The 144179-nt window shown below is 41.2% G+C and overlaps 1 protein-coding gene across 3 annotated transcripts; it reads right to left on the bottom strand.

Annotated features, from left to right (window-relative positions):
* Nucleotides 1-26594: 26594 nt before the first annotated feature.
* On the bottom strand, nt 26595-84269 carry LOC114815057 (galectin-7-like). 3 transcript variants are annotated; one of them, XR_005659976.1, is made up of 5 exons: nt 84076-84269; nt 35151-35218; nt 28650-28689; nt 27523-27727; nt 26595-26837 (listed from the first exon to the last, which is right to left on the bottom strand). XR_005659976.1 is itself a non-coding variant. In XM_039911950.1 (3 exons), the coding sequence occupies exons 1-3, from the start codon at nt 28258-28260 to the stop codon at nt 26727-26729; spliced, it is 360 nt and encodes a 119-aa protein (XP_039767884.1). In that variant the 5' UTR covers nt 28261-28290; the 3' UTR covers nt 26595-26726. The 3 variants fall into 3 exon arrangements, 1 of the variants encoding a protein (XP_039767884.1); XR_005659977.1 differs by lacking the exon at nt 35151-35218; XM_039911950.1 differs by lacking the exons at nt 28650-28689; nt 35151-35218; nt 84076-84269 and adding an exon at nt 28217-28290.
* Between the last annotated feature and the right edge of the window lie 59910 nt (nt 84270-144179).

Below are 144179 nucleotides of genomic sequence, written 5' to 3'. Positions count from 1 at the left end.
TTCACAAATGAATGTAGTGTGAATTATTCAATTTCTATATTGATAGAAAAAATACTTTCTTAATGAATACCGGGCTATTCTTAGATAAAAGCACTACTTTCTTTAATGCTATTGCATTAAAGTACAGAAGAAGCATCTTGAACATGGTTTGATGAGTGGCTTTTTCTGTTAGATGTGCACCAAATGTCCTAACTTGTAGGTTCAAGTAACAGTTGAAGCTTGAGTCTAGAGTTAATTCATTGTGAATTTTAATCTTAGATCTGCTGCCCACAGACAAGACAAGGGCCATATGTTGATCTAGTGGAAAGAGTCTGGTTGTAGAAATCCAGACTCCTGGGTTGCAGTGGGCCTGCTGGGTTTATTCAATTGGGGATGGAGGTTTCTGACTGAAGCTTCCTACTGTGTTCTATGAGGTGGGTCGGCCCAGCAGGTATATATGAAAATTGAAGCACAGTAGAAAAATAACTAGTGTAGGTGGCATAGGCCACAATAGCTACCAAGGCAGCGACTTCCCCAATTACAGCATTATAAACAGCAACATCCCTAGGCTGAAGCCACTTCAGTCAATCAAACAGTTGATTAATGGTATTTATTAACTGCATACTGTATGCAGAGCACCATACTAAGCACTAGGGAGAGAACAATACAACAGAGTTGGTAGACATATTCTCTGCCTAAAGTGACCTTACAGTCTAGGACACTAAGCTATAGATTGGTCTGCAAATCTTCTTGCAAAACACTTTCATGTGGACTTCATTAGGTGCTGAACCTCTGCCCACCCAATAATAGTAATGATGATGATAATTGTGGTATCTGTTGAGTGCTTGCAATGTGCACTGACGTAGATAAAGGATAATCAAGTAAGACACCATCCCTGATCCACGTAGAGCTTACATTCTAAGGAGGAAGGTGAACAGACATATAATTCCCATTATACAGATGAGGAAATTGAGATACAGAGAATTTAAATGACATGCCCAAAGGTCACACCATAAGCAAGAAGAGGAGCCTGGATTAGAATCCATATCTCCTGACTTCGAGTTTTGTGCTCTACCCTCATCCTCCCCTGACATTTCTTAAGAGGATATCTCCCATCTCCTTTGGAAATTTACCCATTCTATCTGACCCACAGACCTCGCCCTTTTTCACCTTATTATTATTATTTCACCCTTGCCTCATCTATTCTATTCTTCCCAAATTGACCACTACCTTCAACTGCTCAATGTCCAATGGATGTTTGTCTCTTTCAAACATGCCCACACATCTCCTATCCTTTTAAAAAAAAAATCTTGACCCATTGTGCCCTTCAATTATTGTCTATCTCTCTCATGCAATTTTTTTCCAAACTTCTCAGGTGAGTGTTTTCATACCCCCCAACCTCCACTTCCTATCCTCCCATTCTAGACCCTAAATCCCTTCAATCTAGCTTCTGCCCTCTTCATTCCACTGAAACTGCTCTCCTTTCCAAGATCATCAATGACATCTTTCATGTCAAATCCAACGCTCTACTTCATCCTCCTCTGACATTTCAGTTGTCTCTGACCTTGTGGATCACACCCTTTCCCTGGAAACACTATCAAACCTTGTTATACTGTTCTCTATCTTCATAGCTCTCTGACTCCACCTTCTAAATCTCTTTCAACAGTTTCTTCTCTGCCTTACAGTCCCAAATTGTGGAAGTTCGCCAAGGCTCAGTTCTGGGTCCTCTTCTATTCTCTCCCTACACCCACTCTCTTTGGAAGCTCAATTGCTCCCACAGATTCAACTACTATCTTGAAGAAGAAGACTACCATACATAACTCTCCAGCCATGATCTCCCCCTTTCTTTTCTGTCTCACAGTTTCTCTTGCTTTGGAGAATCCCTACTTGGATGTACCACTGAAATTTCAAACTTCACATGACCAAGACAGACCTACTCATCTCCCCACCAAAACTATCTGCCCCAACAACTTTTCCCATTATTATTGAAAATGCCACCACCATCCTTGTCTCATAGGCTCACAACCTTGGCTTTATCTTCGACTCATCTTTTTCATTCCACCCACATATTCAATCTGTAAACAGATTTACCTCCACATCTCTAGAATTCAATGCTTCCTCTACACTCAAACTGCTGCCACACTAATCCAAGCACTTATCCTACCCTACCTCAACTACTACAATAGCCTCCTCAATGACCTTCTTGCCTCCAACCTCTTCCCTTTCCAATCTATGCTTCACTCTGCAAAAATTGTTCTGTGAATGTCTCCCCACTCCTCAAGAACTTGCAGTGATTACCCATCCACCTCTGCAATAAACAGAAACTCTTTACCATTGGCTTTAAAATACTCAATCTGCTTGTCACCTCCTACCTCACCGCACTCATTTCCTACTACAGCCCAACTCGCACATTCTGCTCCTCTGGTGCCATGTTACTCACTGTACCCCTATCTCATCTATCTTGTCATTCACCTCTTTCCCACATCTTCTCCCTAGCCTAGAAGTCTCTTCCCCTCCATATACACCAGACCATCACTCTATCCACCTTCAAAGCAACACTAAGGTCACACCTCTTCTCGGTGTCACCCTTGACTCGTCCCTCTCGTTCACCCCACACATCCTATCCGTTACCAAGACCTGCCGGTTTCACCTCTACAATATCGCCAAGATCCGCCCTTTCCTCTCCACCCAAACGGCTACCTTACTATTACGGGCTCTCGTTATATCCTGGCTAGACTACTGTGTCAGCCTTCTCTCTGACCTCCCTTCCTCCTCTCTCGCCCCGCTCCGGTCTATTCTTCACTCCGCTGCCCGGCTCATCTTCCTGCAGAAACGATCTGGGCATGTCACTCCCCTTCTTAAATAACTCCAGTGGTTGCCTATCGACCTCCGCTCCAAACAAAAACTCCTCACTCTGGGCTTCAAGGCTCTCCATCACCTTGCCCCTTCCTACCTCTCCTCCCTTCTCTCTTTCTACCGCCCACCCCGCACGCTCCGCTCCTCTGCCGCCCACCTCCTCACCGTCCCTCGGTCTCGCCTATCCCGCCGTCGACCCCTGGGTCACGTCCTCCCGCGGTCCTGGAATGCCCTCCCTCCTCACCTCCGCCAAACTGATTCTCTTTCCCTCTTCAAAACCCTATTTAAAAATCACCTCCTCCAAGAGGCCTTCCCAGACTGAGCTCCTCGTCCCCCTCTACTCCCTCTGCCATCCCCCCTTTACCTCTCCGCAGCTAAAGCCTCATTTTCCCCTTTTCCCTCTGCTCCTCCACCTCTCCCTTCCCACCCCCACAGCACTGTACTCATCCGCTCAACTGTATATATTTTCATTACCCTATTTATTTTGTTAATGAATTGTACATCGCCTTGATTCTATTTATTTATTATTCTAAATTTATATATATTTATAAATTATTATAAATTTATTTATGATTCTATTTATTTATTCTTGATGCCATTGTTTTTACGAGATGTTCTTCCCCTTGACGCTGTTTAGTGCCATTGTTCTTGTCTGTCCGTCTCCCCCGATTAGACTGTAAGCCCGTCAAACGGCAGGGACTGTCTCTATCTGTTGCCGACTTGTTCATCCCAAGCGCTTAGTACAGTGCTCTGCACATAGTAAGCGCTCAATAAATACTATTGAATGAATGAATGAATGAACCTCTTCCAAGAAGCCTTCCCTAATTAAGCATTATTTACCCCTGCTCACTCTCCCTGCTTCTGCTTCACCTGTGCACTTCAATCTGTAAATCTAGACACTTGGAATTTGCTCTATCTACCCCCAACCTTACAGCCCTTAAGTACATATCTTTAAATTAATTATAAATTACTCATTTATTCATATTAATGTCTGTCTTCCCCTCCAAGCTGTGAGCTCATTGTGGGCAGGTAACAAGTCTACTAATTCTGTTGTACTCTCCCAAGTTCTTGGTGCAGTTCTTTGCAAGTAGTAAGAGCTCAATAAATGCAGGTGATTATTAAGAAACATGTCCACCAAGTGTATTATCTCTTAAAGGCTTAGATCAGTGCTCTGCACTTAGTAAGCACTCAATAAATACTTATGATTCATTGATTATCCAGTAGGCTACACTGCTCCTCCCCTCATGCACTCAAAGATCCAACAGAAAAAAGACTGACAGGAATGAGAGTGGGTGAATGGCACAGCACAAGCCAATAGCACTATAATCAATTGCTTCTTTCAGGTACACATTCCTGAAGTCTCAGACTTTAGGCTTGTCCACTGTTTCTGACGGGAAACAACACACTGAAGGAGAAGGTAATAGTCAACTTCAACAAATCCTCATTGTTCCAAACTTTAAAAAGGTTAAACTTTAAATATGAACCTATTACCAAGCTAATTTGCTAACTGACACTACCCTTCTAACAGTCATGGCATTTTCTGAGTTGTGATGACTGACATCAATTCAATAATAATAATAATAATTATGGTATTTATTAAGGGCTTATTATGTGCCAGGCACTGTACGAAGTGCTGGGGTGGATACAAGTAAATGAGGTTGGACAGACTGTCTCACATGGGGCTCACAGTCTCAATCCCCATTTTACAGATGAGGTAACTGAGGCACAGAGAAGTTAAGTGACTTGCCCACCGTCACACAGCAGACAAGTGGTGGATCTGGGATTAGAACCCATGACCACTGATTCCCAGGACCCTGCTCCATCCACTATGCCAGGCTATTTCCAACTGGATAATACAAACTTTAAAGCAGTCATTCAACATCTACTTGGAGCAGAGCACAGTACTAAGCACTTGGAAGAGTTCAGTAGATTCACTCTATCAGTATTATTAATTGTGCATCCACTATGTGAAGAGAAGGAGTTTGGCATAGTGGAGAGAGCTTGGGCCTGGAAGTCAGAAGCTCATGGGTTCTAATCTCAGCTCCACCACTTGTCTGCTTTCTGACCTTGGACAAATCACTTCACTTCTCTGTACCTCAGTTATTTCATCTGTAAAATGGAGGTTGAGTCTGGGAGTCTCAGGTGAGACAGAAGCTGTGTCCAATTTGATTTGCTTGCATAATAATAATACTAATGGTGGTATTTGTTAAGTGCTTACTATGTGCCAAGCACTCTAAGGGCTGGGGTGGATACAAGAAAATTGGGTTGGACACAGTCGCTGTCCTGCTTGGGCTCATAGTCTTAATCCCCATTTTGCCGATGAGGTAACTGAGGCACAGAGAACTGAAATGACTATCCCAAGGCCACACAGCAGACAACTTGTGGAGTTGGAATTAGAATTCATGACCTTCTGACTCCCAAGCCCAAGCTCTACCCACTACACCATGCTGCTTCTTGTATTCACCCCAGTCCTTAGTATAGTTCCTGGAACAAAGTAAGTGCTTAACAAATACCACAATTATTACTATTATTGTTATTATTGTTGTACTAAGGATCTGGAAGTGTATGATAAAATTGTGATATAAGAATATTGTCCTAATAAGATTGTGGTCTAGTGGAAAAGACACAGGCCTGGTGTCAGGACATTTGGGTTTTAGTCCTGGTTCTATGGCTTGCAGGTTGTGTGGCTCTTGGTAGGTCATTAAACTTCTCTGTATCTCAGAGAAAACATATATATTAGTAGCTGTTGTTGTTGTGGGGGAGATGTGGGGAGAGAACCCATGAGTCAAAAGGACCATGAGTGTTTTAGATAACCGTTTTGAAAGGTTTCAGGTCACCAACGTACCCTCACCTAGAAAAATATCACTCCTGGAAACACACTTTATCTTTTTGAGGTCCTTATATACATTAAGTCTATTATGTGTAGCATCAAATAAGAATTATTCTAAACAGTGTGTTGACTAAATTATTATTTCCTGGCTTAGAGTGAAAGATTTGAAAAAGGTCATTAAGGCGTAGTAGTCCTTTAATTCCGTAGTTCCTACAAAATGATAATACCAGTAGGTAGTTAACATTGGATGATATGGGTATGGATTCCCCATATAATATACTGCACATTTTTCAAGTTAAGAAAAAATGTCTCTGGCCAAATATGCACTTTGATTGGTGACAAACCACCTAAAATGGAAAATAGAAGGAAGGAGGAGGGCCACAAGCCTTTGGTTGTGCACAAATTAGCCTAGAAAGTTGGATGGAGGGCTGTTTCTCTCCAACCTCACTAAAAATAAATAATGCTTGCTCTCTTCAAATTCACTGAGTAATGGCCATTCTCCAACTATGTATGTGTGAACAGCAAGGAAAATACTGCTCCAGGAAAGCTTCTCCTACAGTAACTTAAGGAGACTACTTCAGTAAATAACCACATGGAAAGTCCCTAAGCAAAGGACTAATAGGCTACTATTACGTGTGTATATATATATGTTCTACTCCTTCTCAGGAGGCATAAAGCTGGGGTCAGTCTTGCTAGTGAGTGGGTCCATTGGTTGGATCACCCAACAGTGAGAGATGAGGCTCTGATGAGAATGAAATATGTTCCCTTTGATCGTGGTGGGAAGAAGGGAGGGCAGAAAGGAGGGAACCATCCCATTTATCATGTATTTAAGATGAAGACATTAATCACAATAGCACCAGGCTTCATTGAGTGAAAGCTATGGACCAGGAAACATACGGAAACAGTTTCAGGTAAGTACATTTTTCTTGCAATTCTCCACATTCAAAATCCAAACATTGTCCTATCCAGTGCACCTCGTATATTTCTAACCCAACATCTCCATTTGTGTTTCCCAGCACTGCAGTTAAAATGAAATATTACCTCACACTGAGTGATGTTTAAGGGACTCTTTGTGAAATATTCAGGCAGCTGTGGGCTTTCTAGAATAGTGATCAAAAAATTGGTCCTGGGGGAATAAATTCAACCCAAAAATAAAACCTCTAAATCCAGATATTTCATGACCTACTGCTACCCTGAACACTTAATGTCATGATGTGAACCCACAACGATTCAGGGTTATGCAATCAAAGTTTGGTTCCATTTTGTACATGATTTAGCATTATGTTTTATATGCAATGTTCAAAACTAAAATAGGATTTCACAAGCAGAGAATCCTTTAAATTTCCATAAAATAACTTCCAACAACTCTCAAAATGAACATCAAGATTAAAAAGCACCATATCCACAAACAATTTCAAAATATGTGATAAACTTTCATCAATATAATCAATCATGGCAGGATAGCATTTTAACTATGTTTATGTATCTTTTGTAGTACATTACACACAATATTTTGGCTTATTCCTGTCTCTTAAATCAAAGTGTATTTTAATCCATGAACATAATCTGTAATAAAAGGATATAAATACCCTGCAAAGGATTTGTTAATTTATCAGTTTCTAACGGAAGAGGAGCTAGAAGTAAAATGTTATTTGACTTTCCTCACGTGCTCCTTTCTAGTAAGTGCCACAATAGTCATCTGGCTGATTTCAGGGACACTCTAGCCAACTGCTGAACATGGTAAATTGCATAGCTCTCTAGTCCAGGAGTTGTCTTCCCCAACGCAATTTTCATGATGTGATTTTCTAGTCCCTCTGGTAGCGATTCAGTTCAACATTCACACCAGTAGTATCACTGGACAACATCAAGTGAGGTTGCTAGATACACAATCAGGAAAGTACATTAGGAGACAATAATCTTTGCATGTGTGCATGTGTATTGTGTGCCTGTCCTTTTTTACTGAATGCACATGGATGCCTTCTGCTTCAAACATGCTTTCTTCTGTCATCTGCTCCCTGTTGACAGGACTGATATTTTATGTCATGTCTTGTAAGAGCTGTATACTCAGCTATCTCTTCTCTTTCTCACCTTTCCCCGGATTCGATTCCTGCTACCCTCAGCAGAAGTGAAGGGAAAGTGAGGAAGAAGGAATAGCTACTAGCTGCTGACCCTAGAGCCCTGCTAAGGACAACCTACACTCCAGGACCTTCTCCTCTGCCACTCTGCCTGCTTTCACTCCAAAATAGTCCTTTTGGAGCTCAGTTTACCCCACAGCTGCCTGAACTCGAACTTCCACTTCCTGTTTCTGGGTCAACAGAGAATAGCTGGTAGCTATTCTGCTCCATTCAAACTGTTGTGAGGGAATGATGCCTAGTATATCATTCCCCACTTCAAGTGAACCCAGAGAACTGTGCTTTTTGTTTTTGTGGGGTTTTTTCTGGGGGAGGGAGGAGCGACAGTGGAGTAGTCTGCCCTCCCTCTAGCTCCCTGGACAATCAGAATTAGTAGTTAGGGTGTTTATTAATGGCTGTGGTATTTGTTGAGCACTTACTGTGTCAAGCACAGTAGGAAGAGCCGGGGTAGATACAAGATAATCAGGTTCTGCATGGAGATCACAGTTTGAATGGGAGAGAGAATGGAAATTGAATCCCCATTTTGCAAATGAAGGAACTGAAGCACAGAGAAGTTAAATGTCTTATCCAAGTTCATATAGCACATAAGGGGCGGAGCCATGATTAGAGCCCAAGGTCTCTGATTGCTAGGTATGTGGTCTTTCTACTAGGTTATGCTTTTTCTCCACACTGTCCCCTGGGTATTATGCACTCACTGAACTAAGCACAGACCTGAGACCCAGCATATGCTCTGAGCCCCTGTCCTGAGGACAAATGATCAGTCAATCGTATTTATATAGCTTTTACTGTGTGCAGAGCACTATACTAAGCACTTGGGAGAGTACAGTATAAGAGCAGACAGACATATTTCCTACCTTCAACACGTTTAAGCCCAGAAATGATACTTACCAGAAGCCTGGAGCTGGTTGGTTTCCATGCCTGATGAAACTAAGGTCATTGCGATATAATTCATTTTTGCTTCAAAAATGCCTATGTCACAACTTGATTTTTTTAGGGTCTGACTTTTTAGCATGTGTGTGTGTGTATGAAAGAGAGAGAGAATCATACATGCACACATATCATCTTTTCTACATTTCAACAGTCAAGAGAGCTCTGGGAGATAGAGGTTTTAAGAAAGTCTTAACTTTCCTATTTTGTGTGCAGTGACCCTCTTCATCACAGAACAGGAAAAAGAATGACCACCCTTCCCAAATGAGTGTTTTTCTTCTTCCCTGAACAAGTCACCCAGGTATAAAGCTAAAATCATTTCTAACAGAGACCCATGTGTCTTGAATTTTTAAACAATACACAGATTTGCATGCACGTGTACACACACCCATACACACACACACACACACATACACACTCTTTCTCTCTCTCCTACTTCTCCCCCACCCCCAGGCCAATTTTCCTGGTCTCATCCAGCATAGCAAGGATGCTTGGAGCCAAACACGGCAGCTGGTTAATCCAAGTTTCAAATGAAACTCATTGCAAACATTTGCAGCCGTAAACTCGTCAGGTTTGATCAATGATGGTCTTTTCCTGCATAATTTTAAGCATTCTGGACAAGTGCTGGGAATACTTCAGGCTTGGGGTATGGTTTCACTTAGGAATTTGGAAGGAGTGGGGTGGCTGGAGAGGCAACTCAGGCATGATTGAAGATTTCCATGGAGAAAACAGCAAAAGGTGTAGTGTAGAGTAAAACAAAGAGAGATTTACAGCATGTGCTTTGTGTCTAAGTGGTTGTTACTGTGAATGGCAGAAAGAACATACCATTTTTGTTATATAATTCCCAACAAGCATATCAACCACACCCCTAGACGTCTCAGTGTTTTTATTTCTGACAAATTCATACTTCCTTTCTCAGATTTAACCTACTTGACTTGGTAATGCCTGGGAGATCATATAGTGCTGATCTTCAAGAGGGTTTTTTAAGAGGTTTTTTTAGAGTCCTTATTGCACAGTAGCTACCATGTCCCTACTTTCTGAATCACAGACTAGATGGTTTTACTGAAAAAATTACTATACTGAGTAACCAAACCTAAACCACACATGTAAATCACTCACCCAAATAGAAATATCAACTTCATGGCCTTACTAACAACATTAGTACAGGTACCCATATGTCTGTCAGGAGTCAGTTGCAGTACTCTCTTTTTGGGGTGGGAGGGGAGTTTTTTAAACATTTCCCCCTCCACCTCCCGCATACACACATTCCTCCTGTCAGCACATTGGTTGCACCCTACCCTTGTCCTTTGGGGCATAGTGGCACGAGCTAAAGCAGAAGAAGGAAGGTTAGGGCAAGTGTGGAAAGGGGAGAGAAAACTGGAAAATATGGGGGTGCCGTAGGCTTTATAGGATGGACATAATTTACCTCGAAAAGCTTGGCATCAGCAGTAGTGTCTTCTGTTCCAATCACCTGATTAAAGCAACTGTCCCCTACCCATGTCTTAACATTATTAGCTTTCTATAGAGTCAGGCACGTATATTGGGCTAGGATAAAGTGCAATTATGCAAATGTCTAACCAAGTGAAAGCGCCTACTTCAAGATGTAGACTATTTTAGAAGGGATTCTGTGAAACAAAGGCATTGAGGAAGCCCTAAAGCTTCAAAAGCTAGCCCTCCCTCAGATCATTAAAAGGCATAGGAACTGGTCCTCGGTGATTATCATATCAAGTAGAGATTTGGAGTACTTTCCTCTTTCCACAAATATGTCTTCAGGGAAGAAAATCAGATCAGTAAACATGAGGGGTTCTACTGACATCAATAACTTAACCAAAATAAACTTGAGTTTGGTTTATCTTTGGGTCTCTACTTGTATCTATTTATTTGAAGACAAAATATAGATACTGTGCTTATCTTTCAAAAATGGTTCTAAATTTGCATGAAAATTTAGCTTACCCCTTTTCCCGAATTAATTTGTTGATGGTCCCAAAGAGTGCATTTTACAAGCAGAATAGAGTCCCAAAATATTGATACTGCATTTTTGTTTTTCTGAGACAGGATGGAGGGACACTGTCCCATGCTTAAAATGTCATCTGAACAGATACGTGTTGGACACATGGATAAAAGTATTTTTTTTTTTGGTTGTAAATCGATCACCAAATGTTTATTGAACAAAGTGTACTGAACCTTGTGTGGATTTGTAATTCAAATAGAAGACACGGTGTGTGCCATCAAGGAACTCATGAAATGAGGGAGACAGACAAAGTGTAGAAAGATATATATATATATATATACACACACACACGTACATATATATACATATGAGAGAGAGAGAAAATATTGTGTGGTTAAAATGTTATAATGGCTATGATTTGGTAGAAATGTAGGGAAATAACATTCCAGAGAATGGCAAGGGCACATCTGGAGTAAGGATTCATTTCAGTGTCAGATGTATTTGCATGAACAGTCGTAGGATAACCATGAAGAGATTTAACTGTACTCTCCCAAATGCTAAGTAGAATGCTCTGCACACAGTAAGCACTCATTATGTGCCAAGCATTGTATTAGATGCTGAGGTAGATAAAACATATGCTGATTTCACCCAGCCTCTGTGGCATGTGAGGCTAACAGTTTAAAGGAGAGAGCCCCCATTTCACAGATGAGTTCATTCAATAGTATTTATTCATTCAATAGTATTTATTGAGCGCTTACTATGTGCAGAGCACTGTACTAAGCGCTTGGGATGAACAAGTCGGCAACAGATAGAGACAGTCCCTGCCGTTTGACGGGCTTACAGTCTAATCGGGGGAGACGGACAGACAAGAACAATGGCACTAAACAGCGTCAAGGGGAAGAACATCTCATAAAAACAATGGCAACTAAATAGAATCAAGGCGATGTACAATTCATTAACAAAATAAATAGGGTAACAAAAATATATACAGTTGAGCGGACGGGTACAGTGCTGTGGGGATGGGAAGGGAGAGGTGGAGGAGCAGAGGGAAAAGGGGAAAATGAGGCTTTAGCTGCGGAGAGGTAAAGGGGGGATGGCAGAGGGAGTAGAGGGGGAAGAGGAGCTCAGTCTGGGAACGCCTCTTGGAGGAGGTGATTTTTAAGTAAGGTTTTGAAGAGGGAAAGAGAATCAGTTTGGCGGAGGTGAGGAGGGAGGGCGTTCCAGGACCGCGGGAGGACGTGACCCAGGGGTCGACGGCGGGATAGGCGAGACCGAGGGACGGCGAGGAGGTGGGCGGCAGAGGAGCGGAGCGTGCGGGGTGGGCGGTAGAAAGAGAGAAGGGAGGAGAGGTAGGAAGGGGCAAGGTGATGGAGAGCCTTGAAGCCTAGAGTGAGGAGTTTTTGTTTGGAGCGGAGGTCGATAGGCAACCACTGGAGTTGTTTAAGAAGGGGAGTGACATGCCCAGATCGTTTCTGCAGGAAGATGAGCCGGGCAGCGGAGTGAAGAATAGACCGGAGCGGGGCGAGAGAGGAGGAAGGTAGGTCAACGAGAAGGCTGACACAGTAGTCTAGCCGGGATATAACGGGAGCCCGTAATAGTAAGGTAGCCGTTTGGGTGGAGAGGAAAGGGCGGATCTTGGCGATATTGTAGAGGTGAAACCGGCAGGTCTTGGTAACGGATAGGATGTGTGGGGTGAACGAGAGGGACGAGTCAAGGATGACACCGAGATTGCGGGCCTGCGGGACGGGAAGGATGGTCGTGCCATCCACGGTGATAGAGAAGTCTGGGAGCGGACCGGGTTTGGGAGGGAAGATGAGGAGCTCAGTCTTGCTCATGTTGAGTTTTAGGTGGCGGGCCGACAACCAGGTGGAGACGTCCTGGAGGCAGGAGGAGATGCGAGCCTGAAGGGAGGGGGAGAGGACAGGGGCGGAGATGTAGATCTGCGTGTCATCTGCGTAGAGATGGTAGTCAAAGCCGTGAGAGCGGATGAGTTCACCGAGGGAGTGAGTGTAAATGGAGAACAGAAGAGGGCCAAGAACTGACCCTTGAGGAACTCCAACAGTTAAAGGATGGGAGGGGGAGGACAAAGAGATTAACTGAATTGTCCATGCAGGCAAGTAGTGGACCTGGGAATAGAATCCAGGTCTCCTGACTACCAGATCTATATTATTTCCAGTAGGGCACACTCCTTACTGTGTCTAATCACCAAATGAGTTCATTGTGTTGTTAAAGTGCTAGTGTTGCCCTTTCTGGAAGAGAGTTATGTAACAAATGAGGGCCCATTATCATTTCACTGCTAAGGGATTTACAGGTTGGCTGTGCATTATAAGGCCTTTGTGGTAGAAACCACAGCATTATTTCTGTTAGAAAATCTCACTTTCCTTTTTTTCAGAACAAACATATGCAAAAGGTCAGAGACCATTTCAGCAGTATCACACCAGCAAAATATGATAGAAGATTTTTTTTTCAGGTCATGTGTAAGGCTTTCTTCTTAGTAAAAGAGCACCACATGCTCAGGACAATTAACTCAATCCATGGCCTGAATCTCTTGTCTGAGATCTCATCCTTGACTGATCACTTAACATACCTTGTTTCAGAAGGTATGTTCAGGTCTCACTGGAATGTTTAATCTATACAATATGAAATTTCAAGTGGGATACACTCACTTTACTTTTGAAGATAGCTTAATATCTTCTACCTCAAAATATCAAGGCCAGGGAGGATCCAATGGACTTTATCTTTTTAGGGTGTGTGTTGAAGTAGAGAAGCAGTCTGGCCTACTAGATAGAGCTCAGCTCTGGGAATCAGAAGAACCTTGGTTCCAATCTCATCTCTGCCATTTGTCTGCTGTGTGACTTTGGGCAAGTCTTTTAACTTCTCTATGCCTTAATTACCTAATCTGTAAAATGGAGACTGACTGTGAGCCCCATGTGGCACATAGACTGGGTCCAACCTAATGAGCTTGTATCTACCCCAGCACTTAGGACAGTGTCTGTCACAGAGTAAGCACTTAATAAGTATCATTAAAAACAAAACCAAAAAAAAGAAATAAGTGTGTCGTTTGCTTGCTCAAATAGGAATTGTTCTGGGGGTGAGGAATACTAGTCATTAGATCCTTTGGTCATAGAATCACATGGTCAAAGAGTCACTTTGGTAAAAGAGTCACTTCAGTCAAAGAGACACAAACACAGTTGGTATTGGACTGGTAGTGTAATAATAATGGTGGTATTTGTTAAGTGTTTACTATGTGCAAAGCACTGTTCTAAGCGCTGGGGGAGATACAAGGTAATCAGGTTGTCCCATGTGGGGCTCACAGTCTTAATCTCCATTTTACAGATGAGGGAACTGAGGCCCAGAGAAGTTAAGTTGCCTACCCAAAGTCACACAACTGACAAGTGGGGGAGCCAGGATTAGAACCCATGACCTCTGACTCCCAAGCCCGGGCTCTTTCCACTGAGCGACTCTGCTTCTACAAGTGTCAAAGTGTCGAAAGAAGACTTTGGCTGATGTTCAGAACACAGTACATTTGGGACTGTAATATTAAGTATTACAAGTATGTCTTGTAATTATTTTGGTTTTCATTTGTGGACACATTGACAACAAAAAAGCAACACCATTAGGTCGGACTGAACCAGTGTTTGCATTTTTGCTATTCTAACTCTCTTTCTGCCCTGTGTCAGTTCTGCTCAGATGGGTCTGGTGATATAGCACTTCTTGACTAATGGAGAGCCAAGAAATTTGGCCACAGCAATCAAAGTGGCAGTGCCTATGGCTTTCTCTAGTTCCCACTGTTCAGGGAGATGAGGTGTGTGTTATTTTTCCCTCAGGTACTACCATCCCGAAGGTCTTGATAGCCATGTTTTACCACTTTGACAGCTCCCTCCTCATCCTATTCAAACCTTCTCTTCTCCTCTTTAATCAATGCAGTGATGATCTCTAGAACTTATCTAATACCTAATTCCACTTGGCAGTCAGTAGAACACAACCTGAATGTCCTACTCTCAACCTGTTCAGAACTTGTTTAAAATTACCTCCTTGGGGTCTTTGAATAACAATAGACTAGGGTGGTCTGGTTATTGCAAAGAACAAGTAACAAAATAGACAAAATGGCCTTTCTAAAGAGTTTCTTGGGTCATGGAAAAAAATGTATCCAAATAGGAGATTGGATTTGCCCTATGCTACATAATTGCATCTCAACATATATTTTCAGAGAGATTTTCTCAGGGCATAAATTGCTTTCCAGGAGTAAGCACTTTGGGAGCTGTATGAACTATTTCTCAGCATTAGTACAACACACTTCAGTAGTAATTTAATAAATGGATCCTAATGGAGAAAGTCTCAGCTATTTTTGCTACTGTTGACCTCTTCCATTTCTTAGGAATGCTCTCCGGCCTTTATTTCCATGACAGGATAATGCTACTGCATCGGGTCCTGCATCTCAGACTGGAACTTCTCATTGTGCTTTTTAATATCTTCTTCATCCTTAACTTAACTACTAGTGTCCCAGAAGACTTTGTTTTGAGTGCTCTTTTCCTCTCACTCTACCTTCATGCTTTTCTCCTTTCAAGTCAACCTACTCACTGTGCCTTGTTCTCATCACTTTCATGGTCAACTTCTAGCTCATGCCCTGCCTTCTACCTGGGACTCTGCCCCCCCCTCACAACAAGCAAACTACTATTCTCCCTATCTTCAAAGCCCTCCTAAAATTATATCTCCTCCAAGAGGACTTTACTTGTATTTTTCCAATCACTACTGCCACTTGGGCATTTGAGAAGCAGCATTACCTAGTGGAAAAAGTACAGGCTTGGGAGCCGGAGGATCTTGGTCATTCATTCATTCATTCATATTTATTAAGCGCTTACTGTGTGCAAAGCACTGTACTAAGATCTTGGGAAAGTACAATACAACAATAAAGACTGACAATCCCTGTCCACACAAGCTCACATTATCCTAATCGCAGCTCTACCACTTAGTTTTTGATTGATCTTGCAAGTCACTTAACTTCTCTTTGCCCCAGTTACCTCATCAGCAAAATGGGGATTCAATATCTGTTCTCCCTCTCCAGCTCTTCCAGGGTCAGGATCCATATCTAATTCTAATCCATATCTAAAAGCCTGTGTACTTTTTCCCCTCATTTAGAGGGTTACTAGACTGTGAGACTCTTGTGGGATCCGATTATCTTGTGTCCAACCTAGTACTTAGTACAGTGCTTGGCACATATTGTTTGGCACATAGTAAGTGCTTAACAAATACCACAATTATTTAAGTGGTATTAAGTCACCTACAAACACACAGGTACTCACCCCAAATTTTTATTTCCATTAGGTGATGTTGCCTATATAGTAAAATTGAGCAATTCCAGAACAGTAGCAAAAGATATGACTAGATAGCAATGTAGTAAGTCTTAAACCAGAATCAAAGGGGAGCAGACAATTACATATTTAACTTCCTGTCACCCGTGTCTATAATCAAAAGGACAATAAAAGACAACAAGACAGAAAGAAGAAAAAAAAGGTTAACCAGTTGGTCTGTGCCTTTGATTTAAATTTAATTTACACATATCATGGGATATATTTCTCTTGCCTACATTTAACCTAGAACTTGACCTAGATCTTTTGAAAACCATTCATTAGGGGAGATCCAAGCAACCATCTGGATGTGCAATGCCTGGTTTTGAGACTGCATTCCCAGGTTTTCCTCAAATAACCTCTAGACAGACTGGAGAAGGGATTTAGGTTGCTAAAATGATGCCTGGACTATACCATCTTTTTCCTTCCTTCTTTCTGTGAATTATATTTTCTCACTTGTTTGGCAGCTCAAAATTTGGGAACAAAGCCAACCACTCATCTGTCCAGGGGTGGGGGCCACTGGCACACAGACCTGCTAATTAGTACCAGTCAGCTGTAACAACCGTGGTATTTGGTTAAGTTCTTACTATGTGCCAAGTACTATGCTAAGTGCTGAGGTAAATACAAGACAATTAGAACAGAAACAATGCCGTTACATATTAGTCTCACAGTCTGAGGGGAACAGTTAAACCCTATTTTACATGTGAGGAATCTGAGGCACAGAGATATTTAGTGACATGTCCAAGACTATACAAGCAGGCAAGTAGCAATATAGTTTAGAACACAGGTCCTGTGACACCCAGGATACTGTTTTTTCCACTGCCATTCTGCCTGATGCTCAGTGTGGCTCAAATGGTCTTAGCAAGTCTCCCCTCACCCTCCCCCTACCATCCCCACCATTTCCTCCTCCTTTTGCTTTCCACAATTTTCAGATATTTTCTCTCAGGTGGGGAAATTTATTTTAGAGCTACTAGAAAAAAAAAATAATCCTCATCATAGAGGAGATAGAATATGCTAGGATATTACGAAAGAAAGAGAAAGAATGATCAGTATACACTGTTCACTTTTCAAGTGTTAAATACTCATAGCTTCTTACTGAAATTATTTATCTCTATGTGAACTATTGCTATATGCCATAAGGTAATGGTTTTATATTTGTAGCACAACAAATATCATTTACAAGTGTGAATTATCAAACATATTGTATGCTATGATAAAATTGATTTATTCCCCCACAAATTATCTAGAGCATAAGACCAGTATTGTGATACCAAAATGTCAGTTTCTTTAACAACCTAAAAAGTAACTTTTCAGCTCATGAAACCTAGGCTTACTAGAAACTACTTCTCTTGGGTCCTCATAAGTACATGATCAGTTTCAATGGAAATTACTTTAGAGAATGTATTATGCAAATAAAAACTTACTTAGCACCTAAACTGTCTGTAGGTGAGCAGGAAGATGTTAAGATCAGAAACCAAGGTCAGCCAGCACAATAAAGTAAAATGCAACTACTTTTGCTAGGCAAATGCAAATGAGAGAGATGATATGTTCATTCTTGCTGTACTAAATTCTCCTGGGATTTTGTTAGCTGGGTGTTAAATCCAGTAAAATTAGAACAATCTTCTGCTTCTCTGTTGAAATATTTATGGGCAGTTTAGCTAGCCAACTAAAGTTTAGTTCATTCATAAATGACGCCTGCAGTGATGCTCACAGCCACCATATACAAGCTCAGTTTAAAAGTTTAATGTTGACTAAGCATGATCATAGAAAAATGGTCTCAAATGGGGGAAAAAAAAGAAATACTGGGCAAGTTTAGTGTATATCAGGTGAGGGTATAAAAAAGAGAGAGGGAGAATATGAGGGTGAGAGGCAGAGTGGCAGAGGCAGAGGGAAAGAGGGAAAAAGAGCTCATGCAAGAAGGCTGCATCTTCAAGTTGACTGAAGCAAGCTGGCCTAGCGGAAAGAGCATTAGCCTGGGAGTCAGAGGACCTGAGTTCTAATTCTGGGTCTGCCAGTTGCCTCTTGTGTGACCTTGGGCAAGGAACTTAAATTCTCTGTGCCTCAGTTTCCTCAACTGTAAAATGGTAATTCAAAACCTGTTCTCCCCTCTACTTAAAATGTGAGCCCCATGTGGGACAAGGATTTTGTCCAACCTGATTAACTTGCACCTACCCCAGCATTTAGAACAGTGCTTGACACATACTAACTAGTTAACAAACACCAGAATTAACTTAATTTAACAATACTTCTGGTAGGAAGCCTCAGAAAATATTTAACACATTTTTCATTTTGATATATGCTCCCGAGTATAACAGTAACCTATTATTGAATACTCACTGTTTTCCTCACAACAGTCACTTAACTTTTCTGTGCCTCAGTGACCTCATCTATAAAATGGGGATTAAGACTGTGAGCCCCACATGGGACAACCTGATTCCCCTGTGTCTACCCTAGCGCTTAGAACAGTGCTCTGCACACAGTAATCGCTTAACAAATACTAACATTATTATTGATGTTCAAGGGGAACAGGGCCTAGGCACAGAGAGATATATCCCCAGGGCTTCTGCTACTGGGAGGGAGGAGGTTCTGTTAACTTTGATTTAGTCAAGGTCACTGTCATTATGATTCTTATCTTTATTGGGTGTCAGTCCAATCAACCAATCATTGGTATTTACTGAGCACTTACATTGTGCAGAGCTAGCTATTAGCTTAAATAAAACTTAGCAGGAATGTAAAATAAATGAAACATTATTTTAAGTAATCATTTTGGAGTGAATTTTGATCCCAGGAAGTGTAATCTTTCTCATTTCTTGGCAAGGGCAGTGGCTTTCATGGCCAAAATAATGAGAGTTAACTTTCCCTAAAATAAACAAACAAACAAAAATCTCACCTGCGTGAAACTGAAAAATAATTACTAATGGACGAATTCCCTTCTCAGATTTGTATCAGATATTGCATATCAAGCCTTAATATAGTTAACACTATGAATTTACATGATCAAACATAACCAATGTGAAATTTGGAATCATAACAGTTGACTGTTAGAATATGACATAAACAAATGTCCCCACTGATATCCTTGATCCACATCTTTTTATATGTCAATTTGGGCCACAGTTGAGCCCAGACAATATAGTACATCTAACTTGTTGACGAGATTTAAGTACTTACAAAGCACTGGCAACAGAAGCTTTGTTTAAACAAGCTCTAAAATCAGGATGAACTCTGTTTTGCTTACCGGAAGGGTAACAAATGCCCAGTACAGCTCTGCAGCAGCATTGAGAGGGTCTGTATATGGCCAGGGCATGAACATACATAGATGGTTTAGCAAGTATACATTGCAAAACTGGAGTATAAATTGCAAATGTTGATAATGCTGAAAAGAATTTAATTTCAACAACGCTGTTATGGAAAAGCACAAAAGTAAGAGTCCTACAATGAAGAGGAATATAGTTGGCTCAGTGATTTTCAAATTCAGTAGTGGATATTTAGGTGGAACTGATACACAGAGCAATTTTATGATTGCAGAACTAGTCCAATCCCTGCGAGGTCAGTGTTGACCCAAAATAATGCTCACTGGGAAGACTGGGGGTAGGGTGTGGACATTTTAAGGGTGCAGGGAGAACTGTTCCCTAATTCCTCCCCATTTTCTGAATCAGAGGCCCCAGAACAATCCATTCAGTTGGCTGGTCCCTTTGACACAGCTCTGCTAGTGGAACAGACTTCTGACGTGTTTGGTGGGGCTAGGGGTTGGCCCAAATCAGATCAGCCCACCACAATCCCAAGAAATTCCCAGTGTTGGTGGTGCTGTGGGTAATGATGCAGCCACATCATTTTCCCATTTGGTGTTTTTCAGACTCAGACCATACCCTTACTCAGTCTGGGCACAGCAAGTGTTAGTTAAGCATTCTGTTTGAGGCTAAACTCACATACAATTGTGTCAAAGAGAGATTTTTCTATTTTAAAACTATGAGAAAAATCAGGATCAAAATCCATGGTACTTTAATTCACCACCCCACACATCTGCTCTGGACATTACTCTCATGAAGGACATAAACTGAACATTTCAAAATGGCCCTTCAGAAAAAAAAAATATTAAAGGCATTTTCAGGGTTAAACTATGTGCTATATAATACAATACATATGGTGTATAATAATGATGCTTTTAGTCCAACAGCCTATTAATAAGGTCAGATTTATAGTGGTATTTCAGGGGCCACAAAATTGGGAAGGTGGGAGTAGCACAGCCTAGTGAAAAGAACACAGACCTGGGAGTCAGAGGACCTGGGTTCTAATCCTAGCTCTTCCAAATGCTTGCTGTGAAATCTTGGGCAAGCATATTAATATAACTGGGCATCAGTTTCCACAACTGTAAAATGGGGATTAAATCTGATTCCCACCTACTTAATAAATGCAGTTGAATTGAATATGAGGACATAATAAATAGACAGGTCGACAAGCCCGAGGCTCTTCCCCCAGACTGAACCGTTCCTCCCTAAACTTGTGTCCTCATTTCCCCCTCCGCCCCCCGACCCAAACTAAGCATTGTGGTTTCCCTCCCCTCCCTTATTCCCTCCCTGCCTCAGCCATTTTGAAAGGAAGAGGGAGGAATAAAGAACCGGGGGGGGCAAGAGGGGCCTGGGGCTTCTCCTCAGATGCTAACCCCCACCCAATTCATTTATTCATTCACTCCATTGTATTTATTGAGCACTTACTCTGTGCCAAACAGCACGGTGTAGTGGTTAGAGCACGGGCCTGGGAGTCAGAAGGTCATGGGTTCTAATTCCAGCTCTGCCACTTGTCTGCTGTGTGACCTTGGGTGAGTCACATCACTTCTCTGGGCCTCAGTTCCCTGATCTGGAAAATGATGTTCCCCTCAGGGGACAGGGACTGTATCCAACCCCATTTGCTTGTATCCACCCCAGTGCTTAGTAGAGTGCCTGGCACATAGGAAGCACTTAACAAATGCCATTTTGTTTATCATTAATAAAGCACTGTATTAAGTGCTTGGGTATTGTACTTTCCCAAGTGCTTAGTATAGTGAGAAGGAGCGTGGCTCAGTGGAAAGAACCCGGGCTTGGGAGTCAGAGGTCATGGGTTCAAAACCCAGCTCTGCCACTTGGCAGGTGTGGGACTTTGGGCAAGTCACCTCACTTCTCTGTGCCTCAGTTACCTCATCTGTCAAATGGGGATTAAAACTGTGAGCCCCACGTGGGACAACCTGATCACCTTGTATCCCCCAGCGCTTAGAACTATGCTTGACACATAGTAAGCGCTTTACAAACAAATACCGTCATTATTATAGTGTTCTGCACACAGTAAGTGCTCAATAAATACAACTGAATGAATGACAGTACAAAATAACAATAAACAAGTGCAGTCCTTGCCCACAAATCTTTCCCCAGGCCCCCACTTTCATCTTTGTTATCATCATCAACTGAGGTCGCAGAAGGCCCGGCGCTGGAGCAGACAGAAGGGAATAAATACAGCCTCTTGCCCTCAAAGAGCTTGCAATTAATTTCATTTATTATTATTTTTATTAATTATAGTAATAATAACTGTAATAATAATAATAATGCTATCAAGGGGATGGACACCTCATTAACAAAATAAATAGGGTAATAAAAATATATACAAATGAGCACAGGCATTGCATCTCCACTGTAGAGATGAGGTAACAGGCACAGAGAAGATAAAGTGATTTGCCCAAGGTTTCACGGTAGGCACGAGGTAGAACAGGGATTAGAAAATTTTTATTCATTCATTAAATTAATAAAATATTTATCTTACTAATGAAGTGTATATGTCTATAATTCTAGTTATTGATATTGATGCTATCAATGCCCGTCTATGTTTTCTTTTGTTTTGTTATCTGTCCCCCACCCCTTCTAGACTGTGAGCCCGCTGTTGGGTAGGGATGGTCTCTCTCTCTTGCCGAAGTGTACTTTCCAAGCACTTAGTCCAGTGCTCTGCGCACAGTACATGCTCAATCGATACAATTGAATGAACACAGGTCCTCCGACTCCCAGGCCTCTGTCCCACTAGGCACACCACTCCACTACTGTGACAGAATGTGGTTTGAAAAAATGGAGATACAAATTAGAAAAATGAAAGGAATTAAGGAATTAAATAATGAACAGATGAGCACGATAGGAGAAGAGGTAGAAGCTAATCAGGGAATGCCTCCTGGCGGAGGTGACTTTTCAGGAGGCTTTCCTGGAGGAATGGGTGTGGAGTGATGGAGAGATGCCATCTAGACTATAAGCTCTTTATGAGTGAGGAATGGGTCTGCTAATTAATAATGATTATGGTATTTAAAGGCTTATTTTGTACTAAGCACTGTGTGCCAAGGGCTGAATCTGTTGTACTCTCCCAAGTGCTCTGTGATAATGATGGCATTTATTAAGTCCTACCACGTGCCAGGCACTGCACTAAGCGCTGGGGTGGGTGCAAGCAAATCAAGTTTGACTTGGTCTCCATCCCACGTGGAGTTCACAGTCTCAAATCCCCATTTTCCAGATGAGGGAACTGAGGCCCAGAGAAGTGTAGTGGTTGGCCCAAGGTCATACAGCAGACAAGAGAAGCAGCGTGGCTTAGTGGAAAAAGCCCAGGCTTGGGAGTCAGAGGTCGTGAGTTCTAATCCTGTCTCTGCCACATGTTAGCTGTGTGACTCTGGGCAAGTCCCTTCACTTCTCTGTGCCTCAGTTACCCCATCTGCAAAATGAGGATAAAGACTGAGAGCCCCCTATGGGACAACCTGATAACCTTGCATCTATCCCAGCACTTAGAACAGTGCTTGGCACATAGCCCTTAATAGATACCATCATCATTATTATGATTATTAAGTGGCGGAGTCGGGGTTAGAACCTATGACCTATTGAATCCTAGGCCCGTGCTCTCTCCTCTACCCTAAGAACAGTGTGCTGCACATAGTAAGCGCTCAATAAAGACCACTGATGGATTGATCGACTCTGGAAAGGGCGTGAGCTGCCGTTCGGAGGCAGGGGAATGGCGAGCAAGGTTCATCGGAGGAGCCTCGCCTCAAGGAAGTGATGATCCTGAAGGGCTGGATTGGAAGTGGGGAGCAGATTGTCAAGGCGGAGGCAGCTGGTAGGAAGTTGTGAAGATGCTAATTAATTTTTGCTTTATCCGAAGAAAAATGGATAGCCACAGGAGTAATTATTTGATTTTCACCCGGCTCCACCTCTTTTCCTCCCTGCCGTATGGCTGCTTGCTCCCCTTCTCTAGCAGCATGGTCTAGTGGGTAATAATAATGTTGGCATTTGTTAAGTGCTTACTATGTGCCAAGCACTGTTCTAAGCACTGGGGTAGATACAAGGTCATCAGGTTGTCCCACGTGGGGCTCACAGCCTTCATCCCCATTTTACAGATGAGGTAACTGAGGCCCAGAGAAGTGAAGTGACTCGCCCAAAGTCACACAGCAGACAGGCGGCAGAGCCGGGATTTGAACCCATGACCTCTGACTCCTAAGCCCGGGCTCTTGCCACTAAGCCACGGTGCTTCTCTTAAGAGTAGTTTCTTAGTGGGTGGAGCCCGGACCTGGGAGTCAGAAAGTCATGGGTTCTAATCCTGCCTCTGCCACTTGTCTGCTGCTTAGTACAGTGCTCTGCACAAAGTCAGCACTCAATAAATAAGACTGAATGAATGAATGCTGCTGTGACCTTGGGCAAGTCACTTCACTTCTCTGGGCCTCTGTGACCTCCCTGTAAAATGGGGATGAAGACTGGGTCCTTCATGGGAAAACCTGATGACCTTGTGTTTACTCCAGCACTTAGGACAATGCATGGCACGTAGTAAGCACTTAATTAATATCATGATGATAATAATAATAATAAAGACTAGGCACATGTCCAAGTCCCCACCAACGGTCTGGAGCAAGACCCCCGCCCCACCCCCTCCTCATGTCCCTATTATTATTATTGTTATGGTATTTGTTAAGTACTTACTACGTGTTCTAAGCACTGGGATAGATAAAAGGTAATCAGGTTGTCCCATGTGGGGCTCGCAGTCTTCATCTTCCAGGAGGCCTTCCCAGACTGAGCCCCCCCCTTTTCCTCTGCTCCTCCCCCCCATCCACCCAACTCCCTCCCTCTGCTCTACCCCCTTCCCCGCCCCAGAGCACTTGTGTATATTTGTACATATTTATCATTCTATTTATTTTATTAATGATGTGTATATAGCTATAATTCTATTTCTCTATTTTTGATGCTGTTGATGCCTGTCTACTTGTTTTGTTTTGTTGTCTGTCTCCCCCTTCTAGACTGTGAGCCCGTTGAGAAGCAGCATGGCTCAGTGGAAAGAGCATGGGCTTTGGAGTCAGGGTTCATGAGTTCGAATCCCAGCTCTGCCACTTGGCAGCTGTGTGACTGTGGGCAAGTCACTTAACTTCTCTGTGCCTCAGTTCCCTCATCTGTAAAATGGGGATTAAGACTGTGAGCCCCACGTGGGACAACCTGATTCCCCTGTGTCTACCCCAGCGCTTAGAACAGTGCTCAGCACATAGTAAGCGCTTAACAAATACCAACATTATTATTGTTGGGTAGGGATTGTCTCTACCTGTTGCCGAATTGTCCTTTCTAAGTGGTTAGTATAGTACTTTGCACACAGTAAGCGCTCAATAAATATGATTGGATAAATGAATGAATCCCCCCTTTATAGATGAGGGAACTGAGGCCCAGAGAAGTGAAGAGACTTGCCCAAGATCACAGCAGCAGCAAGAGGCGGAGGGGGGATTAGAACTCACGTCCTCCCACGCCCGTGCTCTTGCCAATAGTGCTCGTACCCCCAGCAGCGGTCCAGTGCAAGGCCCCACCCCCTGCCCTCTGCCCTCTGCCCTCCATCCCTGAGGCGGGCCCTCCGCCAGGCCCTGGGCACTGAACCTCGTGTCCAAGAGTCCCCCCTTGGCCGAGCCGGGGGAGAAGAGGGGGAAGACTTCCAGTGAGGAAGTCCCCAGGAGCCCCCAGACCTCCAAGAGAGCTCGGGGCAGGGATGGCAGCAGGACGGGTGAGTAGGGCAACCATGGGACCTTGTGGGCTGGGTCCCCAGGGTGTCCTGGGGAGGGGAAAGGGGCTTTCGGAAGGGTCGGGGTTGGGATTAGAGGGCTCAGCTCTGGTTCTGGGAGAGTCTCCCTCTATAACGCTTTGGTTCTAAGTTCTGGAGCAAGAAATTAGGGGAGCTCCATCCCTATGACAGGATTCTCCGGAGAGACGTTCCCCACCCTCTGCACCGTGGGGATGTGGGTTGGGGGCAGTCAGAGGCAGGGTGGCCTAGTGGGAAGAGCCCAGGCCTGGGAGTCAGAGGACCTGCGTTTTGCTGGGTGACCTTGGTCAAGTCACTCAACTGCTTGGTGCCTCATTTTCCTCATCTGTAAAATGAGGATTCAATATCTATTCTCCCTCCCACTTGGACAGTGAGCCTCACATGGGGCTTGATTTTCTTGTATCTACCCTAGCGCTTAATACAGTGCTTGGCATATAGTAAGCACTCATTCTATTACATCTATTATTACTATTATTAATAATAATAATAATAATTAATTTGGTGGAACATTGCAGATGGTGGGGCGGTGGGCTGAGCCTGCCGTTGTGGGCAGGGAATATATATGTTACATCATACTTTCCCAAGCGTTTAGTGCAGTGCTCTGCACCCAGCAGGAGTTTGAGAAATGTGATTAACTGATTGCCGGACTGGCATGGAAGTCAGACGTTAGGAAGGACTTCCTAACAATCAGAGGTGGAAAATGGAGGAATCAGGGAGACAGAAATGGGGAAGGAATCTAGAAAGGAGGCTTAAGGCAAGGTGGAGCCCATCCAGGCTCCACCTGACCCATCCATTCCCAGCCTCCTCACCTTCTTCCATTTGAGAGACGAGCTACTATTCCATAAGCCACAGAATGAAAAGCCAGTTAGCCAAAGGACCGGCAGCAAGAGGGGAGGCTGAAAATGAGGGCCTTGGTGGGGATACCTTTCCTCCCTCCCCTCACCCCCATTCCTGACGTTTCTGGGATGTCCAGTTCTCCAGGGAGGTGGGGGAGAAAGCGGGATGCCCCTGGGATCATCCACCATTTCCTTCCTTCAGCTCTACTCTCAAGGAGGAGAGAGAGAGAGGAGAGGGTGGTAGGAAGGACCATCAGCAGAGTAGAGAATCAACCTGGTCTAATGGCTAGAACACAGGCCTGGGAGTCAGAAGGACCTCAGTTCTAATCCCGACTCCGTCGCTTGGCTGCTATGTGATCTTGGGCCAGTCACTTCTCTGAGCCTCAGTGACCTTATCTGTAAAATGGGAATCAAGACTGAGAGTCCCATGGGGGATAGAGACTGTGTCCAACCTGATTAGCTCGAACCTACCCCGGCACTTAGAACAGTGTTTGACCCATAGCAAGGGCTTAACAAATACCATTATTATTATTAGAGATGGAGAGGGAGGGAAGAGTGGCACAAGGAATGTGACAGCTGGCCACCCGGGCTCTTTCACCCCCTCACCCTCAGAGAGCCGAGAAGATGACACAGGAAGCTGTGGTGCTTGGCTATCAACTTTCATCAGATCAAAGATTGCAAATCCCTTCCTCACCCCCACGGGAGGACTAGCAACACCCCTCCCCCCAACCTGCACACTCCAAACCGTTGTTCCAGGAGGTCGCCGCCCCCCTCTCCAGCTGCTGATCTGGTCTGCCCGGGGAGCCCTTAGGTGCACACTGAGCAGAGAGTCACGGCCCCTGACACCTCCAGGGCCTTCACCTCCTCCACGTCCAGCCGGTGGTCAAAGCTCCAGAACTCCCGGTGGTCTACGAAGACCTACGTGAGCAGAAGCAGAGGGGAGAGGCAGGTGAGGGACTGGGAAGGCCGGAAGCCTAGGTCCTCTCGGCCAGATGCTGGAGGGGAGCTGGAACCAGCCAGCCGAAAAGGCATCCGACTGGGTTTGGGTCAGTGCAATTCCAGGCTTCCCCAAGATGGGAGGGGGGTTGTGCCTGTCCTGGGTGGTCCTGGGGAGAAGTGGAGGGAGGGGGTCACTCTTGACTCCATGAGGTGGGACCTATTGGCCTGAGCCAGGGTTATTCATTCATTCAACCATATTTATTAAGTGCTTACTATGTGCAGAGCGCTGTCCTAAACACTTAATAAACAGACACATTCCCTGCCCACAATGAGCTCTTAGTCTAGAGGGGGAGATGGACATTAATATACATAAATAAATAAGTAAATAAAATAATTAATTCATAAGTGCTGTGGAGCTGGGCTGGATGAATGAATGAAGGGAGCAAGTCAGGGCGACACAAAGGGAATGGGAGGAGAGGAGAGGAGGGCACAGTCAGGGAAGGCTTCTTGGAGGAGACGTACCTTCGTTAAGGCTTTGAAGCGGGGAGAGCGACCGAAGAGTTCACCCAGGTCAGAGGGGGTGGGACCCTCCCCAGACCCAGAGGAAAGGCGTCGTTTGCTGTGCCTCCCCCTTTCTTCCCTCCCCGCCCCCCCATCCTGTTACCTTGAAGCAATTTTCCTCCACTTTTATGCTCAGGTGGAAGGGTTGGCCCCCCTGGAAGGGCAGGCAAGGGGTCCGGATCTCATGCAGCCACCGGCCCCTCACCTGACTGTTCATGACCACGGTGTGCTGGGCATCGAGTCGCGGGTTGAAGTGGAAGGCGATGTCAGCATTGGGGTTGTCTCCACACAGCAGGTCCAGCCTGAACCTGGATAGGCAGGGTGGGAGGATTAACTGGCATCTCCCTCAGCACTTAGAACAATGCCTGATGCCTAGTCAACGCTTAACAAATAGGATTCCAAAAAAAAAAAAATATCGGAAGAGACCTGCGGGCCTCACTTCTTCACCCTTGAAATGGTACTTGTTAAGCACTTACTATGTTCCAGGCATTATACTAAGTGATGAGGTAGATGCAGGCTAAAAAGGTTGGACACAGTCCCTGTCTCACAAGGGGCTCACAATCTTAGTCCCCATTTTACAGATGAGGTAACTGAGGCCCAGAGAAGTGAAGCCACTTGCCAGAGGTCACCCAGCAGACAAGTGGCAGGGCTGGGATTAGAACCCAGGTCCTTCTGACTCCCGGACCCGGGCTCTTTCCTAGCCAAGCTAAGCTCCTTTAGCTTTCCCAGGTGCTAATCGGCCTCCCTCCTCTCCTCTTCCTGTGCCTCCCTCCCAGCCCCCACCCTTGGGACATTACCAGCCATTAGTGCAGGATGGGATCCCCTGTATCGTCAGAACCATCCCCCGGGACAGGCCTCCCGGGAAGTAAGATCTGTAGGGGACACACTGGATGGGAGAGAGTGAAAAAGGAAGACAGGCACTGTTACCTCATAATTCCGGAGGTCACCCGATGTCACCTGAGTTCTCTACTTCTTCGCAGGGGGTGTCCAGGTGGAAATGGATTCCCTCTCCCTTCCCAGAATCCCCTCCCCTCCATCCCAAAGCTGAACCGAGGAAGGCAGGAGTCTGGGGACGCTTCTTTGCTTCAGGTTTACCCGGGGAGAGGAAGGTGGAGAGGGGAAAAGTGAGTGCTGGAGAGTAGGGATGGGTGAGCCCTCGGAGAGGAGAGGGAGGAAAGAGGGGGCGGCGTGGGGGTGGAGGAGAAGGATCACTCCCCGGACACCACTTACCAAGGTAATGACTGTTGCTGTCACCGCTGTTCCAAGTGCCCTGAGCAGAGAGAACCCCAATGATGCCTTATATAATGATGACGGTATTTGCTAAGCACTATGTGCCAGGCACTGTACTTATATGGAACTTGAGTTGCGAGGAGGAATTTCAGAGGCCAATCGAGACTGATCTCCCCTACCCACCCCCTCAAGTACCCCCCAACACCTCCCTCTGGCCTCTGCCTTCCCCCTTTTACTTCCTTTCCTCTTCTCCCACTCCCTTCTGCATCACCCTGACTTGCTCCCTTTCTTCGTTCCCCCTCCCAGCCCCATACCACGTATGTCCCTATCTGTCATTTTATGTCTTTATTTTAATGTCCGTCTCCTCCTCTAGACTGTAAGTTTATTGTGGGCAGGGAATGTGTCTGTTACACTGTTCTATTGTACTCCCCCAAGCGCTTAGTACAGGGCTCTTCACCCAGGAAGTGCTCAGTAAACACGATGCGCTCCCTCATTCTTCCTGATGCTGGGCAAAGCCCAGGGCACAAGGTTAAGTGACTTCATTCATTCAATCGTATTTATTGAGCGCTTACTGTGTGCAGAGCACTGTACTAAGCACTTGGAATCTACAATTCGGCAACAGATGGAGACAATCCCTGCCCGACAACGGGCTCACAGCCTAAAAAGGGAAGACAGATAGCAAAACAAGTAGGCAACCTCAAGTCCATATTTCACTCTGCTGCCTGATCCATTTTTCTAAAAAAAAAAAAATCATTTTTCATGTCTTCACTCCCCCAAAATCTCCAGTGGTTGCCCAACCATCAGTTATTTATTGAACACTGAACTAAGCACTTGGGAAAGTAAAATGCAGTAGAGTACAATGCAGAGAAGCAGCATGGTGTGGAGGATAAAGCACGGGTCTAGGAGTCAGAAGGTCATGAGTTCTAATCCCGGCTCTGCTGCTTGTCTGCTGTTTGACCTTGGACAAGTCCCTTCACTCTTATGTGCCTCAGTTGCCTTATCTGTAAATTGGGGATTGACAATGTGAGCCCCACATGGGACAGGGTCTGGGTCCAACTTGTTTTGCTCGTATACACCCCAGTGCTCAGGACAGTGCCTGGCACATAGTAAGTGCCTAACCAATGCCATCGTTATTATTAATAGAGTTGGCAGACGTGATTCCTGCTCACAGGAGCTTACATTCTATAGGGAGAGGAAAATCAATTATAGAGAAGGGAAATGGCAGATTTTACATAAGTGCTTTAGAGATGGGGGTGGATATCAAGTGAGTAGGGGGTTCAGGTCAAAGGGCACAGGGCGAAGAGGGGAAATAAGGGTTTAGTCAGGAAAGGCCTCTTGGAGGAGATGTGATTTTAGCAGGGCTTTAAAACTGATGAGAGTGGTGGTCTTTCAGATATGAAGGAGGAGCGTGTTGCAGGCCAGAGGCAGGAAGTGGGCAAGGGGAGGGTGGTGAGATAGACGACAACGAGGTACGGTGAGTAGGTTGGTGATGGAGGAGCAAAATGTGCAGGCTGGGATGAAGTAGGGAATCAAAGAGGAACGGTAATGATTGTAACATTTGTTAAGGACTTAGTATGTGCAAAGCCCCATATAAAGTGCTGGGGTAATAATAATAACTGTGGCAAGTACCAGGCACTGTACTAAATGCTGCGGTGGGTAAAGGCAAATTGTGTGGACACAATCCCTCTCCCACCAGGAACTCACAGTCTCCATCCCCATTTTACAGAAGAGCTAACTGAGGCACAGAGAAAAGGTGACTTGCCCAAGGCCACGCAGTAGACCAGTGGCAGAGATGGGATTAGAACTCATGACTGTCTGACTCCCAGACCCATGCTCTATCCACTCCAACCAACTACCAAGGTAACTGGATCCCACCTGGAGCTCACAGTCTAAGTAGGAGGGAGAAGGGTTATTGAATCCCCATTTTCTAGATGAGGGAACTGAGGTACAGAGAGGTAAAATGACTGGCCCAAAGTCACACGGCAGACAAATGGTGGAGCTGGGATTAGAACTCAGGCCCTCTGACTCCCAAGCGGGTGCTTTTTCCACTAAACCACCCTGCTTCCATCTCGGCACTTTTAAAGCCCTTCGGAAATCACATCTCCTCCAAGAGGCCTTCCTTGACTACAGTCCTTGGTTGTCGTATTATACTCTTCCAAGCGGCTAGTACAGTACTTTGCACACAGTAAGCGCTCAATTCATGCAGTTGAGTGAATGAATATCGCCTGTTCTCTCTCCCTTCTGTCAGTCAGGAGGGGGTGATCTGATCGTGTGCCTTAAAGCCGACGGTCAGGAGTTTCCGTCAGATGGGGAGATGGATGGGTAATCCCTGGAGGTTTTTGAGGAATGGCAAATCATGGACTAAATGTCGTTTTCCAAAAATGATCCGGGCAGCAGAATGAAGTATGGACTGGACATTATATTAAAGTCCGTCTCTCCCGCTAGACTGTGGCTTGATGCTGTGAGGGAACGTGTCCGTTATATTGTTCTGTGGTACTCTCCCAAGTGCTTAATACAGTGCTCTGCACATAGTAAGTGCTCAGTAAATACAGTTGACTGCTTGGAGAGGGAAGAAAGGCAGGGAGGTCAGCAAGGAAGCTGATGCAGCAGTCAAGGTGGGCTTGATTAAGTGCTGACATTGCCAGACAACAACCAATCAATAAACAGAAGCTCCTCCCAGCCTCTTGTCTGCTGTGTGACCCTGGGCAAGTCATTTAACTTCTCTGTGCCTTAGTTCCCTCATCTGTAAAATGGTCGTTAGACAGTGGAGAACCCTGTGGGACATGAACTGTGCTCAACCTGATTAGCTTGTATCTACCCCAGCACTAAGAAGAGTGCTTGACACACAGTGGCCGTTTAACAAATGTCCTTTAACAAAGTGACTGTTTATCAAATTATTATTATTATTATTTAAGGCACTCTCCCTCCTCCCTAGCCTCTCTACTCGCCCACACCAACGGAGCCCACCCACTTCGTTTCTCCAGCACCAAACTTCGTAAGGTGACTCGATCTCCCCTCTCGCGCCATCAAGCCTCCCTCTGGCCTGGAACCCTCTTCCGCTTCATATCTGGCAGACCACCACTCTCTCCATCACCAAAATCACATCTCCAAGGAGTCCTCCCTAACTCCTCATTCCCTCACCCTATTTGCCCTCCCTTCTGCGTCACCTGTAGGCTTGGGAATGGATCCCTCGAGCAGTTTGATCCTCATCTCACTCCCACAGCTTTCTCTTCCACGTCCTTATACTCAATCTCGTCCCCATATCTGTAATCTATTTGAATGTCTGTTTCTTCCACTAGACTGGAAGCTTGCTGAGGGCAGGGAATCATGTTGGGAGGGTTTTGAAGTCCAAAGGGCATAAAGAGTCTGAAGGAGAAGGGCAGGCCTGAGACAACAAGGGGAAGGAGCTGTAGTCACTTAACTTCTCTGCGCCTCAGTTACCTCATCTGTAAAATGGGGATTAAGACTGTGAGCCCCATGTGGGACAACCTGATTCCCCTGTGTCTACCCCAGCACTTAGAACAGTGCTCTGCACATAGTAAGCGCTTAACAAATACCAACATCATTATTATTATTACTTAGACTATGAGACCCAGGTGGGACCGGGAATGTGTCCAACATGATTAACTTGATTCTACTCCACTGATTAGAAAAGTGGAGATGTTACCCCTCTTGTAGGGATAGCTTCAGGAAGCTCATGAAAAAAGGGCTCCCTCCCCCTTCCATAATTTCCCAAGTGTATGCGTCTCCCTGGTCCTCAGAGCTTCTCTTTCAGCCCCTACTATAGAAGGACTCCAAGATCTGAGATATCAACATTGTTTAACAGTTTCTTAGCTAGGTAACAGTGAAAATTCTGGTTCAAATCCCATTAATCTTGCTAATGCTTTGCTTTCAGGCCCCTCTGAACTTCTCTGTAGGCATTCTATACCAGAGTTCTCAGTCTTCTGGTGTTTTTCCCTCTTCTCTCAAGGCATCCCAGTTTCCAAATTTGCCCTCTGAGTCCTTCAAAAGCAGGCTTTTTTAGCATTCTTTTTACCCTTCAGGGGCAGGAACCTCACTCCTCTACAGTCTTAACTCTGGATTCTGAACCTCCAGGCTATCCTAACCCTCACCCAGGATCGGTTCTGATTTCCCCTCTCTCTTCCCCCAGCCCCCTGCCCCGCTCACCACCCCCCACATCTTCTGTCAATTCAGGGTCTCAACACCCTGTGTTTCTGTGTGCTTTCTCTGTGTTCTGTTTTCCCAAGCACACACTCCCTCTCACCTCAAAATTGTCTAGGGCTTCCCTCTCCAAGTACCCAGCCTCACCCTATTTCCTCCCGAATCCTTCACTCTAATTGACTCAGCTAAATGAATAGGAAAAGATACTGCTTCAAGTATACCTTGGGCAGGGCATTTAACTTCTTCATGTCTCAGTTCCCTAATCAGCAAAATGGGGATTCAATATCAATAAACTGTGAGTCCCACGTGGAGACTGTTACAATAATAATGATGGCATTTGTTAAGCACTTACTATAAGCCAAGCACTATTCTAAGTGTTGGGTTGCTGTATCTATTCCAGTGTTTATTATAGTGCCACATGTGCTTAGGTGCTTAACACTATTATTATTATCATTATTATTGTTATTATTATTAAGCATAAGGGGCAGTGGAGATGTCCTCTATAAACATATTTTTTTTTCCACTTTTAAATTTTGCTGAGAAAAGATGATCAAGCAGCATGGTGTAGTGGATAGAGCATGGACCTGGGAGTCGGAAGGTCATGGGCTCTAATCGTAGGTCCTCCACTTGTCTGATTTGTGGCCTTGGACAAGTCACTTCACTTCCCTGCATCTCAGTTACTTCATGTGAAAAATGGCAATTAAGACTGTGAGCCCCATGTGGGCAGGGACTATATCCAACCTGATTTGCCTGTATCCTGCTTAGTACAGTACCTGATTAGCTTGTATCTAATAGCATATGCTCAAAAAATACCTTTGATTGATCGATTGAAACAACTCTCTTTCCTTATATTTTCTGATAAACCTGACATTTCCCAGCTCTGCTAAAAAATGTGATATTTGTTAAATGCTTACTATAGGTCAGTGTAGTCCTACACTGTGTACAGTGTATTATAGGTCAGTGAAGGACACCTGAATTTTATTTGGTGCTTTTGCTGCTCTTTATTTCTCTTGCATTTCTTTTGCAAAAAAATAGAAAAGACTCCCCTGATCAATAGTATTTGAGTATGGTATATGAAATTACCTCATAGTACCTGGCAAATAGTAAGTGCTCAACAAATACCATAATAAGCAGCGAGGCTCAGTGGAAAGAGCCCGGGCTTAGTAGTCAGAGGTCTTGGGTTCAAATTCTGGATCTGCCACTTGGCAGCTATGTGACTGTGGACAAGTCACTTCACTTCTCTGTGCCTCAGTTACCTCATTTGTAAAATGGGGATTAACTGTGAGCCTCACGTGGGTCAACCTGATTACCTTCCATCTACCCCAGTGCTTAGAACAGTCCTCTGCACATAGTAAGCGCTTAGCAAATGCCAACATTATTATTATTGTTATAGCAGCTATGAGCTAAAAAAAAAAGAGAATTCAACCAGTAGACTTGTGAGCTGAAAAAGGGAATTCAGTAGCTTAGATTCATGACAACATCAGTATACTCAATAATCCATGATATACAATGTATGTAATGCACTGAAAACAATATTTCCATTATTGTATTTCCAGATTTACTTCCTCCCTTAAAGGCAGGCAATCTAATTATAAATATCTGGGGAGTACATTACCCCATGTCTAAGAAGAATCAGGAAAATAAAAATAAAATAAGAAAGGACTATTGAGAACTATAAATATAAATAATGTCAAATTTAGCAATGCACCTTCCTGATAGAAATGTAACCTCAAAAACAAAAAGTTGAAAACGTGTTCTAATCATCCTGAAGGGTTCATGGTAAAAGTGACCCCAAGTAAATAAATTAGCTCTTCATATTGTGTAAATCTTGCAATTGCTATTTTAGGATGTTAGGGCAGCTCTATACTAGCATAATGAAAATGGAAAAAGAGCTACCTTTTTTTCCTAAAATAGGTAATTAAAGCAAATTTGTATTTTTGTTTGCTTATTTGTTTTTGCTTCAAGTAATCTCCTCTCTACTTCTCCAAAACACTTGCTTCAATAGATATTATCTAAGTAGTCTAAAGTGAATATACCTTCCAAAATGTCTAATTCACCTTAAGAAAAAAAAATCAAGCTCAGGATATTTTCCTGCTGACATATATTAAATGGATACTGAAGAGCATTCTCAATTTAGTTCCTAACAGAGAAATGTCACCATCATGAAAACAGAAGTATCTATTGCAGTAGGCACCTCTCCAGGGTTTAATATGTGGTAGGTCTTTCCAGGAATTCATTCTGGAACCTCTGGGCTTGGCAGTTCATGGCCTCTGGCAACTTTAGACTTGGCAGTTCAATAATGTAAGTGAAAATAAAATCTATTTTTCAATTTGTAAATACCTTAGATACCATACACATCCAGTACTCAGTAGTATTGTTCTTCTAGGTTGCTCTTTCAAATCAATGTGCTGTAAGGGAATATGCCACAAGATTCTTGTTGTAGGTAATAATAGCAACAATACTGCCTCCAGCCAAAATCATTATACATTCAAATCTTAAAATTGCAGAACTGCTGGAACCCCCACACCCATTTCATTATCATCTTCCTGATCATATCACCTTATCAGCACCTTTAGCTTTCATTTGTCTATTTATCAAATGACTTCTGTTATGATCATATGAATCAATGCTTCATACCTATCTTAAAATTGTGCCTTTTTTCCTTCTGTTGTGTGTTATCAAGTTCCTAGAACACTGTTCTGTACCCAGTAAATGTATACCTGTGTATACCTCTGTATTGCGTCCATCTGCATAAATATTCTGGGTTAGAGCATTGTATAAGCATGTAATAGTGAACATACAGAAAAGCAACAAGTAGCAACAAGATGAGCACTACTCACCTTTTTGTGTTTGCATTTGTCTTTGACTAACCTGTTGTTTCCCTAGCTTAGCCCAAAAAGAAAGTCTTTGGGGCAGCAAGGAACACCTACACCATGCTTCCTGGCTAACATAGAGGAGCAGTGTGGCTCAGTGGTAAAAGCACGGGCTTGGGAGTCAGAGGTCATGGGTTTGAATCCTAGCTCTGCCACTTGTCAGCTGTGTGACTGGGCAAGTCACAACTTCTCTGTGCCTCAGTTACCTCATCTGTAAAATGGGGATTAAGACTGTGAGCCTCACGTGGGACAACCTGATTACGCTCTGTCTACCCCAGCGCTTAGAACAGTGCTCTGCACATAGTAAGCACTTAACAAATACCAACATTATTATATTATTATTTCTCCACATCTGAAATGTCCCTGGGATGCTGGCTAGATGTAGAGTAAATAATTCAGCACTGGGATTCATTGGACAGCCTAAAAATGGAAAGCTTGAGGATACTGGGTGAACCTTGCTTGGAGAGAATGTTCTTCCTCAGAGTGGTGACTTGGGGAAGGTAACCACCAGTTGTCTGTTGTGTGACTTTGGGCAAGTCACTTAACTTCTCTGTGTCTCAGTTACCTCATCTGTAAAATGGGGACTGACACTGTGAGCCCCATGTGGGACAATAATGTTGGTGTTTGTTAAGCGCTTACTATGTGCAGAGCACTGTTCTAAGCGCTGGGGTAGATACAGGGTAATCAGGTTGTCCCACGTGAGGCTCACAACCTTAACTAATCTGATTATCTTGTATCTATCCCAGTGCTTAAAACAGTGCTTGACACATAGCAAGCACTTAACAAATACCAAATTATTATTATGCAGTTGGACAATTGTAGTTCTTGCAAATTTCCCCAGGGATTGAAAAAAGATTTGTGTTAAACTGTACTGCCTATTGAAACTCTCTCAAGCACTTAGTACGGTTCTCTGCACATAGCATATGCTCAAAAAATACCTTTGATTGATCGATTGAAACAACTCTCTTTCCTTATATTTTCTGATAAACCTGACATTTCCCAGCTCTGCTAAAAAATGTGATATTTGTTAAATGCTTACTATAGGTCAGTGTAGTCCTACACTGTGTACAGTGTATTATAGGTCAGTGAAGGACACCTGAATTTTATTTGGTGCTTTTGCTGCTCTTTATTTCTCTTGCATTTCTTTTGCAAAAAAATAGAAAAGACTCCCCTGATCAATAGTATTTGAGCACTTACTCTGTGAAGAGCACTGTACTAAGTACTTAGGAGAAAACAACAATTAACAGACACATCCCCTGATCCTTACTAAGTTACTCCAAGCATCCAACTCGACAGTGGCTTACAAAATAGGCGATGGCACTGTGATATCTAATGCTGGCTCAGAGATATAGTATTCTTTGATCTCACACTGCTCCCAGTCTCCATACCAGCGGTCTTGCGATAATGACACTAAGCAAAAGGGGACTAAATGAGAGTTATTTTATTTTTTTTAATGTCATTTGTCATTTGCCAGGCACTGTACTAGGGGTAGTAAAAGACAATGAGGTTAGGTAGTCCTTGTCACACATGGCTCACAATTGAAGAAGGAATAGGATTTCATCTCCATTTTACTGATGAGGTAATTGAGGGACAAAGTAATGACTTGCCTAGAGTTACACTGCAGACAAGTGGTACAGCCAGGTCTTGAACCCAGGTCGTATGACTCCCAGGCCTGTGCTCTTTCCAATATGCCATCCTTTTCCCAGGGTTTAATGACTCAGTGCAAAAATCAAACTTCTAGGGAAAGAACTTTTTTTTTTTTTTAAATGGCAACTGTTGTGTGTCAAGTACTGTCCTACTACTAAGCACTGAAGAATGGGACAAATCTTTCCCCTCTTAAATATTGGTGTCCTAAGTACTAGTCACCCTGAATGAATGAAAGCCAGAGAAAGGCACTGCTATTTTTATGGATAAGCACTGACAGAAATGTAAAACAGTTTCAATGTGCCACTCACACCCATGAAGAATCTGACTCTCAGTAGCATCATCTTCAATCCAAAGGACAACTCTTATGTGATTAACACCTACAACCCTGTATAACTGCTGCTTGGGTTCAAAGTTGTTGCTATTGGCAGGGAGATATCAGTATGTGTGGGAGTGGATGGTTGAAGCAGTAGTAAAGAAAGGTATTAATGAAGATGATGAAATTAAGCATTTCTTCTCCCACTTCCCATTTCACTAGGTCTCACAAAGGGAATAGTAGAGCACTGAGGGAAAGTAAAAAATTTCAACATTTCCTGGAGTTAGCATTCTAGGTCACTTTGATTAGTAGATAGGCTTGTCTTTGCTCTAGGTAGCCAAAGAATACTAATCAATCTAGTAGGAGAAGCCATTATTTATCAAGCACCCTATTGCAGTGCACTGTACCAGTCACTTGAAAAGTATAGAATAATGAAGTGACATTTCCTGACCACAAAAACCTTACACTGTCAAGGGGAGAGAAGCATCATGACCTAGTGGAAAAAGTATAGGCCTGGTAGTCAGACGACCTAGGTTCTAATCCTGACTCTGTCAATTATTTGCTGTGTGACCTTGGGTAAATCACTTAACCTCTCTGTACCTCAATTTCCCAACAGTAAAATGGGGATTAAATGCCCGTTCCTTAACCTATTTAGACTATGATCTCCATGTAGAGCAGGGATAATGTCTTATATTACTATCTTGTATCTATCCCAGTGCTTAGAATAGTGTTTGACACATAGTAAGTACTAAATAACAATAGTAATAATAAATGTGCTTCAAGCAGTCTCATCCCTGAGTATCCCCATACATTGTCAGAAAGAGAACTGAGATGCTTCCTGTCACTCCCCTCTCTAGTCCTCATTTCACCCTGCGGCCCACATCTTTTTTCTAGAAAAAACAACAAATTAAAACATAAGTCCATATCTTCCCATTCCTCAAAACCTTCTCTGTTCATCGCCACATCAAACAGAAACTCCTTGCCATTGGCTTTAAGGCATTCAGTTAACTCTCTTCTTCCTATCTATTCTCACTGATCTCCCTACTACAACCCAACTTGCACTTTCTACTCCTCTAACACCAGCCTAATCTCTGTACCTTGTTCTCATCTATCCTGCCACCCACCCCTGACCAACATTCTCCTTCAAGCTCAAAATTCCCTTCCTTCATATCTTACAGTCCAGTACTCTCCCCATCTTCAAAACCCTCCTAAAAATTGCATCTCCTCCAAAAGATCTTTCCAGAGTAAGCCTTTTCATTCCCTTATCTGATTTTTCCGTTTCATTGACTATACCCTTGGCTGTATATCTCTTAAGTAATTTTTTTTTACTCAATCCAGCTCCTTGGCCCTTATATAAATCCATATGCTATATTTCCCCTATCTGTTGTCTATTTTAATGTAGTCCTCCCCACAGAATGTAAGTTACATATGGGCAATGAATATATCTATGAAGACTTTTGTACTGTACTTTCCCAAGGGCTTAGCACAGTGCTCTGCACACCATAACTGCTCAATAAATCGAGAAGTAGCATGGCTTAGTGGAAAGATCTTGGACCTGGGAGCCAGAGGACTTGGGTTCTAATCCCAGCTCTACCACTTCTCTGCTGAGTGACCTAGAGCAAATTACTTAAATGATCTGTGCCTCAGTTACCTTATGTATAAAATGGGGATCAAAACCATGAGGCCAATGTGGGACAGAGACTGTACCCAACCCAATTATCTTGCACCTACCCCAGGATCAACACAGTGCCTAGCACATAATGTGCAGTTAAATACCCTAAAAAACTTTCCTATCCCACAGGGGGCTCAGTTTCATTAGAGAGGAGAACTGAGGCACAGAGAGTGAAGTGACTTGCCCATGGTCACAGAGCAAGCATTTAGCAAAGGCAAATTCAATGACTAAAGAGTTTAGTTAGGGAAAATAAAGAGAAGGAACATTGAACCAAATATAAAAAGCTTTGTGGGACTGAGCTCTTTCAGATTCGGAAAGCCTTCCAAGAAATAACAATCACACCATTCTAGGTGTGTTTACTATACAATTTTTCAAAGTAAGGGTTGTAAGGTTACTGAGGAAAGGGTTGTGTCAAAACTTTATTGGAACTCCCAAGAGCATAATGTGGTACTTTATACTTGACAGACATGTGCAAAGCACATGTTATTGACTTTTATATAATCTTTGGTAGCACAGATGAAGAAAGTATACCTAAAGAAGAAACTATCCTGTGCTCATATTGGTTCTTGAAGCTCGGGTTCTCTCAGCCAATAATGCTGCTGTGATATCACAGATCTCATGGCATGTTCTCCAGGAACTTGACATTCTATGATTTTGATAGACTGCCTGCTGATTTTTGATTCATTGTTTGTATTATTAACTAGAGTTTTGCATATACTATATGACAATGAACTGTAGACCCCTCTAGACTGTGAACTCATTGCGGGCAGGGAATGTGTCTACCAATTCTGTTGCCTTCATGCTCCAGAGGAACAGGAATGGTTGAAAACATGTGCTGAAGGATAGTAGCTGGTCTCATCACTTAAACCCTTCAGCTTTGGGGGCTCCTGTTCTGGTTCCATCGCTGCAGCCCTGTGACTTTGTGGGACCAATGTAGCCAGAGGTTGGATGGGCTTGACATCACAGACCAAGAGAAGGTGGGGCAGTCAAATAAATTCAGGCATAAGGGTTCAGGGTTTGGGTATATGACTGGCATACAGAGATAGGTAGGGAACACAAAGACTGAAAGTTAATTTTGAAAAAGACCACTTTAAAAATAAATTGGGTGGACAGAGTGGGGACATTTGGTGATAGGAGGCCCTTGACAGCAGAGGAAAAATGTGGGGAGTAAAGGAATAGTACAGGCCTGAAAGTCAGAGGACCTGGGTTATAATCCTTGCTTTGCCAGTTGCCTACTGTGTGACCTTGGGCAAGTCACCTAACTTCTTTGTGCCTCAGTTTCTTCATCTGTACAGTAGAATGGGGATTCAAATCCTGTTCCTCTCCCTACTTAGACTGTGAGCCCCAAGTGAGGCAGGGACTGTATACAACCTGCTTAACTTGAATCTACCCCAATACATAGAACAGCGCTCGATACATAGTAAGCACTTAGCCCTATAATACTACCAATAAGAATAAAGAGTAGATCACTTCCCCACCTACATCTGACCACCACTGTCAGAGACAGCCAATCTGTATTTCCCTTATCTGACATCACATCTCACAGATCCTGACCCCAGCTCTCCTTCCAAATTTTAACATATTGACTTCTCTTCAAGTCTTATTCTGATTACCACAAGACTATAAGTATTTAATTTTTTTTACCCACTACCAAAGCTAGTAATTGTGCTATTTGTTGGGGGGGGGGGGGGAATGTCCTCCCATTGTGGGAAGGGAACAAGTCTACCAACTCCGTTGTATTGTACTCTCCCACGCACATAGTACAATGCTCTGCATACAGTAAGCACTCAATAAATGCCATTAATACATGAACCTTTTGTTGGTATTTCCCCACTATCTTTTTTAATATAAAACTGTCATGACAATAAAAACACCACAAATAACCTTTATGATAGGGAATGTTAGGACCTGGTGTAATTAGGTGAAGGAAACATCACCTTAAAAGGAACACATCTATCTTGATTTCCCAGTGCTAGAGCCTACATATTTACATATAAACTGCTGCTGATTTTTGAGGTTTATCATCTAGTGCATAACCGTCCTGTTGGCTCAGTGATTTAATCAATATTAAAATAAATGGGGCTATTTACAATTGAAATGCTGCAATTTTTAATTCTTCATTTTTAAGGATCCCATTAAAAATAAACAGAGGAAAGGCAATTATTGTGAAACAACCATAAAAACATAAAGGGTCATTAAAATTAAAAAAAAAATTTCCAATATTTCATCCAGTACCTTTGTTATTTCCACAAGCTGATAGTGTCTGGTTGAATTTAGTTGCCAGCCTAAGTTCTTCATGCTAAATGTACTCTCCTCTGGTCTAATGAAGGACTTATCAATCTCCACCTGATTTCTGTGATTTTTCCCAAAACCTTATGCTTCTTTTTTTCTTTCCAAATCTCCTAAATGTCTGAGCTGTTTTCCTTAAGTGTATGCACTATTTTTTTTCAGTTTTGCATTGGTGAGAACCACTACAAAATATAGTATCATTTGGAAGAGAATATTAAACCTTGCATTGTTTCTGAAATAACACATTTATGTATGTACTGGTTTGGGTGAATGATTCAGTATAGAAAATGATACCTTAATATTAAACCAAGATAACCTCATCAGTCGAAATAGCTTTAGTTCATTCAGATTCTGGCCTCAAATTTTCCTCTGAGGACATGTGTTCTAGTGGAAAGAACATGGGTCTGGGAGTCAGGAGGTCCTGAGTTTAAATAATTATAATAATAATAATTATGGTATTTGTTAAAGCACTTTCTATATGGCAAGCACTGTTCTAAGCACTGGATCCCAGCTCCACCACTTGTCTTTTGTGTGACTGTGGACAAGTTACTTCCCTGGGCCTCTGTAACAATCTAATGAAGGGGTGAGACCAAAGCCAAATAAATGCATATGGACTATGTAATGATTGCATATGAATATAGCCACATCCAGAGTTGTATGATCATTCAATTATATTTATGGAGCGCTTACTGGGTGCAGAGCACTGTACTAAGCATTAAGAAGAGTATAATGCAACAATAAACAAGCACGTTCCCTGTCCACAATGAGCTTACAGTCAAGATAAGGAGAGAGACATTAATAAATATAAATTACAGATATGTACATAAGTGCTGCGAGTGTGGGAGGGGTTCATGATTGAAGGGAGCAAGTCAGGATGACACCAAAGGGAGAGGGAGATGAGGAAATGAGGGGAAAATGGTGGAAGCAATATGTTTCAACTGGAGTAATTTTCTACAGCCCAATATTTTTAATGCACCACAGAAAGTATTTTAATCTTGCCACAGTCTCAGAGAACACATTGCTAGACTAATCTTGCACCTTGTCAATATAAATATGGCCTTAATATCACCTCCAATTTGGGAAATCCTGAGACATTTTGTCCAGTGTGAACATCAGTGTTCATGGTTTGAAATCTCAAAGATGGAACATGGGAGATAAAACCCAGATATCTTCTGAACTGCCAATCAGCACCCTCTCCTCTTTTCACTGATCACATTATTTTTGCCATATGTAGAAGTAGATGGTGACCATATGTAGGAAGATATGGTGAAGGAAATTGTGCCTTGATTTGGTCCGAGTCTAGCTCTGGATGCACATTAGAGCTATCTTTGTAACTTAGTGAAGTGGTCATCTGATAGAGAAGGGATGTCTTCCTTGCCTACCATGAATTGTCCCTGAGGGAAACCTTTTCAGCTACTTCCACACAGAAACTTTTCTGCATTCCAAAAATGGAGAGTGTGTGATGTGTAAGTGATGAGAAGTTTCAAAGTCTTGTAAAAACACATGGAATCCATCCACTGGAGAAAAATGGAAATCTAGATAGTAAGTTAGTTCAAAGAACAGGGGATAGAACAATCTGGGTAAAAGGATTGCACATTATCACTGCACTGATAATGTGAAAAGGGGGACAGTTGCTATTTCTTTGGTGAACTTGTTTCAGTATTTTAACCAACTGGGCTTCTTTGAATGCCTCTTTTGTACTTGCTTTGATAAACCAGTTAAAAGGGAAATTCTCTTGCAGACTCTGACAAAAATGTTTCAATGGTCTATTAAAAAAAACACCTATCGTAGAAGGCTTAATAGGTTTCTTTATGCTCCTCAAAACTGCTCAGTTTGGGCTCATCATAGTAGTTTGGAAGTACAGTTGATATTGAGAGAAATCTTGGTTACTGTACAGTAGAGTCTGGTGAGAGTATTAGAAAATGTTTGCAGCAAACCTCTCCCTAAATGACTGTGTATTTATTTCAGTAGTATTATTTACACAGTGAAAGATACAGACAGTGTGAGCTTCTATGGACAGGGAATATGTATTTATTATGTACTTTTCAAACACCTGGATTAGTACTCTGAAACAAGTGGGTGCTCAATAATTGCTACTATCAGTACAACTACTAGAGCACACACACACATATATATATACATAGGTATATTTTATATATGTGTGTGAACGTGTGTGTGTGAGTGGGTGGGTACTTCTGTGGGGGGGGGGATATGCACACACACACACATACACACACACATAGTTTGATTCTCCATAATTTACAAATTTCCTTTAATCCTAAAATCCCAGAATCCTTAATGCAGGGGAAAAAAACATTTAAAGCCTTAGTGTTTGAGAAATAGCATGGTCTCTTGGAAAGAGCATGGTCCTGGGAGTCAGAGGATCTTATTTCTAACCCCACCCTGGTCATTGCTGCTGTGTGACCTTTGTCAAGTCACTTATCTTACCTGTGCCTCAGTTTCCTCATCTAGACTGCTCAGTGTAGGCAGGAAAGGCCTACTAACTGATGTATTGTACTCTCCCAAGTGCCTAATACAGTGTTCTGCCAACAATAAGCACTCACTGAACATTACTGATTGGTTGCTGACCTGAAAAATGAGGAATATCTCTTCTCCCTTCTACTTAGAATGAGAGCCCCATGTGGGACAGGGACTCTGTTCTATCTGATAATTTTGTATCTACTCCAGCACTTAGGACATTGCTTGTCTTAGAGAAAGCAATTAACAAATGTCACAGTTATTATCATTACTAATAAAAGAACAAGCCTGCTCTAAACCAATAATGACAATAGATTGAATTCATATGGCACGTTCATTTGAGATTACCCAAGGGCACAGTGGGCCCATATTGTCACCTTTATTCCAATCTGCCTTTCTACTCTCCAGACCCTAGCTGAAGACAAGTGGCAAAGCTGGAATTAGGTTCTCTGACTCCTTGGTCCATCCTCTTTCCACTAGGCCATGCTGCTTTGCCATTCAACTCCATCCCATAAATAAGTGTTAAAGGAAAATTTACGATGCAAGTGACATGACATTGTCTCTTCCCAAGCACTTAGTTAAACATGATGGGAATAATGTCAAATTCCTAGAGGGAATGTGGGACAATGTAGAATAGCAAATATCCCTCAATGCTTACATGTTCTTTTCATGCTTCATATGCTTCCTCTGTATTAGAATGGAGAAGTAGCATGGCCTATTGGAAAGAGCATAGGCCTGGATGTCAGAGAAACTGGGTCCTTGTTCTATCTATTTATTGCTGTGTGACCTACAGCAAGTCACTTCGCTTCTCTTTGTTTCAGGTCTCCTGTTTTCCCTCCTAGACTGTGAGCCCCATGAAAGATAGGGACGGTGTTCAACCTAATTAACTTGTATCTATCCAAGAACTTAGGACAGTGTTTGACACAGAATAAGCAACAATTCATGGGACTATATTCATTTGCATATGGTAAGTGCTATGAAGAAAGGAAAAGGTAAACCTAGGAATAAAAAGTAAAAGCAATTCTCCAGGACTTCTTTGCAGGTTGAACTTTCTTCTCAGATTTAGTTATGATGATTTAATGCATGTTAAGCATTTGAACTCAATATATCTTAATTTCTTCCCAACATTCAGTTTAAATGCTTAATGTAAATTTGCCTGTCCTAAGACCTTGAGATATCTGGTTTTGAAAAATAAGTGAAATCACTTTGAAAGATGTTAAAATGTTTTCAAATAATACTATTTAATAAAGGCTGTCTACTAAGTACCACAATTTACTCCTAATAGTATATTTTAGTGAGCATTTATTCTGGTTTTACAAGATGAAAACAGTTTATATTTGTTATTAGAAAGAAAGGAAGATTAAGGCATTCCTATATGATCAAGCAAAGAATGTTAGCTGGAAAGAAGAACTAGGTATTATACAATGAGCATAAATTTGCCATAATAAACCCAGTTTAACCTCAAATACTAATAGCTAGGGACCTGTAAAATATATTTTTTTTATCTCAGGGGCACTTTGTTTAAAGTTTCAACCTGTTTTTGCAAGTGGCAAATAATGTTTATCTTCTGAGATGCTACAGTTTAAAATCCCTACTTTATATTCCTCAAAGACTAATGTACCTCTGTTCTGGGGCTAGGCAGAAATGAGTCAATAAAGTTCATCCACTGCCTTCCTAGTGAGTTCTTTAATCCAATACTTTAATCAGCAACAAAGGTGATTGGATTAATGTTTCAAATCCAACTGCATTCTTCTACTCTTGATTTATATATTCCATTGTTCCGATAGAGTGGGAAGCACACTTTCATTTTATGGGCAGGAGATGAGTCTGCTAATTCTGTTGTACTCTCCCAAGCATTTATTACAATGCTCTGCACATAGTAAGTGATCAATAAATACTACTGATTGATTAGTTCTGGAGCTTGTAGATCATTCTTCAGATCTGTCTTATTCCCCTTTTTATTCCACCACTGTTGAGATGGAATATGTTGAGGTGGTCAATTGTTTGAACCTGTCAATACCTTACTAAAGTATAGAATTTACACAATCTAAACATTATAACACACACACATACACACACACACACATAATTGTAGCATTTGTAAAATGCTTACTGTGTACCATGCACCCTACTAAGTGTTAGGGTAGATGCAAGATCATCAGGTTGGACACAGTCCTTGTTCTTTCACAGTCTACATAGGAGGGAGTAAGATTTAATCTCTGTTTTACAGATGAGGAAACTGAGGCCCAGAGAAGTTAAGAAACTCACCCAAAGTCACACAGCTGACACGTGGGACAGCCAGGATTAGAATGCAGGTCCTCTAACTCCCAGGCTATTTTCCCCTAAGGCCAAGCAAACTGCTTCCCTATAGTCCTTATATGTCATTTTGGCAACTCTGAAAAGTGAAGATCGATCCAGCCTCACAGGTAAAAAGAGAATCCTGCCTAAAAGACATCTCATATCATTGTACCAGTGACATCTCAATTTTCATATGACCAAAAATTAATTCCTAATATTCCCTTCCATTACAGTCATCACCGCCACCATTTCACCCCTCTCTCTCAAAACCATAGTTTTAACATTATTCTTGCCTCCCTCTATTTTAACACATTTATTCAGTCTCTTGTCAAATTTCTTTTGATTCTTCCTCCTCTACCACACTGCCAGGCTCTGCCTTATCCTTTTCATCCATACGGCCATCATTATGGTAAAGGCCCTTGTCATTTCTCAGCTTGACTACTGCCTCAGCCTCTTCACTGATCTCCCTGCCTCTAAGCTCACCTCTCTCCAGTTAATATTCTATTCTGCTCACCAAATCATTTTTTTTTTCTAAAACATTACACTTGTCTTACCTCAACACGGAAACCTCAAATGATTGTCCTCTTTGCCCCACTATACCCCAGCTTCCACTCTATATTCCTTTCAAAATGCTCCCTGTGTCTTATTTTTAATTCTCCTGCTTCTAAGACTGTCAAACACAAGGTGGTTTTTGCATGGTGGCAGGTTGCATTTCAAGTTAAAGGTTTACAGAGCTGTCATTCTGGACAAATTCTGGGAAATTTGTACCACCCCTGATTCTTTAATCAGTTTTTTCATCTTCCCTTACAGGCTATTATCAAATAGTAGGCAGGGATATTAAAAAAAATGCAGTCCTGTACATATTATACAATAAAACACCTCAGATAATGCTATATGCCAGATGGAAGCTCAGCCAATTACAGTGTGTTTTGCTGGTCTATAGTAATCAGGAAAGGAGTGATTTTGTTAGAGAAGTTCTGTAAAGATTATGAAATAAGGAGGCATAAGCAAAAACATCACTTGCCACTGAAATCAACAAAAACGTCAGCACAGCAATAGTCAGCCACAACGTGTGCATGATGTGACAAACTGGGTTTTGCATTGTTCTTCTCAGTCACACAAATACACATGAGGGATCTTCATTGAGTAAGAAGGACAGTGTGTTCTTTTTTTTCTCTCTCTCCATACATAAACATATAATGTGTGTGTGTGTGTGTGTGCGTGCATTTCTTACTCTCAAGCACTTATCATTGCTCTATACCAAATAGATATTACAAATTATTACTGATTGATATAGTCTAGAGTGATAATATCAACAGAAAGAAACCTGGCATTGTACATTAGCATATCCACTTCCCTTGGCATTATCTGACTAGAAAGTATGGGAATATAACCTTCCTTTCTCCTCTTAGAATTGTGGGCTATTCTACATGAAGTGCAAAATAACATTACAAAAGATTCAAGATAAGAATAATTTGATTATAATAACTTCAGGTAGGGTGTCACCCTATATATAGCACAACAAGTAGGATTCAGCTCCAGTGAAATTCCAATAACTTCTTCACTTCTTTACCTCAAGCATCAACCCTACCTAAGCCACGGGTAGTGGCAGCTGCACTTAAGTGGAGCTGAACTAAGGAAACTAGATCTAGGTGAGATTAGAATTTTCCAGGGAAAATGAAGGGGACAGGTCATCCCTGGGGCAGATGCTTCATTTTCAGGTGTGTAATGGTCTCTAAACACTGGGCTCTGATGTTGTCATCTCTATACTTGTGATGAAAGGTTGCCATCAGTAATACATGACACATTTTTCCATTTGTGTTTGGAAAGCATAAGGGTCCCCCAGTTTGAGGAAGACTAGTTCCAGGTTTTCCAGAAACCTGGCATGGAATCTCATTCATACCTTTGGATCTATTTCATTTTTATGGGGCTAGAACTCCATTTCACTCTCTTCTCCAATTCTCCTCCTTGGTACATAAAAATAAGGAGAAAGTAATGATACAGGGTGAATTGGAGGTATATATAGATCCTCCATCTCCTTCCTCTCTCTTTCCTTACTGGGACCCGTCCCCCACTGAGCTTATTATATTCAATGGATAAAGTTAAGGGCTTTGTAACTTTGTGATGCTTTATGAAAGAGCTGAATAAAGAGGTAACTTCTGGCTGATGAAGATCAAGCAAGAAAATGTCAGAGCAGCTGGCCAAAAATGATCATGACTCCATGAGAAGCAGTATGGCCTAGTGGAAAAAGCTTGGGCCTGGGAGTTAGAGGATCAGAGTTCTAATCTTCTCAATGCCACTAAACCTTTCTGGTCTCAGTTCCCTCATTTGCAAAATAGAGATTCAATACCTATTCTCCCTTCTCCTAAACTGTGAGCCCAACATGGGACCTGATTATCCTGCATCTACCCCACTGCTTAGAAAAGTACTTGGCATATAGAAAGCATTAACAAATATCAAATTATTAGACACTATGCCTAAATGGTTGGCAACACTACCTGATGGGGCTCCTCTAGTTCTATATAACCCAACTGAACAAAGCAAAAACTCTTTCTTTCCCCAGCACCCTGGACTTAACAACAATGAAGCCAAAGAAACTAAAGAGATGGAGGAGAGGGAAGTAAAGCTGATAAATGTTCTAATACAATATATGTATGAGCTCTAGGTGCAGTAGGGACTTTATCTGTTGTTTTGAATCCACACCAAGGCTTAGCACAGTTTTTGGAACATAGAAATAGTTTTTGGAACAAGTATACTATATTTGTTTTTAACCTCTCAACTCAGTTCATACAAAATGTTTTCCAGGCTGGAAAGGTTAGTTTGGTCAGTGGGGATCAATCAGTCCTGGTCAACACCTCCTCTTTCAATCAGTCATGGGTAATTATTGAGTAAGCTCCTTATGGTCAGGGAACATGCCTACCAACTCTGTAGCTTTGTAAGTACTCAGTATAGTGCTCTAATCACAATAAGACTCGATAAATATTACTGATTGAGCACTTACTGCATGCTGAAAAATATACACAGCTCTCTCTAGTTCCAGTCCTCATTGTAAGTCAGAGACCAATAGGCTCTGGCTGTATGGCCCCATTGGAAGATTTTACCTCAGCTTCAACAATGCCCCATTATAGCCAACTTACTATCTCAGTGCACTGAACATTGTGATCCTAGGATTCTACTCAATTTGGAAAAAAAAATTCTTAAAACTTTTCGTTTTCCTTCCATGTAGAAGCACCCTCTGAGCCAGGGAATTAATTACAACCCAGTTATTCTTCAACAAAACTCTATCCCATAGAAAAAGGGTAAGAAGAACTTCAGCTTAGGTTGTCAATAATAGTTCAACTTGTTTAAAAAAATGATAGTCCAGTTGACCTATAACATAGTGCTATTAATATTTTCTAACTTAGGTCTCTTTTTCCTTCTAGCTTTTCTGTAATATGATAAAATGGCTATGGATCAGCTCACCTATGAAAATGGAGACCCATCTGTTACATTTTAAATACATCTGTTCAGCTGCTAAATCCATTTGTCATATTCATTTAAGTTAACAAAGCCTTTCCTAAGGCAAATATTAAAGTACCTGTGGAAAGGAATTAAGATGAAGCCCCTGCAATATCAATCACTATAAAGCAAATAAACAACTTCTGAATAAAGCAATACCAATGGAGCTTCTCAAAACGTCCTTATTCTACCAGGTTTATGTAGATGTTTGACTTATTTAAATTACCTATATGCAAAGGCAACATCTCATTTCTTTTTTTTTTTTTACAAAATATGCTTTTTTAGGTTTTCTACTTAATGGGAAAATACAAATACATATATCTATAGGAGAGAAGAAAAATATAGAATAACTTTATATGAAGAGGAGAGCTTGTACAGCAAATGCTCCCTTAGCTGAGCAATCAAGATGAATTAATCATTAGAAATATTTACTGTATAACTCTTAAGGACAGAACACCACACTAAGCTCTTGGAAGAGTAATAAAAAGCTAAAGACAATTCCTGCTAAAGGAACTTATAGTCTAGTTGGAGAAACAGACACTAAAAAATATAGCTGGAAGACAGAAGAGTAGATAGAAATATGATTTAGTGCGCTATGTAATAAGATTTGTAAAATATGTAGAAAACTTCTACAGGTAGCTGTTGATACAAACATGTGTAGTTGGCACAAAATAATTAAAAAGGCACTTGGAATAGATAATTTAGGAATAATTAACTGAGGAAGGTTTCCTGGAGGGAACATTATTTAGAAGGGCTTTCGAGATGGAGAGAGTTATGATCTGGTGCATTCGAAGGGAAGGAAGGAGTTCCAAATAGGAGGAAGGGTGTGAGAAAGTGGTCAGTCAATCAGTGGTATTTGAGCACTTATGTGCAGTGTACTGTACTAAGCCCTTGGGAAAGTGGAATACAATAGAGTTTGGTACACAGGATCCCTACCCACAGGGAACTTACAGTCTAGAGGGGGAGACAGAAGTGGTAGAAACAAGGTTGAGTTACTGTATGGAGGATGACTTAAAAAGAACAAAGAGTGAGGCCTAGGGTGTAGTGGGGAAAGACAGTGGGTAAGTGGGATGCAGAAAGATGATTGAGTGCCTTAAAACCAATGGACAGGAGTTTCTAATTGATAAGGATGGGTAAGGGTAACCACTGAAGGTTTCTGAGAACTGGGCAGTCATGCAAAATGCTATTTAAGAGTAATAATCTGAGCAGCTGAGTGAAGTGTGGGCTGGATAGTAGAGAAAGTAGAGGAAAGGATAGGTGTCTGGACTAGCACTGTGGTCATTTGGGAAGAGAGGAAGGGATGGATTGTAGAAATGTTGTGGATGAAAGAAATGACAGACTAAAAATGGAGGCTGAAACAGAGGGAAGCAACAGCAATCATACCAAATCTGTGGCTTCAAAGATGGAGACAATGGCGGTGGTGGTGTCAAATGTGATTTGGTCACTTTTAATTGAGGATATAAAATGATTAATTGGAGATGAGAGACAGAAGTGGGGTTAATAGAAAAGAACAAATGATTTGATATTGTAATGGTATTTAGCTTAAATACTATATTATAATATTATAGTAATGTATTATAAATTATTCACATTAATGTCTATCTACCTCTCTAGACTGTAAGTTCATTATGGGCAAGGAATGCATCTAACTGTTGTATTGTACTCTTCCAAGTGCTTAGTACAATGCTTTGCACATAGCACTCACATACCATTGATTGATTACCTTTTATTGGATTGACCTTATTTTGACATTATTCTTCAATATATTATAAATCAGAAATGTTTAAGATGAGTATTTACAAAAAACACTGATAAAAGCATACATTCCTACCAATTGTTTAATTTCTCCCACTCCAGGATATGGAATTATATACCAAGTGCTTTGAATTGTTTTTAAGAGAAGCAAATCTGTTTATACATCCCTTTGACACTAAAACTTTGGTTCACAGATACTCTGGATCTACAAATTCTTGACCTACAGATACCCAAGTCCTTCTCAGTGTTGTTCTTTCCCTACCACATGTCCTATTTAGCAGTCTAGTTTTCATACAGCCCTCTGACTTTTCTGAGCTTCCCAACAACATCAATTTCTTCCACTCCATGCAGTTTCCCCAGATGTAGATTCATAGTCCCATTGCATCAGAGCCTGCCCCAGCTCAACTATAAATTCAAGCAACATTCATTAGTAGTAATAATGACATTATTATACTCCTTCTGGGCACAGTACACTGTACTAAGTCCTTGGGAACCAAAGGACATATTTTCTGACCATAAAGATAACCCTGACAGATTATAAACTCTAAAGTCCACTGACTTTACCATTTTAATTTGTTTTGTATGCTCACATTTATGAATCAATTGTATTTGAGCACTGACTGTACACAACACTGTACTAAAAACTTAGGATAGTACACTGTAACAGAGTTGGTAGGCCCAACTCTGCCCATAAGAAGCTTACAGTCTAAACAGGGAAATATGGAACCTTTTTACTGTGGTTTCAATTGTCACCAAGAAAATGTAGAATCTCTCTATGGGACAAGATTTATTCCAATATGAAAAATGTGGATAATCTCTTAAATGGAAGTTGAGATGGCCAAAATCTTATAATACCTGAAAATGCAAACCCAAACCCATGGAACACAATAAAATGGACTGACCTTGGGAAAACTTCCTATTTTTCTTTCAAACCCAGAACCCACTCATGGCATTCATATATTTTATTTCTATCCTTTTGACATAGGCAGATATACATATTTTAATTGAATATTCAATTATTTATGCAGCCTTTTCAACCAGAACAATTTCCAGGACACTCTTGTTCTTCATCTTGCTCAAACTACTTGTAGAATATTTTATAAATCTCACTTTTTCCATTTGATTGTAAGATGCTTGAAGACAGGAATCACGTGTTTTATTTCTGAAATACTCCAAGCACTTAATATAATGCTTCACACGCAGTAGATGAACAATAAATGCTATGTGTTGATTGAAAACACTGTATCCTGATACAAAACAAGTCAGTTCTGAGGTTTAATTTGAACAGAGAACCTGAATAAGCAGAGATCTAGATATATGAATTTCAAACTCAGATTTTTAAAGATTAACCTATTGACACCCCTAACCAGCAGACCACCTGTGCAAACCTAAATGGAAAATTGGAAAGTTCACAAGACCCCAAATGAGGTAGAAAATATTACTCAGTGAAAATATCAACCTAAATTCATAGGTTTGAAAATTCATATCTAGTGGCAAGTTAAAGAATGAAGAAAATACATGCATGCTGTTCCATCTTAGTCATCTTTAATATGTTAGTCATCTTCCCAAAAAAATAGTAGCATTCACCTACTAAACCAACACCCAGGAACATTAGACTAATTGAGATCATTTTCTGAATCGGGACCAAAGAAGCAGCCCAATCATGTCCTTGAAGCCTACATGCATTGTGGATAAAGATAGTAAAGATGAATATGTGAACAAACTGTAGTCAGAAATCATGACTATGTCTCAAATATTAAAAGACAAAAGCCTTTCAGTTTATTTTATTTTTTAGTAAGCTTAAGACAAATATTTTGCAAAGACAAACACTAAGACCAATGCATTCATAATTCATCATTAAAATATTTTAACAAAGTCTAAGATATAAATTCTCTCTAAGAATGAAGAACAAAAAAGAAAAATCACTTGATTCTGAAAATTTCAGAGATTTATTCAGAAATAGATATCTTTGTATTAAGACAATATTTCAAGGTTTAAAGCGTTCTTTAGTTTTAAAGTCAAACATCAATTGGAAAGTGCTTTAATGCTTCCAAACTATTAGATTTTGCAGAATCAATGAGTCAGACTTACATTAGAGAAAACAGGCTATCATTACTTCCAGGAGAATTACCTTTCTTCCACCTCCCATGGTTGAAAACTGGCTTGCTGGTGTTATCAATCAATTAATCAATGATATGCATTGAGTGCTTACTGTGTGCAGAACACTTGGGAGAGAACAATACAATAGAGGTATCCAGGAGTTTGTCCTATATGTTGGTGAATACATTTATTTTCCCTAAAACAAAACTAAATTAGAAATTATTGGGATGTAGAAATGCCAAGTCCCACCCTGCCTGAATAATATCAGTTGTTAAGATTAGGAGTGATAAGTATCATTTTTAGAAACGATAATTTTTGCAGGCCAAAGTTTGTTTTGGTTTGACTGTAGAATTGCTGTCACCCTCACACCTAAACACTCAGACCTGCAATAGAGATATATTCAAATTCTCAACCAAATTGAAACTATTAAGGCTTCTGGTTTGTCTATCCCCAATTCCTCTTTGGCAGTAAAGACCATACCGAAATAAACTTATAATTGATATTGTTTATTCCTCTTTTGTAAAGCTGTTAATAACAAATTAAACTTAATGGAATGCAAGGGTTCTGAGTCATAAGGTAATAATAATAATAAAGGCATTTTTTAAACGCTATGTGCCAAGCACTGTTCTAAGTGCTGGGTAGATATCAGGTAATCAGGTTGTCCCACATGGGGCTCACAGTCTTAATCCCATTTTACAGATAACAGGCACAGAGAAGTTAAGCGGTTTGCCCAAGGTCACACGGCAGACAAGGGGCAGAGATGGAATTGGAACCTCTGACCTCTGACTCCCAGGCCCATGCTCTTTCCACTAAGCCATGCTACCCAGACATTTTTAAAGATAATTTTCTTACAGAAATTACCTTTTTTGTTGTTGTTTCCTTTGGCTATGCATAAAGCAGTTTTTGAATGCCAAATGAAAATAAGGGGGAAATTCTGCAGTACTAACTGAACCAATGCATTTAGAACATAGTTCTCAGGTCTTGTCAGAACACTGATTATCAGCACATCTACCTGGACCACAGAAAGGTTTCTCCAGACTCTGACACTGAGCCCTTCCCAGGCACTTCAGCCTTGGGGATTAAAAATTGAGTTAAAAACCAAGTAGGCCGGAGAGCAAAGAACTGCAAATACCCTCCCCAACAGCAATGACACCAGACAGGAGGTCCTCATCAGAAATAATCTCATGGAAAAATCTCTTTGTGAGAGCACAGTCTTGAGATCAAGCATGCTGAATTGGAACAGAATGCATTGGACCCAATCTGTCTAACATTATCTGGGTAGTGATTCAGTGTCAGTGTTATTAAGAAGCTGAAAGAACTTGTGAACCTGCTTTTAACTTTCCTGGTGCAGCCACAGTCATAGTTTCTGGCTGACACATGTACTCAATAAAACATCCTGAGGTGAAAGAACCAAGTTTTGAGTGATGTACATATATTACATATATTAGATGTACATATGTACATATTCATATATTAGAGCAAAGTGGGAATGGGCATGGAATCAATAGGACTAGAACATATGTACAGAAATTATGTTTCAAACTAGGAAGTTAACTAAGAGGCGTGGTTTTCACACTGCAATATGCTTAGTGCTCCTTTAATGGGGATTTAACAATCATAATTACTGTGGGATTTCTTAAGCCCTTACTATGTTCCAAGCACCATACTAAATGCTGGGGTAGATGCAAGATAATCAGGTCAATGTCCATGTCCCACATGGGACTCACAGTCTAAATAAGAGGAAGAACAGATATTGAAGCCTCATCTTACAGATGAGGAAACAAAGACAATTAAGTGATTTGCACAGTCACGCAAAATTGGGATTACAACCCAGATAATCGGACTTCAAGGTCAGTACCTTTTCCAAAAAGACATGCTGCTTCATTTTTGTATAATGTTAAATTAAGGAAAACTCGAGTTGTGGTATTCGCTGGTTTCCACTCAGCTGGCACACAAACTTATTTTTCTGACATCGCTATTTATTGTATTCAAACAGGTTTATGCATAGTCCAATCTCTCATTATGGTAGCACTGAGTGCACTGTAGTAAAGTTAGGGAACTAAGATGGTAGTATCCATTATCCATACAGCCCTTTCTTCAATGGGTCTTTCCTGAATTGATAATCATGTCACGTTTGTGAATTTTTTTTCCATGGCATTTGTTAAGAATGTACTATGTGTCAGGCATTGTATCAAGTGTTGGAGTGGTGCATGATAATCAGGTTGGCTACAATTCACGTTCTACGTGGGGCTTATAGTCTTAGTCTCCATTTTACAGATAAGGTAACAGGCACTGAAAAGTGAAATGACTTGCTCAAGGTCACGCAGCAGACGAGTGGCAAAGCCAGGAGTAGAACCCAGGTCTTTTGACTCCCAGATCCATGCTCTATCCACTAGGCAACACTGCTTCTCAATTACGGTGCTTATATGGCTACCACAGGGCTTTCCCCTCCAAACTTTGTCTTCTTCTACTTTATTGTACAGTTTATCCCATGCCATAAAAAGTTTTCAGAACCAATAGACATTTGACGGAAACAGCTTTGTAGAGAACTTCCCCCCCCCCCCAAATAAAAAAATTAGGATAGGGAAGGAGGAAAAAAAATAATAATAAAACTTGAGATGGCATTATCTGTTTATAGTCTTCTTAAGCTATGACCCTTCTTTATATATTTAATAGGTTTTTATCATTTATAGTGATGTTGTGGTCTTCAGAGGTAATATCATGGCACTTTTCCATACATCTCCCTCACTGCAGGGTTATTGTACAAATAAAATTAATTTGTGAAATTTCATGCCAGTCAAGTGAAAAACTTAAAATCATGAACCTGATGGACTTCTAACACATTCATTGACAAAGACTTTATGAATACAGCTTTTTCTTTATTTTTTCTTTCACTGCTATAAAATGCTTTCACCTAGCTAATAATACTGATGGTATTTGTTAAGCACTTACTGTGTGCAAAGCACTGTTCTAAGATAATGCAGCCTCAGATTGAGTTCTGTAATCCTCAGTTACAAAGAAACCTCCATATGGAGTTCCTTGCATCCAGAAGAAGGCAGGGAAAGAGTCTGAAGCCAAGTACCACTAGTCACACCCACTCTAGGCAACCCATCTGGCTGAACAATTATAGGCATTGTGTACTTTCACAGCCCCATTCTTATCCTTCAGGCACTTTCCCTGACCATTTGGGATGAATAGATATGCTCTCCATGTAGGCCCAAACCCTACTAGGGGTGGTATCTCTTCCTTTCATTGACCCTGTCCTCGAGATTGATTCATCCTCTAAAATTATCTTGCCCTGCGGTATTTAGCAGAAGTCAAAAGGGGGTTAATACATGAATTTCCTCTTCAAATGGGTTCTGGCTCTAGCATTAATCCAGCTTCAGCCATAGTCCAGAATAGTATGATCATGGAGGTTACAAACCAGACAGACAGTCTTATCAGAGATCAGGAATAAATAGGCAGGAGGCAAAAAGGGGAAGCCCAGAATTTACTGTCAATCAAGTGGATTCCACAAGCTTGACAACAAGAGTTATGCCCATTACTTCTATTGTTCTCTCCCAAGCACTTAGTACAGTGCTGTGCATGCAGTAGGTTAATTATTGATTGGCTCAGTCGAGAAGGGAGCATGAGGTCATCACTATGAAAATAGGGGTCTGCCAAGCCTGAAAGCTTAGGTTGATTTTCTTAAACTAAACAATCATTCAAACTATGTGGAATCTTCTTGCTTGTTGGTGGTCAGATTGAGAGGCTCCATTCAATGTTCACCCAAGATAAAGGGGTTAAGGGAATATAGCATCAAGTCCTGCTTACTGGTGACAGGGAATGTATCTGTTACATTGTTATACCGTACTCTCTCCAGCTCTTATACAGTGTTCTTCACTCATTATGTGCTCAATAAAAACAACTGACTGATTGACTGACTGGTGGAAAGACTCATTCTGGCACATCCCCGAAGTAAAGGAGTGGAATATGCAATAAAGGTTATTTTTGTATCAACCATGGGACTCGGGATTTTTTGCAATTGAGCGGAGCATTACTGGTGCTCTCAGCCCCTGGGGATAAGCTTCCCATAACAATGTGCACTGAGAGAAAGGCTAAAAAATATTTATACTACTGAGTAGCATGTAGCTGTGGGAGGTATATTTCTAAGCCCTTAGAAATTTTATAAAATTATGACAGCCTCATTTGTTATTGCTATGTATCATACATAGAACACCATAAATGGCTCATGAAATAATTATCAAAGCATTCTAATTTTTACAGAAGTATTCTACCATGTTAAAGATTCCTTCCAGAAGAGGAAAAAAAAGGATGATACTAAGAATATTGAGTACTGGGTATGGAACATAATGGGGAATATTATCCCTTGGTGAGACTGCTAGAGAAAGATTTTGTCCCATATTAGCATAATATAAGCCTCATCTCTCCTCAAGAGGGATTAATGTCAAAACTGCAGCCAGGATTCTGTTTGCTTGAAGTCTGGCCACCATAGTCTTCAATTATATATTCCTCACAAGCTTACTTTCTGGCCCAAAAGTCTAACTACATGTGAGTTTAGTCATTTACAACACATGTCGAAGGGTCTCCCTGAAGGTTAATTAGAAAATGTTTATGTTAAAAACACATTTTGTTTCAAATATAAGGAAATTAATAAATTCCAAATTATTCTATTCAATCCTACTACTACAATTATGGTTAATTCCAATCATTCCAGAAGAGGCAATTAAACAAATATTATCAAACCCACTGGCTCCTTCATTTGAAAACTGTCACAGACTTTCATTCAAGTTTTTTTTTTCCATTGTTATTACTGAAACTTAAAAGGAAATAAAGCATTCCCCTAAGGACAGGTATGGAAACTCAAAGACATTCGGTTATTTTCCAGGTTCCAGCTGCCAATCCTGGCCATACGTGCAGCCTTAAAAGCCTTTACCTGTTGTGTTGGCATTTTGGTCTGTCCATCTGTTGAATGGCATTATGCCCATAAGCATACTGCCCAGATATTTGCCTTAGGAAGTAAGTTCCATATAATTCTGAGGCAGGGAGGGTTAGGAGTTAGAAAGATTGGGTTTACTGAACAATACGAAATGCAGAAAGGATTTTCTGATTAGAAAGCCCTTCCTTCTGCACAACCCTCCCCCTTAACATTTCCCCAATGCTCAATTGCTTCATACTAATATACATTTGTTAATGAACAACTTCATAGCAAGAGTTTTATCAGCATTGACAGATGCCTCAAAGAGACAAAATGGAACTTAAAGTTTCAGCAAATTTAAGTAGGTATTTCCTTGGGTTATGCCTGAGCTCTTGAAACTGCATCTGATCTGTATTCAGATGGAAGATCACATGGAAAATATACACTTGATCAACTGAACAATGGTATTTACTGAGTTCTTATTGTGTGCAGAGCACTGTATTAAATGCTTGGGAAAGAACAATAAAACTAATTTGGCATACTTGATCCCTCTCCACAAGGAGTTTACAATCTACAGATTACAATCTACTGGATAGTCCAATTCAGAAATGCTGCAGTGTGTGGAACTGGGAATTCAATATGAGCTCTCTCCTGGTATACTAAGTAAATTTATTTTCCATTAGATTGCAAATTCCTTGAGGGCAGAAATTGTGTCTAATAATTTTATTGTCCTCCCCCAAATGTTGAACACAGTGCTCTGTGCACAGCTTCAACTACCATATCTATGCAGATGATTATCAAATCTACCTCTCCATCCCTGACCTCCTCTTCTCTGCAGTTTCACATTTCCTCCTGCCTTCAGGACACCTGAAGTGTCACCTGATAGTGATAATAAGAATAATAATAACAATAGTAATAATTGTTAATTCTTACTATGTGTCACTGACCCCTTGTTCATGCTCTCTTTCCTGTCTGGAACTGTCTCCCTTTCACCACCATCTTCAAAGCCCTCTTAAAATCACCTTAAATTAAAAAGATATTTGTTAAGTGCTCACTATTTGCCAGGCACTTTTCTAAGCTTTGGGATAGATACAAGATAATTATGTTGAACACAGCTCATGTCCCACATGGGGTCTTAGTCGTAATCCCCATTTTACAGATGAGGTAATTGTACTACTAATAATAATGTTGGTATTTGTTAAGTGCTTACTATGTGCCAAGCACTGTTCGAAGCACTGGGGTAGATACAAGGTAATCAGGTTGTCCCACATGGGGTTCACAGTCTTCATCCCCATTTTACAGATGAGGTAACTGAGGCCCAGAGAAGTTAAGTGACTTGCCCAAATCCACAGAGTTGAGAAGTGGTGGAGTGGGGATTAGAACCTACGACCTCTGACTCCCAAGCCCGTGCTCCTTCCACTAAGCCATGCTGTTTCTCTAATACACACTGGAGTAGATAGATAAAAATCCCACGTTGGATTCACAGTCTAAGTATGAGGGAGACCAGGTATTGAATCCTGATTTTGCAGATGAGGGAACTTAGTCACTGAAAAGTTAAATGACTTGCCCAAGATCATAGAGCAAACAAGTTGAGAATCTGGGATTAGAACCCAGGTCCTCCAACTCCCAGGCCTGTGCTCTTTCCACTAGGCCAAGCTGGTTTTTACTTCTACTCATCCACTTGGATGTACACTGATATCTCAAATTTAACATGTCCAAAACAGAACTCCTCATCTTCCCACCCAAATTCTGTCCTCCCCATTACTGTAGACAGCATCACTATCCTCTCTGTTCCACAAAACCAAAAATTTGGCATTATCCTCAACTAACATCTCTCTCACACCCTCTCTTTCTTTCAACCCGCATATTCAATTGGTCACCAAATCCTTTTCAAAACATCAATAAAATCCACCTTTTCTTCTCCATCCAAACTAATACATTAATTCAAGCACTTCAAATCCCACCTTGACTAATGTAAGTCTCCTCAATGACCTTCCTGCCTCCTGTCAGTCAAATTTATTGAGCATTTACTGTATGCAGAGGACTGAACTAAGAGCTTGAGAGCACACTATTACAGTTGAAAAACACATTCTTTTCCACTCTCCACTCCTTACTTCACTTTGTTACCCAGATCATTTAAAAAAAAAAAAGAAAAGGTTATGTCCATGTTTCCCCACTCCAAGAGCACTAATAGTTTGCTCATCCACCTCTCTAAACAGAAACTCCTTGCTATCACCTTTAAAGAACGCAATCAGCTCATTCCCTATCTTGCCTCACTGATTACATTTGACCATATAGACTGAAAACTTTACTCCTCTATCTCCAACCTACTCACTGTACATCTCTTTCATGTATCATGCTGCCAGCCCCTTGCCCATGTCCTTCATACGGCTTGGAATTATCTTTTCCTTCATATGATAGATCTCCACTGGGTGGTCTGTGAACCAGTTTTAAAAAACTTCATGTAGTTATCTACCAAACTTCTCCTTCAACATTCTGTGCAGTAATGTCTCTCTACCACTAATTAAATCTTGATTTTTTCCCTTGCTTATTTATGGGTGTAGTTCAATCACGGGCCACTGGGTCTATGCAGTGACATTAACAGAATCCTGGCAGGAAGGTCTAGGCCAAAACTAGAAGTTAGAAAAAAATTATAATATGAGCTCATAATTACATTCTCCATATCCCTTTTTACAGCTTCAATGGAGCATAATATTCCAAATTTCCTGATTTAGCCTGCTGGGCAGTATTGCTCTGAAGTGGTTAACAGATGGCATATTCCAATCCAGGGGTTGCTACATTTTAATGATGAAAGTAGAAATTCTCGTTTAAATATAGTTGTGAAGTTTTCAAGCTGAGTAAAATAATGCAGTTTTAATGAAACAGAGAGATCCATCCCACAGACAATATGAGGAAAACAATGTAAAGAAGAGGAGACCACTTCTTTCATCTGAATTGGGGTTTCCCACTGGGAATGTAGCTTCACAGTAGACTAGAAAACTGCCCAATGATCCAGGATGAATATGGAACACTTTCTAGGGCAAATAGAAATTTGGAAAGTCAGTGCTAAAAAAAAAAATCGCCCTGGACATTGTTAAATGTTTGATTCCAGAAAAAAAGGCACACAAATGTAGCCTTTAGCAATATTTATGCTGAGAACGAAGAACAGTTTAAGCAATACATAATAATTGTGCCCTTTATTATAATTATTTTAGAGCATTAAATATATGCCAAACAATCCCAGGCAGTACTTGAATGTCTGATCAAATAGAAAGGACTTATGTTGTGGTTGACACATTGCTAACATTCATGTCAAATAAATGCCTGAAGGTTATTCCATACCCTGAGCCCTATAAGCACCATGTTCCAAGTGATTAAAAATTATATTTGGGATCTTCTTGAATCCTGACTATTGGAGGAATTTAGTTTATACTCTATTTTGCTGAGGGTAAATAGTTCATACAGATATTAAGTAGCAAGGATGAATAGAGTAAAATCTTATAACTAGTCATCAGAATCTGAAAAAAATCCAACCTACGGTTCAGAGGAAACATTTATGAAATGAGGAGCATTTAAAGTTTTTTTTTGATTGGAAATAATTTTTACTGGATTTAAATGTTTCAGAATTTGAAGTACTTGCTATCTGTGAGGCAATCTCAGTGGGATACTAGAGAGCAGCAAAGCTAGAGTAATCTAGCCTTTTAATAATAATAATAATGTTGGTATTTGTTAAGCGCTTACTATGTGCAGAGCACTGTTCTAAGCGCTGGGGTAAACACAGGGGAATCAGGTTGTCCCACGTGGGGCTCACAGTCTTAATCCCCATTTTACAGGTGAGGTAACTGAGGCACAGAGAAGTTAAGTGACTTGCCCACAGTCACACAGCTGACAAGTGGCAGAGCTGGGATTCGAACTCATGAGCCCTGACTCTAAAGCCCGTGCTCTTTCCACTGCGCCACGCTGTTTTCAAACATAAACCACATAAACATTATCCAGTTAGGTCTGGACAGCTGAGATAGAAGATGAGAAAATGAGGTTCAGCCAGCATATGCTCTATTACCTTCTTAAGACAAATTTGACTTAAACCAGACCTTAACTATTTGGACATAAATGGAAGAAGGGGTCTGATGAACATCAGTAATAAAACTGAATAAATTTTTGTGAAAAACATTTTTAAAAAACCCTCCTATACTGCAAAGCCTATTAGGGTAAACAAACTCTATGCTTCCTAAAAAGAATCTAAACAGTGTAAAAGTGTGAAGATGTTAGCCAATAAAAAGATCAAACTGCTCTCATATCATGGGGGTGGCCAAGCATTATGAACTGAAGGGCTTCAAACCTGAAACATAATACTACTGAGAGTCACAGATTAAGATTCAGTATCACTGTAGCAAGCCCAGCTGGAAGGGTGAGAGGAGGGGGGTACAGGAGAGCAGACCTGCTGGAGGTAAGGGTAGTAGGGAGGGGGCAGAGAGAGAAGGTGATTCTTGGAAAGGGTGGGTGTGGTGATGACTTGAATGACCTGGGCAAGGAAGAGACTGCCTGCAGAGAGCCATGTAGCCAGGTACTCACCAAAGCCCAGGCCACCAAGCATATGAATCAATCAATAGTATTTATTGAGCGCTTACTGTGTGCAGAGGAGTATGTACTAAGCACTTGGGAGAGTACAGTATAACAGATCTGGTAGACATATTCCCAAGCTTATGGCCCTTCCTTTTCTCCACAAGACAATGGCAGGTGAAGAGGAGACAGAATCATGTCTACCTACTCTATCAATAGTTATGATACTTGTTAAGTGCTTACTATAGGTCAAACACTGCTCTAAGCACTGGGGAAGTTCAAGCAAATCAGCTTGGACACAGTCTCTGTCCCATATTAGGCTCACACTCTTAATCCTCATTTTTTAAAGATGAGATAACTGAGGCACAGAGTAGTTAAGTGACCTCCCCAAGATCACACAGCAGACAGGTGGCAGAGCTGGGATTAGACTCATGACCTTCTGACTCCCAGGCCTATGCTCTATACACTATTCCATGCTGTACATTCCCAATCACTTGGTAAAGTGCTGTACACAAAGTAAGCATTCAATAAACACCACTGATTGACCAAGACCAAGCAGATTGACATTTTGCCTCCATTAGGAAAAAATTCCAGATGGTTTTGGGTTGCTTCTATTAAATACAAACAAAAAAAATCCACATTCATGATATTTAAAAAGAAGCGTTTGAGAGAGGACAGGTTGAAAAATATGTAGGGCAAGCAGTTGGATGGCAGTGATTCATATAATTAGGCTGCAGTGGCAATATCCCTTGGGAATTTGTAAGGAAAGGAAAAAAATTGTCATCTTTGAGGGTTTGGCATTATCTGAATTACTGATGTTTTGGGTAGAGATAGGAATGGAACCGCCAGTGAGAGGGGACTGGGGAAAGTGGAGAGGGGTGTAGAGACATTGCTAGTTCAGTCAACTAGAGTAGCAAGTGTCTCCATCACACTCGAAGGGAAAGAGGCATTTCAGAAAGAGTAAATCTCTGATATATTTTCCACATTAATGTTTGATGCACATGCACAATTACATCCACTTTGTAGGTTTTTAGTTCACAGATTTGTTATGGACATTGGAAACACATTGACAGGGCAGTGGTGCCCATAGAAGTTACCATTATTATCCCCATAGGATCTCTGGGTTGGGTGGACTCTTCCAAATTTTTTCCATTACCCAGTGGTGGACTGGCTAGGAAGTCCAAAAGCCAAGTACTATTCACTGGCAATTGACCGTGTTGTCCAACTTCCTAGAATGAGAGGCAGACTGACCTAATGGAGCACATTCTATTAGATGACTTTCTGCCTACCACCATGCATAGTTGCCTCTTTTTATATAAACATCTTGTGCTCTTGTTGCACAGCATGATGTCCTAGTCTCATCCAAGATTAATCCTGAGCCACCTAGTCTTCTTCTAGATGCAGAATGAAGACAAGGACTTCATTCATTCATTCAATAGTATTTATTGAGCACTTACTATGTGCAGAGCACTGTACTAAGTGCTTGGAATGTACAAATTGGCAACAGATAGAGACAGTCCCTGCCCTCTGACGGGCTTACAGTCTTATCGGGGGAGACAGGCAGACAAGAACAATGGCAATAGAGTCAAGGGGAAGAACATCTCATAAAAACAATGGAAAATAGAATCAGAGTGATGTACATCTCATTAAGCTACATAAATAGGGTGATGTAGATATATACAGCTGAGCGGATGAGTACAGTGCTGAGGGGGTGGGACGGGAGAGGGGGAGGAGGAGAAGGAAAGGGGGGGAAAGAGGGTTTAGCTGCGGAGAGGTGGGGGGCGGATAGAGGGAGCAGAGGGAAAAAAGGGGGGAGCTCAGTCTGGGAAGGCCTCTTGGAGGAGGTGAGCTTCAAGTAGGGATTTGAAGAGCAGAAGAGAAATAAATTGTCGGAGGTGAGAAGGGAGGGCATTCCAGGACAGCGAGAAGACGTGGCCCAGAGGTTGATGGTGGGATAGGCAAGACCAAGGGACAGTGAGGAGGTGGGCGGCAGAGGAGCTGAGCGTGCAGGGTGGGCAGTAGAAAGAGAGAAGGGAGGAGAGGTAGGAAGGGACAAGGTGATGGAGAGCCTTGAAGCCTAGAGTGAGGAGTTTTTGTTTTGAGCAGAGGTTGATAGGCAACCACTGGAGGTTTTTAAGAAGGGGAGTGACATGCCCAGAGCATTTCTGCAGGAAGATGAGCTGGGCAGCAGAGTGAAGAATAGACTGGAGCAGGGAGAGAGAGGAGGAAGAGGAGAGAGTAGGAAGGGAGATCAGAGAGACTTATACTTGGGGAGGCTAAATAATGCAAAAAAACATAGGAAAGGGCTTCAGGATGCAACGAAACACTTATAGTTGAGAAGATAGAACAACTGAAAGCTTTTCCATGCTTTTAAAGTCCAGGCTGCACAGCTGCTTGTCCCTTTTTGAAGTCTGAGGATCCCAGAACTATAGATTCCTGTGTTCCCATCTCCAGCCCCTCCTATTTTCACCCTTAGGAGACATGAACAGAATCAGGATGGCTTTATGCCAAATATACTTATGAGGAAAATATAGAAAGGTAAAATAGCATGTGCTATTTACTGAAGAACTGAAAAGGCCCTAATGGTCAGAGTGGACAACTAGGTTGATATGAATCAGCAATCCTATGACATGTCGGGGGTGGGGAGAGAAATTCTAGTTGCATAAGACAGGTGTCAACAATCATATTTATTGAGCACTTACTGTATACAGTACACTGAGCTAAATACTTGGAAGACTACAATATAACAGAGTTGGTAACAACTATACCTGCCTACAACGATAGTACAGTGGTAACCCAAAGATTAAAGATAGCTCATATAAAAAGTTTCTACTGTTAACTTTTCTTTTCAGTGAATGTGCCCTATTCTGCCAGATAAATTCAGTTCTGTTCATTTGTCTGGAAACCCACGGCTAATGAAACAAGGGAAAAAAAAGGCTACAACCCTTTTCTCACATATGCCAGGATGTCATGAAACCAAACAAGTTGTTGCTTACACAAATGAGAACTCCAAAGCCCAAAGTCTCTCTAGAATATCAAAATCATGCAATGCCTGGAAGAGGCATCAGAAAAGGAGTGATAGAGTGAGGGGTGATTCATTCAGTCTTATTTATTATTTATTGTGTGCTGAGCACTGTACTAAGTGCTTGGGAGAGTACAGTACAACAATCAACAGACACATTCTCTGTCTAAAATGAGCTTTCTGTGCCCAAGGACCACTGCTGTTTCTTGTTTTGTGAAGCTTTCCCCCAAATCACTACTCCGGGAACAGCTTCTGGAGATTTTGCTGAGGGTTTGGTGAAGGGGGAGCCCCAGGACAAAAAGTCATTGGAATATGATAACTAGTCTCTCCTAGGAAAGTTCTGAGTCTGTCCTTGTTAGCTCAAGCTCCAACAGCTAACACCTCCCCACCACCACCCTAAATGATGCCTTCATAAAACATCTGGTTGTTTCAGTAGTGTGGCTAAACACTTACAAGTGACTCCCCGCAAGCCACTGATCATTTCTCATGGAGAAAAAACAACTGACAAGAAGATGAATCAGCAGAAAGCTTATGTCCTTAAAGCATGCTGTGCCCCATTCTCTGAGCATCATGGCAGGGAGATCACCATAGAGGCTGCTGCTAACTGTGGGGCTCTGATTCTTTAGATCAGTGTGTCCACACAGAGGATGTTCTTTATGCTATTAGAAGGTGACCATCTTGTAAGGTATGTCACTAGTAAATGAGACAGTGTCTTGCTCAGGAGTTCAAAACACCAAATATATGGCCACCAACTTGGGTGCCTTTGCAATATATTTCTTCATAATCTAAGAATAAAAATTGTGCTCTCCAAAGTACTTAGTACATTGCTCTTCATATCTCAAGCCCTCTCTAAGATTAAGTGATAATAAGAACACATGCCCTATTTTACTCACTAAATTCTATCGGTTCCACCTTCACAAAAAATTGCTAAAGACTGCCCTTTCTTCACCACCTAAACTGCTACCACTTTAATATAATTACTTATCCTATCCCACTTTGATTTTTGTTTAAGCCAATTGCTCATCTCCCAGCCTACTGTCTCTCCCCTCTTCAGTCTATACTTCACTCTGCTGCCTGGATCATATTTAAAAAAAAACATACAGGACAAGTTTCTCCACTCCTCAAGAAACTCCAGTGGTCCCATCCACCTCCATATCAAACAATAACTCCTCACCGTTGGCTTTAAAGCACTTAATCACCTTGCCCTCTCCTACCTTACCTTGTATAACCCAGCCCTCACTCTTCACTCCTCTAATTCCAACTTCCCCATTATATGTCAGTCTCATCTATCACATGCCTATCGGCCTCTGGTCTGAAATGGCCTCCCTCTTCAAACTGACAATTACTCTCCACCCTTTCAAAGCTTTATTGAAGGCACATCTCCTCCAAGAGGCCTTACCTAACTCTTCCTTTCCTCTTCTCCCCATTCCTTTGTGCATCACCCTTATATATTCATTCCCCCCCTCATAGCCCCACAGCATATGTTCATATCTGTAATTTATTTATATTAACAAGTCTCCCCACCTGCTAGACTGTAAGCTCATTTGGGCTGGGATCAAGTCTATTGTTATATTGTACTCTCCCAAGTGCTTAGTACAGTGCTCTGCACGTGGTAAATGCTCAATAAATGATTGAATGAGTTCATGCATATCCAGGGTGCTTTGGTGAAGCTGTATGCACTTGAAATTTTCTCAGTACATAGCTGGAAGTTAAGGTAAGGGTCAGTGTGCTTGGCTGGAAAAGGACAAGACTGGCTTAGCAGAAAGACCATGAATCTGAGGGCCAGGAGATCTGGGCTCTAATGGTAGCTCCTCCACTTGCTTGCTGTGTGACTTTGGGTAAGTCATAATTTCTCTGGGCCCTGGTTTTCCCATCTGTAAAATGGTGATTAAATACTTGTTCTCCCTTTCCCAGTAGACTATGCACTCAATGTGGGACTTTGTCCAACTTGGTTATTTTGTACTCCAGCCCTTAGTACAGTCCATCTATGGTAAACACTTAAATACAAAACTAGTATTGGGTTGAGTAGCCGCTAATCCATTTGTTTCCTCTGCAGGGACCACAGTCATGATGATTTGTTATTCCAAAGGTGTGGGAAGATGAAAAACAAATCACTTAGAATGGGCAGGCCTATGACAGAATTTGTCTTTTCCATTAGAGTGTAAGATCCATTTGGGAAAAGAACATGTGTTTTCTTTTTGCTGAACTTTCCCAAACATGGAGCAGGGTGGCTTAGTGGCAAGAGCCCGTGCTTGGGAGTCAGAGGACTCCACCACCAGTCTGCTGTGTGACCTTGGGCAAGTCACTTAACTTCTCTGTACATCATTTACCTCATCTCTAAAATGGGGATGATGACTGTGAGCCCCACATGGGACAACCTGATTACCTTGTGTGTACCCCAGCTCTTAGAACAGTGCCTGGCACAAAGTTATCGCTTAACAAATACCATCATTATTATTGTTATTATTAGGTATGGTGCACTACACTTAATGGAAGCTCAGGCCTCCATCTGAAATTTTGCCCCATTCTATTTCAGCCAATCCTCAAGGGAGAAGGACACTCTCTGCTCTATATCCCTTGCATAGTAGGACCTCTTAGCCTTCTCTTCTCCAGACTCTCTCTGTAATTCCTGTTCTTTATTCTCCAGATATTTGCCTTTGTTGTGGGCTTCCCCCTTTGAGTTGACCCCACCCAGACTCATTCAGTGCCAGAGAAATTAACTACCCACCGAAACACCCAATCAATAGTAATCAGTAACTTACTATTTGCAGAGCACTGCACCAAGCACTGGGAGAATACAATAGAGGTCAAAGACATGATCCCTGCCCTTTAGGGTTCATAACCTCTCTCCAAATGAGAGGCTATATCATTTGAACATTGAGAGAAGCAGCGTGGCTCAGCGGAAAGAGCCCGGGCTTGGGAGCCAGAGGTCATGGGTTCACATCCTGCCTCAGTCCCTTGCCAGCTGTGTGACCTTGGGCAAGTCACTTCACTTCTCTGTGCCTCAGTTACCCCATTCTGTAAAATGGGGATTAAGGCTGTTAGCCCCACATGGGACAGACTGGTTACCTTGTATCTCCCCCAGCGCTTAGAACAGTGCTTGGCACATAGTAAGCGCTTAATAAATACCAACATTATTGTTATTTTAACTCAAATGGGCACTGGAAGGTACAGAGAGACTAAAATTATCCAACCACCTCTCTCAGTGCGCCTGCACCTCTGTTCAAGAAAAAATATGGCTCACTAAAGCAGCTTTGGCCATATCATTGAATCCAGATGACAGGAGAGCAGGGAATTCTTGATTCCGGGGATTCCACTCTCCAGCTTGGCTTGGCCATGTACAGAGGATGGCAGAGGACAGAAACTCTCCTCTGAGTCTAGGTTGGTCCTGTAGCATTAAAAGGGAGAAGAAAGACCATTACCTCACTGTAGACTGTAAGCTCCTTCTGGGCAGGAATTGTAGTGTACTTTCCCAAGCACCTAGTACAGTGCTCTGCACAGAGTACATGCTCAATAAGTACCACTGATAACACATACCCTTGTAAATTTTTTTTATGGCATTTACTATGCATCAGGAACTGTACTAAACATTGGGGTGGATACAAGCTTATCAGGTTGGACACGGTCCCTGTCCGACATGGAGTTCACAGTCTTAATCCCCATTTTACAGATGAGGTAATTGAGGCCTAGTGAAGAGACTTGACCAAGGTCATAGAACAGACAAAGTGGCAGAGCAGGGATTAAAGCATAGGTCCTTCTGACTCCTAGGATTATGCTGTATCCATTAGACAATACCGCTTCTAACTGGACATAAAAGAGGAAAGCCAATGAAGTTGAATCTGAGTTCCTATTTTCTGAAAAAGGCATGAGAGATGTGAAAGGTATTATTATGAATGTAAATAATTTGTCTTAATTTATGAAAGACAGGGTTTGTTCATTATGTATATCTTTACAGAGCGTGGCCCTGGTGAAGGTTTAACAAAATTAAGCATTTAATGTATTTTGCATCACAACATAATAGTAATGGCATGTGTTATAAGCAGCGAGAGAAGCAGCGTGGCGCAGTGGAAAGAGCACGGGCTTTGGAGTCAGGGCTCATGAGTTCGAATCCCAGCTCTGCCACCTGTCAGCTGTGTGACTGTGGGCAAGTCACTTAACTTCTCTGTGCCTCAGTTCCCTCATCTGTAAAATGGGGATTAAGACTGTGAGCCCCACGTGGGACAACCTGCTTCCCCTGTGTCTGCCCCAGCGCTTAGAACAGTGCTCGGCACATAGTAAGCGCTTAACAAATACCAACATTATTATTATTATTATTATTATAAGTGCTTCTTATGTGCCATACACTACACTAAGCATGGAGGTAGCTACAAATAACCAGGTCTCATATGGGGCTCACAGTTTAAGTAGGAGGGAAAACAGATATTGAATACCCATTTTGCAGATGAGGGAACTGAGGCACAGAGAAGTTAAGTGACAACCTTCACAGTTAGTAATTGCCAACCATATAATCACAGAATCACCATATTATCTGATAATTTGGGAATATTAAGTAATTAGTGGTATTTATTGTTTCCTTAATGCATGCAAATAACTGTAGTAAGCACTTGGGAGAGAACAACAGAATTAGTAGATATACTCCCTGCCCAATAGGCACTTGCAGTCTAGAGACATAGACAGACATTAATATAAAATATGCACCGCACGAGAAAATGTGTCTATTAACTCTGTTGTCTTCTCCCAGAGAGTACAGTGCTCAGCACACAGTAAGTAGTCAAACAACAACACTGATATGTAACAAGAGCTGTGGGGATGAGGGTGGGGCAAATATCAAATGTTTAATAGGTATGATCTAAGTGCATAAGTAACTCTGAAGGGAGTGAGCAAAGAGGGGTTAATCAGGAAAGGACTCTTTGAGATCATAAGATTTTAATAAGGCTTGGAAGATAGGGAAAGTGGTGGTCAGTCATATTTGGATGGAGAGACATTTCCATGTCAGAGGGAGGATTCTGGGAAAGGGGTTGGTAATGAGATAGACAAGATGGAGGCACAGTGAGCAAGCTGCTCCTAGAGGAGTGAAGCACTCAGGCTAGGCTGTGGTAGGCAGTAAATGAGGTGAGATAGAAAGGGGCAAGGTGATTGAGTTGTTTAAAGCCAATGGTAAGAAGTTTTTGTTTGATGTGAAGGTGGACAGGCAACAAGTGCCTGTCTACTTGTTTTGTGGTCTGTCTCCCCATTCTAGACTGTGAGCCTGTTGTTTGGTAGAGATTGTCTCTGTTGCCCAATTGTTCTTTCCAAACGCTTAGTACAGTGTTCTGCACACAGTAAGTGCTCAATAAATACAATTGATTGAATGAATGAATGAATGAATGAATGAATGAATGAATGAATGAATGAATGAATGAACCAGTGGAGGTTCTTCAGAAGGGGGGAAATGTGGACTGAATGTTTGGGTTGATTTTTTTAGAAAAATGATCTAGACAAGAATAGAGTATGAACCTGGGTGGGGAGAGGCAGGAGACAAGAAGTTCAGTGAGGTGGCTGATGCAGTAGTAAAGGAAATATCCCTCACCCCCAACTATCTGGCCACCTATTTCATTACGAAAATTAACACCATCAGGTCTGAGCTCCCCAAAGTCACCCCTCCCCCTTCTCCATCCCCCCCGCTCCCAACCCTCTCTCCTAGTTTTCCATCCTTCTCTGCAGTATCCTCAGAGGAGATCTCCTCCCTCCTCGCCAATGCCACCCTCTCCACCTGTGCTTCAGACCCCATTCCCGCTCACCTTATAAAAACTCTCGCCCCTTCCCTCCTCCTCTCCTTAACTTCTATCTTTAACCACTCACTCTCCAACGGCTTCTTCCTCTCTGCCTTCACACTTACCCATGTCTCCCCGTCCTAACAAAACCCTCTCTCGACCTCACTGCCCCTTCCAGTTATCGTCCTATCTCCCTCCTACCTTTCCTTTCCAAAATCCCAGAACGAGTAATCTATACTCTCTGCCTTGAATTCCTCAACTCCAACTCTCTTCTGGCCCCCTCCAATCTGGCTTCCATCCCCTCCACTCCACCGAAACTGGCCTCTCAAAGGCCACCCATGACCTCCTTCTTTCCAAATCCAATGGCTCCTACTCTATCTTGATCCTCCTCGAACTCTCAGCTGCTTTGGACACTGCTGAACATCCCCTTCTCCTCCACACTTTATCTCACCTTAGCTTCACGAACTACGTCCTTTCCTGGTTCTGCTCTTATTTTTCTGGCCATTCATTTTCTATCTCCTTCATGGCCGTTCATTCTTGGTCTCCTTCGCGGGCCCTCCTCTCCCTCCTATCCACTAACTGTAGGGGTTCCTCAAGGGTCATTTCTTGGCCCTCTTCTGTTCACCATCTATACTCACTCCCTAGGTGAACTCATTCACTCCCACAGCTTCAACTATCATCTCTACGCAGATGACATCCAAATTTATATCTCCTCCCCTGTTCTTTCCCCCTTCCTCCAGGCTCTTATCTCCTCCTGCCTCCAGGACGTCTCCACCTGGATGTCTGACCACCACCTAAAACTCAGCATGTCTAAAACTGAGCTCCTTATCTTCCTTCCCAAACCCTGTCCTCTCCCTGACTTCCCTGTCACTGTGGACAGTACTACCATGATTCCTATCTCATAGGCCCACAACCTTGGTGTCATCCTTGAGTCTGCTCTCTCATTCACCCCACACATCCAATCTGTCACTAAAACCTGCCAGTCTCACCTTCACAATATCACCAATATCTGCTCTTTCCTCTCCATCCAAACTGCTATTATGCTGGTACAAGCCCTCATAATATGCTGACTGGATATTATTGTGTCAGCCTCCTCTCTGATTTCCCTTCCTCCTGTCTCTCCCCACTCCAGTCTAATCATCATTCTGCTGCCCAGATCGTCTTCCTTCAGAAACGCTCTGGGCATGTCACTCCTCTCCTCAAAAACCTCCAGTGGTTGCCTATCAACCTTCGCACGAAACAAAAACTCCTCACTCTTGGCTTCAAAGCTCTCTATCACCGTGCCCCCTCCTACCTCATCTCCCTTCTCTCTACTGTGCACCCCGTACATTCTGCTCCTCTGCCGCTCACTTCTTCACGGTACCCCATTCACATCTATCCCGCCATCGACCCCTGACCCACGTCCTCCCTCCTGACATCCACCAAATTAACTCTCTTCCCCTCTTCAAAGCCCTGCTGAGAGCTCACCTCCTTTAGGAGGCCTTCCCAGCCCTCCTTCCCTCTGCTCCTCCTCCCCTCCCCATTCCCCTCTCTCCCACCCTCTGCTCTTCCCCCTTCCCCTCAGCACTGTGCATATTTGTATATATTACCCTATTTATTTTGTTAATGATGTGTCTCTCTCTATGATTCTATTTATCTTGATGTTGTTTTGTTTTGTTCTGTTTTACTGTCTGTCTCCCCTGTTTAGACTGTGAGCCTGTTATTGGGCAAGGATTGTCTCTATCTCTTGTACATTCCAAGCACTTAGTACAGTGCTCTGCACAAAGTAAGCACTCAATAAATACTTTTGAATGAATGTACTTAGCTTAGTGTACAAGCTAAGTACACTACAAACATTCTGCTTAAAAAAAATAATGATAATAATCTGGATATCACTTTATCGTATTTAAATAGATGTCCCAAGAGGAAGCAACTTAGGTGGATTTCTCTTGTTATAATTAGAACTGCTTCCGTTTGGCTGTCGTGGGGGAAAAAAAAACCCTTGCTATTCTGATTATGTGACCTTTTCATATGTTGATATGCCAGGACTAAATTGTTTCAATCTGATACTCTACTTGAAAAATCTAGTTCCAAAAGGAGGACCAGCTGATTGCATAGGGAAAATATGCATGCCTTTTATTATTCCATATCTTGCCTGCAAAGTATGGGCACTTAAAAATATTAAACAAAAACAGAATTAACCAAGTGCCACAAATCAGGAAGCACCATACAGATTTGAAACCATAGTTTATGTCTTCAGGAATTCAAGAGAGGAAAAGGAAAGGGGAAGTTGGGTCACCAGTTTAAATATGAGGTAAATGTTGGTGCTTTTCATTTGGGGGTTAATCAATCAAGAATGGTATTGATTTGTGATGGTGGACCACATTTTGATTCAGAGTGTAAAGTAGCAAACCTAAGTTAGAATCTAGAGAGAAAAAAGCCTAAGAATATTGAACTAGCAATAATAATTATGGATAACAAGTATAACAAATTTAAAAAGGACAATTTTAGATAGGCTTTTGGTAACCGCCTCAATTTAGGTCAGAGTGATGAAATTATCACTCCCATCATATAAAATATAGGGAAGGTGTTTTTTTGCTTTTTTTTCCAGAATTTAGCAGTTGCCTTAAAGAAAGTTTATATTAGAGAACCATGAATATACAAATATGAGAGTGCAATTTATTGAAATGATGATTTTGTTTAATGTGCCTGGATAACAAATATGCTCATTGACATGCAATCACATTCACAAATATTTTGATGTTCTTTAAGTGGACACCAATTGAGGAAAAAGAAAAAAAAGAGGAAGAGATTTCTACACATACCTAAATCTTGCTTCTCAACATTTGGGGATACAGTCTGAATGGGGAAAAGCAACATTGAAAGGGAAAAACAAAGGAGAAATATTAAACTCCTTGGTAGTAAGAAGTCCAATCATTTATCTCCCCACTACGTGCCAATTCATGGAGTCAGCTAGGCGGACCAACAGAAAACGTGTCACTGAGGTGTGTGACCTAAGGCACTGCTCCTCTGTTCACTTCAAATGACAGCAGACTTCAAAAGTATAATAATAATAATATTGGTATTTGTTAAATGCTTACTATGTGCAGAGCACTGTTCTAAGCGCTGGGAGAGATACAGAGTAATCAGGTTCTCCCACATGAGGCTCACAGTTAATCCTCATTTTACAGATGAGGTAACTGAGGTATAGAGAAGTGAAGTGACTTGCCCACAGTCAAACAGCTGACAAGGGGCAGAGCCGGGATTTGAACCCATGACCTCCCAAGTCCAGGCTCTTTGCACTGAGCCATGCTGGTCAGAGAGCCCCAAAACACAAAATACCCCAGATAAATCCCTCTGCTCTTTGGCAGTTTTACTACCACTGTTAAAATATCTACTGTTCATATGACTCAGGGGAAGTACCTACTGTTCACGTCTTTAAATAGGTCCTCCTCCATACCTTATCTCACCTTGGCTTCACGGACTCTGTCCTCTCCTGGTTCTCCTCTTACCTCTCTGGCCGATCATTCTCGGTCTCCTACGCTGGAGCCTCCTCCCCCTCCCATCCTTTAACTGTTGGAGTTCCTCAAGGGTCAGTTCTTGGCCCTCTTCTGTTCTCCATTTACACTCACTCCCTCGGTGAACTCATCCGCTCTCACGGCTTTGACTACCATCTCTACGCAGATGACACGCAGATCTACATCTCCGCCCCTGTCCTCTCCCCCTCCCTTCAGGCTCGCATCTCCTCCTGCCTCCGGGACGTCTCCACCTGGATGTCGGCCCGCCACCTAAAACTCAACATGAGCAAGACTGAGCTCCTCATCTTCCCTCCCAAACCCGGTCCTCTCCCAGACTTCTCTATCACCGTGGATGGCACGACCATCCTTCCCGTCCCGCAGGCCCGCAATCTCGGTGTCATCCTTGACTCGTCCCTCTCGTTCACCCCACACATCCTATCCGTTACCAAGACCTGCCGGTTTCACCTCTACAATATCGCCAAGATCCGCCCTTTCCTCTCCACCCAAACGGCTACCTTACTATTACGGGCTCCCGTTATATCCCGGCTAGACTACTGTGTCAGCCTTCTCGTTGACCTACCTTCCTCCTCTCTCGCCCCGCTCCGGTCTATTCTTCACTCCGCTGCCCGGCTCATCTTCCTGCAGAAACGATCTGGGCATGTCACTCCCCTTCTTAAACAACTCCAGTGGTTGCCTATCGACCTCCGCTCCAAACAAAAACTCCTCACTCTAGGCTTCAAGGCTCTCCATCACCTTGCCCCTTCCTACCTCTCCTCCCTTCTCTCTTTCTACCGCCCACCCCGCACGCTCCGCTCCTCTGCCGCCCACCTCCTCACCGTCCCTCGGTCTCGGCTATCCCGCCGTCGACCCCTGGGTCACGTCCTCCCGCGGTCCTGGAACGCCCTCCCTCCTCACCTCCGCCAAACTGATTCTCTTTCCCTCTTCAAAACCTTACTTAAAAATCACCTCCTCCAAGAGGCGTTCCCAGACTGAGCTCCTCTTCCCCCTCTACTCCCTCTGCCATCCCCCCTTTACCTCTCCGCAGCTAAAGCCTCATTTTCCCCTTTTCCCTCTGCTCCTCCACCTCTCCCTTCCCATCCCCACAGCACTGTACTCGTCCGCTCAACTGTATATATTTTCGTTACCCTATTTATTTTGTTAATGAATTGTACATCGCCTTGATTCTATTTAGTTGCCATTGTTTTTACGAGATGTTCTTCCCCTTGACGCTATTTATTGCCATTGTTCTTGTCTGTCCGTCTCCCCTGATTAGACTGTAAGCCCATCAAACGGCAGGGACTGTCTCTATCTGTTGCTGACTTGTTCATCCCAAGCGCTTAGTACAGTGTTCTGCACATAGTAAGCGCTCAATAAATACTATTGAATGAATGAATGAAATAAATAAGTCACTTTCATATCACTGAACTAGTCTTTCAACTGTAAAAAAAAAAAATAAACATTTTAGTTAAAATCCAAATAGCAGTAAGGTTCAAAAGGGACTACACTTTTTTTTCTTTTTTCATGTTAAGCATTGTTTTATTAAAGGCTTATGACTAGCTAGAAATAATAAAAGTGAAAAATTGAGTTTTGAAAATTGAAGGGGAGAAGTGGTGGCAGGGATTATCTAAAACAGCAGATTTTTCCAAAATAATTTCTACTTAATTTGTGTATTGATTTTTAAGTGTACCTTTATATAATCTGCAGCATTTCAAACTAAATAATTCTGGTCTAGCAGAATTTAAATATTTGCAGATTGATCCCACAGACAAGGTTTGAATTCTTACTCTGTGGGCTCTAACCCTCACCATTCAGGAGGATCCTCTTAAAAGAAGGTCCAAAACAACACCGCTTCTAGTAACAGAGCAGCCCCTTCAAAATAAAAGGCTAGTGGCCACCTTTTGAAATTTAGATTCTTATTATACAACCCTCCCCAAAGGGAATAATTGCTCTAAATCCACAAATAATATATTAATAATAGTGATATCTGTTAAGTCTTCACTATATGCTAAGAACTCTACTAACTGTTGGGGTAGATGCACATAATCATTTCAGACAGTTTCTATCCCACATGAGGCTCACAGTCGAAGTAGGAGGGAGAACAAATTTTGAATCCCCATTGTACAGAAGAAGAGGCTGAGGCACAAAGCTATGTGAGTTTGGCCAAGTCACTTAACTTCTCTGTGCCTCAGTTCCCTCATCTTTAAAATGGGGATTAAAACAGTGAGCCCCATGTGGGACAACCTTCTATCTACCCCAGTGCTTAGAACAGTGTTGGGCACATAGTAAGTGCTTAATAAATACCATCATTATTATTACTACTGTCCCAGTTTAATCAAGGTTAACTTACTCATAGCTGATCATCTTGGGATATTTCAGTATATGTCTTTTGACATGGCTCAAATTAGACCTCTCAGGAAAGGAATGGAAAACAAAAATGGTTCCTGCTGTTCACCACGTATGCCAACAATCAGTTTATAATGACAAAAAAAACCACCTTCAACCATCTCAACAAGGTGAAACCAAGAGCACTGATGCACCTGAGAAGCAGCATGGAATAGTGCATAAGACCACAGGCCTGGGTGTCAGGAAGACCTGTGTTCTAATCCCACCTCCATCACTTGTCTATTGTGTGACCTTGAGCAAGTCATTTAACTTCTCTGAGCCTCAGTTACCTCACCTGTAAATCAGGGATGAAGACTGAGCCCCATGAAGGACATAGACTGTGTCCATCCTGGTTACCTTTATCTACCCCAATGTTTAGAACAGTGCCTGATACATACAAAGTAGTTAAATACCATTAAAAGAAATTAAAAAATTAAGCATTGCAATTTCAATGATTTCTTAATGGATCATTAACAGGAAGTGAAGGACATTCACACTACATCAGCTAAAACTGTTGCCGAACTTAACATCACCCAATATCCTATGGGAATATAAATAGGGTGACAGGATTAGATCACAAGGCTCCAATTCAACAACAATGAAAGCAGCAGTAAAATATGTTGCTTCTATGAAGTAAAAACTGCTCCAGAAGCTTTATGATAACAACCAGGCAGGTTAAAACAGAAACCCTTAGGTAGAAATGCTAAAATGAAAAGCTGAATGGCAAGATTCCCAATTCCCTGCCTACCAGGGTGATCTCAGAAATGGTACAAATGTGAGCAGAGCACTCTGGGTCCCCACTAGGGACAGGATTGTTGTCTAATTCCCACCTATGTATTCACTTACCAGCACTCAGTACTGTGCTCCACAAACAGTAAGCACATAATATGATCACTACTACTAAGTACTTAGGAACAAAAAATTAAAGTAGAAGATACAGTCCTTGCCTCAGAAGAACTTACAATATGAGCACTTAATATGTGCAGGGCACTGTGCTAAGTGCTTGGAGGAGTACAACAACAATAGACTAACACATTCCTTGCCCATAGTTAGCTTACAATCTAGAGGGACATACAGACATTAATATAAATTAACAAATAACTGTTATGTATATAAGTCCCGTGGGTCGGGGGGGGGGGTGAATAAAGGGAACGAGTCAGGGCAATGCAGAAGGGCTTGGAAGAAAGCAAAATGAGGTCTTAGAAAAGGCCTCTTGGAGGAGATGAGCCTTGGATAAGGCTTTGAAGGTGGGAAGAGCCATCTGTCAGAAATGAAGAGGGAGGGAGTTCCAGGCCAGAAACAGGACATAGGCAAGAGATCTGGGTGAGAGAGATGAAATTGAGGTACAGTGAGAAGGTTAATATTGGAGGAGTGAAGTGGGTGGGCTGGGTTTTAGTAGAAGAATAGCAAGATGAGGTAGAAGTGAATGAATGTTTTAAAGCTGATAATAAGAAGCTTCTGTTTGATGCAGAAGTGATCGGCAACCATTGGAGGTTCTTGAGGAGTGGGAAAATATTGCACCTGCTGTGTGATCTTGGGCAAATCACTTAGCCTCATTTCTGTCTTCTCCTACCCACTTAGACTGTGAACCCCATATCATGGACTGTGTCTACTGTGATTATGTTGCATCTGAGCCAGTATTTAGCAGAGCACAAGACATATTGTGTTTAATAAGTACCATCATTATTTTAGGAAATCTCAATTATGCATCTTACATAGATTCTTATGAATCTGCAATTATTCTGACATTGATTCTTTGCTTCCTGGACCATGTACTGTGATGCTTATTACCTATTCTTAGTAAATATAATCCATTTCATAGCCATCCAATCTGAACATTTTAGAGTTCTGGAATCTCTAGGGTCTAAATTTATAGACTGTCATATTTCCCTATTGTTTTATGAAGGAACAAATAGCAATGACTAGGAAGGAGGAATGAGTTTCCTAGTCCAGCACAGTTCTTGAAATAATGGATTTAAATATTAATAATAATAATGGTATTTGTTAAGTGTTTACTGTATACCAAGCACTGTTCTCAGTGCTGGAGATTACATTAATGAAAAAAAAATGTACAGGTATTAATCAGTCAACAGATCTGGGTTTTTGCAATAGTATTCTGATTTCTGCTACAGGGAAATAATGTAGGTAAGACTTTTTTTTAATCGTAAAAGTAACTTAAATTTTTGTAGGACAAGTGTCCTCAATTATTTGTGAATTCATTAACCAAATATATATGGCTACTGGATTATAATTCTGAAAAATATTTAGTACTTTGACCTTCAAAGAAAGTCATTCAGATAGCAGGGAAGCAGCATAACCTAGTTTATAAAGCAAAGCACTGGGAGCCAGAAGACCTGGATTCTAATTCCAGGTTCATTACTGAATTGCTGGGTAACCTTGGACAAATCACTTCTCTGTGCCTCAGTTTCCTCAACTCCAACATGGGGATTCTATACATGCTCTCCCTCCTTCTTCAATTGTGAGCCCCATGTGGGACAGGAACTGTATTTATCCTCATTAAAATTTTAGTTACCCCAAAGGATACTTAAATACCATAAACAAAAACTCTCTCTTCCCCTCTCCCCCTCTACCGCCAGGAAAATAATTATCTCCTCTGGTTTCAGTACCTATTTTTCCAAATATAGTACCAAACCCAATTCCACACACACCCCAGTGTTAATTGATTAATCCTGTATGATGCTGACAAAAGTGAAACTGCCAAGCTGTCAGACAAGAGAGAAGAAAACGAGGAAATGCACCTACCCTACATGGTGCTCTCCCAAACACTTAGGACAACTTAATACATTCTCTAAGCTCATTTTGGGAAGGGAATGTGCCTGTTATGTTGTTCTCTTGTACTCTCCCAAGTACTTATTAAAGACTGTAAGCTTGATGTGGGCAGGGAATGTGTCTGTCATATTTTATGTTCCCAAGTGCTTAGTTCAGTCCTCTTAATAAACTAAGTACTCAATAAATGTGATTGAATGAAAAAAGTGCTTTTCAAATATAGTTGTTGACTTGAGAACTCCTCATAAGCAGAATTCACATTGAAAACACCCCTTAAAAATTATAGTATGTCATTGTCTTCCTATGTGGGTATGATTAAAAAGGATTCTTCAATATCTCCATCTAAAAATCACCATATTAGATTCTCCAGTGAGACTCCTTTCCATGAGTTATTTAAAAATTTAGCCCAAAAGGGAAATTACTAGGCTTAATGAAGCACCGAAAGTTTTCTCATCCTATTTTCTGTTATTCTATGCCTCAAATGGTTATGATTTTTTTAATGCCCTAATCCACAGGGCATCCCTTTTGATCTTTAACGTTTTAATCTTTCCAAGCTCCTAGTAGGCACAGAATGTATCTACCAACTCTGTTGTATTGTACTCTCCCAAGTGGTTAATACACTGCTCGGCACAGAGTAAGTGCTCAATACCACTGATTGATAATAATAATAAAATTATGATACTTATTAAGTGCTTACTATGTGCCAAGCTTTGTTCTATGAGCTGAGGTAGACGCAAGTTACTCAGGTTGGACACAGTACCTGTCCCATAGGGGGCTCACAGTTTTAATCACCATTTTACAAATGAGGTAACTGAGGCCCAGAGTAGTTAAATGATTTACCTAAGGTCACACAGCAGACATGTGGCTTCTGGCTCCCAGAACCATGTTCTACCCATTAAGCCATGCTGCAACACAATTGTTCAGTGGCTTTTCCATCTTTGGTGACTGACAATTCATCATCCATGGTGGGTCTATTGTAGCAGCTCAGAGTGGGCTTCTGGGGACTCACCTAGGTCAGGGCAGGGGATAATTATGAGAGGAAATAACAGAAATGAAACATTGCCAAAGCTCGCTCCTTGAACCAAAGAAGCTCTACGGAGGACTCTTCTTACTATTGCTGTGGGGATATTTCTCATGCTCTGAAGGTGTGTTTATTAGATACAGCAATTCAAGTTATGTTCTAGATATCAAAACAGTATCCTCCTTCCAAATTCATGGATAGGATAAAGCCCAGTTTGATATATGCTTAACCTCAGAGATGTTCATTTCTCAAAGAAAATGTTGAGCAAATAAATTAAGTCTATTAGCATGGATTTTGTTATATATTAAAACTATGAGTGATGGTTGTAACCAGTTTTTTGTTTGGGGTTTGTATTTTGTTTTAAAACTCAATGTCTTTGCATGGTAAATTCTCCAAGTGCCTTCAGGCCTGGAGGAACAAATTATGGAAAAAAAGATGAATGCTATAAAATAACAAGCTATAATTGTAAGTAAGCCCTTAGAATATTCCTATAAAACTGCCTGTAATTGCATGAAAGAGCACAAATTGTCTTGGGACTAGACAGCAGCTGTTTCCTGCCATCATTTTAGTACTTGGAATTAGAGAATTTTAGATTCAAAAGGATTTGACCAGACAAGGATTTAATGAAACAAATGGAGATTTCCATAGATTTATATGCTAACTATGCTGATAAACCTCTTTCCAGTTACATGCTCTTTCCCTGTTTCCTCAGATGGGCTCTGACAGGTGGTTTCAGCTGGTTGTGCTAAATCTTAATGAAATATGTTAATAGAATGATAGCCTCTCAAGTGTGCTTTTATCATAAGTAAAAAAAGAGGAAAAGATAATTAAACCAGATTTAGAAATGACTTTGGTCAAGCATCTGTTCAGTTGATAAAATCACCCTAAAAAGTTCAGATGTAGTCTCACAGATGTCAAGGAATAATACTACTGTAGAGGTAGCCTTCCTCATTCCTTGCAGGAACTCCTAAGTCAGAACACCTACTGGACTAAAATTCTATTACAGCTATTCTTACTCAACTACTTATCCCTATCAAGACATGAGTGGACAACTTGAAATGTTATTTAGATTCAAATTCTATTGAAAATGATATATCAATTCCCAAAGATATCTGTCTCCTTAAAAGGCCATAAAACCAGCACATTAAATTCAACATGGTTGGCAATCTGTGCCTGATAGTAAAGTAGAATAGATTACTGACAAAGGGTAGAGATAAAGGCAGATGTTTGTCAAAATAGTGAATACAAACAACTGGGATACATCTCTTATGAAGATCAGTGAAATATATTTCCCCACTTATGAGATCAATCTCAAAAAGAAATAGCTGACTTGTAATTCTAAAACTATAAGCAACTGAACTAAAATCTGAGCCTTTGGCTTCAAGGCTCTCCATCCCTTGCCCCCTCCTACCTCACCTCCCTTCTCTCTTTCTACTGCCCACCCCGCATGGTCTGCTCCTCTGCCGCTGACCCACTCACTGTCCCTAGTTCATGCCTATCCTGCCGTCGACCTCTGACCTACATCCTACCGCTATCCTGGAATGGTCTCCCTCCTCACCTCCACCAAACTAACTCTCTTCCCCTCTTCAAAGCCCTACTGAGAGTTCACCTTCTCCAAAAGGCCTTCCCAGACTGAGCTACCCCTTTTTCCTCTGCTCCCTCTACTCCCCCTCCATCCTCTGCTCCCTCTCCCTTCCCCCTTTCACCTCCCCTCAGCTAAACCCCCTTTCTCTCTGCTCCTCCCCCTCTCCCTTCCCCTTCCTTCAGCACTGTGCTCATTTGTATATATTTTTATTACCCTATTTATTTTGTTAATGAGGTGTACATCCCCTTGATTCTATATATTGTGACTGTTGTTTTTGTCTGCCTCCCCCCATTAGACTGTTAGCTCGTCATTGGACAGGGATTGCCTCTATCTGTTGCCGAATTGCACATTCCAAGTGCTTAGTACAGTGCTCTGCACATAGTAAGCACTCAATAAATACTATTGAAAGAATAAATGCCTGTATGCCATTAAACTAGTCATTCATGCCAAAAAAAATGGCTATATCATGGGGAAAGTGATTAAAACACCCCCATGTGTCCTGCTAAAATGCACTGTTCATAGAAACTGAATCACCTGAAACAAAGCCAAACCATACTTAAACTCAGTCATTAGACCTAAAATGAAGACCTTTCTCACATAAAACATGTATTAAATTTCCTAAATACACTAGCTTTACAAGGGAAGGCAGTCTGTGCTGTTCCGATTAACAATTTTCCCTTCAAATTACTCTACAGTCTTGTTTCTTGTGATTTTTCCTCCAATATCTCCAATTTACAGATCTCTACTTAAATTGAACTTGAAACTCTTTACCCATCCATATTCTTTTGAAAGGTAGCAGATGCTAAAATTTACTTACCTCTTGGGTCACCACTTCCAGCTTTTCTTTGCCCTCTGTTATGATAGCACTTCTCCTTTCCACTAATCCTGGCACTTTATGTATTTCAGCATCTACTGTTATGCTCTGAATCAATCTTCACTTCAAGGCATTTTACTAGACCTTCTGTGATAGCCATCTCTGTTGGCAAAAGAGTCCTTCTTAACTCTAAGAGAGCTTCCAAAGTTCTCAACCCACCAGGAACTACAAGAAGTCTGACCAGGTGCCAATATTTAGAGATCAGTCACCAGCACATGGGATAATCAAGATAGAATCCACCTTTTTCTCTCCACCAGGCATTCAACCTCAGGAGGACTATGGTCACAAAAGATAACACTTCAGGAAATGATTACACCTTAATGAAGTTGGGATAGTAATTCAGTTCTGCAGAACAGTCAGAAAATGATAAAACTGCATGTGAAATACTATTAGAGGCAGGTGAGAGGTCTTTGATAATCATGGTGGCAGCCAAGAGAAAGACCCTTAAAGGTCTACCCACAGTAAGAGCTGGGGTAATAAAATGAATAGCTGACTCAAAGGATGCATATGCAAGCCCCACCTACTTCTGCATGTGCTGGGTTGCTCATAGGCCTTGGAGTCAGAAGTACCTGGGTTCTAGTCCCAGCTCCTCTAATTGTCTGCTTTGTGACCTTGGGCAAGTCACTTAACTTCTCTGGGCCTCAGTTATCTCATCTGTAAAATGGAGATTAAGACTGAAAGCTCCTCATGGGACATGGACTGTGTCCAACCTGATTAGCCTGTATCTAACCCAATGCTTTTTACAGTGCCTGCCATATAGTAAACTGAACAAATTTTTTTAAAAAAGAGAAGGAGGGGTAATATTTGGGGCAACATTTACTGAGCACCCACTTGGCATGCACACTGTTACTTTGAAAAGTACAGAATAAAGAAATGATGCATTATCTGTCCACAAGAAGGTTACACTCCAAGGATGGGGCCCAGGTGTGGGGGAAGGGACACAAACAAACAATTCACAAAAAGATTAGAAAAGGTAATGTAATATGCATGCACAAGCTTAATAGTCAAAAATTCTTGGGCATTTCCGACCAAAAAACTATTTTTTTTAATGAAAAATCCAGGCTTTTATGACATTGGGCAAGTCATTTCAATTATTTGAGTCTCAGTTTCCTCATCTGTAAAATGAGGATTAAATCTTACTCTCTCTTAGACTGTGAATCCCATGTAGGACAGGGACTGTGTCCAACCTGATTATCTTGCATCTACCCCATCACTTATAAAGTGCTTGGCACACTAATATTAAGCCTTTAAATATTTTATTCTTATTATCATTAATAATATAATGATAATAAAAAATATTATTACTCTCACTTTTATTGTCCTGAGAGACCTGTTTAGGTGAGATATCTGGCTTGGATTCCAAGTTACTCAAAGTGGAAAGAGCTTGTCTCATTTTTAACAGCTGAGATATGTAAGAAGTGCTAAGCAAAGTGCTTCAATACTAGTAAGGACAAAGTAAATACAGTAATTATTAATCATACCATTTTTTCTGGATTTTAGTACTCTATACGCTCCTTGAGGTCAGGGGTGGTGTCTTCCAACTCTATTGTATTGTAGTCTCCCAAGTGAATAGGACAGTGTTCTGCACACAGTAAGCATTTAATAAATACCACTGACTGATTGATTGATTGAGTAACCCAAGAATATCCTAGTGTTCCAGGCCCAAGAGGCAACAGCTAAAGATCTCAAAACTCACAGGGGCCAGATCAGGTCAGTGGAAATACTGGTCCAAGAGCCTCAAGGCACCACAGCAATGGAGGGATTAAACTTCTGATTCTACTAAATATAATCAGAACACAGTGCAAAATAAAAACACTTCTACATACCTCAGGAAAAAACATAATTGGCAAATGTCAGTAAGTAGTGTATTCTTTGAAGCAGTTTTCTGCTTACTGTTTTTAGATCACCTCAATCTTCTTGCGATATGATGAAATAAGCTCATAGTAAGAGTTCAAGTACAGGACATTTGGGGGTGAGCCAAATGGAAGGATTTCTATAGAAAGTGAAAAGGTCTAATGGCATCATAAGCAAAAATGCCCTGATTCTGACAGACGTTTTACAGATCTTCCTGTGAGCACAGGCTTAACCAGAGAAATGTTGCCGTTAGTGTTACTGTCCTCGGCTTGAATGGGGATGACTAACTATAATATGAACAAACGAGTAATATTAAAGTTTACTCTCAGTCTGATTTAGTTCATTCTACGAACAATTTGAAATGTATCAAAATGTGCATTAACACCTAGTCTTGAGAAGGAAGTAGCCCTCTACCTTAGCTTTTTATTAAGCTACTTAGACTATGAGCCCCATGTGGGACAGGGAATGTGTGTGCCTGATTAACTTGTATCTACCCCAGCGCTTAGAGCAGTGCTTGACACATAGTAAGTGCTTAACAAAAATAATAATAATAATAATAGGAATACTTGATGATGATGATCATCATCATAATAATAATACAAATGGTCAAGCTGCTTCTGGATGGTTCCAGGATGAGGTGTGCCTTATTCCTCAAATCAGACTTAATTACTTAATGGAGCAATTAAAATAGTTGGGGTTTGAGATCATGATTTATGAAGTATGAAATTCTATTACAGTATAGCTATGTAGCTAGGCAAGAGTTACCTTTCCCTCATGCCCATGAAGGGCTGTCAGAAACATCTTTCAACGGGACAAGCTAATGTGCCAGAAATTAACTGACACTGAGTGAGAAATAAAAGCTGTTTCATTCTGAAACTGCTAAATAGCTACTCATATTTCACTATCATTATTCTCCAAACATTATATTTCTCTTATAAAAAAATCCTTACCATCCTAGTAAGGAATAGTAACATTATTAGAGAACAGGCCTGAGAGTCAGAAGGACCAGGATTCTAATTGTGGCCCCAACACATTTCTGCTCTGTGACCTTGGGCAAGTCATTTAATTTATCTGGACTTCAGTTACTTCATCTGTAAAATGGGGATTAAGAGTGTGAGCCCCATCTGGAACAGGAATTGTATCCAACCTGATTAACTTGTGGGCATGGAATGTGTCTGTTTATTGTTGTATTGTACTCTCCCAAGTGTTTAGTACAGTTCTCGGCACAACAGTAAGCATCACTAAATACACGAGTGAATGAATGAATCTTTCCCAGTGCTGACAATAGTATTTGACACACAATGGGCACTTAACAAGTACCATAATTATTATTAGTAGTTTTAGTAGCAGTAGTAAGTAATAGTAGTAGTAATAGCAGTAGTAGTCGTTGTAATAGTAGTAATAGTAGTATTTCGCAGTTCTGAGTGCAAAAGACTTCATGAGGTTCTACCGAAAAGAGTATTCAGGGAAGATGCAGACAGGATCCGTGGCCTCCAAAGGGCTCTTTCCACTGAGCCACGCTGCTTTCAGAGGTCATGGGTTTGAATCCCGGCTCTGCCACTTGGCATCTGTGTGACTATGGGCAAGTCACTTAACTTCTCTGTGCCTCAGTTACCTCATCTGTAAAATGGGGATTAGCTGTGAGCCTCACGTGGGACAACCTGACCTTATCCTCCAGGGAAGAAGCTATAAAACTTTGTGCTATTCTGTCCTTGAACTTCTGGGTTCTTCCAAAATGGATGGGCCATGAGCAAATCACCAGTTTGGTCAGTCGATTAAGTTACTATACCTGAATGGAAACTGTGATTCCTGACTGCTGGCTTTTTTGTTTTGTTTTGTTTTTTTACTGGAAGTAATGGGTCTGGATAAGATTGATTTCTCCATTCTGATTTGATTTTTAATTGGACTAGTCTGAAACTCCAGTAAAGAGTCTTGTGCACAAAAGTTGTTCTCTGAGTTGACCCAGGGTGTCTCAGACATGAGGCCCACTGAATGTTCTGACAGTTCTCTTTGATTAGAGTTCCAGGATTCTAAGATGTCCCAGCTACCTACAAACAAAACTGGACCTTCAAGCCTGAGTTTCCATTTTTTCTTACTTTCTAAATCTTCTTCCTCCACAGGTTGTTTGCCTCTATTCTGTGGGCAGGGAACATATCTACTAACTCTGTCGTACTATATTCTCCTTAGTGCTTAGTACAGTACTCTGCACACAGTAAGTGCTCAATAAATGACACTGCTTGATGTGCTACACTCTCAATCCCTGCTCTCTTATTTCCTAAGCTTCTGCCTTCCTGTACATAAATTGTCTCCTCTTTCTGGCTAATTCCTATCAATCAGTCATCCACTGATATCTACTGAGTGCCTCATGTGCAGAGCATTGCACTAGGTGCTTAAGAGAGTTCAATATGTTTGAATTGTTAGACTTGATCTCTGTGGGGGTGAGGTATGAATGTGCCTAGAGGGTACATGTTGAAGATCATAGGTGACTCAGAGTTCACCAAATCGCACAATTCTTATTAATGTATTGAAATGTAAATTATTCCAAGCTTCTCATGTCATCGCCCAAGCTATTTCCCTAGATTAATAAAGACTTTGGTGTTTGTGAGTCTAGGAAGCATGATTTTTTTTACTTTAAATTAAAATCAAATTGCATTTTCACAAGCACATTCAGTAGAGATGTTCCTAAGATTGAAGGTGAACCACAGTTTAATCAAGAGTCTGAATGTAAAAGGAATGCAATGGATCAGAAAGGTCACCCTCAGTTAGCACATTCCTGCTATTCTTCATTTCACATGAACAGGAACGAGGCATTCTCCTCTCTCCCTGATGCATTAGTGTAACACTATTAGAGTTTATGATACTCATCAAGCTTTGTAAAGACAGGATACTTTTGATGATCACATTGCTTATGGTATCTAAACTTCCTTGAATGGATAGAGCAGTCGTGAATTTCAAGGTTCTGGTCAGCTCCCCAATTATCTAGCATGAGTCTGGGAGTCAGAAAATCATGAGTTCTAATTCCAGCTCCACTACATGTCTGCTATGTGACCTTGGGCAAGTCACTTCACTTATCTTGGCCTCAGTTCATTTTACAGTTCCCATCTGTAAAATGGGGATTGAGATTGTGAGCCCACATGGGACAGAGACTGTGTCCAACCCAACTTGCTTGTATCCACCCCAGTGCTTAGTCCAGTGCCTGACACATAATAAGCACTTAAAAAATGCCATTATTATTATTATTATTATTATTATCTAAAGAGGAACCCATTTGGGACCTCCCTTTTGGCCAGGGTGTTGGAAGGATTCGATGGAACAGTAGCAGAGATAAATAGGGTGGAGAAGAACAATTCTGGATGAGAGCACAACAATTCCTAGTACTGCAGTGACAAAATGGGGAGGGGGAGAAGAGGAAGAGGTTTGGTCAACCTCCTGGGAAAAATTGCATCTTTAATTGGAAGAGGTGTTGTTTTTCAAGACCCTGGCTCCCCTCTCCATATAAATGAAGCATTCGGTCTGCATGTCTAATGCCGTCTGGTACTATGAGAGACTGTTGTATATGTTTGGATATTCTTACATAATCCTTCATAATTATCACTGTGCTTTCATTACTACCCCAATGTTTTTATAGGCTGCCCACTTTAGTATTAGAAATAATGGATTTGTTCCAGTTTGTGTGAGGCAAATGTGTCTATTGTTTCTAAAGATCCAAATGCCGATAAGTAGGAAGAGTTAACAAAAGCTTCCTTTATCCCTGACTTTAAAGCAGGCATCTTGAGAAAGAATATTTGGTAATTTGTTCATATGTGACTCTTTTTAAATATGGATTAACTAATTATTATTTATCATTTTGTGTTTTTAAAGTTTGAGGATCTCAAAATGAGTTTTCATGTTAGTCACTGATATTTATATATTTAGAAGCAGTGTGGTTTAGTGGAAAGACACGGGCTTAGGGGTCAGAGGTCATGTGTTCCAATCCTGCCTCTGCCACCTTTCAGCTATGTGACTTTGGGCAAATCACTTACCTACTCTGTGCCTGTTACCTCATCTGTAAAATGGGGATGAAGACTATGAGCCCCACGTGGGACAACCTGATTACCTTGTACCTATCCCAGCACTTAGAACAGTGCTTGACACATAGTAAGTGCATAACAAATACCATCATTATTATCATTATTAATACCATTATTTATTGAGGAACCACTGTGGAAAACATCATCAAAATGTAACTCTGAAAGATATGCAATTAAGAAAAATAATTCTGTTTATAATAAGCATAATAATGATGATAATAACTCACTCACATGCTGTCCTTGCCATCCAATAAAAATTGTGGTGAAATTAAGGGAAATCAATTATATATTCATTAGGCAGAGCTGACGGATAAAACCTGTAATGACAGTGCCTGAAAAAGCCTCTCTATGTGAACAGTGGTTCTTTGCGGCCTTGCACCTAAAAGGATGTCTTTGGATTTACAGCCGGAGCTGTTGTTTGTAGGAACTGTTATTCCTTGTGGTTCTGTTTCTTGAAAAAAAAGATATTGTCCAGAACCCAAAGTTGGACAGAGCACATAGCCCTCAGGAGATGGAGTTTCCAGAGGGCAAGACCAATCAATCAGACAATGGCATTTATTGAATGAGTGCAGTGTGCTGTGTTTAGATTTGGGAGAGTACACTACAAAAGAGTTGATAGACTTGATTCCTACCTTCAAGGAATAAATTGCAGATGGGAGAAATGGCAGAGTTTAGGGTATATACATAAGTACTATGGGGTTAATAACTGTGGTATTTTTATTAAATGCTTAACTATGTGCCAGGCACTGTACTAAGCACTGGGGTGGAGACAAGCAAATTGGGTTGGACACAGTCCCTGGCCTTCATAGCATGAGAGTGAGGTAAATGAGGCACCAAGAAGTTAAGTGACTTGCCCAAAGTCACACAGCTGACAGGTGGTGGAGCTGGCATTAGAACCCATGACCTCTGACTTCTATGCCCATACTCTTTCCACTGAGCCATGCTGCTTCTCTAATACAAGAACACAAACAGGAGGGAATTTGACACTGTAGAGAAGCATAAAATTTGGGGCTGGCAAGATAAATTTAGGAATTATCTATGTAGAAATGGTAGTCCAAGTTATGGGAGTGTCTGAATTCTCCAAAGTGAGTGGAGGATAGAAGGGGACACAGAAATGAGTACTGAGGGACTCCTTGGGGTTGAAAGGAAAAGGAGGAGCCGGCAAAAGGGACTGAGGAGCATCCAGAAATTAGGTGGAGAACAGTGCTTTACACAAAGTAGGCACTCAATAAATATGATTGAATGAATGAATGAATGAACCAGGAGAGGACAGTCTCATGAAGCCAAGTTGAGACAGTGTTTTGGAGGAGAAGGAGGTGGTCCACAGTGTGGAAGATACCTATGAGGCCAAGGAGGATTAGAATTGGAAGCCAAAGGTAAAGAATAAGACAGAAAGAGAAGTGGAAACAAGGAAGGATACAAGAAAAAGGTAGAGACAGAGAGTAGGAGGGTGGAAGGGAAAGAGAAGAGAGAAACATATACTCAGACACATATACACTTGCCCCTACATCTAAACACATCTCCACATAAACCTATAGACATACACACAACCACACACAAACTAAAACTTTTATCCTGCTAGCACCCACTTTCTCTCTCCCAAAATTCCCAGACCACACTAGACTTGAAGCTATAAGTGTGTTTAGTCTTTGTTTAATAAAGTTTGTGTAAATTGCCAATATTCTCTACCCATAATTTTAGAAGATTCTGCTTCAGTCCATTTAAACATCAGGAGAGATTTTTTTTAATAGTATTAAACTGGAAAAGCATCCTCTGTTTCTCATGTAATCAATTGATTGAATTGAAAATTCTGCAAAGCATTGTATTTAATATTTTTTTTTCCTCAGGAGTTCTCTTAGAAGGATTTAATTTTCAGAGTTCGAAATTGCCTCCCTTACTCTTTTTAGACTTTCTGTTTCAGATTGAAATGCTTTGACAAGTATCTGTTAGTGTTTGTGCTTGCAAATGAGAAGTACTAGCTAGTTCCTGTGCTTTTAAGATAAGCAGAAGGCACTTATGGATATTCGAGAACTGATAAGGAAACAAAGAATAATGGGAAAAAAAAAAAACCTCTTGCAACTCCTACCACTTCCATTAACTAGGAAAAGTTTTTAGTCTACACAGTAGCTAAGCAGTGGGAGAGGCACAAAATAAGGTGTTTCGGGAAGGAAAAAAAGAAGACATGTAGATGAGAGCAGGAAGCAAGCTTCAAAAGAACCAAGGCTATGGGCAAAAGATCTTGAATTGAAAGAGGCATTTTCCAAATGCATAAGATGTTTTCTAATTCATCTCTCCTTAAATCCTATTTCACAGTATTGAGTTTACATCAAGTCATTTACTGCTTGGCCTTCTTCTTTATTTAGTTTAAGTCTATTGCCATCACTTTGATTGAACTAAAAGGTTTATCTTGTTTATTTATCTGACTACCACGGGGCTTATCCAGGGAGTCTGCTGTTGCTCATAATTTCACCAAGTAAGCCTGAATAGTCAGCTTTGGGCTGCAGATATATCTACTGATCATAGGTTCTCTTTAGACATTGCTTTCCTTTTATCTCATATGGAATATGGTTGCACATTTATTAGCTGGATAAATACTAACCATATAAACAAACGTTTCTGGTTACCAAGGGTCATATGGGGGTGTTAATAATAATAATAATGTTGGTATTTGTTAAGCTCTTACTATGTGCAGAGCACTGTTCTAAGCGCTGGGGTAGACACGGGGAATCAGCTTGTCCCACGTGGGGCTCACAGTTTTCATCCCCATTTTACAGATGAGGTAACTGAGGCACAGAGAAGTTAAGTGACTTGCCCACAGTCACACAGCTAAGTGGCTGAGCTGAGATTTGAACTCATGACCTCTGACTCCAAAGCCCGTGCTCTTTCCACTCAGCCACACTGGATGTTCACTGACAAAATACTGGTAGAAGGCAGGGAGAGGCACAGAAAGAGATTGAGGTGTGAGGAAGAGAGGATAAGATACTGAGAGGGAGGGACAAGCAAGAGGGAGCTGGGCAAAGGAAGAGAAAAACAGAAAGGGGGGAGAAAGGGAAAGAGAAGAAGAAGAAGAAAGGACAAAGGAGAGAAGAGGATATCGGGGTACTTAATCAGTGGTACTTTTTGAATGTCTGATAAGAGCAAAGCACTGAAACAATCAGTCAAATTTATTCAGCATTTACTATGTGCAGACCACTCTTCTAAGTGCTTGAGAGAGCACAGCTAAACACATTGCTAAACATATTTTCCCTAACCACAAGGAGCTAATAATCAAGGGCCCAGGAGAGTAAAACACAAGCAAGCCATGTTCCCTGCCCTCAAGAAACAAACAATCTAAAGGAAAAAACTGACAGGAGAGCAAGTAGTTTCAGTATATCAGGGATGAAATAGCAGAATAAGCAATTGTATGAATGCAAAAATCCAAATAAAACATGCACATATAAGTACTGAGGATAGGAATAAAATAAAATGCATACTTATTTGCCATATTCATCATGTTAACCCCTGCTTCTCCCCTGTGCAGAAGTAATTAGTCAATCAATCAATGGTATTTATTTTGCTCATACTGTGTGTGGAGCACTGTACTAAGCACTTGGGAGAATATAATACAGTTGGTAGATGTGCTCTTGCCCTAACAATTGTTCAGAAGGTAGAAGGAGCCCAGATTAAATGGATCTTCCCTGAGCTGTTGCTGGGGAGTTTGCCGTGTAGTTAGAAATTTGGCATTGTGGATACAGGCTGTAGATTTCCAGAAACAGCTGAGGATGGTCCAATTCTATTGTAGTGGTAGTGATGGAGACAAGAACTGATTCTGCATCTGTTAATGCCAAAGGGAAAAAAACAAAAAACAGCTGAAGAAGCAGGACAACCCTCCAAAATCCTCAGTCTTCCCTGCTCATCTGTTATGGCAAAGGTCTTGTCCCGCCACTCCAACCCAAAGTAGGATCCATCAGGTCCTGACAGAAGTCTTTTGGGTGGAAAGATGGAAAACAAAAAAGCAAACCGTCCTACCTAATGAGGGACATCTGGTCACCTTAAATTCTGATTCATTTTTCCTGGAGTAATCAAAATTATATAACTAAAATACCAATTGATATCATGAAAAAATGGTATTTTAGCATAATACCTTCCATTTGTTTAGCACTTTTATCTTCCAACACTTTTCATATCAGTGATCACATTTTATAATTTTAACCTTACTAAGATGTTGGGAGAGCCTTTTACACCATTTCCTCCTGCTTTCTCATTCTTTTCTCTTTAGATTGTTAGTTTCTTGAAGGCAGGGAACATGAGCGCCTTGCTGCCATCTCTCCCATCCCTCTTCTCTTTATCCCCCTGTCTGTGATGATTACCTCCATACTGGTGAATTACATTTCAATTTCAGTACCTTACTGTTGGTGAACTGATCTTACACATAATATGATACATAGGCAATGATGAAGAAATTACTTGACAAGTGAAGAATTTCTTCTGTAGTATGCTCCAGTTTCACACCCACCTAGAAATCTTTCAAAGATGTGCATTTTTGAGTGATGAAACCCCAAAGAACAGACTGATATTCTTGATTCATTTTTCTATTTCTTTATCAATCCATGAAGCACTGGGTAGTGTATTGTTATTGCATTGCACCCTCACGTTGGTTGTGATGGGATATCCCAGAGGAGTTACGATACTGGATAGCTGAAGTGGTGTTATTACACTCCAAGTAGAGATTGCCCAACCAAAGCAAGAATCTTGCAATAGGAGTAAAAGTGGCTAGATTTGATAAAATTAAATTCCCTAGTGAAAATAAGATGTGTTTTCTAATTTGGGTAATTATGTCTCTAATAACATTAGCAACTGGTAATATTAGACAATATTTCCTTGACCTTTAGTTCAAATATTTCCATGTATTCTGAATAACTTCAATGTGATGGAATCACATAAAATATGATGTTAGACGGCATGTATATACACTTTGGTTGGCCCACAATAAAGAAAACTAATTCAACTTTTCATTACTTAAATGTCATCCATTAATCAATAGTACTTCACAGAGTTTTACAGAAGAGGAAACTGAGGCAAAGAAAACTTCTGATTTGGTTAAGTTAGCAGGCAAGGGAAGGAAGTAGGATTAGAAGCCAGGTTCTCTGACACCCAGGCCTGTGCTCTGTCCACTAAGCCTTGCTGCTTCCTATGAGAAGAGAACAAGGCACAGTGGGTAGAATGATTCTTATCTATAGGATGAGAATGTAACTTTTATTGCATGATTCTCACAACACAGATGTCAGTCAAACTTGCACATACTGAGGTCACATCACCTCCAAGAGGTCTTCCCCAGTTAAGCCTTCTTTTCCCCTACTCCCTCTCCCTTCTACATCAGTTACACACTTGGATCTGCACATTTAGTATTCACTCCACTCTCAGCCTTACAGCATTTATGTACATATCTATAAATTAATTATTTGTATTAATGTCTGTCTCCCCCTCTAGACCATAAAATCCTTGTGGGTAGAAATTGTGCCTACAAACTATTATATTGTACTGTCTCAAGACCTTAGTACAGTGCTCTGGATACTGTAAACATTCAATAAATGCTATTAAAGAGTCCATACTTCACTCTGCTGCCTTAATCATTTTGCTACAAAAACATTCAGGCTATGTTTCCCCACTCCTCAAAAACTTCCAGTGGTTGCCCAGCCACCTCCACATCAAACAGAAAATTCTTACTATCAGCTGTAAAGCACTCAATCACCTTGCTCCCTCCTGCCTCATCTCACTACTCTCCCACTACAACCCAACTCCTGGACCAAGTCATCTACACTCGCTGCCTAGAATTTCTCTCCTCCATCTCTCTCCTGGTCACCCTTCAATCTGGTTTCCATGGCCTCCACTCCACTGAAACCACCCTCTCAAAGGTCACCAATGACCTCTTTCTTGCCAAATCTAATGGCTCCTACTCTATCCTAATCCTCCTCGACCACTCAGCTGCCTTTGACACTGTCTACCATCCCCTTATCGTCAGCATGTTATCCAGCCTTGGCTTCAGTGCCCTGTCATCTCCTAGTTCTCCTCTTGTCTCTTTGGCCATTCATTCTCAGTCTCCTTCAGGGGCTCCTTCTCCCCTTCCCATCCCCTAACTGTAAGGGTTCCTCGAGGGTCAGTTCTTGGTCCCCTTCTGTTTTCCATCTAGTTATTTCCTTGGTGAACTCATTCACTCCCACACCTTCAAGGGACAATACCCAAATCTACATCTCCCGTTTTCTCTCCTTCCCTCCAGGCTCGCATTTCTTCCTGCCTTCAGAACATCTCCCCTGGATGTTCTCCCACTACCTTAAACTCAATATGTCCAAGACTGAGCTCCTTTTCTTTCCTTCCATACCCTGTCCTCTCCCTGACTTTATCATCACTGTGGAAGTCACTACCTTCCTTTCCATCTCACAAGCCCACAACCTTGGTGTCATCTTTGACTCCGCTCTCTCATTCAGCCACATATCCAATCCGTCACCTAAACCTGCTAGTCTCACCTTCAGATCGCCAAGATCCCCCCTTTCCTCTCTATCCAAACTGCTACCACATTAGTACAATCACTTATCCTATCCTGACTGGATTACTGCACCATCCTTTCTGATCCCCCAACCTCCTGTCTCTCCCCTCTTCAGTCTATACTTCACTCTGTTGCCTGAATTATCTTTCTACAGAAACGTTCTGGGCATATAACCTCCATCCTCAAAAATCTCCTGTGGTTGCTTATCAACCTCCGTATCAAGCAAAAATTTCTCACTATTGGCTTCAAAGCTCTCCATCACCTTGCTTCTTCTTACCTCACCTCCCTTCTCTCCTTCTACATCTCAGCCCACATACTCCACATACTCCACTCATCTGGTGCTAACCTTCTCAAATGTGCTTTGTTCTCACCTGTCCCACCATCGAACCCTGGCCCACATCCTTATCTCTGGCCTGGAATGCCAGCCCTCCTCAAATCCACCAATCACACTTCCCCCCTTCAAAGTCCTACTGAAGGCTCACTTCCTCCAAGAGGTATTCCCAGACTAAGCCCCCCATTTCCTCTGCTCCTCCTCCTCTCCTCATTGCCCCGACTCATTCCCTTTGCTCTTCCCCCCGCACAGCACTGTATATATATGTACATATTTATAATTCTATTTATATCAATGATGTTTATGTATCTATAATTCTATTTCTTTATATTGATGGTATTGATGTCCATTTACTTGTTTTGATCCCTTCTAAACTGTGAGCTCGTTGTAAGCAGGGATTGTCTCTACTTGTTGCTGAATTGAACTTTCCTAGTGTTTAGTACAGTGCACTGCACATAGTAAGCACTCATTAAATATGATTGAATGAATGAATGAATGAATGAACCCAACCCACACACTTCACTCCTCTAATGCTAACATTCTCATTGTACCTCCATCTCCTCTATCTCACTGCAGATTTCTGGAACACCCTCCCTCTTCATATTTTACAGACAATAACACTCCCCACCTTCAAAGCCTTACTGAAGGCACGTCTCCTCCAAGAGAGTGTCCCTGATTAATAGCTCTTTTTTTCCTTGTCTTCTACTCTCGATGCACAGTGAGAAGGTTACCACGAGAGGAGTGGAGTATGTGGGCTGGGATGTAGAGGGAGAGAAGGGAGGTGAGGTAAGAAGCGGCAAGGATCTTTTGCATTGTCCTGACTTGCTACCTTTATTAATCCCTCCTCCCATCCCCTCAGAACATCTGTACATATCTGTAATTTACCTATATATATTAATGTCTGCTTCCCCTTCTAGACCTTTAGCTCATTGTGATCAGGGAAAGTGTTCATTATATTGTTATATTCTAATCCCGACTCCACCACTTGTCTGCTGTGTGACCTTGGGCAAGTAACTTAACTTCTCTGTGCCTCAATTACCTCATGTGCAAAATGGGGATCGAGACTGTGAGCCCCACATGGAACAGGGACTATGCCCAACCCGATTAGCTTATTCCCACCCCTTAGTACAGTGCCTGGAACACAGTAAGCACTTAACAAATACCATAATTTGTTATTGTAATTGTAATATGGTAACCAAATACCATAATACCATAAATACCATAATTATTATTACTACTCTCCAAGAGCTTAGTACAATGCTCTTCATACAGTAAACACTCAATAAATACAATTTGCTGGCTGACTGAATGACTGACTGAAGGAACATGGAGTCAAAGAAAAAGAATTCCTGACAAGAGGGTGTCATCCTTTATAGTAAACAGTCACTAACCCTGAGGACTGGGATATTCCATTAATAGTTCCAAAGGATGAGGGGACGATGCCTTCCATACCTGGCAATTTAGGAATTGAACACATACAAGAGCATAACATGTTAGGGGAGAGAATACAGGGTTTCTGAAGCAGAAATCATGCCTCACAAAGCAGCTGGAGTTCTCTGAAAGGGTCAGCAAGTATTTTGATAGAGTGGAGCCAGTGGACATAAAATACTTAGATTTTTAAGAAAGTCTTTGATATGGTTCCATAATAAAGATTTTTAAAATAAACAAATAATCAGAGAATAGAAGAGAATGTCCTGTCATGTAGGGAAAACTTCCTGAGAAATAGGAAGCAAAGGTTAGGGGTAAATGGTTGACTATATCTGGAATACTGCATGCAGTTCTATTTACTGGATCTTAGCAAGGATATAATAGAACTGGAGGAGGAACAGAGAAGGGCAACTACATGAGGATAGTTTGAAAGAATAAAGGCTTTTCAGTCTCCAGGGATGCAACTGAAGGAGATAGAGTCAAAACAAACAAAGAAAACACTTCTATACGGAGTGGATGGCAAGCATATAACATTCATTACCTTAGAAAATTGTCCAGGCAGAAAATATCTGTAAATTCAATAGGATTTAGATAAATTCATGGATGAGCAATGGATAATAGTATACAGAGGGATATAGAAGGGAAAAGTCAGACATATGAGATGCAACATTCCTAAATGAATGTATGGGGTTTAAGGGACTGAAGCCCAAGGCTTTGAATTAAGGTACTCAAAAATAAATCCATAATGGTATACATGGGAGGGTGCATGGTGACATGAGCGAGGAAGGCAGTGGCTGTCCAGGAGGGCTTAAGATGGGGAGAGATAGGTCTGTTGGTGGAGATGGACTTATTGGTAGGTGAACAGGAGGGCACCTGTGCCAACTCAGGATGATTGGGCAAGGAGGTGAGGAACCCACGTGATGGGTCCTAGCTATCGATTCTGGCCTAGCCGATCTGTTGCCTGTGTGGTGGGAGGATCAGGACTGCCGAAGAAACAGGTAAACACAGAGGGGAGCATCCAGCAGTGTCTGTGCCATTTCTAACCATGCCACCCTGAGAGCACCCCCTTTTGTGTTACCTCAGAAACTACACAGAATTGGCCTGGCTAGAATTTGGATGAGAGATCATCTGGGAATATTGCCTTCTATAGGGTTTTGCTAAGCAGTGTAGTGGAGGTCACAAAGAAGTTAAGAAGAGTTTCAGGCCTAGAGGAGAGCGAATATTGAGGAGGAACAGTCTCAGGTGATTCTTCTGCACACTGTTTTGCAGTGAAACCCTGAACTGTCAGTCAGTCAATCCAATTTATTGAGTGCTTACTGTGTGTAAGCACTTGGAAGAGTACAGTAGAGCAATGTAACAGACACAATCCCTGCCCACAATGACCTCACAATCTAGAGGGGGAGACAGGCATTAATATAAATAAATTGCAGATACATACATATGAACTGGATACAGATGTACAAATGTTCAAACATGTATGTATGCACAGATATGTAAATATATACATACGAACTGGATAGACCACTGTCTTTCCCATTAGGGGTTTTATGGATGTTCCCACACAATCATGCAAGAGGAAGCTGGCTAAATTTATTTAATTTATGCAAAATTGCTTTAAGAGGACATGATTTTCCTTTGATTTATTTTGACTATAGCCAAAGTTGTTGGTTTTTTCTGCGAGAGAAAAATGGGATAAGCGAGGTTTTATTTATTTATTTTTTCACAATAGCAGAGATTTTTTCATTGGGACACCTACCTTTCCTTTCCACTTTTCCTGAGAAAATGCAGCCTAAGAAAATATTTTTTCACAGATAGCAAGGACATTACAAAGGAAATATAGAAGTTTCAGTTGAGTTTTCCATTACTTGAAAGAACAGGATGTTATATTTTAGAAAATATAATGGTGGTGTTTGCTATTTATGAACTATCCCCAAATATGTAATTGTTATTATTGCCATTGTATAAGGCAGCATCATCATATTTTAATCTTACTTATGATGGTCTAAGGGAGAAAGCAAACTTATTTTCTGCAATATTTCATCTTAATTTAAATTCTGGGGTTTTTTTTAAGTTTTTCAGTAAACTTTTGTGCATATACAAACAGAAATCCACTCATATGTGTAAATATGTTACAGAGATGTATGTGGGCATTTGCATACACATAAATGTTTAATGCAGGTCTTTCTCATATCTAATCTTTCTTTTTAAAAACACATGAATTATCAATGTCATCAGTCCTTTTCCAAAAGGACTATCCACTCCCTTACCTCAAACAAATTATTTTAGAGCTGGCCTGCATTCAAGAAAAACAAGCCAACGTGAGTGTGTGGGTGTAGGGAAAGGATGGAAAGGACTTTTGTATAAAGCAGACTTTTTCTTATTTTTATAGAAAACAATTTCAACTGCTTTGTAGAATTAGCATTTCTTATACAACAAAAAAAAGAAGGAAACAAAATATTGCTTAATACATCACTTCCCTAATCCTAAACTGGAGCATCCTAGAATGGTATTTGTGAGAAAGAAGTTCCCCAAATTGCTGACGTGGAACGATCTTGTGACACCTTCTGCAATTAACTTGGGCCTTCCCAAAGCCCTCTTATCAGCACTAGTGTTCCTTTGTTCTGATCAGTATGGGGATTACATTTTACAAATTATGACAGGCACCCAGTAGAAAACCAGTCATCCAGGAAGGGCTTCACCCCTTTGGGCTTCTGCATTCACATTACTTTGGCACTTTTATTATCATTTAAATTTAATCTCAGAAAGGATGCTTTTTTCTCCTTTTTACTTGGAGAGATATCAGACTTATACTTGACGTGTAATTGAAATAAGTGATCAAAGCTTCTAAATGAGGGGATCAGATACTGAGGATGTAATGTAGCAGAACCATAACATCACATGGCTCCCTCTGTGACTTAACCTCATTAAAATGGACACACGTGATGATGGAGTTTCCCCATCTAAAATGACAGACAAACCACAGGCCTAAGATTTCAGCAGGAGCAGCCTCAGGAACAACAGCAGCAGAATAATAATAACAATAATAATGATATTTGGTAAGCACTTACTATGTGCCAAGCACTGTTCTAAATGCTGGGGGAGATACAAGGTCATCAGGTTGTCCCACGTGGTGTTCACAATCTTAATCCCCATTTTACAGATGAGGTAACTGAGGCACAGAGAAGTTAAGTGACTGACCCTAAGTCACACAGCTGACAAGTGGAGGAGCTGGGATTAGAAGCCAAGACTTCTGATTCCCAAACCCAGGCTCTTGCCACTTCTGCTGCTTCTCATTATATTATAGTATTATAGTATAGTAATGGAATTTGGTGGGTCCATTGTGTGCAGTGCACTGTGCTAAACACACAAGAAGTGCAAAACAGAGAAGGGTTAACAATAATAATAATTGGGTCATTTGTTAAGCATATACTATGTGCCAAACACTCTATTAAGCACTGGGGTAGATACAGAATAAGGTCAGAACCAGCATTTAATCTCCATTTTACAGATAAGGAAACTGAGGATCAACAAAGATAAGTGACTCCACCGAGGTGACAGAGCAGGCAAGGGGCAGAGCCAGGATTAGGTACTCTGACTCCCAGACCTGTGCTTTTTCCACTTGGCCATAATGCTTCCCTGCCAATAAAGAGCTTACATATGAATTAGGACTGAGAATCCTGCAAGAAGGAATTTGTTATAGTACTAATGGCTTGTGTCATGGGAGAGGTCATGGGTTTGAATCCCAGCCCTGCCATTTGTCAGCTGTGTGACTGTGGGCAAGTCACTTAACTTCTCTGTGCCTCAGTGACCTCATCTGTAAAATGGGGATGAAGACCGTGAGCCTCATGTGGGACAACCTGATTACCCTGTATCTACCCCAGTGCTTAGAACAGTGCTCTGCACATAGTAAGCGCTTAACAAATAATAATAAAAATACCAATATTAGTATTTTATTATTATGTAGAACCAATTATACTCAATTTTGTCCTTGCCTGTCCTGTTCCCTCTGGGGCACAGAGCACCACAATGGAGTGCATTTGCACATACTTAAATACACAAATATACACTTCCCCCCTAAACACACAAATAAGATCACATTGGCAATTTACATATCTTCATACTGAACATGTTCATAGTAAACAGAGCTGCAACGTGGCCTAGTGAAAAGAGCACGGGCTTGGAAGTCAGAGGTCATGGGTTCTAATCCCAGCTCCATCATTTGCCAGCTGTGTGACTTTGGGCAAGTCACTTAACTTCTCTGTGCCTCAGTTACCTCATCTTAAAATGGGGATTAAGACTTTGAGCCCCATGTGGGAAAATTTGATAACTTTGTATTTACCCAGCTCTTAGAACAGTGTTCAGCAAATAGTAAGCACTTAAAAATACCGTTATTATTATTATTATTATTGTTAGGTTGAGATTTGGTCACTTGAAAGCAATATTTGGGGTGGAGCCAGAGAGCAAGTTGAAAAGGCGGAAAAGGTGGGAAGGTATTGATGTCCAGAGACAGAAATAGAGAAAACAGGAAGAGGGAAAGAAAAGACTGAGGGAGAAAAACAAACAGAAGGATAAATATTGGAAATTCAAAAAATTGGCAGGAAAATTCAAAAAATTAGGAAAAGGAGAAGAGGGGTCAAGGAGAGGAATTGGAGGAAGAGCTGAGGGGATGAAGTAGTTATGTGGTTCAGGGCATGGAGAAAGCAATCAGAAAAAGCTTATTGGAAGAGTCTGGATTTTAGGAGAGATTTGAAGGTGGGAAGAGCTATGGTCTGGTGGACATGGAGAAAAGGGAATTTCCGGCCCTCAGAAGTATGTGAGGAGTCAGAGGCAGGCAGGTGACAGCTAGTTGCAGCTGGGATATGGATTTGAAAGGAGCAAAAAGTATAAACAGGGGAGTAGAGGGTGAGAAGAATGAATAAGTGGAGAGAGCTGAGGAGAGCCATTGGCAAGGAGTCTTTATTTGATGTGGTGGGAGACAGGCAAGCTGCTCTGGGAAGACCCATCATTACCCCCGAAGAGCTAGTTTGGTTGAAAAGGGGATAGTTGTCACAGCAGTGGTAATAGCAGCAATAGGCTGAAACAGCAGGGTTATCCAGACCAAGAGTGGGTCCTGTAATGGGTTCAGAATCCCCAAAAAAGCATGTCCATTTTATGCAAATAGGGACATCTGGTTACCTTAGGTTTAGCCATTGTTGGGCTCTTTTCTCACCTAAAGCATTCAGGAAAACACATTATGAGGGGGAAAAAAAGTGATCACAGATGAAACCAGTTAAAATTGACCCCTAGCTCACAGTTGCTGAATTCTATGAGATTTTTTTTTTTATCTCTCCTTTCTTTTCTCTCTTTCCTGACAGGGTGAAGTGATTATAGGAACAGGGTGGAATTTAAATATCAGAGCTGCCTATGTGTTTGTCTACCAGTAAAGCAGAGGATATAATATCCTCTACAATATCGCCAAGATCCGCCCTTTCCTCTCCACCCAAACGGCTACCTTACTATTATGGGCTCTCGTTATATCCCGGCTAGACTACTGTGTCAGCCTTCTCTCTGACCTCCCTTCCTCCTCTCTCGCCCCGCTCCGGTCTATTCTTCACTCCGCTGCCCGGCTCATCTTCCTGCAGAAACGATCTGGGCATGTCACTCCCCTTCTTAAACAACTCCAGTGGTTGCCTATCGACCTCCGCTCCAAACAAAAACTCCTCACTCTAGGCTTCAAGGCTCTCCATCACCTTGCCCCTTCCTACCTCTCCTCCTTTCTCTCTTTCTACCGCCCACCCCGCACGCTCCGCTCCTCTGCCGCCCACCTCCTCGCCGTCCCTCGGTCTCGCCTATCCCGCCGTCGACCCCTGGGTCACGTCCTCCCGCGGTCCTGGAACGCCCTCCCTCCTCACCTCCGCCAAACTGATTCTCTTTCCCTCTTCAAAACCCTACTTAAAAATCACCTCCTCCAAGAGGCGTTCCCAGACTGAGCTCCTCTTCCCCCTCTACTCCCTCTGCCATCCCCCCTTTACCTCTCCGCAGCTAAAGCCTCATTTTTCCCTTTTCCCTCTGCTCCTCCACCTCTCCCTTCCCATCCCCACAGCACTGTACTCGTCCGCTCAACTGTATATATTTTCGTTACCCTATTTATTTTGTTAATGAATTGTACATCGCCTTGATTCTATTTAGTTGCCATTGTTTTTACGAGATGTTCTTCCTCTTGACGCTGTTTAGTGCCATTGTTCTCGTCTGTCTGTCTCCCCCGATTAGACTGTAAGCCCGTCAAACGGCAGGGACTGTCTCTATCTGTTGCCGACTTGTTCATCCCAAGCGCTTAGTACAGTGCTCTGCACATAGTAAGCGCTCAATAAATACTATTGAATGAATGAATAATATGCCAGGGCTCTTTGAAGTGGCCATTAATGGGGGAGGGGTAGTCTAAACCTGGGCAGTTCTCAGCCCTGAACCTTATCAACTTGAGCCAGGTTTCAAGACTGAAACAGAAGGAGCAGGGATGCTATCATTATGTGGAGAAAAATTATCTCAGGCAACTTGACTAACTGCTCCTTTTATCTCCTGTGTCCGGAGTATTTGGCCATGCTTAATATACTTAAACTGCTCATGCATTGTTATGATGACATTTCTTTAACACTAAAGATAGTTTAAAAGCTCATTAGTAAGTTCAGTGATCTCCCACTCTCAAAACAACAGATATCTGCCCAGGAGTTTTTTCTCTCTTTTTTTTTTAAATGTTTCTGATTTGTGAGTTTTCATTTGCTTTTTCTCCTTTCTGAGGGATTTTGAGAGAGCTCATAAGAAGCACAACTCCAGGCATTTTTAGATCACAGATCATGGAATGAAATAATAAAGGATGTATACTATGGGTGGATTTAAAAATCAGCAGTCCCAAGGGACTAGAAGATATTCCCCTTCCGAAGGATTTTACCAAGGGCCTCAAGCAGGTATGTGTAATCATTAATAAACTCACCCTAAAAAGACACAACCAGAGACAAAACTACACAAATAATCCCAGACTTTTATGAAGGCAAGCAGATAGCCAGAACAGCAGCAACAGACAGAAAGACATTTAGAGATGCTAACATAATCACAGACAAAGAGGCAGCCCCATACACAAAGAGACTCACACAAAAAACACAGAGGTTTTCTCTCAATATTGATGCTTTTTGTAGGAATCTACCTCTTTTGATAGAGCTGCTGCTGTTCAATATTTCTGTCTTTCCAGTCGGGGTCAGGGGTCAGGGGGTGGGGTGTGTGTGTGTGTGTGTGTGTGTGTGTGTGTGTGTGTGTGTGTGCCTCTATGCCTCCTGGGATATCATTCATTAGTGCTTCCGTGATGTCTGGCATTAGTGAATGGCCACAAGGATTCACTGTAGCCATAAGATTCTGAGGAAGGTGGAAATGCTGAATTTTACTCTTGTTTAGTAGTGGGCAATGACTGACATCAAGTACAAGTATGGTCATCCAATACCTATAACAGGGGTAGTCTCGGTCTTTTGGGCATTATCATAGGGAATAAAGGTGAGAGCCCAGTTCCTCTCACCTCCTCTCAAAAGCAAGGAAGTGGAGAGGTGGGATACTAGGGAAAGTTATGGTACTGAGATTCACCACTGCCATAGTATTGCCTTTGGAGCAGGCAGCCAATAATAATAAAAATAATGATGGTATTTGTTAAGCATCTACAATGTGCTAAGCACTGTTCTAAGCACTGGGGTAGATATAAAATAATCAGGTTGTCCCACATGGGGCTCACAGTCTTAATCTCCACTTTACAGATGAGGTAACTGAGCACAGAATTCAAACAACTTGTCCAGCTGTCACAGAGCTGATAAAGGAGGGCTGGGGAAATGTAGGACTTCAGGAATAGAAGCTAGCAAAGTTACCAAATATTCTGGATTTTTTTTTCTCACATGACAACTCATTTTCATGAGGGCACATCTCCTCCAAGAGGCCGTCCCTGGCTAAGTCCCTCTTTCCTCTTCTCCCACTCCCTTCTGTATCACCCTGACTTGCTCCCTTTCTTCATTCCTCCCTTCCAGCCCCACAGACCTTATGTACATACCTGTAATTCATTTATTTATATTAATGTCTGTTTCACCCTCCCTCTAGACTTCAACTTCATTGTGGGCAGGGGATGTGTCTGTTTATCGCTAGTTCTCTGTACACAGTAAGTGATCAATAAATGATTGAATTAAAGAATGAATTTTAATCATTTCTGATTGACCTATAAAATGGTACCCTGGGAATTCTAAGGGGAAGTCAACCAACTATCAACAAACAAATGGGTGTCATTCAACCAGATTATTCTAGAGCATCAGTGACCCTCATTCAAGTCACATTTAGTGATCTGCTCAACTATTATCTTACTAAACAGCTAAATTAAATAGATTTGGCAATGTGGCTTAGGTCATTTCTGAGGAGTATCTTGCATTCTGGTAGAATTGGGTTCACTAGGTAAAAAAATGCATTGATTTCAAAGGAAGGGCATGGAACTAAACCATTACTCTCAACTTGGGTAATAAGTGACATATTTCTTGCACTGATGCAGTGTGCTTTTAGGTATGAGGATTATCTCAGCCACCACTGGGGTAAATTGTTACAGCTGGTTTCACATCTGCTTAAGAGTACCACTAGAAACCTTGGAACAGCAAGTGAGAAATGATGCTGTAGTCGATTTACTATGCTGAATTTCAAGGGACATTTTAGACATGACCAGGGCACTCTCTTGGGACACTTTAACTTCTTGAAAAGAACTAAATATTGACTTCTTTGAAGTTTCTGAAGTTTCCAATCTTCAGCATTTTTCTTGACTTCTCACTTAACAATCAGAATTAGTCTATCACTAAAACACACCAATTTCCCCTCCACAAAGTTTCCAGGATTCTCTCCTTCTTCTCCATCCAAACAACCACTTTACTGTCCAGGTGCTTGTCATATCCTGCCTTAACTATGACTACAGCAGCAGTCTTTACCATTGATTTCTAGGCTTTCAGTGTCTCCCCTCTCCTATCCTTATTTCATTCTACAGCCCAGATCCTTTATTCTAAAATGTTGTTTGGCACACATTTCCCCAATCCTCAGAAAACACAGATGTTTACTCATTCTCCTTTAAGCAAAACCTTCTGACCACTGGACTTAAAGAACTCAATCAGCATTCTCCCTCCCAGTAATAACTGTGGTATCTGTTAAGCACTTACTATGTGCCCTGCACTATGATATGCATTGGGGTAGACACAGGATAAGCAAATTAGACTCAGTCTCTGTCTCACATGGGGCTCATAGTCTAAGGAGGTGGGAGAACAAACATTTAATCCCATTTTACAGATGAGGAAACCGGGGAACAAGTTTGACTTGCTAAAGTTCATATGGCAGGCAAGTGGTGGGGCTGGGATTAGAACATAGATTGCCTAAATGCCAGGCCCCCTGACTTCCAGATCTCCCACTACACCCCACTCTTTTCAAGCTGAGCCATTTATTGTACCTCATTCTTATCACTCTCCACTTGCCTGGAATGCTCTCTATTGCATTTTATATCCTTGATCCTGCCTATTCAGACTTTTGGTGCCACCTAGGCACATAAGAATTCACAGCCTTCAATAGCACTTTTGTACATATTTTTCATACTCTGTGTTACTTAAATACCAACTTATTTTCATATTCATTTTTTATTCTATCTGCAATTCCTATTAGTATCTATCTCCAACATTAGATTGTAAATTCCCTGAGGACAGGAATGTGGGACAGGCCCACTGTGATCAACATAATTAGTTTTTTCCTACCCTAGCACTTAGAACAGTGCTTGACCCATAGTAAGTGTTTAACAAATACCATCATCATCATCATCCTATCTACTAAGTATATTGCACATGTCCAAAGTCCCTAATACAGTGCTCTGCACACAGTAAGCACTCAATAAATTATATTGACTGATTGCACAATAGTGAGTGGTGAGGCTTTTTAATTCCCATTTTGCCAGTGGAGAAACTGAATATAGACTGACTTGGCAAAGGCAGTTGTCATTAGAGTTGGAATTAGAATTTGGGATTCTCTACTACCAGCCCATGAGTTTTTCTACTAGATCACTCTCCTCCTGAGTTATCTCATTGATTCTGTATAAAATGGAGAAAGTTTGTTTTATCCTGAGGCAGTTACAGTTCCCAAAGTCTAGGTTTACAATCCTCATCAGTCAGCCTTTAAAATTAAAATATAGAAACAAGTTCTTTGTTTCTCAAATTGTATGAAAATCAGAAGAAATTTATATTTTCTTCTTTAAAGGAAAATGTAGACACACTCTCGGAATTATCTCACTCATATGCCATGTAATGATAAAGAATGTCAGTAAAATTATACACAATTATTTTTCCTAGTAGTGTGATTACACTTTGAATTTGTTAAACATGCTACTTTGACAAAGTAGTTTTGCATTAATGATCTAACTGCCCTCATAGCATTCCTGTGAGATAGGGGAAGACAGACACTCACATCACCTTTTAGAGATGAGTAAAGTGGGTTACAAAAAGGTGAAGTTACTTGCCTGAGGTCACATTTTAGGGCAGTGGCAGAATTGGAACTAAAGCCCTGGCCTCTTGTTCCCAGGCCCATTAGGCTACACTACCTCCCAGGTATTAAAGTTTTCTAAACTTGATGTCTGAGGCACATACAGACTTACAAATAGAGCACAGATCTGGGAGTCAGAGGACCTGTGCTCTACTATTTGCCTGCTGTGGGACTTAGCTTCTCTGGACCTCAGTTTCCTCATCTGTACAATGGGAACTCAATACCTGTTCTCCCTCCCTCTTAGATTGTGAGCCCCATGTGGGAGAGGGATTGAATCCAACCTTATTTTCTTGTATCTACCCCAGTGCTTAGTATAATGCTAGATTTAAATTCCACAACTTGTTATTATCATCATTATTATTAGCCTGTGTGTTTCACAGTTCCATTTTTCAAATTAGCCAGGGAAATGTGCACTGACAATGCAAAAGGCTCTTTAGTAATCACAGTAGAACTGAGCCTAGACTCCCATCATGGGTGGCCAGTGCTTTCATTTTGTTTGTTTAAAAATATGTTAGAACATTGCCAGCTCAAGAGTTTCAAACATTTTTTTAGCTAAACTGATTCCAAATGTTTGAAATGCAAAATTGTGGAAAGAACTAAAAGTAACATGCAAGAGTGGATTTTTTTTAAGGAAAAATAAACATTTTGGAGACAAGCAGAGAGTTACCATAGTTCTTAAGTGCATTTAGACAAGAGTGAAAAATCATCCTCATTCTTAAAAACAGTGAAGCAAAAAACAGATACAGGCTGATATGAAGTAATGTTATAGAATGTTCTGGAGTCTCCTCTGAAGATTTTTAAACCTAGGATAAACAGAAAGTTACTTGGGCTAACCAAGCTATAACCACGCTTAAAGACAGTAGTGCTGCTTCAAGGATCTTTATAGCCCTAAGGTTTTGTGGGTGTGAATTCAAAACTTAAAAAGTGGAAATAGTCCCTATAGCAGGTTTGAGCATGCCTCCATGCTTTAAATCAGGGGAGAGTTCCGCAAAGAATAGGAAGATCACTCACTTGGTGTCTCTTCCTCTATCAAGCCATTCTGAAACACTGAGTAGCTAGTCCTCCCTTTTCCTCAGTACCTTTAGCACCATTCTCTCATATGTCACCAGGTAGACAGGTGAGGTTGCATGGTGGTGTGGGATTAATATATGGATGGAGGGAAGAAAGGACTTAATGAGTTTTCAAAAACCTCATTTGAGAAGCAGCATGACTCAGTGGAAAGAGCATGGGTGTGGGAGTTGGAGAGCATGGGTGTGGGAGTCGGAGGTCATGGGTTCTAATTCTGGCTCTGCCACTAGTCAGCTGTGTGACTTTGGGCAATTCACTTAACTTCTCTGTGCTTCAGTTACCTCATCTGTAAAATGGGGATAAAAACTGTGAGCCCCATGTAAAACAACTTAGTTATCTTGTATCTACCCCAGTGTTTAGAACAGTGCTAGGCACATAGTAAGCACTGAACAAAAACCATCATTATTATTATTATAATTATAATTACTATTCATGTTGGCATTTGTTCAGTGCTTACTATGTGCAGAGCACTGTTCTAAGCACTGGGGTAGATACAGGATAATCAGGTTGTCCCACATGAGGCTCACAGTCTTCATCCCCATTTTCCAGATGAGGTAACTGAGGCACAGAGAAGTTAAGTGACTTGCCCACAGTCACACCGCTGACAGGAGGCAGAGCCAGGTTTCGAAACCATGACCTCTGGCTCCCAAGCCCGGGCTCTTTCCACTGAGCCAATACAGATCCTTCTACATTTATCCCAAAAGGCTTCACTCATCTATTCTGTGCTTTCCCTTCAGCCTCTCACTGTCTTTGTTTTCCTTAAGTAGAGTTATTAATAGGCTTTCATTCATAGATTTCTTATTCCTCATTTTTTCTTTCATTGGCCCATTTCTCTCCTCCTGTTCTAAGGCTTTGGAGCTAGCACAAAGACTACAGGATACAAAAAATAATTTAAAATTTTCTAGCCCCTTCCTTGGTCAAGCTCAAAAGTTAATGTTGTTTTTTTAAATTACCAAAAGAAGGTATATGCTTTGGAGCTCAAGCTAATGTATAGGCCTATAAATTCAATAGATCTCCACATTCCCCAGTTGAGTCTCTTTTCGTGGACAGAGTGCAAATTATGCAAATTATGCATAATTGCATGCAAATTATAAACCTCAAACACATGTTCTCCATCTATTCCTTTCTCACTACCTGTCCCAGAGTAGTGAAAAAATGACTGGTTATGAGGAGTAGAGGGGAAAAATCCCGTTATAGGAAGTCATAGCCTAGTGGCAAGAGCACAGCTTGGAAGTCAGAGGACATGGGCTCTAATCTGATTCCACCTCTTGTCTGCTGTGTGACTTTGGGCAAATCACTCTTCACTTCTCTGTGCCTAAATTACCTCATCTGTAAAATCAAGTTAAGACTGTGAGCCCCATGTCCAATCTGATTACCTTGTATCTACCCCAGTGTTTAGAACAATGTTTGGAACATAGTAAACACTTAACAAATGCCATTATTATTATGACATTTATTAAATGCTTACTTTGTGTATATGCTGGGGTATATACAAGATAACTACATCAGACATAGTCTCTGTTCCACCCAGGGCCCAACAACTAAATAGGAGGAAAAATTGGTATTCTAGCCCCATTATACAAATGACAAAACTGAGGCATAAAAAGTTCAGTTACTTGCCCAAGCTTACAGCAGGCCAGTGGTGGAACTGAGACTAGAACCCAGGTGTCTTGGTCCACCACTTCATATTCTTTTCAACAGTCCACAATGGCTTCCAAGTTAAGGAATTAACTCAGTCTCCAAGCTGGTATATTACAACTAGATTATGGTATCTGTACTTGTCTTTAAAGGATACAGACTTGGAAAAGGCAGGCTAGCACATATTCAGATTATTCACAGTGTGTTCCCTAAATGCCTCTAGACATTACTTACAAAGTTTCTCACAAAGTTACTTACAAAGATTCTCACAAACCTGATCCTATTTTCTGTGTCAAGGCAGTCATAAGCAACACACCCTTCTGGGGATGATAATGATGAAGAGGAGGGCAAGGGTGAGGACAAAGATGTCTTTGATGATGATAATAATGATGACTGGAATGATGCTGGTTGTGATAATGGCCTGTGAAGATGGTAATTAGTTTACAACTATGGTGATGAGTTTAAATTTCAAGACAAGTAAAATATAGAAGCCTATTAGCCATTTGAATTTATATGAACATAATCCTCCAGTTGCTAGATTTTGAAGTTATAGCTAGAGAGCATATTAACATGGTACATTTCTAGAAGTAGCTTTGCTAATAAATTTTTGTTTTTAATTTACATCTGTAAACTTCCTTGGTTAGCATTTTATTCAAATTCAAAATTTAGTATGATGACAGATAATTCAGAACTACAAATATTCACAATAAACATCTTGAGGACTAAATGAAGGTTTGACTTGCATTTAACAATAAAGTTGTCTACACTTTAACTTCTTTTATTAGTACACTATTTGGACATTGCTTCTGAATTTTTTTTTCTTCTTATGTCAAAGTACATCAGTAAAATTTGCCCTTTCCTCTCCATCCAAACTGCTACCACATTAATACATCACTCATCCTATCCCACCTGGATTACTACATCAGCCTCCTTGCTGACTTCCCAGTCTCCTGTCTCTCCCCACTCCTGTCCACACTTCACTCTGCTGCCTGGATCATTTTTCTACAAAATGTGTTCAGGACATGTCACCCCACTCTTCAAAAACCTCCAGTGGTTGTCAATCCACCTACGCATAAAACAAAAACTCAACATTGGCTTTAAAGCACTCTACCATCTTGCCCCCTCCTACCTCACCTTGCTTCTCTCCTTCTACATCCCAGCCCATGCTCTTAGCTCCTCTAGTACAAACCTTCTCAGTGTGTTTCAGTCTCTCCTGTCTCCCTGCCGACCCCTAGCCCATGTCCTGCCTCTGGCCTAGAACTGCCTTCCCTCCTCAGATTGGGCAATTACCCTCCCCTACTTCAAAGTCTTATTGAAGGCATATCTTCTCCAAGAGGTCTTCCCAGAGTAAGTCCCACTTTTCCTCATTTCCCACTCCCTTCTGCATCACTCTGACTTGCTCCCTTTGCTCTTCCCCCATCCCAGCCCCACAGCACTTATATAAATAACTGTAATTTTATTTATTTGTATCGATGTCTGCCCCCTTCTGCTCCCCACCCCACACTGTAAGCTCATTGTGGGATGGGCATATAACTTTTACTGTTATATTATACTCTTCCAAGTGTTTAGTACAGTGCTCTGCAGACAGTAAGCACTCAATAAATATGATTGAATGAATGAATAAAGGGTGCTAGGTGTTATTTCCCCCCCCCTCCACCTGGTTACATAGCATCAGACATTCAAGGAGACTTTGTTGTTGTTGTTGTGATGTTGACTTTTTTTTTTTTGGCAGGGGGCAGTAGCAGGCTTAAAGGCACAAGAGAAATTGTCTTTTACTGGAAAACTGAAATATTTGTCAGTTTCAGGATATTCTCAAAAGTAATTTATAACATGAATTAAGTGAGCTCACCTAGTGGGTGCCATATCAGTATATTTCTGTGGATCTGTGTAGCCAATTATTTTCAGTGTAACTTGAGTTATAAATTTCAAAGGTCAAAAATATTTGTTTCCCAAGAATATACTATATTTTGTATGCTCAGAGGGACTATGGAATTAGACTAGGAATATGAAAGTGGCTTTTACTGCACTTTCTTTTATTTTTCATTGCAAATGACTTTTTAGAATTTGTGAATAGTATTATTGGTTGACATCTGTGAAACATGAAATCTTCAATTTGTCCAAAGAACAGATACATCATAATGACTTTGAGAGCAGATTCCTCCCTAATTATTCTTATAGTGTTCTTCTTTTTGTGGGCAAAAATTGTGAAAGTATCAATTGTGGGAGAAATACAGGGAAAAGCAAGCAGATATCAGGTGGAAATACACTCCGGTATTCATTATAAGAATTTCCTAAAACATTTTCAGTTCTAGAATTCTCCAGTTCAATCAAACTAATGCTTTTGTGATCCAAAGAATCTTCCTGCCTCCTTTGTCTTCCTCACCCTCCTCCCTTTGTTGTAGAGCAGGTGTCGGCAACCTATTGCTCTTCAGTCATATCTGGTTCTTCTTCATACCATGTATGGTTCACGAGTATAGGCATCTTCTTTGAGGGTCACCACTCCCATCAACACAGCACCATAAAGGTGATGCTGTTAACTGTATTCCCACAGAATTTGGGGCAGGAAATCCAACCCCTTTGAGCTGAAAAAGGGGTCAAGAGGGACTTGATGTGGCATTGCCACTCTTTGCCCTGTCAGCCTAGGGATCATTGTGGTTACTGATAACTGCACTGGAAATTAGGATTAACTCGAGTTCCTCTTGTGCTCCACCCCGGCACTCATGCAAACTGAAGTGGCATTGAGATGAACCAGCCAAGAGTGGCAGAGAATGGAGTGCTCACCAGCCACTGGCACTGCATGCACTGATGCCTGCCAGGGGTGAGTAGCACACTAGGCAAGGAGATGCCAGTCAGGAGCCAAGACAGCCACCAGGCTGGGTGATGTGCATGTTTATCACAGTTTCCAGAACTGGAGGAAAAGAGCCACCCACTGTGAGCCCCAAGTCTAATAAGTCTCAGAGGTGGTGGGAACCAACAAGGAGGCAGAGGGGGTGAGATAGACAGCAGTCATGGTGCCTGGTAACTCTAGACCTCCCCCTCTCTCCTTTCCAAATAAAAACATAATAGGGATAAGAGAATGCTTTTCCTCTTTCCCCTGTCTCTCCCCTATCTCACTCTCCTTCTTTCTTCTGGACTTTTTCATGTCTCTTTTCCTCTACTTCTTTTTCCCCTTCTATTTAAATTGTATGATTTGCTCTTGGCACATCAACTTCTTGAAAGTTTCATTTCATTTGGGTCTTCACAAATATTTGCTGATCCTTAACATATAGTATCCACAGAGCAAGAATAGGTGTGGGAATTATTGAGGCATATGCTCTTTCCCCAAAACATGCCTCCCCCATCCCACCCTAGGCCCTGCCCAATTTGTAACATACAGAATCACCCTCACATGTTGGAAAGAGGTGGCTTATTCCCTTCCCTCTCCTTCCTACCACCAGTCCACATTTACAAAAGGGCCTGTCTCTATGCAAGGGGGAAAAGGGAGAGAGAAGAGAGTGGGTAGAGAATCAAAATATTTGATCCTAAACTATGACCTTGGAAGAAAATGTTATCAACAGTGATGAGGAGCAGTGCTGGCCTAGTGGAAAGACCATGGGCCTGGGAGTCAGTGAAACTGGGAATCAGAGGACCTGAGTTTCAATACCAGCTCTACCAGTTGCCTGTTCTGTGACCTTGGGCAAGTTGCTTAACTTCTCTAAGCCTCAGTTTCCTCATCTGTAAAATGGGGACTCAGCATCTGTTCTCTTTCCTAATCAGACTGTGGTCCCCATGTGGGACAAGGACTGTCTGACCTCATTAACTTACATCTACCCCCATGCTTAGAACAGTTTTGACCCATATTAAGTGCTTACCCAATTCTGTAAAAATAATAATAGTAATCATAATTTTAATCATAATCATAATAATTTCCCCAGGGGATTTTTACCATGTGAGGTAAATGGAGAATGTTTTTCCATGAGCCCTAGTGCCAAAAGAGCTATGATTCTGGCATTGAGACATCTTACATGAACTGTAGGCTAGAGAAGCAAGAGATGACAAAACATTTCATTCCTGAGTACTTTTTGTAGCTAGTTGTTCTTTTGCCTTAGGGTTAAAACTGTCAGAAATGGTTTCAATTGCCTTTCCCTGTTGGAGGAAGTTGTGTTATAAGGGTAATGAGATTCACCTCATCAGGTGAACATGCAGGCCACTGAACATGAGTTAAATAGGAGACTCCCACAAGAGGATTTCTACTGTGAATTGCAAATTTAAGGGTATTTCTAGTCCACTTACCCATAATGCATTGGTTCCAAAATTCCAAGTACAACAAAAATCATAATTAACAAACAAGATACTATCATCCTGACAATCTATCACCTGGTGCTTTAATTAAAATCAATTTCAAATGTCAGGTTCAGAAAAGATAATTTTACATTTTGTAGACGGAAATACTTTTGTCAAGGATGCATTCAGCAATATTATATAGAAGCTGTTTTATAAAGTTTAGAAGGCTTTTAGTTTCTGATACATTTAGACAAGATGTATTTTTCAAATTTAATATTATACAAGATGTATTTTTCAAATTTAATATACAAGAGGCTTTGGAAACCCCCCAAAATCTTATAAGTGGCATGGGTAGGACCCCTTTATTTAGTTCGTTTTCACTTACCTAAGTAAATCAATCAATATCCAGAGACTTTTTAAGACTTTTCCTTTATATAATTCATAAATAGCACAGAAATATTGTAGTCCTGATAAAGGTAGTAGCATTAAAGTGGTATGTGGCTTTTTTTTAATTCTTGCATGCAAAGTTTATCCTCTGAAGGAAATAATACATGAAAATGTTCTGAATTGATAGGGCCCCAGTTAAAAAAAATAAACTAGAAAATAAAACAGTGTGAGGGATGAGTAGGTCTTAGTCTTCATTTTATTTATCAGGACCCCAGATGGTAAAACAACATCATTTGACCCATGGAATTTTCACACTGATTATTATTTGAATCACTTTGACCTGCAGTTTGAAATATAGACCTGAATCTTTTCATTGTCAAAAAGAGAGAATAAATCTTCAGTATTCACTGTACTTCAAGTGGATTAGTCATGATAATAATACATGTAAAGAAAGAAGGAAAGAAAAAAGGAAAAATAACTAGGAAAACAAAGCTTGCCCATTTGTCCCTGAAGAGCAAGTCTGCTGTTTTCAGCTGTCCATTGGGAAATGCAGAACCAAGCTGGAATCCCACAGGCTAAGCCATGAAGAACTGCAAAAAGGGTTTGCTTTATCTCAGTGGAGACAGATACTACTGTAACCTTGTTAGTAGGCTGTCTCTGTGGGAAAGAAAAGGAGAGTTACAGAGAGATGCTGGGATGGGTTACTAAGCTCACACATATCCTCTGGCTTCTAAGTATGGCCTGCTTATCTCAGAGAAAGTCTGCAGTGGAGACCTCCACTCAATCATATTCATTGAGTGCTTACTGTGTGCAGAGCACTGTACTAAATACTTGGGAGAATACTACACAACATACCAATGACTCGGACAAAATATAAAGCAACACTGAATTCTACCACTCCCTGCAGATTCATATTCTGAAAATGATGATGAAGTAGACAGTCAAAGAGGTGTGGGACCAGTTTCTCAAATACAGCACATAATGCTGGATGTATTATTGATGTTTCCCCAAAGAGTTTCATTTTATGCAAAAGACTCCCTAAAGACAGGATCAGTACCTTCAGTGGTATTTTTCAGTGGTATTTTCTAGACTGTAAATTCTTTATGGGCTAAGAACATGTCCGCTTATTCTGTTTTATTGTACTATCCCAAGTGCTTAGTACAGTGCTCTGCACATAGTAAATGCTCAATATGAACAATTGATTGATTTATATTTTTGAGCCCTTCCAGTCCTATACACTTGGAAACGAACAGTAAAAATAACAACAAAAATAAAAGATGCTTTTCTACTCTTGACAATCTTACAGTCTAATGGAGGAGATTAGCATAATAAAATTGCCAAATATACAAACCGATGAAAGGATAAGAGAATGAATACAAATTATGTATTCAAAACTAAGCATTAAAGGTAATTATTGACTGCTTACTGGGTGCAGGGCACTGTACTAAGCATCTGTGAGACTACAATTGAACAGAGGTGGCAGATAGGGTCTCTGCCCATAACAAGTTTGCATGGATACTAGTAGACATTCATAAAGGGGCCTGATGAGATGGCATACCAGGAAGATGGGGGAGTAGTCAAGGATGTCTCTTGGAAAAGGCAACCCATGCAAAAATATTAATGAGACCCAAGAGGCTGTGGGGCTGACTGGTCTACTTATACCAAAATATGTCTAATTTCTTTGGTCCCTTGTAGGCTCATACAATTGAGCTAGTGAACTTTGAGCATTCATTAACTGAATATTGGCTCATCCCATCAGGCCAGAAATGCAAGAACGTATTACCAGTTTAGTAATTCCAGTCACCTGTGGATAGACTTCATGGGAAAATGAACAATATGAATGAATATGAAAGTAAATGAACCTTTTCCAACCTAGTAAATGATCCATTTAGGGGTGACTTGAGTTTTAGTGGATGCTTAGAGTCATTGCTCATTGTATCTATGATGGTTCACCCATTAAAACAAGATAGCAGTTGGTTATCCAGAGGAAACAACAGCAAAACCACCCAAGTCAGAACACATGGATTTGCAGAAGTAGATGTGATTCTTATGAACAAACCATTCATTATCTACTGTATAAAAATCTCCCTGCTAGCAGTGTAATTAGTTAGAATTCTGCCACCATTCCTGTTATATGCAAGAAGGAAGGTTAACTCTTGATCATATGTGTTTGCTTGGCAAATCTTTCTGAACATAACACAGATTGCTTGACTTTGCACATTTAACTGCTTGATCTTCTCTAGGGAGAAATTATGAAGTTGATATTTTTAATCCAAGTAAACAAAATAGGTAAAACCATTCCAAATATGCCACATCTCGAAGACTACATTTTCTGAGGCCTTTGAAAGGACACGATAAATAACATCTCTTTCCCAAGAGTCCTCTTTCTCACTTTTTCCATCTCCCCTTTACATCCTCAGCAGATCTTTTTTTCCGCACGCCTTCTCTTTACTCACAAGTAACAACATATCACTTCTAATCAGCCTTTCTTTCCACATAATGGGAATATGTTTCTGGGGCTAGATATTGGAGTCCTACCAACCTAACTAGGTTCTTGCTGATAAAATGATAATGATTATAAAATATTGTGGCATTTGTTAAGCGTTTACTATGGGCCAGGTACTGTCCTAAGTGAAGGAGTGGTTACAAGCAAATCAGGTTGAACACAGTCCCTGTCCCATATGGGGCTCACAGTCTGAATCCCTATTTTTACAGATGAGGTAACTGAAGCAGAGAGAAATTAAGTAACTTGCCCAAGGTCACACTGCTGACATGTCACTGAGCCGGGGTCAGAACCCAGATCCTTCTGACCTCCAGGTCTGTTCTTTACTCTCTTGTCCAAGTTATAGCAATAATATACTGATTATTGCTACAATTTTCACACCTTGCAAAACCAGAGAGGTTGGCAGGACTAGATAGCATGTTACTTTTATTGCACCCTGCCTTAGTCCTTGCTCAGGAATAAGAAATGTAAAACACAAAGTATCTTGGATTTGAGTGTAAATTATAGAATGTATCAAGCACTAACTTTATGCCAAGGATTGTGCAATGGTGCTAGAGTAGAAAACTGATGATCAGTTCAAACTTGGTCAAAAGGGCCTCAACGATCTAAGTGGGGAAATGTAGGCTGAAATAACAATAAGAAAGAATAATCAGTAACAATAATTCTAATACTTGGCTTCAAATTCTTAGCTTCTTGGCTCATTCTTGGCTTAGGGAAGCAGTGTGGCTCAGTGGAAAGAGCACGGGCTTGGAAGTCAGAGGTCATGGGTTCAAATCCCCGCTCTGCCACTCGTCACCTGGGTGACTGTGGGCAAGTCACTAAACCTCTCTGTGCCTCAGTTACCTCATCTGTAAAATGGGGATTAAGACTGTGAGCCTCATGTGGGACAACCTGATTACCCTGTATCTACCCCAGCACTGAGAAGAATGTTCCGCACATAGTAAGCACTTAACAAATACCAACATTATTATTATTATTCAAAGCTCTCCATCACCTTGCCCCCTCCTACCTCGCCTCCCTTCTCTCCTTCTACAGCCCGGCCCACACACTCCGTTTCTCTGCCGTGAACCTCCTCACTGTGCCTTGTTGTCATCTGTCCTGCCATCAACCCCTGGTCCACATCCTACCTCTGGCCAGAAATACCCTCCCTCCTCACATTTGCCAAGCTCTCTTCCCCGCTTCAAAGCCCTCCTGAGAGCTCACCTCCTCCAGAAGGCCTTCCCAGACTGAGTCCTTTTCCTCCGCTCCTCCTCCCCTCCCCATCACCCCTACTCTCTCCCTCTTCTCTACCTCTTTCCCTGCCCCACAGTACTGGTGTATATTTGCACATATTTATTATTCTATTTATTTTATTAATGTTGTCTTTATATCTATAATTCTATTTATCTATTTTGGTGCTACTGATGTCTATCTACTTATTTTGTTTTGTTTTGTTTTGGTGCCTGTCTCCCCCTTCTAGACTGTGAGCCCTTTGTTGGGTAGGGATTGTCTCTACCTGCTGCCGAACTGTAATAATAATAATAATGTTGGTATTTGTTAAGCGCTTACTTTGTGCAGGGCACTGTTCTAAGCGCTGGGGTAGACATAGGGGAATCAGGTTGTCCCACATGGGGCTCACAGTCTTAATCCCCATTTTACAGATGAGGGAACTGAGGCCCAGAGAAGTTAAGTGACTTGCCCACAGTCACACAGCTGGCAAGTGGCAGAGCTGGGATTCGAACCCATGACCTCTGACTCCAAAGCCCGTGCTCTTTCCACTGAGCCACGCTGTACTTTCCAAGCACTTAGTACAGTGCTCTGCATACAGTAAGTGATCAATAAATATGACTGAGTGAATGAATAATATAATGGTCTTTAATATCACTGTGAAAATAAATGGCTAAACAACACTTAGAGGAGGTAGTTCTGGGGCTCCCCTCTGCTTCAGGTAAACAGTCTTCTTGGTTCCAAACTGCTGCCACCTTCCCAACATCCAAAATGTTTTTAATCATTATAATTACACTAATAATGATGGTAATGATAGCATTTGTTAAGCATTTGCCATATACCAAATGTTGGGGTAGATACAAGATAAGCAGCTTGGACAGAGCCCCTGTTCCACAAGGGACTCACAGACCAAGGGACAGGGAGAACAGGCACTGAGTCCCCATTTTACAACTGAGGAAACTTGAGGCACATAGAAGTTAAGTAACTTGCCCAAAGTTGCATGGCAGATAAGTGCTGGAGTTGGGATAGAGTGCCAGTCCTATGACTCTGAGCTCCCTCCTCTTTCCACTAGGCCACTTTGCTTCTTCAAGAAAAGGTGAGACAAGTAGGTTGATGAAAGCACAGAGACGAGTGGGCTGGTGCCAAGCATGGGTCCTCCAGGCATGAGCAGAGTCCTGAAGATTCAAACCCATGAAGGTAAGAGGGAGCAGACAGTTGGTTTGGGGATCAGGGAAATGCCATCCGTCCCAGATCACAAAGCCTCAATGGCTTACAGATTCTGGTCATGTTACCAAAGTGAAAAGAATTTTGAGACACAGCATGACCTAGTGGATAGAGCATGGGCCTGGGAGTCAGGAGATCCTGAGTTTAACTCCAGCTCCTCCACTTGTCTGCTATGTGACCTTAGGCAAGTCACTTCTCTGTGCCTCAGTTTCCTCAGCTATAAAATGGGGAGTAAAACTATGAGCCCCAGATGAGTCATGGACTGTATCCTACCTGATTAATTTGTATGTACTCCAGCACTTACTACAGTGCCTGGCATTTAGAAAGCATTTAAATACCATAAAAAATATTGAAGTAAAGTTAGTCAGCACTTCACACCAAGTAAGCACTAAATGCATACCACTGATTGACTGATCCTTTGTTACTTTTTTAGGCCTACTGTGGCCAGTCTTTTCACAGCATATGCTACTTCACACTTTCTTTCCTCCCAAATGGAGGAACCCAAACAGAAAATATTGACAGTTGAACCAAAAGTTGAAGACTAGAGTTTGGAGTTGTATGTCAGAACAGTAAGATTTACTTAAATGTTTTACTTGCTGGGCTAATACGATGTATCTCTCTCTTTACACTGTAAGCTCCTTGTGGGCAGGGAACCTGTCTACAAATGTTGTTGTACTATACTCTCCCCAGTCCTTAGGACAGTGTTCTGTGTTCAGTAAGCATTCAATCAATCAATCATATTTCTTTGATTAAGCAATAAAGATATTTTAAAGAGTTTTGTTCTAAGTATAAAAAGTTTAATACACCTACATTAGTATTTGAAGAAATATTCCTTATAAAGTAATAATAAAAAATAATAATTATGGTATTTGTAAAGCGCTTACTATGTGCCAAGCAGTGTTCTAAGCGCTGGGGTGGATACAAGTTAATCAGATTGGACACAGTCCCTGTCCCACATAGGGCTCACAGTCTTACTCCCTATTTTACATCTGAGGTTTACAGCTCAGGTTGTCCCATTTGTGACAATCCCCAATTTATAGATGAGGTAACCGAAGCACATAGAAGTGAAGTGACTTACCCAGCATCACACAGCAGATAAGTGGCAGAGCCGGATTAAGAATCCATGACCTTCTGACTAATGAGCCCATGCTCTATCCACTCTGCCATGCTGCTTACCCAAACCATGCTAGATTGCTCTCACTGGGTTGGCTTTTCATATAATTGCTAAGTCTGCAGGGGTAAAGGGATTAACTGGCTCCACCTCTCTTAGGGCTGTACTCTCAACCTGGCTCATTTCCAAGTTTTTGACAAGCATTAGAAGTCTCTACTAGGGACTGGAAAGATCCCAAACAGTGGCTTTCTGTCCTCTAAACATTTTGAAGGCTGCCTCCCTTCTGTCACCATTTTCCCTAAAAATGCAAATTCCTAAAGGAAAATAAAAGTTTGGGTACTTGTCCCGTGGAAGAAGATTTAGCCTCGGTTTCCTTATCCATGTTGATTTCCCTTGTATGATTTTCTGGGCTCTTAGTGTCACTTGTCTCTCCAATTCTAATTTCTCTTGTTTTTTTCTCATCGTGATTCAGAATTTGTCAGTAGACAGTTGCCAAAGTCCCTTAGATTTGCAGATGTTTGTGTCACTTAATACTACAGCAGACCCAGTTTCAGGACTGTATATAGCCAATGAATGGGAACAGGGCTGTGTTGGCAGGAGAAGAACCAGATGACCAATAGGTTTTGATTTCCAGCTCTAATTTCAGTCAACCCATGTTTCTCACATATCTGTCTCCCACTGAAGTCTATGGAAAGTTTCTGTTCCTAGAGGAGACATTCCTGAGCGGAGAAATAAGCTCAGCAATTTTATATTTTCAACAGTCAAGTCTGTAGTGTGGCTATAAAAAAAAATTGATATAGGCTGTTTCTACCTTGGCAAAAGAATGGTCATTGGTCATGAAAACTTCTGAGAATGAGGCACAGATCTCCACAGCCAAGAGATTGTTTATTTCTGGAAATATTCAATCTAATGCATCACTAAAGAAATTACTACTGATAAGAGATTTTGATAATACTGCAAGATACTGAACTTAATGAATAAATGAGGAAGTAGACACCATTTTTTATTTTAGTTATTATTAATCCAATTCCTAGACTCTCTCTTGACCCTCCTTTGCCCCCACCAGAATCACCTTGTCTCAACTCGCAGAATATTTTGCCCAGACCACTTTAACTATCATAGATAAATGAGATCACTAATTAGTTTATGCATTAATTGCTTTTCCATCTCTGCACTTTTGAAGAACAGAAAGACCAATGGTTGATAATTAAGACTAACGAAGGCCCATTACCACTTCTCTACTCATTATCTCTGACACTGTCTCCACTCTATCTCTATGTTTTGTTTTTGAGACCATATTACAACATCTATACTCTGATGCCAAATATTTATGAGAAAGAGTTCTTATACCCTGAAGAAGCATTATCTTCCAGCATTTAAAAATTGCACAAGCCTGATTCTTTATAACCCTAAATATCAGTCATATTTAGATAGTGATTAGGGTCTTTTTTGTCTGAGATTGTGTCAGAGTTTATTTTAAGCATCCAGATAAACATTGTTTATTTTTATTAAAACCCAATTTCTATAGTTGCCCATTGGCAAAGGCTGTAATCAAATTAGGACCAATTTGGCATTGAGAAAATTGCTCATTAGATATCTGAAACAAAATGATTCAGGATAGGAGGTTCCTCATATTCAAAATAGATGAAGAATAAGAGTTCTTTAGAATTTAATTCAACCATTCTTTATTTCTCACTGTGCATCAAGAACATGTAAATCATTGACTAAAACAAGAAACAGATCAAATTGTTCAGCTGAGGCTAGGGGACAGAGACTTCTGTGGGAAGTTAACTGTATCATGTCAAACTCTCCCAATCTTCAAAGGCATACTAAAATTGCATCTCCTCAAAGAAGCCTCCCTTGATTAACCTCTCAACTCCCCAACCAATTCTTCCTCCCCTTTGCATCACCTACCCACTTGGATAAGCACACTGATGTTCACCCCATCTGCAGCCCCATAATACATATTTACGCACCCTTACACTATTGATTCCCTTATTTGTAATTTACTTTACTGTCAGTCTCCTCCACTATATTATAAGAAAAAGGATCATGTCTATAAACTATATACTTTCCCAAGTGCTTAGTACAGCACCCTGCATTTGGTAACAAATAAATACCATAGATTGATTGATAGGTTAATAATCTTGCCTCAGTACCTAACCCTGAGAAGGGACCTTTAATAGACTTTGTCTACATTTGACATCCCATCTGCAAAGAGTGAATTATAATATCTGGTCCTACCTTTACTAAATAAACATTAAAATGACATACCTCCTGCCCCAACCCTGAAACTCTGTCGAGAGACTATCAGATTCCCTGAGCTAACTCTTTTCCAACTCTTTGCCCAGGAAGGTCTAGCATAACTCAGGGAAGATAACCTTATCATCACCTAAATCTACCCATCAGGATGAAGAATGCAGAATTCATAAATGTATTCTGAGGCACCCTGGATAGTTTTACCCCGTTCATTTAGCCCATATCGTGGGGAGGGGAGACAGGTGAGTAAATAATCAGTAAATCAATAGTACTTATTGAGCTTTATTAGGTCCAGAGCACTGTAATAATAATGATAATAATGATGGTATTTGTTAAGCACTTACTATGTGTCAAGCTCTGTTCTAAGTACTGGGGTAGAAGCAAGCTAAACAGGTTGGACTCTATCCCTATCCTACACAAGGCTCACAGTCTTAATCCCCATTTTACAGTTGAGGTAATTGAGGCAAAGAGAAATTGAGTGACTTGTCCAAGGTCACACAGCAGACAAATGACAGAGCAGGGATTAGAACCCAAATCCTTCTGACTCCCAGGCACAGACTCTATCCTGCTCTATCGATGGGAGAGTAGAAAATGAGTTGGTCAACACAATCCCTGTTCATAACTGCTTAAAATCTTATGGGAGGACTATATGCAATAAGATAATTTGTCTATTCTCCTTTGGGACAGCAGAAATAGGAACTACTTCAGAAAAGGGATAATTGTTTAAAAAGGCCTACGTTAGAAAATTAGGAGCCCAAATTATTATTTTTTTCTTTAAAAATGAATTGGCTTTAGAAATGAGATACTAATAAAAAGAAAAAATGGAAAAGAAATGAATCATCACAAAATGATGTGTAAAAAAAGTGAAATAGCATTTATAAATATCTGGGAAGTGATTGCTTTCTCAATTTTTTTTGTGTGTACATATGCATATATATACATTTGTGTGTGTATATACATTTAGTGTTTATACATATTTGTACACTAAAAATTGTAGAATTTTAATTAAAAAAGCTAACAATAAAATAAGGGAAAAAGCACAAATTCATTCTGAAAGTTGAAGTGTTAAATAAACACAAGGAATTTTTGAATTCCTTTTCTGTAACCAAAGCTGTGTTTCAGTAAGCCCAATTCCGCCATAAACCAATTACTTTGCTCACCAAATACATTCATAACAAGGAGCAGCAAGACAGATATCTTAAACAACTTCTGTCTAATCCCATTCGTTTTATTTAAGAATTCACTAAAAATTTTCTATCATGCTTTCTTTCAATCCCAACTCCCTCCATCCCTGCTCTTTTAACCTATTTATATAATGTTTTCTTCCTGTTAGGGAGGGGATAAAATCTTCCATTCTTGGCTCTTATGGAAATTTGCTACATGTCTGTCTATATCCTTATTTTTCTTATCCTTTTTAAATTCCATCCAAAACACAATTTTAGCCTTTACTTATTCCTCTTAATTTATCTGTCTCTAGGGCATTTTTTTTCCCACAGAATTACTTCTATTTGGCCATGTACACTAGAGAAGAAGCAAGGTCTAGTGGAGAGAGCACAGGCCTGGAAGTCAGAAGGAAAAGTGTTCCAATCATGGGTCTGCCACATGTCTGCTGTATGACCTTGGGCAAGTCAGTTAACTTCTCAGTGCCTTAGTTACCTTATCTGTAAAATGGGATTAAGTCTGTGAACCCCATATTTGACAAAAACTGTGTCCAACCCAATTTGCTTGTATTATTCATTCATTCATTCATACTTATTAAGGACTTACTCTGTGTAGAGCACTGTACTAAGCAATTGAGGAAGTTCAGTGCAACAATAAAGAGTGACAATCCCTGCTCACAACATGCTTACTGTCTACATTTATTTGTTCATTCAATAGTATTTATTGAGCGCTTCATATGTGCAGAGCACTGTACTAAGAACTTGGAATGTACAATTCAGCAACAGATAGAGACAATCCCTGCCCAGTGACAGACTCACAGTCTAAACGGGGGAAGTCTAGTAGGGTGGGGGTTGGCGGGGGTTGGGGGACGACTCAGGCATCAATGCAAAAAAACAGACATCAATACAAATACATACAGTTATATACATAGGTGCTGTGGGTCTGGGGTGGGGAAAAAACAAAAGGAGCAAGTCATGGTGATGCAGAAAGAAGTAGGAGATGGCTTAATCTGGAAATGTCTCTTGGAGGAGATGCGCCTTCAATAAGACTTTGAAGTCGGGGAAGTAATCATCTGTCGGATTTGAGGAGGGAGGGAATTCCAGGGAGGGCATTGCAGGTCAGAGGCAGGACATGGGCTAGGAGTCAGCAGTGAGACAGGCGAGATGGAGGTACAGTGAGAAAGTAAGCACTAGAGGAGCAAAGTGAGTGGGCTGGGCTGTAGAAGGAGAGAAGCAAGATGACATAGGAGGGTGCAAAGTGATGGAAAGCTTTAAAGCCAATGGTGAGGAGTTTTTGTTTGATATGGACATGGATAGGCACCACTGACTGGAGATTTTTAAGGTGCAGGGTGGTGACATGTCCTGAAAGTTTCAATACAAAGATGATCTGGGCAGCAGAGTGAAATATGGACCGGCGAGGGGAGAGGCAGGAGGTTGGGAGATCAGCAAGGAGGTTGATGCAGTAATCTAGGAGCAATAGAATGAGTGATTGTATTAATGTGGAGACAGTGTGGATGGAGATATGGGGTGTATTTTAGTAGTGTTGTGAAGATGGGGCCAACAGGATTTGTTTAAAGATTGAATATATGGGCTGAATGAGAGATAGGAGTCAAGGATAACACCAAGATTATAGGTTTGTGAGATAGCAAGGTTGGTGGTGCCATCTATAGGGTTAGGAAAATCCAGGAGAGGAGTGGGTTTGGGTGGGTAGATAAGGAGCTCTGTTTCAGACATGTTAAATTTGAGGTGGTGGGAGAACATCCAAGTAGAGATGTTTTGAAGGCAGGAGGAGATGTGAGACTGGAGAGAGGGAGAGAGATCAGGGTAGGAGATGTAGACTTGGGCATCATCTGCATAGAAGCCATAGGAGAAAATGAGTTCTCCAAAGGAATGAGTGTTGATGGAGAACAGAAGGGGACCGGGAACTGAACCTTGAGGTAACCGCACAGTTAGAGGGTGGGAGGCAGAGAAGGAACCTGCAAAGGAGACTGAAAATAAATAGCCAGAGAGATAAGCGAAGAACCAGGAGAGGACAGAGTCAGTAAAGCCAAGGTTGGATAATGTTTCCAGGAGAAGGGAGTGGTCATCTGTGTCAAAGGCAGCTGAGAGGCCGAGGAGGATTAGGATCCATCTCTGGCCTTAGTACAGTGTCTGGCACATGGTAAGTGCTTAGCAAATACCACAGTCATCAACTCCACTGGACATATAATAATAATAATGTTGGTATTTGTTAAGCGCTTACTATGTGCAGAGCACTGTTCTAAGCGCTGGGGTAGATACAGGGTAATCAAGTTGCCCCATGTGAGGCTCACAGTTTATCCCCATTTTACAGATGAGGTAACTGAGGCATTGAAGCTAAGTGACTTGCCCACAGTCACACAGCTGACAAGTGGCATATCTTCTGAGTGGTCATTATTTTTTAAATGCTATTTCTTAAGTGCTTACTTAGTGCCAAGCACTGTATTAAGTACTAGGATAGATGCAAACTAATCAAGTTAGACAAAGTTCATGACCCACATGGATCTCCGTTCTCAATACCCATTTTAAAGATGGGATAACTGAGGCACAGATAAATTAAATGACTTGCCCAAGGTCACTCAGCAGACAGGAGACAGAGTCCAGATTAAAATCCAGATGCTTCTAAATCCAGGCCCATGCTCTTATCTACTAGACCATGCTTCTTCTCAATTAATTTTATTTTTTAATTTAAATTGTCCTTTTTGACTCTAATGCAAATTAATATGGTGCTCATAAATTTGGATGTAAATGGTACTTTTGAGTTGCTTTTTATATTCATTAATATTTTCTATCTATTAATGAGGACAGATTATCAAAAGAGCCATCAATCAATTGACATTTACTGAGTGCTTACTATGTGCAGAACACTGCAACTAAGCACTTGGAAGAGTACAGTACAACAGAATTAACAGACTCCTTAAAGCATATGCAATTTTATTTATTTCTTAAGACTATAATGAGAGATTTTGTCTCTGAAAACACATTATAAAGCGAAGGCCCAGAGGGTTAAAACCAAATATTGTTTCAAAGGCATTAAATATCGACATTTGCTTGTTCTGTAAGTGCTTTGAACAGTGCTCTGCACACAGTAAATACTGAATAAATACCACTGATTGAATTTAACCCTTCTCTGCTAAAAGTAGACTCTTATTTTTCTAATACCTGCTAATTATGCTAAGATCTGGGAATATCTTCACTCAAGTATTATCAATTTCCTGAAATCCTTCTGTTCACTTTTTTGCTCTAGAATATAACTTTTCATTAATTCCTAGTTGACAGCAACTACATATTTGTTATATGAGCAAGTTCAATTTTTTTCTTTGCCTGGAAATTTTCTTTAATTTTATTGATTCTTCCTAAACAAGGTATATAATATATAATGAATGGCATGCTTCAATTTCTCCTTTCCCTTAATGGAATAAAATTAATTCACACATTCCTTATATGGTTCTGTGAATTATACAAAAATTATTAAAGGAAGTTAAAGAGTACTAAGAATCCTTTTGTTTATCCATGGATTTCTACTGAGTATGTTTCCATTATTAAGAATCTGACACTGCTCTCCCAAGAGTCATGCATGAGTTTGATGAGTAGAAATGCTTGTATTTGGCATGTGAATCAATACTCATTTGAATTTCTTCACATACCCGTGATCTAGGACAATTGAATCTGTTACAGTCAACTAATGACAACTTCTTAGTAGTTTTTTGGAGTTGAGGATATCTTTAACACATCTTAAAATGATGATTGCTTAAGTAAAATGAAGCTAAATAATCTATTACTATTCCTATACACACAGTATCCACAGAGCATTAAAAATGTCATATCACAGTTCCAGGTGATAATTAAAAGGCTGACTTCCACTGATTAGTTTTAAGTCAAATGTTTACTGTCTTGCCACTGCCCTTTTCAAACATTTAACTTCCACTCTGAAGAAAGGTAGGATTCACAGAAAATATTTTCATTTTTTTTTAATTGAGTCCATTCTCTTTCTTTAGTTTTCTAGACTTGTGTCACCGAAGCATTATCTTCTCACTAAATGAAGTTATTTTGAACAAATTATGGGGTGTTCAGTTTAAAAGTATGCATTTAACTAAATGAAGACATATCCATTTTTGACTAACATATGGATCATGGTGGAAAAAAATTTGATAGGATGCATGGAATCCTTGCTGGAATGAAAACTTAAATGATTAAACATTTAACTTGAGTGTGCTAAGTTTGAAAAAATAAAATAAAATAAAATAAACCATTCTACCTTCCTAAATACCTATTGTACCTTTGGCCACAGGTAGGACTAAAATAAACTGCACTTGGGCTATTTTATTCGCAGATGCTGAAATATAAAACTGGCTATAGATTTGACTTTTTTACATCCACTCACTGGTTATTCTTATGCAACCACTGAAGATCAGCAGTATATGATATGTTTAGAGATTTTCAACAATACTACTATGTTGAGACAGAAGAAAATTCCTCAACCTGTGTCTGCTGGCAGCCATTGGCTGTTTATGTATCCGAGTCTGCATTGATTTCCTTACTGCATTTAATTCTAGATTGCTTTGAAGTTTCCTTTTAATGCCCTATTTTTCAGGACACACCAGCCAGAGACTGTTTCTTTTCCAGGCTCTAGGTCAGGGTTTAAAATAAATAAAATAGATGCTATTGGATTTTTTTTTCCTTACCCAAAAACTGTGAGCCTTCTGTGGGACCAGGACTACGTTCATTCATTTTTCATTCAGTCATATTTATTGAGCACTTACTGTGTGCAGAGCACTGTATTAAGCACTTGGGAGAGTACAATACAACAATAAACAGACACTTTCCCCACCCACCACAAGCTTACAATCTATGTGTAAGCTGATTGTCATATAGCTACATCAGTGCTTAGTACAATGCTTGGCACAAAATAAGCATTTGACAAATACCACAATCATTATTTATCATTCTCGTAATTATTATTATTACAAGTAACCGGTAGCTCCTCAAAATATATAAAAAACTAAAAATCTAAATTGAAAATCCCACCTCAGTAAATTTCCAACTTTTAGGTCTTATTTTATATTTGGCAGGTTTGAAGTTTAAAATGCCACAATATAGAAAAGTAAATGTTACAGATACTACTACCATGCCTATGTGGATGATACCCAAACCTTCATCTCTAGATCTGATCTTTCTCCTTCTCTTGTCTTGTTTTATGCTGTTGAGTCATCTCTGACCCATAGCAACTCCATGGACACATCTCTCCCAGAATGTCCCACCTCCACCTGTAATCGTTATGGTTGTGTACCCATGGAGTTTTCTTGGTAAAAATACAGATGTGGTTTATCATTGCCTTCTTCCATGCAGTAAACCTGAGTCTCTGCCCTCAACTCTCTCCCATGCCACTGCTGCCCTGCATGGGCGGGTTTTGACTGTAGCAGATTGCTTTCCACTCCCTAACCACTGCCCAAGCTGGGATCAGAAAGGTTATGCCTCTGCTTGACTCTCCGTCCCCTGGTTGAGACTGGTCGAGTATTGGAAACACTACAGGTGCGATCCTGAGAGGGGTTTTCCTCTGCATTTTCACATATGCTCCTGCCTTAAGGACATCTCTTTTTCAATGTGTCACTGAAACCTCAAACTTAACATTTTCAAAACAGAACTCTTCATCTTCCTACCCAAACCCTGTCCTCCTCCTGACTTTACCAGCACTATAGAGCACACCACCATCCTCCCTGTCTCACTCACAAGCCCAGAATCTTGACATTATCTTCTATTCATATCTCTCATTCAACCCATGTATTTAATCTATCACTAAATCATGTTGGTTCTACCTTCACAACAACATTAAAATATCCTCTTTCCTCTCTACTAAGCTGATCTAAGCACTTATCATATTCCACTTTGATTGCTGCAGAAGCCTCATTGCTGACGTCCCTGCCTCCTGTCTTTCCCAACTCCAGTCCATATTTCGCTCTGCTGCCCAGATGCTTTTTCTGAAAGAAGTTCAGTCCACTCCTCAAGAACCTCCAGTGGTTGCCCATCCACCTCTACATTAAACAGAAACTCCTTGCCACCTGTTTCAAAGCACTCAGTCAATTTATCACCTTGTCCTTATCTTGCTGATTTTCTCTAAAACCCAGTCAGCATACTTTTTTTTCCCCAGTGTCAGTTTACTAACTCTTCCTCAGTCTCATCTGTCTCACTACAAACGCCTTGTCCACCTCCTCCCTCTGGCCTAGAACTCTCTCCCCATCTATATAGAACAGACCATCACTTTCTTCACCTTCAAAGCCTTATCAAAATCACATCTCCTTTAAGAGACCTTCCCCAACTAAACCCTTATTTTACCTACTCCTTCTCCCTTATATGTCACCCTTGTACTTGAATGTGTACACTTACTGACCCCAACCTCAGCCCCATGGCACTTATATACAAATCTGTAATTTATTTTAATGTCTGTCTCCCCCTCTAGACTGTAAGCTCCTTATGGGCAGGAAACATGTCCAGTAGTATTTATTAAGCACTTACTATGTGCCAGGCACCCTGCTAAGTGTTGGAGTAGATAAATAATCTGGGTAATAAGTAATAAGTAACCTGGCCAGGGTGTCCAGGTCATACATGGGCTCCAGGGTTTCTAGCACCTTGTCAGGGTGGCTGAGCTGCTGTTGGAGCTGGGCAATATTGTTGACCAGCTGCAGCAGGGTCAGGCCCACCACCTTCCTGTAGCTCTGGGCTATGTGCTCCATGTGCCCCAGGTCCTTCAGGCACTCGGTGTCATCTACCCACTCTGCTACACTATACTTTCCCAATATATAGTAAAGTGCTCTGCACAAAGCAAGTGCTCAATAAAAATGATTGATTGATTAAAGGAAGCACATTCATTCATTCAATAGTATTTATGGAGCGCTTTCTATGTGCAGAGCACTGTACTAAGCACTTATAATGTACAAATCAGTAACAGATAGAGACAGTCCCTGCCCTTTGACGGGCTTACAGTCTAATCGGGGGAGAAAGAAAGACAAGAACAATGGCAATAAAGTGTTGAGGGACTCAGTATGGCACACTGCCAGTATCCTGTTTTAGAACTTCATTAGCTGTTGTGTCATAATTGCCTGAGGAGAAGTCTTTGAGTGAAACTCTGGCAAACTTTGTAATATATATCCTATGAAAAGCTGTCATCTTGGGTTCACCATTTCTTTTTTAAAAGGCAGGAGACAACTACCAACTCAATTTGCAATTCCCACTTCAAAGGTAACTTTAAACTGTGCCTTCAATAAGACTGTTTATAGGTATGGCTTGAGGGTGGATTTTTTTTTTGAGTAAGCAAACTACAGGAGGTCTTAAGCATATAAAATTACCAATCTGGCTTTTGATTGATCAATCAATAGTATTTTTTTCAAAGAGTAATCATCTGCTGCTTTTGATGCAATCCATTGGGAAAAAAATGTGTTTAAAATGTGATCATTTTACTTAAATGTATAATACAGAAAAAAAGAGCTATATCCATGTGTCATCCATGTCCCTTGCTCCACACCAGATTAATTCACTTGGTCATGATTCTGATGTTCTTAACATCGAGCATGTTTATACTTGCCTCAGTCTCAAGGGATTATGAGCACCTTTTAGGTAGGGATGTACCTTCTAAAATTTCCCTCAAGGACTAATAGAGAGTTCAGCTCAAAGTAGATGTTCAGTAAATACTGTTAATGATTACTATGATGATGGCTTATATTTGTACTTATGAATATGCCCTGCTGCTTCCCCTAGCTGTAACTGTTTTCATGTCTGTCTCCAACTAGCAAGTACACTCTTTGAGAGCAGAGATAATGTACTACCCCAAGTGCTTTGTACAGTACTCTATATACAGTAAATGCTCAATAAATATCAATGATTAATTGATTGTCTTTAATGTCTAACATTCTAACTCAATAAAATCCAATTTAATTTTTCTTAAATGTGGTGTCCTAGGATAAAAGATTCCATCAGAAAATACCCTAAAAAAGTTTTGTTTGTAAATGATGTTGCAACACATTTTATGTCATTAAGAACAGCACTGTTAGTAAAAATGGTGGTTAAACTCTCCACATTCTCCCTATATATTGAGGAGTGTCCATTAGGTATCTCCAAGACACTTTAAAATATGGAAATGTGTTTGTTTCGGCTGGCTGTAAACCACAACTATTCGTCCAAATTTAAAGTCATAGTTGACAGGACATCATTCTGGTGTTCTAACTCTCAATTTTCCATTTTAAGGTCAATGCCATAAACTTACAAAATATTTGTGAAATTCCTATCTTTCCAATTAAACTCTACTCTATGGATTTATGATTTTAAAAAATCTTCATTACATACTCATTCCTGGATGCAACACTTTTCTAATAAACATATTCTTAGTAAATGAATTAAAAAGAATGAGATAGGGTTTGGCATTTTCTAAGAAGCATTTTAAATTAACTAACCTGGCAGAAAAACTTCATAGTAACTTACCCTTAACCTAGATTTTGTTGCTATTGTCTTAAGTGATACTCCAAACAGAAATTTGCATGGATTCTATATTTAAGACCCCAATGTAACACACATCCACAAACCATCCAACTATATCTGCCTCATCCTCACACATAACATCTACTCACACAGATCAACATACAACCTTTCCATTCCTTTTCTGCCATTCTCCCCTAATGGCAGAACTACCTAGGCTGGGGCTGAGACAGGAGATGACTGGTCAGGGTGGTGATAGAAAGAAGGATGAAGAGAGGTGAGAGGGAAAGGAAAGGGAAGGACAGGGCAAATTCCAGGAAGAGGAAGTCATTGTTTCCAGGAAGAGGTCATTAATTACAGCCATCAATCAGTGGTATATACGGAGCACCTACTGTGTGCAGAGCACTGTACAAAGGTATTAGTAGACACAATCCCTGCCTTGAGCCATGGTTGACTCTAGGCATCCTGAGAGGAGTGGTGGGAGCTACTCATTTATTCATTCATTCATTCATTCATTCATTCATTCAGCAAAGCAGATTTTACTTGTCCCAAAGTCCTATCCACATGATCACACCGATCATCCAATTCACCTGCAACTTTGCCTGCAGGCTGGGTAAAGTGAGTTAGGATTATGTTGGTCTCCACACAATAAAAGCCTCAGAATGATTTTTGAACAAAACAATGTGTATCCATTAAGCTGGTCATATAATCAAATGTGGTTGAATTGTTCATTCTTGACCTTAAGCCCAGAAAGTTGAATACAAGAGTGCTTTCCGAGAATTTATGTGGAATTTTTCAGTGGGGCAGAAACTGACTTAGAAACAGAGCTTCCTTAAAAAATAGCCTGCACAATCACTTTATCAAATAGAATTCAGAATTTGCACCCTTCAATGAAATGAGCACATTTAATGACTTCGTGTGATATTAGTCATTTAGCAATGTCATGGGGAAACTGATGAGACAGGCATTTCTTGATGGCAATGTCTCTCAGATTCTCCAAGCAGAAGCTATGAAAGGATATAAAAGCTTGATAACTAATGATACATGGGGAAAAAAGCTATCAAGCTTGGTAGTGCTCTGAAAACATCTCCTTTTAAAAGCATTATGCAATTAACAATGTAAACATTAGGAAGTGCTGTTTTGCAATAAAACTGTTGTAAGGACCCATTCCTAACTGCACTATAAAGCTCATTATGAGCATCTCTGTATTTTACAACACAAAGTCCTCTACCACATCTTTCCTCCTTTGCCAAAAAAGCAAAGGGCCAAACAATTTTATTTTGTAGATTAAAAGAAAAAGGCAAGCTTGCTGAGAATCTAGTTTTAAGGAACAATCGTCAAGTTACTCTTTTGAAAGAATGTTTCCTCAAATTCCCCTTGGGGGTTGTTTTTCAACTTCATTTTCCTTTTATTTCCTTGTTATGCATCCTACTATGCCAATTAAAGTCCTTCCCTTAATTTTTTGAGATGGTCCTTTGATTCCAAGATGCCTCATCATTACATAGAGTGGTCTTAATAACCAACTCATGGATACTGGATACGCCCTTGCCTAGCTCAGCCGACATATGTTCAGTTACATGTGTGACACAGGTCATGCAAGCTAGTATAATGGTAAGTAGTGTGACAATGAAATGAGCATGTCACTGGAACTCAAAGGAAGTGGGTTCTATTCCCAGTCACTTCTACCCTCACAACATTGCTAAGATCTGACCCTTCCACTCCATCCAAAATAGTACATCAATGCAAGCACTTATCTTATCCCATGTGGATTATTGCATCAGCCTCCTTCCTGACCTCCCTGACTCCTGTATCTCCCCAATCCAGTCCATATTCCACTCTGCTGTCCTAATTGTTTTCCTTCAAAAACGTTAAGACTATGTTTCCCCACTCCTCAAGAAACTCCAGTGGTTGCCCATCCACCTCTGCATCAAACAAAAACTCACCATTGACTTAAAAGCACTCAATCACCTGCCTTTCCCCCTCATACCTCACCTCGCTACTCTACTAGTACAACCCCGCCTACACTCTTCATTCCTCTAATGCTGACCTTCTCATTGTATCTCAGTCTCATCTATTTCACTGCTTACCTCTTGTTCACATCCTACCTATGGCCTGGAATGCCCTCCCTCCTCATATCAGGCAGATAATTGCTCTAACCCAACTTCAAAACCTTATTGAAAGCACATCTTCTCCAAGAAGCCTTCCCTGACTAAGCCCTCCTCTCTTCTCCCACTTCCTTCCGCATCACTCTTACTTGCTCCTTCATTCATCCTCCTCCTATCTCCGCAGCACATATGTATATATCTTTAATTTATTCATTTATTTATTTAATCTATTCATTCATTTATATTAATGTCTGTTCCCCCTTCTAGACTGTGAGCTCACTGTGGGCAGGAATGTGTCCATTTGTTGCTATTTTGTATTTTCCCAATCACTTAGTACGGTGCTTTGCACACAGTAAGTGTTTAATCAATACAATTGATTAATTGGAAAGAGATTTTAGAAGGATATGGAATTTCAGGAGGTCTTTGACTATGGAGAGACATGTGTGGCATGTCAGATTTGGGTGGGAGTTCCAGCCTGGAGAAACAGTTTGAACAAAGGGACAGATATGAGAGAGTTGAGAGTGTGATACAGTTAGATGGTTTGCTTGGGAGGAACAGTGAGAGTGAGTTAGGATGTAGGGGGAAAAGAGAACAGCTAAATAAGATGGAGTGGGTTGGTGGAGTGCCCTCAAGTCAACTGTGAGGAATCTGTGCTTGATGCAGAAGAAAATGGGAAGCCAATGGAGACTTTTGAGGACTTAGAGAGATTTGTGTTGAGTAATCCCTCATGAAGATGCTCTGTGCAGATTGGAGTAGGGAGAGGCAGAAAGATCAGTGAAGTAGTCAATAAAATAGTTTAACCGCAGTGACAAGTGTTTGGACCATGGTTGTAGAAGTATAGGAATAAAGGACTACGTGGATCCAGGAAACAGTGCATAGGAAGAAATTGTAGGTTTCGGCATTAGATTGAACTCAAGAGTTGAATGGAAATGAGAGGTCCAGGATAACAACCAAGGTTGTGGGTTTTGTGGACCAGGAAGACAGTAGTGTTACCAATGGAGATGGAGAAATTAGGAGAAAGAGAGGGTTTAAGGTATGAAATAAGTAGTTCAGTTTTAGACATAAAAACTTTGATAGGCCAGTGGGACATTCAGGTGTAAATATCTAGGAGACAAGAAGAGACTGTGGGATTGTTAAGTTAATTGAGAGGTTGGAACTGGAGTAGATTTGGGGGTCAACAACATGGAGACAGTACCTGAAGCCACGAGAGCAAATGACCTCCTTGAGACAGTGAATATAGAGTAAGAAGAGAAGAAGACCCAAAACAGATGTTTGTAGGATACTTACAGCTATGCATGAGAGGTGTAAGAAGATCAGTGAAGGAAGTTGAGAACAAGCAGTCAGAGAGATAGAATAAGTTATTTCATATCAGTAAAACTGAGGCCTAATGGCAGAAAAAAACAGTTCCTGAGCCAACCATGTAACCTGCTATCCTCTAATCCAATTGGAAAATAGGAAGAGATAGTCTGCTGGCTCCATTATTCCCCAAATGAGGAGTAATTGCAGAGTTGTATTCCTGTCTGCCAAACTGGTAGGCTAATTTGCTGACCTTTCTAACTTAGAATTCTCATTAGTTTCATAGCACTTTTGCTTGGGTAGTTTGGATGGAATTGTGATTAGAAACGTGTCGAAGTCAGAACAATTTTCAGGTGAGCCAACTGTAGCATGACATTTTCCAAAGGACAGAAGCCCAGTAGAATAGAATATGAGGGCAATTGAGAGAAGGTGAATGAGGGAAAGAGCAGCATAGAAAGGAAGCAGTATGACCTAGTGGAAAGAGAACAGACCTGGGAGTCAGAGGATCTGTGTTCTAATCCCAGCTCTCTCATTTGTCTGCTGTGTGACTTCAAACAAGTCACTTAACTTATCTGTGCCTCAGTTACCTCATATGTAAAACTGGGATTGAAATCTCCTTTGAGTGATTGTGAACCTTATGTGAGACAGGGACTGTGTCCAAACTGGTTATCTTGTATCAACTGTAATGTGGGATCGAGACTGAGCCCCATATGGGACAGAGACTATGTCCCACTCCATCTGCTTGTATTCACCCAGTGCTAGTACAATGCCTGGCACATAGAAGAACAATCATCTTAACAAATGGTTAATTATCTTAAATAATAATTGTATTTATTAAGCACTTACAGTGTGAAGAGCACTGTACTAAGCACTTGGGACAGTACAATACAACAGAGTTGGTAGACATGAAAACTGCATGGCCTATTGGATAGAGCACAGACCTGGGAGTCAGAAGGTCATGGGTTCTAATCCCAGCTCTGCCATGTGTCTGCTGTGTGACCTTGGGCAAGTCACTTCACTTCTCTGTGCCTCAGTTACCTCATCTGTAATATGGGGATTGAGACTATGAGCCCCACATGGGACAGGGACTGTGTACAACATGATTGGCTTTTTTCCACCCCAGCTCTTAGTACAGTGCCTGGCATATAGTAAGCACTTAACAAATACCACTATTATTATCATTATTATTGTTAACAAGCTCGTAGTTTAAAACAAGGGGAAAAAGAGTAAAATAAAAGGAGTACAAGTAGGATTTAGAGTTCTTGTGTCACATCAAATGATATGTCTAGGATGGAAGCTCGCTGTGGGCAGGGACTGTGTCTACCACATATATATACAGATTTCTGCACATAGTAAGTGCTCAATAAATATGATTAATCAATTGATGTCCACTTTTTTCTCAAAATTGAATTAACTCACAAAAATGAGTTGACTCTTTCTTTCAAAATAATAGCAAACATATTTCAACAAACTGTCCAGACAATTCAGTTGTTACAAATGGACAAAAATTTACCCACAGCTACTGCCAGAACCTGCATTTTGCTCAATCCAATTTAAAGGCAGAGGACAACAGCTGCAATAATCCTGGCAAGAGGGGCCACACCAGGGGGAAGTCTTTCTCTAATAATGTTTAAAATTAACCTCCGTTCCTCAGCATTGAGTCACCCAACAGGAAAATCCAGCTCTTTTATCACCTGATTGATAGAACGAAACTTACACTGTAAATGCTGCTTCATTAAAACACACACTTGCAAACAAATTTAGGATATGATCTCATCAGACATTACCCATTAATCAGGATAAGGCATGATTATTGCTTGAATGCCAGGTTTGCAGACAGAAAATCCAATGGCAAGTTGAAAATTTCATGGAATTGGCCTGTTCCTTAATGGCACTAATGATATCTGGCCCACTAGTCAGCAGACTTTAGGAGGATGTGATACTGGTGCTTTTAACACAATTCAGCTTGGGAAGGTCAAAAAGTATTAGATTAAGAAATGAATACCAAATATTTTTGTTTCCATGAAATTGTACTATTAGTCATATGGCATATTATAGACTATACTGCTTCCTTGGTTGTCATTTAACCATCCCTAGATGATTCTCTGTGGATCTGTACTACTAAACTTGGTTTAATTTTATATGCAATTTAAATTGATTACCTTTGTCACTAAAAATGATTTTTCCCTCCTTTTTGCTCTCAGAGTATTATCATGGGCAATTACTTTTACTCTCTTCATAGATACTATGTCAATCACATAGCCCACCTAAAAACTCCCCCTGTAGTTTCAATTGAAATTGCCCTCTTCCTCCCTTTCTGACTTAAATCTCTTTGTTCTGAAGATGATTGCTATTGAACTGATTCTTAGTTTCAACCTGGATGTGGCTAAATTTCAAAAAGAGAAGAAAACCTTCTTTATTTAGTTGGTAATGACAGTTGAAATCCTCAAATATGAAAATAGCTGGGTAAAAACATAATCAGCTAGATCCTTATCCATGCTGCGGAAGTCCTAAAAGTTATATGAGATGAGGTTTATTATTAATCAATCAATCAATCAATGGTATTTAAAGAATTCTTACTACATATCAAATGCTTGGAAGAATATGAAACAGCAGAATTACTCATTTTCAAAAATGTCAAACAATCCCTCAAGCAATTCTCTGCAATGGCAGAAGGATACTGAGGTGGAATCCTAGCAATTTCCAGTTCTCCTTGTCTCTTTCTCTGTCAATGCTCCACCTATGCAGATGCTTGTGAACTTCTTTTGAACATGACACAATTGTAAGACCACCATAATGCCACACCTAACTCTGAGGGAAGTTCAGTAATGTCACTTATAATATTGGTGGTGTGCATAAAGTGCTTATTATATGCCAAGCACTGTACTAATCGCTGGGGTAGATACAAGATAATCAGGTCACATAGGCGGTTTCCAGTCGAAGTAGTATGGAGCACAACTGAGGCACAGAGAATTTAAGTGACTTGTCCAAGCTCACACTGCAGGTGGCAGTGACATATGTGTCATACACTACATAGACTACAAATCTTGAAGTTGAAATCAGAAGAATAATAGTGTCAAACCTGTGCTTACTTCAACACAGCTTCCCTGGGTGCTCTAGACTATAAGCTTGTTTAGGGCAGGGAATGTGTCTACTAATTCTGTTGCACTGTACTCTCCCAAGCTCTTAGATACAGTGCTCTGCACATAGTAAGCACTCAGTAAATGTCACTGATTGATTGACTGACATAGCATACAATCAATGGTAGGATGCTTAAACAACTGCCATATTCATTTATTCATTCAATCAAATTTATTGAGCACTTACTGTATGTGAAACACTGTACTAAGTGCTTGGAAGAGTAAAATACAACAATAAACAAGAATACAATACAACAAGAAAATATGTTTTAAGGATAGAGTGAAACCTCAGATTTGTGTCAAAATAGCTGAACACTGAGATAAGACCAGCATGGTACTTTGCAATGAAAAAGGAATGGTCCTTTCCTCTAGATTATATGCTCCTTGTGGGCAGGGCACATGTCTACCAAAACTGTTATACTGATATATGCCTGGGAGCTTAGAATAATGTTCTGCACATAGTAACTGCTCAACAAATATGATTGATTGATTTGGAGGACTTTTGAGAGAATAGTGAAGGAAGAAAAAAATTAAAACTCAAGTTCTGCAGTATGGGTCCACTATATGGTAAGGATTATTCATTCATTCATTCAATAGTATTTATTGAGCGCTTACTATGTGCAGAGCACTGTACTAAGCGCTTGGGATGAACAAGTCGGCAACAGATAGAGACAGTCCCTGCCGTTTGACGGGCTTACAGTCTAATCGGGGGAGACGGACGGACAAGAACAATGGCACTAAACAGCGTCAAGGGGAAGAACATCTCGTAAAAACAATGGCAACTAAATAGAATCAAGGCGATGTACAATTCATTAACAAAATAAATAGGGTAACGAAAATATATACAGTTGAGCGGACGAGTACAATGCTGTGGGGATGGGAAGGGAGAGGTGGAGGAGCAGAGGGAAAAGGGGAAAATGAGGCTTTAGCTGCGGAGAGGTAAAGGGGGGATGGCAGAGGGAGTAGAGGGGGAAGAGGAGCTCAGTCTGGGAACGCCTCTTGGAGGAGGTGATTTTTAAGTAAGGTTTTGAAGAGGGAAAGAGAATCAGTTTGGCGGAGGTGAGGAGGGAGGGCGTTCCAGGACCGCGGGAGGATGTGACCCAGGGGTCGACGGCGGGATAGGCGAGACCGAGGGACGGTGAGGAGGTGGGTGGCGGAGGAGCGGAGCGTGCAGGGTGGGCGGTAGAAAGAGAGAAAGGAGGAGAGGTAGGAAGGGGCAAGGTGATGGAGAGCCTTGAAGCCTAGAGTGAGGAGTTTTTGTTTGGAGCGGAGGTCGATAGGCAACCACTGGAGTTGTTTAAGAAGGAGAGTGACATGCCCAGATCGTTTCTGCAGGAAGATGAGCCGGGCAGCGGAGTGAAGAATAGACCGGAGCGGGGTGAGAGAGGAGGAAGGGAGGTCAGAGAGAAGGCTGACACAGTAGTCTAGCCGGGATATAACGAGAGCCCGTAATAGTAAGGTAGCCGTTTGAGTGGAGAGGATAGGGCGGATCTTGGCGATATTGTAGAGGTGAAACCGGCAGGTCTTGGTAACGGATAGGATGTGTGGGGTGAACGAGAGAGACGAGTCAAGGATGACACCGAGATTGCGGGCCTGCGGGACGGGAAGGATGGTCGTGCCATCCACGGTGATAGAGAATTCTGGGAGCGGACCGGGCTTGGGAGGGAAGATGAGGAGCTCAGTCTTGCTCATGTTGAGCTTTAGGTGGCGGGCCGACATCCAGGTGGAGACGTCCCGGAGGCAGGAGGAGATGCGAGCCTGAAGGGAGGGGGAGAGGACAGGGGCGGAGATGTAGATCTGCGTGTCATCTGCGTAGAGATGGTAGTCAAAGCCGTGAGAGCGGATGAGTTCACCGAGGGAGTGAGTGTAAATGGAGAACAGAAGAGGGCCAGGAACTGACCCTTGAGGAACTCCAACAGTTAAAGGATGGGAGGGGGAGGAGGCTCCAGCGTAGGAGACCGAGAATGATCGGCCAGAGAGGTAAGAGGAGAACCAGGAGAGGACAGAGTCCGTGAAGCCAAGGTGAGATAAGGTATGGAGGAGGAGGGGATGGTCGACAGTGTCAAAGGCAGCAGAGAGGTCAAGGAGGATCAGAATGGAGTAGGAGCCATTAGATTTGGCAAGAAGGAGGTCATGGGTGACCTTAGACAGAGCAGTCTTGGTAGAGTGGAGGGGACGGAAGCCAGATTGGAGGGGGTCTAGGAGAGAATGGGAGTTAAGGAATTCTAGGCATCGATTGTAGACGACTCGTTCTAGGATTTTGGAAAGGAAGGGTAGTAGGGAGATAGGACGATAACTGGAGGGGGAAGTGGGGTCAAGAGCGGGTTTTTTTAGGATGGGGGAGACGTGGGCATGTTTGAAGGCAGAGGGGAAGGAGCCCTTGGAGATTGAGTGGTTAAAAATAGAAGTTAAGGAAGGGAGGAGGGCAGGGGCAATGGTTTTAAGAAGGTGAGAGGGAATGGGGTCCGAGGCGCAGGTGGAGGGGGTGGCACTTGTGAGGAGGGAGGAGATCTAATAATAATAATGTTGGTATTTGTTAAGCGCTTACTATGTGCAGAGCACTGTTCTAAGCGCTGGGGTAAACACAGGGGAATCAGGTTGTCCCACGTGGGGCTCACAGTCTTAATCCCATTTTACAGATGAGGGAACTGAGGCACAGAGAAGTTAAGTGACTTGCCCACAGTCACACAGCTGACAAGTGGCAGAGCTGGGATTCGAACTCATGAGCCCTGACTCCAAAGCCCGTGCTCTTTCCACTGTGCCATGCTGCTTCTCTTCTCAGAGATCTCCTCTGAGGATACTGCAGGGAAGGATGGGAAAGTAGGGGAGGGGGTCGGTGGGGGGGAGGGGAGAGGCGGAGGGGTGACTTTGGGGAGCTCAGACCTGATCGTGTTGATTTTCGTGAGGAAATAGGTGGCCAGATCATTGGGGGTGAGAGATGGGGGAGGGGGAGGAACAGGGGGCCTAAGGAGAGAGTTAAAGGTCCGGAACAATCGGTGGGGGTGACGGGCATGGGTGTCGATGAGGGAGGAGAAGAAGCTTTGCCTGGCGGAGGAGAGGGCAGAGTTAAGGCAGGAAAGGATAAATTTGAAGTGTGTGAGGTCGGCTTGGTGCTTGGACTTTCGCCAGCAGCGCTCAGCAGCTCGAGCATAGGAGCGTAGGAGGCGGACGGAGGAGGTGATCCAGGGCTGTGGGTTAGTGGAGCGAGAGCGGCGGAGGGAAAGGGGGGCGAGAGAGTCGAGATGAGTAGAGAGGGTGGAGTTGAGAGCGGAGACCCGATCGTCGAGAGTGGGAAGAGAGGACAGGGCGGCAAGGTGAGGAGAGATGCTATTGGAAAGACGGATGGGATCGAGAGAGCGGAGGTCTCTGTAGGGCAGTAGCGAAGATTTGCAGGGGGAGGGAGTGTGAGAGATGAGGCAGGTGAGAAGGTTATGATTAGGAGA

This window comes from Ornithorhynchus anatinus, chromosome 1, assembly GCF_004115215.2.
Source record: "Ornithorhynchus anatinus isolate Pmale09 chromosome 1, mOrnAna1.pri.v4, whole genome shotgun sequence".
Classification (NCBI taxonomy): domain Eukaryota; kingdom Metazoa; phylum Chordata; class Mammalia; order Monotremata; family Ornithorhynchidae; genus Ornithorhynchus; species Ornithorhynchus anatinus.
The sequence above is the reverse complement of the archived record's forward strand: the minus strand, read 5'-3'. Positions and strand labels throughout refer to the sequence as shown.

What these genes read in the sequence shown, in the direction of transcription:
- LOC114815057 (XM_039911950.1), bottom strand. Translation starts at nt 28,260, where the DNA reads ATGGTTCTGACGATACAGGGGATCCCATCCTGCACTAATGGCTG. An exon ending in CCATCCTGCACTAATGGCTG is followed by an intron (nt 27,728 to 28,216) that starts GTAATGTCCCAA and finishes CTGCCTATCCAG; the next exon opens with GTTCAGGCTGGACCTGCTGT. An exon ending in TGGAGGAAAATTGCTTCAAG is followed by an intron (nt 26,838 to 27,522) that starts GTAACAGGATGG and finishes CTGCTCACGTAG; the next exon opens with GTCTTCGTAGACCACCGGGA.